At 40.7% G+C, this 140,026-nt stretch overlaps 3 protein-coding genes and 1 pseudogene across 3 annotated transcripts; 3 read left to right on the top strand and 1 right to left on the bottom strand.

The window, feature by feature from the left end:
• The first annotated feature begins 24,437 nt into the window (after positions 1–24,437).
• LOC110294593 (vomeronasal type-2 receptor 116-like) lies at positions 24,438–35,954 on the top strand. The gene is given in 7 exon segments (XM_085836997.1): positions 24,438–24,682; positions 29,091–29,373; positions 29,970–30,776; positions 32,477–32,686; positions 32,688–32,702; positions 33,779–33,902; positions 35,047–35,954. Coding segments are annotated over 7 exon segments (2,538 nt in total). The 5' UTR covers positions 24,438–24,491.
• A 1,936-nt stretch (positions 35,955–37,890) lies between these two features.
• On the top strand, positions 37,891–69,999 carry LOC110295332 (transmembrane emp24 domain-containing protein 11). The gene is made up of 5 exons (XM_021163846.2): positions 37,891–38,133; positions 47,157–47,257; positions 67,252–67,377; positions 68,155–68,301; positions 69,850–69,999. Exons 1-5 carry the CDS (start codon positions 38,010–38,012, stop codon positions 69,997–69,999), a joined length of 648 nt encoding a protein of 215 aa, XP_021019505.1. The 5' UTR covers positions 37,891–38,009.
• Positions 70,000–71,205: 1,206 nt separating this feature from the next.
• Positions 71,206–71,841, bottom strand: LOC110295176 (chromobox protein homolog 3 pseudogene; annotated as a pseudogene).
• Positions 71,842–74,066: 2,225 nt separating this feature from the next.
• Positions 74,067–131,202, top strand: Rnf212 (ring finger protein 212). The gene is made up of 12 exons (XM_021163699.3): positions 74,067–74,175; positions 78,693–78,754; positions 91,543–91,617; positions 94,544–94,600; positions 95,793–95,851; positions 102,309–102,361; positions 102,464–102,515; positions 103,866–103,908; positions 105,598–105,661; positions 128,570–128,642; positions 130,568–130,731; positions 131,067–131,202. The coding sequence occupies exons 1-12, from the start codon at positions 74,067–74,069 to the stop codon at positions 131,177–131,179; spliced, it is 924 nt and encodes a 307-aa protein (XP_021019358.1). The 3' UTR covers positions 131,180–131,202.
• The last annotated feature ends 8,824 nt before the right edge of the window (positions 131,203–140,026 follow it).

The following is a 140,026-nucleotide window of genomic DNA, read 5'->3' as shown; positions in this document are numbered from 1 at the left end:
CTAATATTGATTTTAAAGGTGATAAATTATTTTAAACTTGGGTTTTGCTTTCCCAAGGTTGTAGATATTATCCTAACGTTGCAAAAGAAACTTGAAAATTATGGTTAAAACTGCCAGTGTTCCATTGACTGCAGCTTGCAGTTTGATTACAATTTTAAGATTTTCTACTCACCCATATATTGTTAATTAAGATTATTACGAGTATCATCTCATGAGAGCGCTAATACAGCTCACTTCATACAAAACTGGGACAGAGTTATCTAGCTATGTTTGTCTTTGTGCATAGATTAGACCCTCAAACAATCAGTTTGGCTATAGTTGCAGCCTGGCAGGAAACTGCAGTACGGGCAATTTTTTTCACAACACTAAAGTTGTGAAGAACGTTTTAACTGTAAGTCATCTTTTAAAAGAGTATCAAAAATTAGAGGCGTAGACAGTTAAATTGTTCATCTAGAATCGGTCCTCATTACAAGAGGGCCAAAATGCTCAGATTAAAAAATATTTTACGTTTGAGTCAATACAGGGCTCTGTGCAGCCCCAGAGCAGCTTGTGGCCTTCTTGTGTTTTACAAACAGTGCCTGAGAAAGTATTTCCCTGTGTTCAAGAAAATTTCTTTTTAACAGTGTTGCAGATCTATTCAGATATTTAGAATAATGCTTAAATTCAAAGAGTTTTGCTTCTAGTGAACTGGTAATCACTGGAAATTTTTGCTTCTAGGTATGGCTAATATAGCTTTACATTATGTAAGAAAAAATTTTATTGTCTCTGCTTCTATACAAGAAGCCAAGAGTTTTAATCTTTCAATGTATATTTTTCCTAAGTGAAAAATGTTCTATTAACTAATGCTTCTCAAGGGAAGTTTACCTTAAATCCTTGCTCTCACCCAAAAGATTCAGAGATAATATCTTTTTATTACTTACGGTTTTAGTTTACTACAAAAGGTTTTACAAAAAATAAGAAAGCTTTTATAACTGTTATTAATTATATTCATTGGCAATTAAATATTAGCTGTGCCCAAGACAATTCTTTGACCAGAAAAAAAAAAAAAAACATTATTGTAAAGTTATTTTTCTCATCCTCCCAGCCAATCATTGGCCCACATGGGCCCAGCTAGCTGCCAGATGCTTTTGGGCAGAGCCTTGAGACACACAGTTTCCCCTGTTTCAGCACAAATAATCTAGTTGTGTGCTGTAAATGGTGTTCTAAAATACTAAACAATCAAACCTTAATTTGTATATTAATAGTCAATGCTATATCTCTGAGCTCACAATTGCTTAAGATTGTTTTTCCCTCAGATGCTATTAATTCTCAAATTTACAATTGCTTATGCATATACAACTCATAGAAAAAAAATGCTGTCCTTTTAAGAAGGCGGTTTTTAGACATTTATTAAATTGCCCTAATTGCCTGGACATTTTTAAAATAGTGCCAGGATAAATTTATATCTCAAACAGTCCATAGGCCGTCCATATAAAATAGGTTGGGACAAGTCCCTTCCGGTACACTGCAGCACCGGGGTTCCTTGCCCGCTGAGTCACCGAACACCTACAAGGACCCACACAGGATCCCCCATGGGATCCTAAGACCGCTGGTGAGTGGAACACAGCGTCTGCTCCAATCCAATTGTGCGGGACCTGAGACTGCATTAATTAAGGAAGGAGATAACCCAGCCTGATCAGAAGCACAAGTCCCTTCCAGTACACCCCAGCCCCAGGGTTCCTTGTGCGCTGAGTTTCTGGACACCCCCAAGGTCCTCACAGGAACCTCCACAGGAACATAAGACCTCTGGTGAGTGGAAAACAACTTCTAACAGGAGGCAGGTTTGAACACCAGATATCTGGGCACCTTTCCTGCAAGAGGAGAGCTTGCATGCAGAGAGTACTCCTACCAATGAAACTAAGGAGAGATCTAGTCTCCCTGGTCTGCTGATAGAGGCTAACAGAATCCTGAGAGGAACAAGCTCTAACCAGAGACAACTATAACAACTAGCTCCAGAGATTACCAAATGGCCAAAGGCAAAAGTAAGAATCCTACTAACAGAAATCAAGACCACTCACCATCATCAGAACACAGCACTCCCACCCCACCTAGTCCTGGGCACCCCAACACAACCAAAAAGCTAGACCCGGATTTAAAAGCATATCTCATGATGATGGTAGAGGACATCAAGAAGGACTTTAATAACTCACTTAAAGAAATACAGGAGAACACTGCTAAAGAGTTAAAAGTCCTTAAAGAAAAACAGGAAAACATATCCAAACAGGTGATGGAAATGAACAAAACCATAACAGACCTAAAAAGGAAGTAGACACAATAAAGAACACCCAAAGTGAAGCAACGCTGGAGAAAGAAACCCTAGGAAAGAAATCTGGAACCATAGATGCGAGCATAAGCAACAGAATACAAGAGATGGAAGAGAGAATCTCAGGTGCAGAAGATTCCACAGAAAACATCGGCACAAAAATCAAAGAAAATACAAAACACAAAAGGATCCTAACTCAAAACATCCAGGAAATACAGGACACAATGAAAAGACCAAACCTATGGATAATAGGAGTTGATGAGAATGAAGATTTTCAACTTAAAGGGCTAGCAAATATCTTCAACAAAATTATAGAAGAAAACTTCCCAAACTTAAAGAAAGACATGCCCATAATCATACAAGAAGCCTACAGAACTCCAAATAGACTGGACCAGAAAAGAAATTCCTCCCAACACATAATAATCAGAACAACAAATGCACTAAATAAAGATAGAATATTAAAAGCAGTAAGGGAGAAAGGTCAAGTAACATGTAAAGGCAGGCCTATCAGAAATACACCAGACTTTTCACCAGAGACTATGAAAGCCAGAGGAGCCTGGACAGATGTTATACAGACACTGAGAGAACACAAATGCCAGCCCAGGCTACTATACCCGGCCAAACTCTCAATTACCAGAGATGGAGAAACCAAAGTGTTCCACGACAAAACCAAATTCACACGTTATCTTTCCACGAATCCAGCCCTTCAAGGATAATAACAGAAAAACACCAATACAAGGGCCGAAATCACGCCCGAGAAAAAGCAAGAAAGTAATCCCTCAACAAACCAAAAAGAAGACAGCCACAAGAACAGAATGCCAACTCTAACAACAAGAATAAAAGGAAGCAACAATTACTTTTCCTTAATATCTCTTAATATCAATGGACTCAATTCCCCAATGAAAAGACATAGACTAACAGACTGGCTACACAAACAGGACCCAACATTCTGCTGCTAACAGGAAACCATTCTCACGGAAAAAGACAGACACTACCTCAGAATGAAAGGCTGGAAAACAACTTTCCAAGCAAATGGTCTAAAGAAACAAGCTGGAGTAGCCATTCTAATATCGAATAAAATCGACTTCCAACCCAAAGTTATCAAAAAAGACAAGGAGGGACACTTCATACTCATCAAAGGTAAAATCCTCCAAGAGGAAGTCTCAATTCTGAATATCTATGCTCCAAATGCAAGGGCAGCCACGTTCATTAAAGACACTTAAGTAAAGCTCAAAGCACACATTGCACCTCACACAATAATAGTGGGAGACTTCAACAAACCACTTTCATCAATGGACAGATCATGGAAACAGAAACTAAACAGGGACACAGTGAAACTAACAGAAGTTATGAAACAAATGGACTTAACAGATATCTACAGAACATTTTATCCTAAAACAAAAAGATATACCTTCTTCTCAGCACCTCACGGTACCTTCTCCTAAATTGACCATATAATTGATCACAAAACAGGCCTCAACAGATACAAAAATATCGAAATTGTCCCATGCATCCTATCAGACCACCATGGACTGAGACTGATCTTCAATAACAACATAAATAATGGAAAGCCAACATTCACGTGGAAACAGAACAACACTCTTCTCAATGATAACCTCGTCAAGGAAGGAATAAAGAAAGAAATTAAAGGCTTTTTACAGTTTAATGAAAATGAAGCCACAACATGCCCAAACCTATGGGACATGATGAAGCCTTTCTAAGAGGGAAACTCATAGGTCTGAGTGCCTCCAAAAAGAAACTGGAGAGAACACACACTAGCAGCTTGACAACACATCTAAAAGCTCTAGAAAAAAAAGGAAGAAAATTCACCCAAGAGGAGTAGAGGGCAGGAAATAATCAAACTCAGGGGTGAAAACAACCAAATGGAAACAAGAAGAACTATTCAAAGAATTAACCAAACAAGGAATTGGTTCTTTGAGAAAATCAACAAGATAGATAAACCCTTAGCTAGAATCACTAGAGGGCACAGGGACAACATCCTAATTAACAAAATCAGAAATGAAAAGGGAGAGATAACAACAGATCCTGAAGACATCCAAAACACCATCAGATCCTTCTACAAAAGGCTATACTCAACAAAACTGGAAAACCTGGATGAAATGGACAAATTTCTAGACAGATACCAGGTACCAAAGTTAAATCAGGATCAAGTTAACGAGCTAAACAGTCCCATATCACCTAAAGAAATAGAAGCAGTCATTAATAGTCTCCCAACCAAACAAACCCAGGACCAGATGGGTTTAGTGCAGAGTTCTATCAGACCTTCAAAGAAGATCTAATTCCAGTTCTTCACAAACTATTCCACAAAATAGAAGCAGAAGGTACTCTACCCAATTCATTCTATGAAGCCACAATTACTCTGATACCTAAACCACAGAAAGACCCAACAAAGATAGAGAACTTCAAACAAATTTCCCTTATGAATATCGATGCAAAAATACTCAGTAAAATTCCTGCGAACCGAATCCAAGAACACATCAAAAATATCATCCATCCTGACCAAGTAGGTTTTATTCCAGGGATGCAGGGATGGTTTAATATACGGAAATCCATCAACGTAATCCATTATATAAACAAACTCAAAGACAAAAACCACATGATCATTTGGTTAGATGCGGAGAAATCATTTGACAAAATCCAACACCCATTCATGATAAAAGTCATGGAAAGATCAGGAATTCAAGGCTCATACCTAAACATGATAAAAGCAATCTACAGCAAACCAGTAGCTAACATCAAAGTAAATGGTGAGAAGCTGGAAACAATTCCACTAAAATCAAGGACTAGACAAGGCTGCCCACTTTCTCCCTACCTATTCAACATTGTACTTGAAGTCCTAGCCAGAGCAATTTGACAATAATAAGATATCAAGGGATAAAAATTGAAAAGAAAGTAGTGAAATATCACTTTTCACAGATGTATGATAGTATATATAAGTGGCCCTTAAAATTCCACCAGAGAACTCCTAAACCTGATAAACAGCTTCAGTGAAGTAGCTGGATATAAAATTAACTCAAACAAGTCAATGGCCTTTTTCTACACAAAGGATAAACAGGCTGAGAGAGAAATTAGGAAAACAACAGCCTTCTCAATAGTCACAAATAATATAAAATACCTTGGTGTGACTCTAACTAAGGAAGTGAAAGATTTGTATGATAAGAGCTTCAAGTCTCTGCAGAAAGAAATTAAAGAAGATCTCAGAAGATGGAAAGATCTCCCATGCTCATGGATTGGCAGGATCAACATTGTAAAAATGGCTATCCTTCCAAAAGCAATCTACAGATTCAATGCAATCCCCATCAAAATTCCAACTCAATTCTTCAACGAATTAGAAAGGGCAATCTGCAAATTCATCTGGAAAAACAAAAAAACCTAGGATAGCAAAAACTCTTCTCAAGGATAAAATGACCTCTGGTGGAATCACCATGCCTGATCTAAAGCTGTACTACAGAGCAATTGTGATAAAAACTGCATCGTACTGGTATAGCAACAGACAAGTAGACCAATGGAATAGAATTGAAGACCCAGAAATGAACACACACAGATATGGTCACTTGATCTTTGACAAGGGAGCTAAAACCATCTGGTGGGGAAAAGACAGCATTTTTGACAAATGGTGCTGGCACAACTGGTGGTTATCATGTAGAAAAATTCGAATTGATCCATGCCTATCTCCATGTACTAAGGTCAAATCTAAGTGGATCAAGGAACTCCACATAAAACCAGAGACAGTCAAACTTATAGAGAGAAAGTGGGGGAAAGCCTCAAAGATATGGGCACAGGGGAAATTTTCCTGAATAGAACAGCAATGGCTTGTGCTGTAAGATCGAGAATCAACAAATGGGACCTCATAAAATGCAAAGCTTCTGTAAGGCAAATGACACTCTCAATAAGACAAAAAGACCACCAACAGATTGGGAAAGTATCTTTGCCAATCCTAAATCAGATAGGGGACCAATATCCAATATATATAAAGAACTCAATAAGATGGACTCCAAAAAATCAAATAATCCCATTTAAAAATGGGGCTCAGAACTAAACAAAGAATTCTCTCCTGAGGAATACCGAATGGCTGAGAAGCACCTGAAAAAATGTTCAGCATCCTTAATTTTCAGGGAAATGCAAATCAAAACAGCACGGAGATTCCACCTCACACCAGTCAGAATAGATAAGAACAAAAATTCAGGTGACAGCAGATGCTGGCGAGGATGTGGAAAAGGGGGAACACTCCTCCATTGCTGGTGGAATTGCAAGCTTGTACAACCACTCTGGAAATCATTCTGGCGGTTCCACAGAAAATTAGACATAGTACTACTGGAGGATCCCACAATACCTCTCCTGGGCATATATCCAGAAGATGTTCGAACCAGTAAGAGGGACACATGCTCCACTATGTTCATAGCAGCCTTATTTATAGTAGCCAGAAGCTGGAAAGAACCCAGATGCCCCTCAACAGAGGAATGAATACCGAAAAAAATGGTACATTCACACATTGGAGTACTAATCAGCTATTAAAAAGAATGAATTTATGAAGTTCCTAGGCAAATGGATGGACCTGAAGGGCATCATGCTGAGTGAGGTAACCCAATCACAAAAGAACTCACATGGCATGTACTCAGTGATAAGTGGATATTAGCCCAGAAACTTAGAATACCCAAGATATAAGATACAATTTGCTAAACATATGAAACTCAAGAACGAAGACCAAAGTGTGGACCCATTGCCCCTTCTTAGAATTGAGAACAAAACACCCATGGAAAGAGTTACAGAGACAAAGTTTGGAGCTGAGACAAAAGGATGGACCATCTAGAGACTGCCATACCCTGGGATCCATCCCATAATCAGCCTCCAAATGCTGACAGCATTGCATAAACCAGCAAGATTTTGCTGAAAGGACCCTGATATAGCTGTCTCTTGTGAAGCTATGCCAGTGCCTGGCAAACACAGAAGTGGATGCTCACAGTCAGCTATTGGATGGATCACAGGGCCCCCAATGGAGGAGCTAGAGAAAGTACCCAAGGAGCTAAAGGGGTCTGCAACCCTGTAGGTGGAACAACAATATAAACTAACCAGTACCCCCCCCCCGAGCTCGTGTCTCTAGCTGCATATGTAGCAGAAGATGGCCTAGTCGGCCATCAGTGGAAAGAGAGGCCCATTGGTCTTGCAAACTATATGCCTCAGTACAGGGGAACGCCAGGGCCAAGAAGTGGGAGTGGGTAGGCGAGTTGGGGTGCTGAGGGTATGGGGGACTTTTGGGATAGCATTGGAAATGTAAATGAAGAAAATACCTATCTAAAGTAAAATTTAAAAAAAAAAGTGGAGAATTGCAGGTGTGATGCTGTGGGCCCAGCACTCAGGAGGCAGAGGCAGGCAGAAATCTGTAAGGACGGCCTAATATACATGCCTAATATACATAGTGTATTCAAAGACAGCCAAAGATCCATAGTGAGACCACGGGATTAAAGGTGTATACTACCATGCCTTGTTAAGATTTCTTTTGTCAGAGATCGTGCCCCTACAAGGTCAGGTACTGAGGTGGTTCACCTCATCCAATTGAGGCCAAAGACTGATATCCTCTGGCCTGTAACTCTCTCTTACTGTTCTGGAGTTGAGAAGCTGATGGCTTCTGGAAATTTAACTCTCACTGTTCTGAGGGCTTCTGGTAATTTAATTCTCTCTTGGCTATTCTGGGGCAAAAAGGTGATGACTCTTGGCAATTTCACAGGGAAAGAAGGAGGGAAGGGAGGGAGATGATGTTGATCTGTAGGAAATTTGCCCAATAGCATGGGTTGATGACCAGGAATCATTATTCTATGTACTACTGGCAGGAAGGGCTTATCAGCAGTGAGAGCCAATCCTGATACAAAGTCTCTGGGACTGTGCCTCTCCAGAGTCCACCCATTGCAACCATGCAAAACACTGAGCCCTCTCCAGGAAACTCACTTGCTTGCATTGTTTTTCATAATGGCTTCTATTATTCTTTTACCTCTATTCTTGAGTTTCTTTTTTTAAACTTATATTTATTCATACATATTCACTTGATAAATTTGATGAGTACACTGTAGTTGCCTTCAGACACACCATAAAAGGGTATCAGATCCCATTACAGGTGGTTGTGAGCCACCATGTGGTTGCTGAGTATTGAACTCAAGACCTCTGGAAGAGCAGTCAGTGCTCTTAACCTCTGAGCCATCTCTCCAGGCCCTATTCTTGAGTTTCTTAATCTTAAATTTCCATTGATCTAAGAGTACCCCCAAGGATGTTTTGTTGTACAAAGGATTATGTTTACCATTCTTTCAGTGTTGAAGCATGTGGCACCACTTGCTGGTGTTTCTGCTCCTGATGTCATTTATCCTCACTGACTGTAAGTCATGAACTACTCTCCTAATATTTCTTAGTTTTTCTGGCCTTTAATTTTTGAAATTGCGATGTACACGGAGATGGACATTTTAGAGGTTCATTCTAAGTCTTATGGAGGCTTTTTCACAACTAAATTCTTTCAGGCACCTATATCTTATTGAAATGAAACAAACAACAAATAAACAAAACTAGCAAGCACAAATAGTTGAAATAAAATAATAAATGGCCTTTATTTTCCTTTTAACAGGAAAAATTTAAACAATACTAATGTTAGTTCTACTTTGAAGATCTGTTAGAACTATATACTGAATACTTCTGCCTCAGGGCTTGTTTGTTAGTTTGTTTGTTCCACGCTTTAGTCTAACCTTCTTGAGTTTCATGTGTTTTGCAAATTGTATCTTGAGTATTCTAAGTTTTGGGGCTAATATCCACCTATCAGTGAGTGCATATCATGTGAGTTCTTTTGTGATTGAGTTACCTCACTCAGGATGATAACCTCCAGATCCAACCAATTGCCCAAGTTTTTCATAAATTCATTGTTTTTAATAGCTGAGTAATACTCCATTGTGTAAATGTACCACATTTTCTGTATCCATTCCTCTGTTGAGGGACATCTGGTTTCTTTCCAGCTTCTGGCTATTATAAATAAGGCTGCTATGAACATAGTGGGGCAAATGTCCTATTACAAGTTGAAACTTCCTCTGGGTATATGCCAAGGAGAGGTATTACTGGATCTTTTGGTAGTACTATGTCCAATTTTCTAAGGAACATCCACACTGATTTCCAGAATGGTTGTACCAGCTTGCAATCCCACCAGCAAGGAGGAGTGTTCCTCTTTCTCCACATCCTTGCCAACATCTGCTGTCATCTGAATTTTTTATCTTACCCATTCTGACTGGTGTGAGGTCAAATCTCAGGGTTGTTTTGATTTGTATTTCCCTGATGACTAAGGATGTTGAACATTTTTTCAGGTGCTTCTCAGCCATTTGGTATTCCTCACTTGAGAATTCTTCGATTAGCTCTGTACCCCATTCTTAGAAGGGTTATTTGATTTCCGGGAGTCCAGCTTCTTGAATTCTTTATATATGTTAAATGTTAGTCACCTATCAGATTTAGGATTGGTAAAGATCCTTTCCCAATCTGTTGGTGACCTTTTTGTCTTATTGACAATATCTTTTGCCTTATAGAAGCTTTGCAATTTATGAGGTCCCAATTGTCTATTCTCAATCTTACAGCACAAGCCATTGCTGTTCTGTTCAGTAATTTAGCCTGTGCCCATATCTTAGAGGCTCCTCCCAAATTTCTTTTCTATAAATTTCAGTGTCTCTGGTTTTATGTGGAATTCCTTGACCTACTTAGACTTGAGCTTTATTTTTGTTTGTTTGTTTGTTTGTTTGGGAGTTTTTTGTTTTGTTTTTTTCAAGACAGGGTTTCTGTGTATAGCTCTGGCTGTCCTGGAACTCACTTTGTAGACCAGGCTGGCCTTGAACTCAGAAATATGCCTGCCTCTGCCTCCTGAGTGCTGGCACTAAAGGCATGCAACACCACACCCGGATTTAGACCTGAGCTTTTTACAAGGAGATAAGAATGGATCAATTCCCATTCTTATACATGATAACCACCAGTTGAGCCAGCATCATTTGTTGAAAATGCTGTCTTTTTTCCACTGGATGGTTTTAGCTGCTTTGTCAAAGATCAAATGACCATAGGTGTGTGGGTTCATTTCTGGGTCTTCAGTACTGTTCCATTGATCTACCTGTCTGTCATTGTACCAATATCATGCACTTTTTAATCATAATTGCTCTGTAGTACAGATTGAGGTCAGGAATGGGGATTCCACAAGAGGTTCTTTTATTGTTGAGAATAGTTTTTGCTATCCTAGGTTTTTGTTATTCCAGATGAATTTGCAAATTGTCCTTGCTAACTCTGTGAAGAATTGAGTTTGAATTCTAATGGGGATTGCACTGAATCTGTAGATTGCTTTTGGCAAGATAGTCATTTTTACTATATTGATCCTGCCCATCCATGAGCATGGGAGAGCTTGCCATCTACTGAGATCTTCTTCAATTTCTTTCTTCAGAGACTTGAAGTTCTTATCATACAGATCTTTTACTTCCTTAGTTAGAGTCACACCAAGGTATTTTATTTTATTTGTGACCACTCTGAAAGGTGTTGTTTCCCTAATTTCATTCTCGGCCTATGTCCTGTCTCTGGTCCAGCGGCAACAAGAACGACTCAGACACCAAGGCAGGTTCATGCAACAACTTCTTTTACTTTGGGCTTTTTATTTTCAGCTCTCTTCCCCAGCAGCTTCTTCTACTACCTCTTGCAGCAAGGGCTAAAGTACTACTATTACAACAGCTTCTCTTACTACTACTTCTACTCATGGCAAGGGCCAAAACTATATTTGTGCCAACTCACCTCCTTCTAGCTCCATCCCACCTAATTCAATCAGAATTCACACAGGCTCCAAGCACTAGCTCAGGTAGTTCACAGATAGGCTGAATGGTCCCAATCACAAGGAACAGTCCAGCCTGGCAGGCAGCCCACCCATGCAGCCTCACTGATCATGCTCTGGCAAAGCATTAAACAAGTGGGTTTCATGGGGCCTGAGGCCGCACCTGCTTCCCGAATCTCCTCCTTTTTGTTTTATTAGTAGCTCTGGGATCAGCAGCTCTCTTAGGTTGTCCCCATCTGTACCACATCCTTACCCGTCATAGGAGTGACGAACTCACTTTTGCCATCCTGTCTTATGTTGGTATGCACACGTGAGGGTCTTACCCATCATTGATTACTAATCCAGCATGTTGAGCCAACATTGGGGGGATGCTCCTGCTTCCAAGGCTGCCATAGCCTGCACTAAGGCTCGTTTATCAGCCCTGTGCCACCTTCGAATACGTGCCATCCACCAAAGCATTCCTCCACACACAACAGTCAGCAGGAGTGCCCCAAAAGCCATCCCTCCCCAATTTTTTAAGAATCCCACAGTTCCCTGGATGATCTCCAGCCATTGCTTTGCAGTTGCAATCTCCACATGGGTGTTGTTCACGGAGACAATCGATGATCACAATTCCTTCATCTTTGTGTCGAGATCATGACTCCAATTTCCTAGCAGCATTGCACCAATTGCACGTGACAGATTTGCAGCTCTGGAAAAATTCTGATACTGAACAGATGTTACACACATTCCTGACATATGAGTAATGCAGTGTGGGACACCTGACTCGACAGCAAGAAAGACACCACAATAGGATCCTTCTGCACACATTTATTGGGAGAGCATTGACTGTGTAGGCAAAAGACCCCAAGCCCTGGGCCTCTCACTCTTATATACTATCAAATCTCATCCACGCACAGCAGGCCACATCACCTCACCAGGTACACAGCTTCAGCTAATCAGGGCAGCAGAGGTATATCTCCACCAAAATGGCTTCGCCAGTAACCTGGTACACCTGCGCAGCTCTCACGATGTTTGTGGCTAGATGTATGAGGAAGTCAGGTGCAAGTCATAAGACTTAGCTGCAGTCCCTGGCACCTTTGGGACTGCCGCCACACCCGCTCCCCACATCTCCCCCTTTTTTCTTTTTTGGCAGAGAGAATGTCTGTCTTAGATTGCCCCCTGCAGCAATGTCCCTTACCCGTCCTTGGGAGACAAACAGCATTGGTTTGATCCCTGTCTTAGGTTGGTGACATGCCCAGGGAGTCTTATCCGTCACTGACTACTTCTCTGTCATGCCAAGCCACACTTGGGGAGATTGTGTTTTGCTTGCGGCAGGTGCATCAAAAGGCCAGGATGTTGATTAATCTATGGCCAGATCTTAATTGCTGCAAGCAAGCCTCATGGGTGAAGGTAGAGGTCTGATCCCCAGTGTGCAAGCATAGGGGCCTTACACAAAACCATCCCTTGGGCTCATCACCCAGAGAGGTCTTGGCCAGCTCCCGTGTCGTTTTTCCTGGGGGAAGGGAACTAGGACACTGAACCTTCATGCAATCAGACATGCCTTCCACAGGATGCCAACAGCAAGCTATCCTCTGTGCAGTGCTTAGCCTCGCAACCCATGGCATAATGCAGCATAATTTCTTTTAGAGTAGCAAACCGAATCTGAGGTGATTGTCCCGCCTCTACTGCAGCAAAAGCCTACGCCACCATGGTGAAAGTGCAGGCCTGCACACGCTGCACCTAACACATGTGCCAAACACACAACACACACACACTACTACAAGCATACATCCCAGGGCTCCCATCAGCCCTGAGGCAAGGGATAGACAGTTTGTAAACAAAGCAACTTGAACAGGCAAAGGTACAAAGCAAAGCATCCTAGTCACAACAGCCAAATGATATAACGAATATCACTACTACAATTAACATTCTTATAAACAATAAACACAAAAGGAGATCACATACAAACAGGCATAGCCAGAAAAGAAACATTCCTTCCTCCAGCAAATTGAAATACAGAAGTTTTTCAAACACATTAGAACCATTCCAATAAAATTACCCCAGGCCCCTCCCACCACCTGGCTTAAGGGGGAAAGATCAGTGCAACTACCATTCACCCCACATAACAACCATACATATAAGGGGCACTGCCCAAGGTGGAAGGGAATCAGGAACACTCCTACAAAAAGGAAAGGGGGGCCCATCTAGGTTGGGAGGGTATAGTGTCAATGCCCTTGGATATACTGGCAGGCCACACCCCTCGAATCCAGGTAGCATTAGTTTTAGTAGATACAGCTGAACACAATCACTCATCTGTGAAATATTTTGAATCATCTGAAAACATAACAATCCCTTTAGCTGAAGCAGCATAGAAAAAAGGCAATTGTAGTGAAGCATTAGATGTAAAGAATTGAGGAAACACTTGAATGCGTCAATGACATGGGTTTCAGGAACACAGCCCCAATGTAGCTCTTCAGTTCTCACTAGCGGGAGCATTCCCAGCCACAGGAACATCCACGTCCTCACAGCTCTGCTTGCCTTGAATTGCTCTGGTCAGCCACTCCGGGACCTGCAGCTGTTGTCGATGATCCTGAGGAAACACAAACAGACCCTCTCTCCCAAACCAATTGAGAGCGCTCCTCTCTCACCAGATTCAGCACCTCATTACCTCTCTGGAGTTCTGTGCCACATCTTTCTCTATCTTCTATGCAATTTCTCACTAACTTCCAGACTAGCAAAACCCCTTTTGGTAAAAACCCCTGTTCCTCTGCAAACCTCAATTCCCCATGGTGCTTGGTGCAACTTGTCCCAAAACCGTGAACCTTAACTTGTTCCAAAACCATGAACCTTAACTTGTCCCAAAATCAGGAACCTTATCATTACTTTGTGCCTGCTTCCTGGCAACTTTATATTTGCCTCTAAAACAACAAAACAAAAACAAACACGAATTGACAGACATATGGACAATTTGGTGCACCAGAAACAGATAATAGACAGGCAGGGAATAGAACTTGGTGTCTCAAAGGGACCAAGGTATCCTAACCAGAGCTAAGAATATCTCCATAGGAGCCAGAGAGGAAACAGGACGTCTCCCGTTTTCCTTCTGTCCCTAGGAGAGCTCTGAAATAGCTTATTTTCATTTTTCTCTTCTTATATTTCTTATTTTACTTATATTTCTGCGCATGCCTTCTTTTTCATTTCTCTCTGTTTCTGATATGCTTCCCTGGTGCTCCTGCAAAAGTTGCTACCCTTATCAAGGCAAGCAACAATTACCAGACCTACTGCGTAAGAAAGCATACCTCTCAGAGACACACATTAATTTCTTTTTACTTACCAGTACCACTGTTCCCCAGCTGAAGAGTTCTGAATCCACGCAGTTGAATCCTTCTCAACAGTCTGTGTTGCGGGAACACTTCATTAACCGCTCCTTCCCCGTGATGCAGTTCTGAATCCTCCCTGTAACAGGGGGTCTTCGCTCATGCCTGAAGATGTTACTTCCCGGGTTTCAGCACCATTTGTGGGACGCCTGACTCGCCAGCAAGAAAGACACCACAATAGGATCCTTCTGCACATGTTTATTGGGAGAGCATTGACTGTGTAGGCGAAAGACCCCGAGCCCTGGGCCTCTCACTCTTATATACTATCAAATCTCATCCACGCACAGCAGGCCACATCACCTCACCAGGTACACAGCTTCAGCTAATCAGGGCAGCAGAGGCATATCTCCACCAAAATGGCTTCGCCAGTAACCTGGTACACCTGCGCAGCTCTCACGATGTTTGTGGCTAGATGTATGAGGAAGTCAGGTGCAAGTCATAAGACTTAGCTGCAGTCCCTGGCGCCTTTGGGACTGCCACCACACCCACTCCCCACATCGCAGGAAGCAAATACTAACTGCTCCAAAATATTCATCTGTTCCTGCAACCAATCCTCTCTTTGATTAACCATCATAACTGACTCTTTTAATCTTTGTACAACATTCCACTCCAGGGGTTCATGATACTGTTGCCCCTGTTGGTCCTGAACTACTGGGAAGGCCCCCACAATGGCAGGCACATTTTTCCAGACTTTTGCATGAAGACTACGCTTTCCCCTTTTGTCTCCCTCATCTTTATAGGGGGGAGGAAAAGACAATGGAGTGGCTGATGGTTCGGGCGGCCTACCGCGCCTCAAATACAGCAGAACATCCAACTACAGACATCACTGTTGCTATCAGTCCTGTCATTGTCACTAGTAGATCCTTCAGAGCTAGATTCCTTCTTTTCTTTTTTATCTTTGGTTTGTTGTCTAAGCTGTTTAGGTTTTCAGCGGCTAGCCTGGGAAGCAATCTCCTTAGCCTCTTCAAGCACCACCCCTCCTTCCTCTATTTCAGCACTGTACTTTCCACTGTAGTCCCTCAAGCAAGTCCTGACCAAGATCCAGATGACTAACATTTTTACTTTCATTTTAGTCACAGTTGAACCCATGTTGCTGAAATTCTCTTCATCGCTATTCCTGAGATTCTTAGAGCTCCATCCCCTTTTTCCAGGGAACCTATTATGCCTATGCTTTCTTCACCTTTTGCTGAAATTCGTCTCTATTCCTGAGAACCTTAGTGCACCGTCCCCTTTTTTCCAGGGAACCTTACCTTCATCTCTATACCTGAGAACCTTAATGCTTTGTCCTTTTTTTCCCAGGAATCTATATGATTTTCTCCTTCATGAAGAGAGACAATCACTTCAAACCTCTCCAAAAAGAAACTAAGCTTACATAAACCAACCTTCCACCAAGATGTTGCTCTCTCTAGCAGAATAAGTTTACTTTTTCAACCACCTTCTGGTGATTTAATTATAATTCCTTGCTGGTTTTGGTGACTTGTCTACCTACATCCTTTAGCCATTTCCACTGGCCATATGTCTGCCAGGCACTGTAATGGTCTCAGTCTATAGTAGTCCTTTCTCAATTCTCTGAGGTTACCTGTCTGTACTATCTATGCAAGTCCCATTTTTAAAATGTAAAGCTGCCTGGTCTATAATTTAGATCACTTTGGAAATTTGCCTCTGCTCTGCTCTGCCTCTCCTGTCTGGCCTTGATCCCATCTATTTGACTTGTCTACAATAATCTGAATGTCCTCCATTTGGAAACTGCATTTTCCTTTGCCCTTTACAAGATGGCATCACTCTGATCTCTCATTTTCCATAGTATCAAAAGTTCCACAGACTCTTACAGTCTAACTAAAGAGGTTCTAAACTGGCCACTTACCTAAATTTCCTTACCGCTGCTTACTAAAATTTCCTTACTGCTGCTTACCAAACTTTCCTTACTGCTGTTTACTAAAATTTCCTTACTGCTGATTAATTCCCTACCACTGTTTACCAGGTTTTCCTACCTCAGTTTACCAAAGTTTCCCTACCACTGTTTACCAAAGTTTCCCTACCACTGTTTACCAAAATTTCCCTACCACTGTTTACCAAAATTTTCCTACCGCGGTTTACCAAAGTTTTCCTACCGCTATTTACCAAAATTTTCCTACCGCTGTTTACCAAAATTTTCCTACCCTACTGCTGTTTACCAAAGTTTTCCTACTGCTGTTTACCAAAATTTTCCTACCTCTGTTTACCAAAATTTTCCTAACGCTGTTTATCAAAATTTCCCTAGCGCTGTTTACTATAGTTTCCTTAGGCCTGTACTTTCTTTACTTACTGTTGCCGACCGACACAATGAGTTCCCTGTACAGGCCACCACTTGTCCCAGTCCAGAGGCAACAAGAATGACTCAGACACCAAGGCGGGTTCACAAATCAACATCTTTACTTGTGGCTTTTTCATTTACAGCTCTATTCCCCAGCAGCCTCTTCTTCCTCCATCCTTCTCACAGCAATGGCTAAACTCCTTCTACTTAGGACAAGGCTATATTCCTAACTCCCAGAGACAACAGCTTCTCTTACTACTACTTCTACTCACAGCAAGGGCTAAAACTATATTTGTGCCGACTCACCTCCTTCTAGCTCCACCCCACCTCATCCACTCAAAATTCACACACACTCCAGGCACGAGCTCAGGTTGTTCACAGATAGGCTGACAGGTCCTGATCACGAGGAACAGTCCAGCCTGGCAGGCAGCCCACCCATGCAGCCTCACTGCGCATGCTCGGGCAAGGTAGTAAATAAGTGGGTTTCATGGAGCCTGCGGCCGCACCCGCTTCCCGCAGGGTCACACCAAGGTATTTTATTTTATTTGTGACTACTGTGAAAGGTGTTTTTTCCCTAATTTCATTCTCAGACTGTTTATTCTTTGTGTAGAGAAAGGCCACTGATTTGTTTGAGTTAATTTTATATCGAGCTACTGCACTGAGTCTGTTTATCAGGTTTAGGAGGTGTCTGGTGGAATTTACAGGATTACTTATATATACTATCATAGCATCTGCAAATAATGATATTTTGACTTCTTCCTTTCCAATTTGTATCCCCTTGATCTCTTATTGTTATCTAATTGCTCTGGCTAGGACTTCAAGGACTATATTGAATAGATACACAGAAAGTGGGCAGCCTTGTCTAGTCCCTGATTTTACTGGGATTGCTTTGAGTTTCTCTCCATTTAGTTTGATGTTGGCTACTGCTTTGCTGTATATTGCTTTTATTCTGTTTAGGTATGGACCTTGAATTCATGATCTTTCCATGACTTTTATCATGAAGGCGTGTTGGATTTTTTCCAATGCTTTCTCAGCATCTAATGAGAGAATCATGTGGTTTTATTCTTTGAGTTTGTTTATATAGTGGATTGTGTTGATGGATTTCTTTATAATAAACCTTCCTGGCATCCCTGGAATAAAGCCTACTTGGTCATGAAGGATGATTGTTTTGATGTGTTCTTGGATTTGGCTTGCCCTCACATAAATATTTTTGCATCGATATTCATAAGAGAAATTGGTCTGAAGTTCTCTTTCTTTGTTGGATCTTTGTGTGGTTTAGGTATAAGAGTAATTGTGGCTTCATAGAATAAATTGGGTAGAGTACCTTCTGTTCCCATTTAATGGAAAAGTTTGATGAGAGTTGGAATTAGGTCTTCTTTGAAGGTCTGATAGAACTCTGCACTAAAAATATCTGGTCCTGGGCTTCTTTTGTTGGGAGAATATAATGACTGTTTCTAGTTCTTTAGGGGATATGAGACTGTTCAGATCGTAATTCTGACCCTGATTTAACTTTGGTACCTGGTATCTATTTAAAAAGTTGTCCATTTTATCCAGGTTTCCCAGTTTTGTTGAGTATAGTATTTTGTAGGAGAATCTGATGATGTTTTGGATTTCCTCAGTTTCTATTGTTATGTCTCCCACTTCATGTCTGATTTTGTTAATTAGAATAGTGTCCCTGTGCCTGCTAGTTAGTCTGGCTAAGGGATTATCTATTTTGTTGATTTACTCAAAGAACCAGCTCCTCCTTTGGTTGATTATTTGTATATTTCTTTTTGTTTCCATTCCAATGATTTCAGCAATGAGTTTGATTATTTCCTGCCTTCTACTCCTCTTGGGTGAATTTGCTTCCTTTTCTTCTAGAGCATTTAGGTGTGCTGTCAAGCTGCTAGTGTATGCTCTCTCTATTTTCTTTTTGGAGAAACTCAGAGCTATGAGTTTTCCTCTTAGGACTGCTTTCGGTGTGTCCCATAAGTTTGGGTATGTTGTGGCTTAATTTTCAATAAACCCTAAAAAGTCTTTAATTTCTTTCTGTATTTCTTCCTTGACCAAATTATCACTGAGTAGAGTATTGTTCAGCATCCATGTAAATATTGGCTTTCTCTTATTTATCTTGTTATTGAACATCAGCTTTAGTCCATGGTGATCTGATAGGATGCATGGAATTATTTCAATATTTTTGTAACCATTGAGACCTATTTAGTGACCAATTATATGGTCAATTTTGGAGAAAGTACCATTAGGGGCTGAGAAAAAGGTATATGCTTTTGTTTTAGGATAAAATGTTCTGTAGCTATCTGTTAAATTCATTTGTTTCATAACTTCTGTTAGGTTCACTGTGTCTCTGTTTAATTTCTGTTTCCAGGATCTGTCCATTGATGAGAATGGGGTGTTGAAGTCTCCCACTGTTATTGTGTGAGATGGAATGTGTACTTTAAGCTTTACTAAAGTTTCTTTAATGAATGTGACTGTCCTTGCATTTGGAGCATAGATATTCATAATTGAGAGTTCATCTTGGAAGATTTTACCTTTGATGAGGATGAAGGGCCCTTCTTTGTCCTTTTTGATATCTTTGGGTTGGAAGTTGATTTTATTCGATATTAGAATGACTACTCCAGCTTGTTTCTTAGGACTATTTGCTTGGAAACTTGTTTCCTAGCCTTTGACTCTGAGGTAGTGTCTGTCTTTGTCCCTCAGGTGGACTTCCTGTATACAGCAAAAAGTTGGGTCCTGTATCAGTAGCCACTCTATGTCTTTATATTGAGGAATTGAGTTCATTGATATTAACAGATATTAAAGAAAAGTAATTGTTGCTTACTCTTATTTTTGTTGTTAGAGTTGGGATTCTGTTCTTGTGGCCATCTTCTTTTAGGTTTGTTGAAGGATTACTTTCTTGCTTTTTCTAGGGCGTCATTTCCCTCCTTGTGTTGCATCTTTTCCTTTATTATCCTTTGAAGGGCTGGATTCTTGGAAAGAAATTGTATAAATTTGGTTTTGTCATGGAATAGTTTGGATTATCCATAAATGGTTATGGAGAGTTTTGCTCAGTAGAGTAACCTGGACTGGCATTTGTGTTCTCATAGGGTCTGTATAACCTCTGTCCAGGGTCTTCTGGCTTTCATAGTCTCTGGTGAAAGTCTGGTGTAATTCTAATAGGCCTGACTTTATGTGTTACTTGAAATTTTTCCCTTACTCCTTTTAATAGTCTTTATTTATTTAATGCATTTGTTATTCTGATTATAATGTGTCAGAGGGAATTTATTTTCTGGTCCAGTCTATTTGGAGTTCTGTAGGCTTCTTGTATGTTCGTGGGCATCTCTCTCTTTAAGGTAATGAAGGTTTTTTTTATAATTCTGTTGAAGATATTTGCTGGCCATTTCAGTTCAAAATCTTCATTCTCATCTACACCTATTATCCATTGGTTTGCTCTTCTCATTGTGTAATGGATTTCCTGAATGCTTTGAGTTAGGATCTTTTTGCATTTTGCATTTCCTTTGATTGTTGTGTCTACGTTTTCTATGGAATCTTCTGCACCTGAGATTCTCTCTTCTATCTCCTGTATTCTGTTACTGATGCTCACATCTGTGGTTCCTGATTTCTTTCCTAGGATTTCTACCTCCAGAGTTGTCTCCCTTTCAGTGTTCTTTATTGTTTCTACTTCCATTTTTAGATCCTGGATGATTTTGTTCAATTCCATTACCTGTTTGGTTCTGTTTTCCTATACTTCTTTAAGGGATTTTTGTGTTTCCTCTTTAGGACTTCTACCTGTTTAGCAGTATTCTCCTGTATTTCTTTAAGTGCCCTGCTTAAATTCCTTTATCAGTATCATGAGATATGATTTTAAATCTGAATCTTGATTTTGCGGTGTGTTGGGGTATCCAGGACTGGCTGAGGTGGGAGTGCTGGGTTCTGATGATGGTGAGTGGTCTTGGTTTCTGTTAGTAAGATTCTTTCATTTGCCTTTTGCCATCTGGTAACCTCTGGTGTTATATGTTCTAGCTGTCTCTGACTGGAGCTTATTCCTCCTGTGATTCTATTAGTCTCTGTCAGCACTACTGGAAGTCCAACTCTCTCTTGAGGCCCAGTGGTCAGAGCACACTCTGCAGGCAAGCACTCCTCTTGCAGGGAAGGTGCACAGAGGTCTGGGTCTCAGCTCGGCCTCCTGGCTGAAGATAAAGGCTGTAGTGACTCTGTCCAAGAAACTCTGTTGTTTCTGCTGCCCGTGCACGCTCTCCTGCCAAGACTGGTTTCTGAGAGACCCAGGATGCAAGATTGAGCTCTCACCTGTATCCTAGGGTCAGAGCCCTCCCTGGAGGCGGAATCTCCTCTGGCAGGGATGGTGCCCAGATGTCTGAGTCTAAGCTCTGCCGCCTGGCTAAGGATGTAGGCCTAAAGTGACCCTGTCCAAGAAGCTCTGTTGCTTCTGTGGCCCATACCCTCTCCTGCACGGACTGGTCTCTAAGAGACCTGGGAAACAAGATCCCAATGTTCTTTTTCTATAAACATGACAGAATTATATCTGCATATAAGCTTTAGAATCCATTTTCCAAAGAAAATGTTTTTCTGAACTAGCAAGCTGGTCCCTCCTCTCTTTCTGACTTACTTTACTGCTGGCTCTGACTCTTTCCTTATGGTAATTTTCTAACATATATATATATATTGGACTTGGGAATACAAACCATTATTAATAACTTTGTATAATTTTGTGGTAATACATTGCTATATCTCATGAGTAACTTAATATCTGATGCGAAGTCTCAAGTTGACAACTTAGGTGTGTTAACATTTAAATACTCAATTTTCATGGGAAAAGCCATTGAGAAAGAGTCTGTTTTGAAACTTTGGATAGCGTAGAACTTGATAGGTAGACAGGCTTGGCCTCAAACTCACAAATAACCCCTGTCTTGCCTTATGATTGCTGAAGTTAAAGGAATGTGTCAACATGCTAAGTTGCATTTATCATTAAAGAAAAGAGTAATTCAAAGTAACACAGGATATCATAGAGAGCCCTGGAAGAAATTGAACATACAATCCTCCTGTCCCAGCATCATCCTTTGTTCAGGATCACATGCATTTTCCACATGCTCCATTATGACTCATCTTGACTACATTGTTGGTGACTTTTTCAAGCTAAGTTCATATTCTCATGGTATGCCTTTCTGAATAGAATCACAGAAGTTAAGACATACTGAATATCAAATAAAGCAATATTTTGATTCATTTCCTATAAGAAACATGATGTATTAAATCCTACCTATACACAAGTCCTCTTTAGTTTTCTCCAATGAAATTCAGCCTATGTCATCCATTCTCATCTTTTAAATGTGACAGTCTTGGTGAACGCTCATTTTGTGGACATTTTTATTTTTCACATTCACGTGTATCAGAGAGAATTCTTGAGAACTGCCACACAGAACAGGTGGAACTGAAGTTATAGAACATGCAAATAAAATAGAGCAGACACAGCCAGTCCTAATGCCTATATTCTACTTGAAGGAGGGTAGACAATGATGATTAGCTGAGATCTCTGACTTTTATGGAAATACAAAACCCACAGTAAGTACAATAAGAGGGAAGCCATCTAAGGCACTTTCAGGTGCAGACCCTTAGCAATGTCATATACCTGCTACAGAAATCCGAACTCAGTATCTAGAATACAGGCAAAAAAGATAATATTCTGTATTTATCCTCAGCAGTCTTGTACACCAATGTTATTCCTTTCATCCCCTAATTATTGATAACTGTCTTCTTTATACTGTGAATGTATCAGAGGTATTTGGGAAGGGGTATTGACAGCACTGTCTCTGTGTGATGGGTCTTTATGTCATGCTTTGTTAAAACTTTAATGTCATCAGTGATCACCTCATTTCTGCAGTCAAAACTTACATTTCAATCTGTACATGTTGAAAATGTAGGATATGCCCTGGCCCTGTAGGTACTAAGTCAAGCAGTTCTCTGAGGGGCAACGAGAATGACTATAGAAAAGATAGAAAAGAAAACTCAGAAACACTGTGAGAAATCAGAGAGGGTTTTCCAGTCAATACTGTGGCTTCCTCGAGCTTAATTCTCTTAGGCTTTACAAACTTCACAGAATCTTGGTTAAGCAAAGACACAGCTAACAGAAACAATTTGCTAGAATGTACATAAGACATTTCTTCTCAACCCAAAAGTCTCTACTCTTTCCACAAAGATCAAGAGAATCTTCACCCCCCTAGCCTTGAGTCCCAGGTGTACATCCTCTTACTGTCCCATGACTCAGCAGTCCAGGAAATCTGATGGGTATCCTTAGGATGTCTGTTTCCAGACCTCCAGTTCTGTATATTTCAGGAGCCTTAAATCAGATAGAGGTGCATATAGCCACCAAGTATACAAAAAGTAGAGACTACCTCAAGAAGACACTCAACTTACCCAATCCATAGGTCTGCAAAACTACTGAAAATTACTTAAACTGACAACATCATAATTCAACCAAAGTATGAAACAAATTCTTATTCATAGTAACTAAGAGAGTACAATACACTCCATAGCAAGATTTTATTTAAAGCTAGTGACATAACAACCATTCAAACAATGGAGTTAAAGACTCCAGTTAATTCAGTGTGGATAGTATGGGAAAAAAATATAAGGTAGTTCAAAAAATACAAACCAAATCCAATACTCCATCTGTGTCACTCACTGTAATCTAACCAAGTTGCAAAAATTAGCATAACATACATACATCTGTGTTGTTACAATGTAATGCAAGACAGAACTATTTCAAAACAAATACCAAGTAGACATGAATAAAAAATATAAGATATATACTAACATTAGCAATAAAATTCTCTCTCCTAAATGACACCTAAATTCTTTCAATCCTTTGAGTAAAATGTATGAAATTGTTCTCAATCATATTAATGATGTAAGAACAAACATCAACTAAAGAAATGTTTCATCAAATGGCACTGAGTGCCAGGAACTGATTACAGGTAAGAGATCAGTATAGGAACTCATTGAATGTTGGCTCAGGTACTAATATTGGACAGATTGGGTTTTGAATCTCTATAATTCCAGGAATTTTTTGATTTAGACTAATGACATGTTCTACAGATGACAAGAATCACAGGAAGGTTAAGGAGATATTGTAAACATGACTAGCATAAAATAGTATATGAACAACAGAAAGAATGCTCAACTCCTGGGTCAATCCTGCATGTCAGACTGCCCTTCCCTACATTAGACAATGGAGACATGATGTCCCATGATCCAACTCAAAGACTGAATAATATGGAACATTTGTGACCTTCTCAACTCTTGCCTTACTATGGAAGTTCTGATGAAATCCATTGTGGTTATACATATGGCTGTTGACACATGGTCAGGTCCAAGCTCTCCAGGGTATTGCCCCTGGGAAGAATTATGTCATGGATATGAATGAAATCATGGCACCTGAGGATGGGAAACATGATCTTCAAAACATGTTTTCAGAAAAGTTTTGATCAAAAGTTTTCAGATCTCAGATGTAGAACCTGAGGCCAAATTTTTCCCGATGTATCCAGGGAGCATGACTTAAAATGAATGGAAAGGAACTGTTGAATATAATTAAGTGCATTTCCAGAGAGCAGTAGCCTTCAAAGAGACATACAGGTGTATGTGTGTGTGTGATGTTTGTCTGCAGAAGAAACGTATTTCACAATTGCTCCATCTTAGATCCTAGCAAACATGAAGAAGTTGGGTACTTTCACTATTTCCTTTTGGCTCCTGAAGTTTTCTCTCATCTTGTGCCATTTAACTGAGCCCATTTGTTTTTGGAGGATAAAGAATGATGGAGATTTGAGAAGTGACTGTAATTATTTCCTTTGGGCATTCGAGGAAACAACAGGAATCAGTTTTTATGATGATGTTGATTTGAGGTAAGTCATTAACTTTAGTTCCTATTTCAATGTTATATATTAGAAATATTTAGCTGTGTGCACCAACTGTGAGGGTCTGTCCTATTGTTATTCATGTGACTTTATGAACCACTGAAAATTAAATATAAAATCAATCACTATTTTAATACTTTCAAATGTATCACAGTTTAGTTTAGCTTTACTACATTGGATTCCAGTTCACAATGCCCTACAATGAGAGAGACTGGATTCTATCTGTTGAGTCTTTGTGGATATCCTATGTTGAAAGATGTTTCTTTATCTGCCTGGAATTCACAATTCACACATTTGGCAAAAGCTATACATAAAGAGACTGCATCACTGCCTGTATTCTACTGTCTGCCAATGATTCCAGAATGAACATGCATCTAAATGCTGTCATGAAAAGGGTATCTAATTTTGGCCCCCAAACCAGTTGGGCATAAATTCATACAATGCAATATTTGTGTATGTGTGGGTCTACTATACCTGATTATATGTGTAGTAATATATATATATATATATATGTGTGTGTGTGTGTGTGTGTGTGTGTGTGTGTGTGTGTGTGTGTATTAGGGATATACATAACATATACTTTGCTTTTATAAATCGTGTTTAAATTAGCCCCACCCCTCCTGCCATTTTGGAGTTGACACTGAATGTAGAAAAAGACTGCCAGGCTTCATATTCTCTTACCAGAATAACCTTTTTGTCCAATTGTACAAATGTCCTGTCACATGTTAGGCTTATTATCGGTTTCAGAGAGATGGCCAATATTTCTATTAATTGTTGAATAAGTATTGAAATAACATGGGAGAAAATCTAGGAGAACAAATGGACTTCCTGTGGATGAGAAGCTGTTCTCAAGGTGGCTACTTAGTTCTGAGATCCCAAGTGAGAGATGTTTTCATTGGTGGCTGCAGATCATGAGGGAAGGGGTGTTGAAACCACTCACCTTTGAATTAATCAATGTGCCTGGGACTTCCTTTTTTCATGAACCAAAGTTTCCTGTGCTTTTCTGTCTCTCAATCTCATCTCATCTCTTATTCAGTTTTCATGTCTTTGGGATTTAAAGAATACATTTTCCAATTATTAGGCACAGTAAATTGTATACACTTGGATAGTGATGGTGGCTTCACATTATTATACTTCTGTGCTAGATCAGTGGGAAATTCATTTCTGATGTATCCTGTATTATCCCACACCTCGTTGAAAAATAGTGAAAATTCTCATTGGTGACCCTTTTATAAGACATTATAAGGTTTAAAATTACAAATATGTGAACTGTTTCAATACATGTTTCAGATTTAGAAAGAAAAACTTAGCTCCAAATCTCAATTGAAAATGCAAATGAGCATGTTTAGTGGGTTGTTTTTTTGGTTTTTTGATTTTGGGGGGTGGGTTTTGGTGGTTGTTGTTGTTGTTTGTTGTTTGGTTTGGTTTGGTTTGGTTTGGTTTGGTTTGGTTTTTTGAGACAGGGTTTCTCTGTATAGCCCTGTCTGTCCTGGAACTCACTTTGTAGACCAGGCTGGCCTCGAACTCAGGAATCTTCCTACCTCTGCCTCCCGAGTACTGGGATAAAGGCGTGCGCCACCACACCCAGGCTATGTTTAGAGTTCTTACTCCTAGTGAGAGGTAGCTGCTAATAGTAACAGATAAAGTGCCAACTGTGATGGGGCAGATGAGCACATTTCATATGGAGAGAAGATCTTGTACTCAGACATCACTTAAAGGATCTCAAAGAATTAGGAAGACTGAAATGTTAAGAAAATTCAATACCTTTTTTACAAAATTGACATAGTAACAACACACTAAAAGGTAAATATTAAAATGATGTGTAAAAGAGTCTAAAGGATAATATTCTGGTTATATGGTATATTGTATAATTTTGTATATTTTGAAATGGATAAATAAATTTAAACAAAATACATCGTATGTATGAATACATAATGGTGCAGCTTTTAAGACTTCATTAAAGAGACCTTGTTTAAAATCCTATCTTATAAGCCTAGTTTCTAGGATAAGAATTACATAAACTATTATCCTAACTTAGAAGTACCTTTAGACACCTGTCTCCCTGGGTTGGCTCATACCACATGTTGTTTAGAATGATTCCAACCCTGAGTTACCCATTTTAAACTAACTTTATATTACCAGTGTTACAAACCTTTAATCATACCCAATAACTTATAAGCCAATACTCTGTAACCAAAATATGCACAACATATTTATATTTTTAAAACCAGTCAGGAAAAATTAAAGTGTCTACACACATCTTCTATATTTAGACTAGACAAAAATTTCTTATTTTTCTAGCTGTAATTTCAGCAGAGGATCGCCTTGTCACCTGCTAAACCCAATAAACACAATCACAGAGATTTTTCTAGGAAAAACAGCCAACAGCTCCCTTACCATAAAGGCTGAAGAGCTTCTAGCCCCTTTCAGAGCAGCCAGCGCAGGCAATCAGCCCATAGCAGGGCTTCTTTAGCTGTGCCTGACTCCTAGCTCCAGGTGTGGGGTAACTTATCAGTTTTTGTTGTGCAAATTGAAACTACTTTTTTTTAACAATTTAAAACTAAATCAAGGGTTAGACAGCCAGCATATAAAGTTTTAACCATTTTTCCTTTCAACATGAAACAGAGAAACAAGCAAGCAAAAAAATGAAAACACAGACATAAACTGACAGACATGGACATATTGGCATATCAAGGACAGAATAGAGAGGGAAGAGAACTAAATATATCACCAAAGCATATGCTACCTAAGAGAACCAGAACCAGAACTAAGGATTTCTCCAGTAGGAGTCAGAGAGGAAGCAGGATGTCTCCTGACTTCCTCCTGTCCCCAGCAGAGCTCTGAAATAGCTTATGTTCATTTTCCTTCTCTTTTGCTAAAGCGGCCAGGACAGGAGGGACAACTGCTTTTCTGAAACCCATTCTCTCTCTCTCCTGTTTAAGGTGTAAGTCTTCCTTTCCTTCTTCTAGGAATTCTGCTAGAGAAGGGAGAGGAGGCACAGTAGCGGCTACCTATGGTTGCACCCTAGCGCCCTGCTTTTTTAACTTCCCCAATTCCTCCTCAGCTTGTCTAATTAATTCTTTCATTAAGTTCCACCAACTGTTCCTCAGTAAAGGCGACTGCCTGTGAACTTTCCCTGTCCCTATTGTAATCAATGGCATCTTTTAAAGCGTACAGAGGCAAAGGGTAATGGGATTTGCCTGGGTGATCCTTAGGACTTCTCCAACTTTCTCCCAGGTATCCTTATCTAAACTCTCCTCTGGGAACTATGGACAGCATGAGTCCACCTGGATTAAACATTTTTCCAATGTCTGTTTTTTAAACCCTGCTCCTCTTGCTTGAAGCAGCTCTTTCAGGCTGCAAATGAACCCTTTCTTTGTACTGCCCTGTCCCATTTCATGGCTACAATCCTAGGTGAGTCGGTTTGGGATAAGTATCATCACAGCCCAATTGCTTCCTTGGAGTACAGATCTTAATAGCCCATCGATTAACACATATAATTACTTACCTGTACTCAGAATTGCCTTTTACTTTCAATTTGTTCCGTGGATGCTCCAAAAGAAGCAGTTTTTCTCAGCAAGTCCTCCATTTATAGGTCCCTGTTCGGGTGCCACCTGTACCCAGTGGCTTACAGTAGAGCAGGGCTCACCAGAAAAGGAGGGCTGGAAAAGAAAAGAGTTGGGGGAAAGAGAAGCATGGAGCAAAGACAGTGTTCTGATCAAGGCTCAAAGTTTATTTCTGCAGCTCCAACTTATAAGCACTTCAACAAACAAACCTCTTCTTCAGAAAGTTCCTCTACAGATGAAACATAGATAAGAGTTCCTCTTGGCTGAACACACTACCTGCCCTCAAGGCCTTGGCTACACACACTGCTCTCATGGTCTTGGCTATACACACTGCCCTCAAGGCCTTGGCTACACACACTGCTCTCATGGTCTTGGCTATACACACTAATCTCTGACCTTGGCAATACACACTGCTCACATGGCAGCACTCTGGCTCTCCACAGTATGAAATGCATTTACATAATAAAAATTTTAAGGAGAATGTATTATGTGCATCATATGTGGTTTAAGTAATGCTTTTTTATGTACCTGTGGAATTGCAAATCCAAGATTACTTTCTAGTAGTCTCATCAATAGGACTGAAATCTAGTTCAAAGTTAGCATTCAGAGATAAAACAATGTTTATCAATTTTCACAAATACCAAAATTATATCATAGTGCCTATGTATATGAATTCTTAAATTGTATTCAGCTCTAAAGATCTCTCAATCATGAGGCTTATTTCAATATATTTAGACAGAAATGTAACATCTCTTATATTACAAACATCACTGCAATTGAAATTTTATATTTCAAACATCTCCCTTAATCATCATTATGCCTTGTTTTAGAATACCTGCAAGAAGAAATGAGTTTTTTCTGGTATTGTTTTTTGCTGCTGATGAAATCAACAAGAATCCTTATCTTTTACCCAACATATCTCTGATATTCTGGCTTTTTGGTGATCAGTGTGAAGATGAATTGGGAATTCTGGATAAAAATTATTCACAAAAACTCAAAAGTGTGGAATTTACTAATTTTAACTGTTTTTTAAAAGACAACTGTTACATAGACCTTACAGGACCATCGTGGAAAACATCATTAAAACTGTCAATTCAGTCTAGGACACCAAAGGTAAGAATTTGTGACAATGGATGAGTTAAAAAAAAATTTTTTTAAGATTTATGTATTTAATGTGTGTGAGTACATTGTCCTTCAGAAAGACTAGGAGAGTGCATCAGATCCCATTACAGATGGTTGTGAGCCACAGTGTGGTTCCTGGGAATTGAACTTAGGACCTCTGGAAAAGCAATCAGTGCTCTTAACCCCTGAGCCATCTCTCCATCCCAAGTGAACAACTTTTAAATTCCATTTACATGTGCCTGCAAGAAAATTGGACAGCATGCATTTATGAGTGCACTGTTACACACACACACACACAGAGAGAGAGAGAGAGAGAGAGAGATACACATACATACACACACACATATGATTGTTTATTATATATATATATATATATATATATATATATATATAATATTCTTGGACATTCAGACTTGTCAGGAATACTCTAGACTCTAGTAGGAATAACACATGATATTTATAGTATAATCTTGATATCTTTAATAGGACTTCTGAAAAGTGAATAACATTACCTGTGTATAAGTCCAAATATCCTAACAATCATATGCCTCATGTGGATGTCTCGTCCTCTCTTCTACATTCTTTAGCTTTTCTTTGGACCATTTAATCCTAAACTGAGTGACCATGACCAGTTTCGCTATATCCATCAGATAGCCATCAAGGACACACACTTGTCCCATGCCATGGTCACCTTGATGATTCATTTTAGATGGACTTGGATAGGACTGGTCATCTCAGAGAATGACCAAGGTATTCAGTTTCTATCAGACTTGAGAGAAGAAATGCAAAGACATGGAATCTGTTTAGCTTTTGTTAATATGATCCCAGAAAACGTGCAGTTATACATGACAAGGGCTATGATATATGATAAACAAATTATGGAATCAACAGCAAAGGTTGTTATCATTTATGGTGAAATGAACTCTACCCTAGAAGTCAGCTTTAGAAGGTGGGAAGATTTAGGTGTAAGGAGAATCTGGATCACAACCTCACAATGGGATGTCATAACAAATAAAAATGAATTTAGCCTTGATTTCTTTCACGGGACTGTCACTTTTGAACACCACCACAGTGAGATTGCTAAATTTAAGAATTTTATGCAAACAATGAACACCGACAAATACCCAGTAAACCTTTCTCAGTCTATACTGGGGTGGAATTACTTTAATTGTTCAACCTCAATGAACAGCTATAGCAAAATGGATCACTTTACATTCAACAACATATCGGAATGGACAGCACTGCACAAATATGACATGGTCCTGAGTGAGGAAGACTACAATTTGTATAATGCTGTGTATGCTGTGGCCCACACCTACCATGAACTCATTCTTCAACAAGTAGAATCTCAGCAAACAGAAGTACCCAAAGGAATATTCACTGACTGTCAGCAGGTAAAGTTTCGTAAATTTCATTATGCTTAGATATATCAATGGGATCTTTTAATGGACCCAGAGAAACAACTGGACATTTGTTAGAGATTATTCTCTCAGCGGAAAGATTTCTATACTTCAAAACTCCCTAATGAATCTTTAACATGGATAAATATTATGCACAAGGATCACATTTGATAGGAGACAATACATTGTTATATAATATCAGAGTTTTGTGAAAATGTGTCTCAACATTTCATCAAATTTTAAAATGAGAGCAAAGACTTTTATCATAAAATTCTTAAGTGATAAGTGCACGAGAATATATTTCTAAGAATAATTTCTCAAGAATTGGTACATGGACTGGGCAGTGGTGGCACATGCCTTTAATCCTAGCACTTGGGAGGCAGAAGGCAAATTTCTGAGTTTGAGGCCAGTGTGGCCTAAAGAGTGAGTTGCAGAACAACAAGGGCAATACAGAGAAACCCTGCCACAGGGGAAAAATAAAGAATTGGTACATGGACTGTGGTTAATAGTTATTCATTTAAATTAACAAATATTTACAAAACCATAAATGATTAGGACTGCACATTTTATTCAGTTTATGCATATCTCATATATGTATACTGTATGTACATGAAAGACCCACAGTCATTCATTTTCACAACTTATGGGCATTCAGACTTCCATTCCTTTGCACATACATGGCTTCTTTTTTAAAAACCTACTTTTGATGAACATGCACACACACACACACATACACACACACACACACACACACACACACACATATTATGTTACTTGTTATCTAGTAATCATTTTTCTAGCACATTTTACCATTGAATGTTAATATGAAGTATATTAATTTTTAATTATTCTTGAGGCATATTGTATTTTACTACAATGAATTACATCACTACAGCTGTCTTTCTGAAATATATTAAGAAATTATGGGAAATTCTCAATTTGTCATTCCCTTTTTTGATGTGCATGTGTGAACATCTAATGATGCATCTTTTTTTAATTTTTAATATTTTTATTACGTATTTTCCTCAATTACATTTCCAATGCTATCCCAAAAGTCCCCCATACCCCCTCCCAATTCCCTACCCACCGATTCCCATTCTTTTGGCCCTGGCATTCCCCTGTACTGGGGCATACAAAGTTTGCAAGTCCCATTAATGGGCCTCTCTTTCCAGTGATGGCCGACTAGGCCATCTTTCGATACATATGCAGCTAGAGACAAGAGCTCCGGGGTACTGGTTAGTTCATCATGTTGTTCCAAATATAGGGTTGCAGATCCCTTTAGCTCCTTGGGTACTTTCTCCAGCCTCTCCATTGGAAGCCCTGTGATCCATCCACTAGCTGACTGTAAGCATCCACTTCTGTGTTTGCTAGGCCCCGGCATTGTCTCACAAGAGACAGCTATATCTGGGTCCTTTCAGCAAAATCTTGCTAGTGTATGCAATGGTGTCAGCGTTTGGAAGCTGATTATGGGATGGATCCCTGGATATGGCAGTCTCTAGATGGTCCATCCTTTCATCACAGCTCCAAACTTTGTCTCTGTAACTCCTTCCATGGGTGTTTTGTTCCCAATTCTAAGAAGGGGCATAGTATCCACACTTTGGTCTTCATTCTTCCTGAGTTTCATGCGTTTAGCAAAATGTATCTTATATCTTGGGTATCCTAAGTTTTGGGCTCTAATGATGCATCTTAATTAGGTGTCTTCCATGCTGAAAACCAGGATATTTACTAATCCTGTTGGAGAACTGGTGAACATGAAGCATAGGGAAAATCAGTGTGCAGATTATGACATTTTCATCATTTGGAATTTTCCACAAGGCCTTGGATTAAAAGTGAAAATAGGAAGCTATTTACATTGTTACCCACGGAGCCAGCAACTTCATATATCTGAAGATTTGGACTGGGCCCACAGGAGGAACATCAGTGGGTATACCACAATTTTGATTTTTTTTCAGAATATCTAATTTTAAATTATGAGGCACTGAAGTAATAGCTCTGTGGTTAAGACCAATTGCTACTCTTGCAAAAGACCATCCTCAGTTACAAGCACCAAAATATGATGACTCTCAACTTCATGTAAATTTTGTTATAGAGATGAAAGGACTCTGAATTCCATATTTAATTACACCCACATGCCTATTCACCCACAATACAGGAATATATTTATTAAATTTATACCTATATGTGTGTATGTTTGTGAAATTTTCTGATTCGTTGTGAATATATTTACAGCCTAATTAAGTATAGCATGAATTAATTAACAGAAATCTTTCTCCAGATTCAAAGTTACCTTTTTTAAAATTTATATATTTTTATTAGCTATTTTACTTACTTACATTTCAAATGTTATCCTTCTTCCCAGTTTACACTCCTCTGTGGAGGGTTGCCTTATCTGGCATCACTGGAAAGGAAGTCCCTGTTACTGTAGAAACTTGATGGCCCAGCATAATGGAATGCTAGGGTACTAGCGGGGAGTGGGCAGGTGATTGGGGTAGCTCCCTCATAGAAGCAGGGGAATATGGGGATGGGATAGGGGGTTCTAGGTTTTCTTTTAAGTTATGAAAGCTTCATTAATTTTATGAGAATCTTATATAACATATTTTGTTCATATTCATTAAACATCTCTTTCTTGATTTACCCTAACTTCTCTCTCCATCAACTGTTCTTTTTTTTTTATCAGATCATGAGAGAGAAAATGATGCCACATAAACATTATTTTTGGATTAATTAGTTTTAGAAGGCAAATTTTAAATTGCTACAACCTGAATGTTACATATAAAATACTACATAAAGTAGTAAATATTGCATGAAATTCAGTACATTGAATGGTAATACAAAAAATAATATGCCAGAAATTGTTAGATAATACTGGTCATTAGAGGAATATTTATAGCCATATCTGTTAAGGTCTCATTATCAACCTATGGATCATTATAAGTACAATGTATACATGAACTATACACACACACATATGATAAAATATTTATGTATTGCCTCAGGTTCCCTCCTCCATGTGTAGTGTGACATGTACTGCTGGATTCAGGAAAATTCATCAGAATGCAACAGCAGACTGCTGCTTTGATTGTGATCAGTGCCCAGAAAATGAAGTTTCCAATGAAACAGGTACATGCTTGCATGCAGAAGAAAAATTGATTTCAACTGCCTACTCTTTCCATACCAGAAATATGATATGGCCTAGATGGAAACTATACACCTAAAATTTCCATGTTTCAGAACTTAATCAGTTAAATAATGTCTACATCCTTTATACCCAGAAAATAACTTGCAATATCTTCTACAAACCACCTTTCTTTCACATTAGGATAGTTACTGATTTTATATTATGCAGAAAAAGTTTAGGAAAACATACATGTGTAATTATTTTTAAACAAAATTTTATGCATAATCTATGCATTTATTTATTCTTCTTTGATTCTTTGTACAAAGAAACTGGACTCCATGATCAGTCCACAGTCTTTCCCTCCATCACCCAGATTAGTCCCTGACAAAGAACCGATGCTCAACATAACAGTTGTTTAGTAAAATATATTTTAAGAGCTTAGATGGCTTAAAAGATTAACCACTTCCTATCAAAGAATTAGAACAAGAGTGAAGATTTCAAGACTGCAACAAGGGATGGCAGAGTGTTTATCATCTATCACAGCCTAGCTAAGGAAAGGGGGATAAATGTGAATATCCATAACCTTCATGCCATGCAGTTTGGAATGTGCACTTGGGAAGAAAGAGATCTTCCCACAAAAGGAGAGACATGCATAGGCCTATGAGGCATACAGCTTCAAGAATGAAAATATTCCTTTATGCAAATATGTGCATAAGAAATTGTATGTTTTGGTGCGTATGTGTAGATACAGACAAGAACACAACTCTCAAAGAAAACAAAGTACATAATGTATTTCATCAACTGGCATCAAAATTATGACTCCACACTACCCTTGTTGGTGAGTAGTAAATTTATATTTTGAGGAATTAAATAATCTGAGATTATACCTATTAATATTCATCATTTTTCATTATTTTTGTTTAATAAATAATTTTTGCTGTTCCATTCCCTATGATGGTGTTTTCTTCCATCACAAAGCATAGGTTAATAGAGAGCAATCTTAAGTTAGTTGTCCCTACAGCAAAAAGGAATGGAATAGATGTCCAACGCCAAAATATTTGGGGATACAACCACTGAATAACACAAATACACAATTATTAACTACATAATTATGATATCTTATAAGGATTTATTGTTCTTTGCCAGCAGATATGGAACAGTGTGTGAGGTGTCCAGATGATAAGTATGCCAACTTAGAGAAAACCCACTGCCTCCAAAGAGCTGTGTCATTCCTGGCTTATGAAGATCCATTGGGGATGGCTCTAGGATGCATGGCCCTGTTCCTCTCTGCCCTCACAGTTCTAGTACTAGTCACTTTTGTGAAGTACAAGGATACTCCCATTGTGAAGGCCAATAACCACATTCTCAGCTACATCCTGCTCATCTCTCTAGTCTTCTGTTTTCTCTGCTCATTGCTTTTCATTGGACATCCCAACCAGGCCACCTGCATCCTGCAGCAGACCACATTTGCAGTATTTTTCACAGTGGCTATTTCTACAGTGTTGGCTAAAACAATAACTGTGCTCATGGCTTTCAAGCTCACTACTCCAGGGCGAAGAATGAGAGGGATACTGGCATCAGGGGCACCTAACTTGGTCATTCCCATTTGTACCCTTATCCAACTTGTTCTCTGTGGAATCTGGTTGGTAACATCTCCTCCTTTTATTGACAGAGATACACAATCTGAATATGGAAAGACCATCATTATTTGCAACAAAGGCTCAGTCATTGCCTTCCACTTTGTTCTGGGATACTTGGGTGCCTTGGCTCTGGGGAGCTTCACGGTGGCTTTCTTAGCTAGGAACCTTCCTGACAGATTCAATGAAGCCAAATTCCTAACATTCAGCATGCTGGTGTTCTACAGTGTCTGGATCACCTTCCTCCCTGTCTACCACAGCACCAGGGGAACAGTCATGGTTGTTGTGGAAGTTTTCTCCATCTTGGCTTCTAGTGCAGGCTTGCTAGGGTGCATCTTTCTTCCAAAATGTTGTGTTATCTTAGTTAGACTAGATTCAAATTTTCTGCAGAAGTATAAAGATAAATTGCCTTCTTGAATCTTCAGTAATTTTAAAGTGTTAGATGATACTTTTGCTTTGTCTTAACAAAAGTACTACTAAATCATACAAAAATTTTAAGTAAAATACCATGTTAGTACTTATAATGTAGGGTAGCACAGCACTGCCTTATGTAATGCCAATGACTAAGTTTTAGTGGAAAATGGTCTCATTCATTTGTACATAAACCTAAACATTGAGAATAGGGGATCCTAGTTGATGAATGGCTACCATCACTTTGACCATGTGTAAGCCCTGTTCCTAATTAATGTTTAATATCAGGTGACCCTACTGCTAGTGACAGTGCCACCTCTAGGCAAATTGTTCTGGGAGTTATAAGAAAGAGGACTGTAGAGAGCACGGACATGAAGCCAGTAATCAGCATTATTACACGTGCTCTCATTGAGTGTCTGCATCCAAGTTCTTGTCTTGATTTCATTCTATTAACTGTGACCAAGGTACATAGGGAAATAAGACTTTTCTCACATGGTTCTTTTGACCACCGTGTTTTGATAGGGCAACAGAATCTAAGACATCAGCAAAATGTTAAACTGCCTTGGTTGGGATTTGGAATATCACAGATTACTGCTGCAATAGAAGGCACTGATTTGAAAGAGAAACGAGAATGTATGTTAGTAGAGTGGAGCATAGTGACAGTGTTGCATATTGTTGATGGCCATCGCAGAAGCCCTAGATTTCATAATACCGTTATAATGTACTATGAAAATATTCAGAATAGCAGATAACATACTAAGAAGTATATGAAAAAGAGTATATGAAAAAGATTATGGGGTTCAAACTGTGCCTGCTGTATAAGGCTCTTGAACTTTATATGAAAACACAGGATTTCATTATGAAATGAATGTGTTTCATTCAGCAATAAAAATTGGTACTGGAAAAAAGTCACACAGGAGACCTTTATCACAATAAGGACAAGGGATTCTCTGAATATATAAATCACTCTAGATGAACGACCTCATAAATGTTATGAATATAGGAGTAACTAAGGATTATTTGGTTTACTATTACACACAGAGAGACACACATACAAACACATACACATTATAATTTCTGAACATCAGTTGTTGAAAGTCAGTGTCATTTTCTCTCAAAGTATTGTTTGTTACTTTTATTTTTAACTGTTATTTTGTAGTTTATTTTGGTGGTGTAATTTAATTGTTTTTTCTTTATATTTCCTGTGTCCAGAACACCACTTGTAGCCCCTCCATACACTCCTAAAATGTGCATGGCATCTTATTTCATTAATGCTTACTGAGTGCATATATGTATTTGTATATACATATACATTTTGAAATATAAACTATAGATACCATGTAAAATTGCATGTATTTATGTTCTGATGGCTCATTATTTGGTATGAACTGGCCAATATTTGTTCCCTTCCCTGGTTATGACAACATCTTCCATTCCTTATAGGAGATTTACAGTCTCCTGTAAATGATTGTGTAGGCTAGAAGCTTTGCAAGCTTTCTTCCGTCCACGCTGCCATGCACAGTACAGTAATCCTTCTTCAGATCATATTTTGTGGGTCATATTTGGTAAAACTTCATGGTCTACCTATGCTCTTTCTAGAATATTTATATTCACAACCAGTTTCCTCATTCTTTGACTCACAAGATCTTTCCCACCATCTTCTTTACTATTCCCTGAGCCTTGGATGAGGGAATATTTTCTAAGAGGATACATTGAATTGTTTCCTCCACCTGAATGCCCATGCAATAACTATCACTCTATCACAACATCTTTAAAAACAACATCAAAAGGAACTCTTCATTATCACAGGAAATACCCAAAATCGAAGTGGTTTCTTTTTGTTTTGTTGTTTTGTTTTGTTTTGTTTTGTTTTGTTTTGTTTTGTTTTAATCTGGTTCATAGGAGTTTGCTGCACTTATCTGCCTGGGTGTAGGCACCAAATGTCAATTCTCACAAAAATCAATTTTAGAAAACTACAGTGAAGTGCAAACGCCTAGTAAACAGTCACCTTTAACTGCTCCATTTCAAAGAAGAGACCTCGGGGTAGCTAATGCTGTGGAGATGCAAATTCGGACAATTCTTTTATGTTTTAGCTTTTCATTTTCAGCTGCTTTTTATTTCCATGCTGGAGAGCGAGAGGAGAAATGTATAATTGAAGACATTCCAAGTGACACATTGATAACAGGTGGGTAAGACAGATTTTTCTACTGACATTTTTGAGGAACAATATTGTTTTATGTTGTAATGCTAATCTCCAGAGGTCTGCATTATTCAGCAGTGCTTATAATGCTGAATAACTTTTTCTCTGATATGTTTTATGTTAATTAAAACTCACATGAAATTTTCCTTGAGGTTGGAATTTATAATTTATAGAACAGGGAGCCTACGTTTGACACCTCAGAATATAACCTTGATTTGTTTAGGGCTGTCATATTTCCTCAAGTAGAAAATCTCTGAGGTCACTTAGCAAATTAATTATGCAGAGCCTGTGTGAAGATTTCTGACAACTCTTGTAAATCAGGACACACAGCCTGAGTCTAAATACATCAAATTTCCTAAACTCAATGAAACTGTGGGGAGGGAGGACCATGAGGGGGTCCTACCTACAGAACTTGTCTATACTCACCACACTGTCACCACATCAATTTCCTTATGCTCCAGGATAGAAACACATTGCTAAATATGTGAGCTTCACCCATCTTCTGAGAAAGATGTAAGCACTCAGTAATTTCACCATCATATTCAAAGTCCTACAATTTTTCTAACATGTACATCAGAATCAATATCAAATTTTCTAATTTTTAATGGAAGGAGAAAGTAGAATCTAAATGTAACATGATTCATCACTAATACCGATGATGTCTTTCATTGATTAATATTAAATCATTTCAGTTCATCTTGACTATTATTCAGTGTTCTAATTTCAAGAATAATAATCTGGTTTGAAATTTTTAAAGAAATTAAACAACCATATAAGGAAGAGTTTACAGCAAGCAAAATGGAAAGGTACATTATAGAATCTATATGTAGAATAGTAAGAAACTGAGTAGTGCTGCAGCCCTCCATGCTGTCAGTCACTGAGGGAGGAAGTTGTTTTGGAGTCTGGAGTGTTGAAAAACATCCTGAATTAAGACCTGAGCCCTGATACCTCACACAAGCCTTCTAGCTCTACCTCTATTGCTGTACTTGTGAAAACAATGGAGGTGATATAACAGAACACACTCCTTTGGATTATGAGATATGGGCCTGGCACACAGGAGACACCAGTGTCTGCTCAGTGTGTCCTCAGTGAGTACCTGGATACCTGGGTAAATCCTAGTACAGATGAGGATTTTCCTGGTAACTCTTGAATTTTCAAACTGACAAGTCAAGGAGCAATAGAGAAATAGGAGAGACATGTGATCTGTATATTGGTGGCATGGAGCTGAAAAACTAGGTCCCTGGAGTTGTTTAAGAAGGAGGACCAGTTTGACTGCACAGTGCTTTTACAGATGCATGAGGAGAGGTCCCAAGGCTCTTCTCAAGCTCAAACTGAACTCACCTCCATTACCTTCAAACCTCCCATTTCCCAACTATGGTGCCTGCAGGCATGACTCCACTAAGCTAACTTCAGTTTCTATATCTTAATAGTGTTTTCTTTAAGATGTATTTATTTTATATATGTGAGTACACTGTCACTGTCTTCAGACACACCTGAATAGAACATCAGATCCCATTACAGAAGGTTGTGAGCCATCTTGTGGTTTGTGGGAATTGAACTTGGGACCTCTGGAAGAGCAGTCAGTACTCTTAACCACTGAGCCATCTCCACAGGTTCTTAAGATCAGTTTCAAAAACTCAACTTCAATATAGGAAATTTTTAAATATGTCAGGTGGCATGTTTTGAAAAATATCAAATTACTAAAACCCCAAAGACAAACAGGCAATAGAAAGACATCCACAGACAATTCAGAAAGGGACTTAAATAATTTTAATTTTTGAAAGAAAATAGAGAAACAAATGAAAATAATGGTGGTTTTAACTCTTGGGATCTTTTAAAAGCACACATATACAAATGTACACATAACAATCAGAAACTAAAAGATCTGAAACTAAGAACTCATGGAATGTATTGAATAGAATTGAAGAAGTGAAGGAGACTGGGTTACCAAAGTAGAGGAGACCTCAACAGAAAAAGTAATGAAAGACCAGAAAAGACTGTGAGAGACAAGGAGGGACCAAGCAGGTGAGCATTCGTATACCTGAAGTCCACATGCAAAGACAAAAGTAATAGATGCACTGTGAAAAAAGGTGTGGGAACTGATGAAACTGAAAGATCTTCCTGTGTTCAGAGGAGAGTGATGTGGGAAGTCACACCCAGGGCACCACAATCCAAGTGTTTAAGGCCCAACATCAGAGCCTTCTCTTTAATCACAACTTGATTTTTGGATATTTCAGATAATGTACTAATATAATTCTTAAGATTTATTCTTTAAAATCCCCTTAATGATAAGATTTTATTGTATGCTAATTTTTCATTATGAAATGCTGAGCTCCTTTAAATTCTGTTCAAAACCAAGTCTGGCTTTAGTTCCATTTGCTTTAGTTCCTCAGCTTTCCATAGTGTCTACATGATTATAAAGGCAGTATTAAACACACCATGGAAAGAAGTGATAATCAAATATATACTTCAATCTTAATGTTGAAGTTAATCATAAAATGCAAATGGACATCTAAAATGACCTGGAATCTGTAAAACCTTCCACTATGCCCCAATATCCCATAGATACAGCAAGAGCACATATGAGCTGTGTGCTGTGCCTCCTTCCATATCTTAATTCTGTTAGTCTCATGGAAATGCACCCATTCAGAAAGTTCAGGAGAAGACCTCAGAGCCAGGCATCAAAGGATGTTTTTCTCATTAACGCTAAACACAGACCACAAATATACTGCAAAATCTACGACTTTAAAGACAGAGAAAATACTTTAAAGTCACTTTGACTGTCTAATAGCTGGTGACTCTGAGCCATTTCAGTTATCAGGGGACAAAGTGTCCCTGGGTAGGAAAGCACCTGTATGTCCCTGACTTGCCGCAGGTGTTTTTTCAAGGTTGGCTCCCACTTTGTGAACTTTGTCTCTAATGTTACAAACATGGCTTCTGAGTTCCTGCTCTAAGTGTGATGGACAAGTAGGCATGCCTTCAGCTCTAATCCCCTAAGGAATGGAAAGATGTTTGAGGAGCACAAGCCTATGCTGGAAGTGAAGAGAGGGACAATACAGGACTTGACAACTAAAGGAACTACAGCAAGCCCAGCATAAGAAAGCCTTGCCTGGAGACTCCTATGGTACATTCTGTGTATTCCAAGTTGTTTCCCTTAACAGTGCTCCTTAACAATTAATTACAGATAGTTCTGTATGGGAAGAAACTGAAGACATCTTTAATGGTACATAGGAGGCCAGGGTATTCCTCTGGTCTAGTGAGTTCCTTGGAGATCTTTTCTCATTTATTTTTCCTCTTTAAAATAAATATGGTATTTTGTCTCTTTGTTTGTCTGTCTATTTGGTTGGTTGGTTGGTTTGGTTTTGATTCTCTGTATATGTTGGAGGGAGCAGTATATACACATAGCTATGGCTCCCTGCTGTGGCCAGAAGAAGGTGTCAGATCATGAGGAGCAGCAATTACACTCAGTTGTAAGCCACCTGATGTAGGTGCTGGGCAGTAAACTCCATTACTCTGGAAAGGCAAGCAAGAGCTCAACCACGGAGCCTTCTCGCTCACCTCTTTTCTTTTCATCCTTCCTTTCATTTTCTAAAAATGAGGCAGGTAGTGACTTGTAACAAGGAAATACTGGGAGACAAGAAGATTTGTTGGGAAGACTAGTGATCATTCAGAAAAACAGACAACTAAAGAAAAAATACTGCAGGGCATGGAGAACACATGAGTATTCCCTTCCTTTGAAAGGGGTTCTGATAGCATCTGATCCCTCTGCATAAGTACAGCATGGCTTTTAAGTACAACTCTTATTACAGACCATGAAACAAGAGAAAAGTGGCATATTAAGTAAATATTGCTCAAACTCCAGTAAGACAGACCTCATTCCAGACTCTACTGGAGATCTCTCTGCACCCAGCAGTGTCCTGGATTTGGAGCTCTCTGAAGCTGAGCCTGATTCAAGGATTCAAAAATCAGTGATTTGCTGAGGAAAGGCTCCCAGACAGAAGGGCAGACACTGAGAAGCAAACTCAGATACACTGACACCCATCCTGAAATCTTGGGGGGAGCATAGGAACTAGGGATAACCTCTGACCTCTGACCCAGGAATTCCACTCCTAATTTATAACCCAGAGAACTGAAAGAGGTCCCTACACAGAACCTTAGGTGCCATTGTTCACAGCAACAGTCAATAGTCATAGAAGAAGATAGGTAAATGCATGGACAAAATTAAGAATTTTGACTCTTGGAATCTTTAAAAAACAAATATGCATACAAAACTGGAAAGCACAATATCTGAAGGTCGTAACACATGGAGTGGATTCCATAGAAAACAGCAAGAAGAGATTAGTAAAGGAGGCTGTATTACCAAAGTAGAACAGACCTCAAACACAAATGGAATTTGAGATCAGAAAAACAGTGTAAGAGCTATGGAAAAGTGTTTCCTTTACTCCATGTGTACGGGAGCTCTTGCCATGCTGTGAGCATAGTGGCAAAGCACCTTGTCCCACAGGTGAAAGTGTGTGGAAGCCTCTGTCCCAGGAGTTGTTTGCTCAGTCTGTACTGACCCTCTCCCAAATTTACTCCTCCCTTAACCAATGCTTCCCTTCTGACATCTGCTGGCCAAACAGAGCATGACAGCTCCCTTCTTTTTTCCTGCTTGGCTGAGGCATGGAGTGGAGTGGCATGTAGTTAGGGATAGAGGAATCTGGACAAAGGCAAGCAGAAACTGCCCTCCACTTCTGGTAATGCAACATTACTGTAATGCTGGGATTTTAAAATGAGGATCACACTGGCATTCGTCAACTCAAAATCCCGAATTTAGCATACACTTTAGTAAACCTCAACCATGTAGCTCAGCAGTATTTTAAGCTTATTGTCTCTAGGCAAAAAGAGGAATAAAATTTCTCTTGCTCTATGGCGCCTCAAAGGATGTAGATCAATGCAAATTTTGTTACCAAAAGGCAAGCACAAAAGCAAACATACTGATAAGAGCAGTTCCATGGGAGCTGTTGTTGGAATGAAAATTTAAAAGTTCTACAAAAATCAGTTGTGGCCACTGACAGAGCAGTGGCATTCTAACCATCCCAGGAAGCCTAAAGGGGGCAGGATTTGGTGGTAGAAAAAATGTTAACCCTGATTCCTTACACAGCTAGACCCTAGGAGAACCTCAGCAGGAAAGATGCATCAGGAGCCAGTTGTTTCAGAGAATGGCAAAACACAAGAAATTTCCTGTGGTAATGTATTTAGCAAGTTATTGTCCTCATTCAATAAATGAGTTTGTTTTTTCCAAGTGCCTTCAAATACCTCAGCAGAAGTGCTTTGTCACCTTTTGTGCCCTACTGCCCAAAATGTCCAATGTTCCAATGTACTTGAAAAATAATGTGTTCTGCTGTTGTATCACACAGTGGTCCACACAAATCAAGAGACTGTTGGTGCTGCAGTGTTTCTATATCCTTGTTGATTTTATGTCCAGTTATAAAGATACCTAGAGAGCTGTGGAAGCATCAATGACAAAGATTTGCTTAGTTCATATTTAGGTTCTATTTTCTTTATCCCATGTGTTTGGATGCACTATCATTTGGTGAACTTATGAAGGTTATGTCCCTTGATGTCTTACTTGATGTATCTAGTGATTTATTTGGTCTAACATCCACTTTATCTGAGCTATTCAAGCCTCTATTAAATCATGTCAGAATGGCCTTTTACTTCTTAAATTACCAATAACACTATGCTCAAAATTATTTTCTCCTAAACTGCATTATAATTGGATTTTTAAAGTTCATTCCTACAATCTTTGTCTACCCTTGTTTAGATGATATTGCCTACCATGTAATTATTAATAGCAAAAGTTATGCCTTATACTTCATTACTCTCACATTCTCTTTTGTATTTTGGTTTCCATTTCCCATCTACCTGTGAATTGTTTGGATGTTTATATTTTATTCCACTTAATCTATAGTGTTTTCCACTATATAGTTTTATTATTTATTATTATCTCCTAGAATGACTTTCTTGACCATTTTAAGAGGAACATAAAACCTTAGCTCTACCTTTTGTAATTGTCTTCAATATTATTTCCACATACACTGAGTGGCACAACAGTGTTAAAATTTTTGCTTTCAAATGTTAGTCCCTTTAACCTATCACTGTAAAAATTGCAGGTGTGATGGTGTGGGCCTAGCACTCAGGAGGCAGAGGCAGGCAGAATTCTGTGAGGATGGCCTAACCTACATAGTGTATTCAAAGACAGCCAAAGATACATAGTGAGACCACAGGATTAAAGGTGTAGACTACCATGACTGGTGAAGATTTCTTTTGCCGGGGATCTTGCCCCAACAAGGTCAGGTACTGAGGTGGTTCACAGCAACCAATCAAGGCCAAAGACTAAAGACTGATGGCCTCTGACCTTTAACACCCTCTTACTGTTCTAGACATGAGAAGCTGAAGCCAAAAGGTGATGAATCTTGGCAATTTCACAGAGAAAGAGAGAGAGAGAGAGAGAGAGAAGTAGAAGAAGAGAGAGGGAGGAAGGAAGGAAGGAAGGAAGGAAGGAAGGAAGGAAGGAAGGGAGGGAGGGAGGGAGGGAGGGAGGGAGGGAGGGAGGGAGGGAGGGAGGGAGGGAGGAAGGAAGGAAGACACACTGACCTGGCCCAACCACTTTTTTCATCAATTTCACAAGTGCACATGCATGCTTATCACACACATATAGCTACATACATATGTATACACATACATATGACAGACTACACATACACACACACACATACAAATTTGGTGGAGCAGAGCCCTAACAACCACACTTGATTTTTTTCTCTTAGAATTTTTATACATTCTCAGACAAAAGTTCTTTATAAAATTACCTCATAGGTAAAATGTTAAAAGAGGAGTTATAAAAAGATGTTGATAGTACGTTTGAAGCAGTGTTTCACTATATAAGTTCACTATAAGTTCAAAGCAATGGTTTCATGTTCCTTGTTTTATCACAATGCACACCTGTGACCTCATCCTTGGACACGACCTAAAATAAATCTTTTTCCTTGATCACAAATTTGTCCCAAGCCTATTTCTCCTCATAGTGAAATTTATAAAAGCTCATTGTATTCCTTATTTTGCAGCCTAGGGGGCACATTCTATTCTAACTGTATTACATCTTTCTGGCAAAACAACTAAAACCATCTTCTTAAACTTTCTTCCAAAGATTATTTGAATAAAATCAGGAATTCTATAAAGTTCATCTTCATGTTGATCTGTAGGAAATTTGTCCAATAGCATGGGCTGATGCCCAGGAATCATTAGGCTTTGTAATAATGGCAGGAAGGGCTTATCAGCAGTGAGAAGCTATCCTGGGACAAAGTCTCTGGGGCTGTGCCTCTCCAGAATGCACCCATTGCAGTCATGCAAACACTGAGCCATCTCCAGGAAACTCATTTACTTGCCATAGTTTTTTCCTAGATGGCTTCTATTATTCTTTTACCTCTATTCTTGAGGTTCTTTTTTTAACTTATGTTTATTTATTTGATAAATTTGATGAGTACACCGTAGCTGCCTTCAGATATACCAGAAGAGGGTATCAGATCCCATTGCAGATGGTTGTGAGCCACCATGTGGTTTTGCTGGGAATTGAACTCAGGACTCAGTTCTCTTAACCTCTGAGCCATCTCTCCAGCCCCTATTCTTGAGTTTCTTAATCGTAAATTTCCATTGATCTAAGAGTACCCCCAAGGATGTTTTGTTGTACAAAGGATTATGATTAGAATTATTTCAGTGTTGAAGCATGTGTCACCACTTGCTGGTGTTTCTGCTCCTGATGTCATTTATCATTACTGACTGTAAGTCATGAACTACTTCTCTCCTAATATTTCTTAGTTTTTTTTTTCCTGATCTTTAACTTTTGAAATTGATCGTGATGTTCATAGAGATGGACTCTTTTAGAGGTTTATCCTGCTGGGGTGTGATAAGCATGAATGTGTTACATTTATGTCTTTTACAAGATTTGAGGAGTTTTTAGTCATTATTTCCTCCATTTTTCCTAGCCTAACATTCTTTTCCTTTTGCCCTGGAACTCCACAAATTTTAGACTTTTTTGTAGTCCATGAAGCTCTGTTAAAACACCATTGTCCTCAATTGTTCAGGCTTAATTGTTTCCACTGCTTAGTTTTGCTTCACATTCTTTCCAATCATCTTTGCTCTTCTGCAATGTGGGTCTTTTTTTTTTCCTAGATTTAAATACTGTATTTTCCTGCTCTAATGTGTTCATTTTGTTCTCATAACTTCTAGTTTTAATTGATTTCATGACTGTTCATACTACTGTTTGAAAATTTTTATGACAGATGCTTTTAAAAATTCTTTTGTCAGCTTATTGAAACAAATGTCATCCTAGTACTAGTGTTAGGGAATTGTCTTCTCTTAATCAAGTTGAAATTTTCCTTGTTCTTCACTAAGGTGAGCAACTCTGAGTTATACTTTGGGCATTTAAGTATTATACTATAACTCTTATTCCTACTTAACAACTTGATTAGAAATATGAATCTAATTGCTTGTACAATTCTAATGCATGGCCATGGCCTAAAATCCAGATTAGAGCTTTTCCTCCAACTCTCTCCTCTTCAGAATCTTCCTAGTTCTTTATATAGAGGAAGTTGCTATAGGTTGTTTATTCAGTGTGGGCTCCACCCCAACCTCTTCACAGCTGAAGCAGCCAGCATACAGAATGCAATTTCTTTCAGACAACTCTTCTGAGCCAGGCCATGTAGCATCAAAAGGCTTTCATTCTCCAGAGATACACCTCCCCCTCTTTACAAATTACAATTTTTTTATGTACAGACTAGAATATGTAGGAATGGGAAAATAACACAACATCTGTTGAGTTGTGCTGAGTCCTGAGGTCCTGAGCCAGTTCACTGCCTTTCTTTACTTTTTAGTCTTTGGTTGTTTCATAGCTTTTCTAGGGTTAACTTAGTGGTAATTATTATATTTTCTGTGCCTCCTAGTAAGTGTTTTGTATTTTGTTACAGGGACATTCAAGGTACAGCAGTGGGACATGGTCAGACATGACTTCCTTGAATCTGCTCCTGGCTTAGGAATGTTTGTGACTGTTACAACTTACAATGATGAGGTAAAATACCCTTCTACATTGACCCTATTTCTAGTTGTAAAAGCTCAACAAGATCATCAATCAGAAGCTACTGTCTTTTACATAGAACTGAACAAAATGCAGAAAGCGGGTCTGTGAGATAGCTCAGTGGATAAAGGGTACTTGCTGCCAAGCCAATTGTCCTCTGAACTTCACTCATATGCCACAAAAATAGATAGATATTAATAGATAGAATGATACACAGATGATAGATAGATAGATAGATAGATAGATAGATGATTGGTAGATGGTAGATAGATATCATTTTTGACTGTTTAGTTGATAAACATTCCCTTTTAATGGTATATTAAGAGAAATACAGCACATGGCAAGATTCTTTAATTTTTCAATCAAAATTTGAAGACATTTAAAAGCAGAATTTTATACATACATGTATGGTGATGTTTGTGTAGTATGTATAGTGAGCTGAGCAACCCTACATAAACTAGTGATCAAGAAAATCCCTCATGGGTCAAGGACACTGCAAGAAAATTCACAGAATCAACTAACCAAGGATTATAGGGTTCACAGCCACTCAATTGACAATCAGGGAGACCATATGGGTCTAACCTAGGCCCTCTGCATATATGTTATGGTTGAGCAGTTTGCTTTTCTTGTGGGACTCCTAATAATGGAACGGTGGCTGTCTCTGACTTTTGTGCCTGCTTTCAGAACCTGTTTTCTCCTACTGGGTTGCCTAATCCAGCCTTAATACCAGGGTGTGTGCCTAAGCTTATTGTCACTTGATCTGCCATGTTTGGTTGCTGTCCCAGGGAGGTCTGCTCTTCTCCGAAGGGAACAGGAAGAAGAGTGGATCTAGGAGAGATTGAGGGTAAGAGACTGGGAGGAGAGGAGAAAGGGAAAATTTTGTCAGGATGTAATATATGAGAGAAGAATAAATGAAAATGAAATTTACATTTGAAAAAAGAAAACCCCTCATAAACATATCCACAGACCAACCCAAAAAAGGCAATTGCTCAGTTGAGACCCATTTTTAAGGTGATTCTAGGCTGTGTCAAATTGACAATGTGAATGAGAACACAAGGTCAACTCCGTTTTAGCTTGACTCTTATGAGTTTTAAAGCTTCATGTTTTACTTTTAGATCTAGGATCCATTGAGTTAATTATTATAAAATCTATAAAACCCGTATCTTGAAAACTTCTTTCAGTTCCTCTTCTCTGTTTCTCTCAGACCTCATTTGCCCTACCCCTGTCTCTTCGTTCACCAGGAGAGGTGTTTCAGCCTTCTACTACAACCTCTCCAGCTCACAACCCCTTCCCTACTCTAGGAAGTTGTTCTTGGATCCACAAGGCGAGGTGGCCCCTCAGGCTGCCACCATGTATCTAGCCAGCATATGTCAGGCCAGCATAAACCCCCTAAGTTTGGGCCTCCCTCGATTTCTTTTAGTCTCCCACCTGACTAGGAAACTGCTTTGGGAAGTGCTTGTCTATAGGACTGTGCTAGTTAGAGAACCAGCTTTTGTACTCAGCAGAGACTTCTTTAAAGTTTTTGTCTCCTCACAGTTCCTGGGGTGAAGTCTCCCCTGAGTTCAGCTGCATGCTAGTTTACCGATGTTTCCTAATCTCTTCTTTATTCTAGCCTCCTCTCCTTCAGTCCCTCCTGCTTCTTCCACAATATCTTCCTCATCATCTCCTTTGAATCTCTCTTGAGCCCCTATTTCCCAGAAATTTCTCTCTCCCTGCTGGATTTCCTACCTCCTATTTCCTGCCTCATCTCATTGACCATAGCTCTTTACTGACAGGTGATAAAAGATATCCTCTCTCTCCCTATCTCTCTACCTCTCTCACCCTCTCTCTCCCTATCTCTTTTCCTCCCTCTCCCTATCTCTCTCCCTCTCTCTCTCTCCCTATATCTCCCTCTCTTTCCCTCTCTCTTCCTTTCTCTCCCTCTCCCTCTCCCTTTCTCCCCCTCTCCCTCCCTTCCCCTTTTTCCCTTTTCCTCCTCCTCCCTTTTCCCCTCCCCCCTTCTTTCTTTTATAACCCAATGAATGAAATTTGTGCTGCCCACATACTAATGGATTTAGGATTATTTGCATCAATAAAGAAAACTGACTCTCCCCCAAAAGCCATTAAGAGCCCCACTCCATGCTAGAATGTCAATTGGTTTGATATTGTGCTGATCTTATGTATGCAATCACAGCTGCTGTGAGTTCATGAATAAACAGTTTTGCCATATCAAGACAATATTGTTTTCTCATTTTCATCCCTGACTTCTGTCTCCTTGTCCATGATCATCCCTCTCGGGGAGGGGGAGGACAGCTGGCAGAATGGTGATGACGGTGGGTGGTGGTGCTGGTGTTTGCTTTTGTTTGGAGAATTTTGAGGGTGATAATTTTTTCGTTTTTCTTTTTACTTATTCTTCTCTCATACAATACATCCCAACTGCAGCCTCCCCTCCCTCTACTCCTCTCACCAGCTCCCCTCTCCCCCAGATTCAATGCAACTCTATTCCCCTTCAGAAAAGAGCATGCTTCTCAGGGATATCAACCAACTATTGCAAAACAAGAAGCAATAAGACTAGGCCCTAACCCTATAATCAAAATGAAAAGACAACTCAGTAAAAGGAAATGGTCCTGAGAACAGGCAAATGAGTCAGAGACACCCCTACTCCCATAGTTAGGAGCCCCACAAAAAGCCAAAGCTAAACAACCACAGTATGTATGCAGAGAACCTAATGTAGATCCATGCAGGTTCTGTGACTGCCATTTCAGTTTTCTACAAGACCCTACGAGCTATGCTTAGTTGATTATGTGGGCTTTGTTCTCCTGATGTTCTCAACCCCTCTGGCTCCTATAATCCTTCCTCCCTCTCTTCTGTGGGGTTCCACAAGCTCTGCCAAATGTTTGGGTGTGAATCTCTGAATCTGTTCCCATTGAGATCTGAACTACCATTGCCCCAGCACATCTTGCAGGCAGGACATGTGTGGGTCAAAGGTTTTGTGGCTGTGTTGGTGTCCCAGACCCATCACTGGGAGCTTTACATGGTTACAAAAGATGGCCAATTCAGGCTCCATTACTAGGAGTCCTTGCAAGGGTCACCCTCATAGGTCCCAGGAAGTTCTCACTGCTCTAGATTCCCACAATGCCCCCTAAATGCCCACCTATTACAGCCATCCTTTCCTCTCCCACCTGATTTCCCCCTATTCCCATGCCCACCTGCCCCAAGTCCATCTGCAAAATCTATTCTATTTCCCCTTCCCAAGAGGATTCATGTGTCTCCCCCTTGGACCCTCCTTGTTACTTAGCCTCTCTGGGTCTGTGAATGTAGTATGATTATCCTTTACTTAACAGCTAATATCCACTTGTGAGTACATACCATGTTCGTCTTTATAGGTCTGAGTTGCCTTCCACAGGATGATTCTAGTGTCACCATTTGGCTGTAAATACCATAATGTCATTTGTCCTAACAGCTTGACTAGTACTCCACTGTGTAAATGTACCACATTTTCTTTATCCATTCTTCGGTTGAGGCTCACTGAGTCTTGAGGGGAAGGGATGTCCCATTTGTGACTGAGCATTCCACTCACATTTATTCTCTGCTCTTTGACCAGTTGTCAGCCCCTCTCTTTTTTAATTTTAGCTTATTAACGTACATGGGTATTTTATCTGCTTGTATGCCTCATGCCTTTGGAGGAAAGAAGAGGTTATCAAATCCCTTGAGACAGGAGTTATAGATGTTTGTGAGCTACTATGTGGGTATGGAAAGGGAATCTGGATCCTCTGAAACAGCCATTAGTGCTCTTAACAGCTAAGCCCTCTCTTTAGTCCTTCCTCTCCTTTTTGAAGCCTATCAATAACAGAACTTTTTTCATTTTTCCCAAGTTGTCCTAGAATCGGCAATAAGATAAACATAAGTCTACTTCAAATATTAATTTGTTTATAGATCATGTGGAAATGCTTATGAGCAAAGAATTCCTAATTATCCTGGTTTTATATAACCTCACTTATACATAAAGTATCATTAGGTAAATTGTTGCTAAAATTTGGACAAACTGTTATGTTAAATAAATTAAGAGCAATAAATTTTTAATTTTGCCTCCACTGATCCATTCTCTAATACTCACTTTTCTTTATGCAGATTTTAGCTTCTGGTCTATGTCATCACCATTCTTTTTTTTTTAATTTTTAATGTTTTTTATTACATATTTTCCTCAATTACATTTCCAATGCTATCCCAAAAGTCCCCCATAGGGCCCCCCACTTCCCTACCCACCCATTCCCAATCTATTGGCCCTGGCATTCCCCTATATTGGGGCATATAAAGTTTGCAAGTCCAATGGGCCTCTCTTTCCATCGATGGCCGACTAGGCCATCTTTCGATACATATGCAGCTAGAGACAAGAGCTCCGGGGTACTGGTTAGTTCATCATGTTGTTCCAACTATAGGGTTGCAGATCCCTTTAGCTCCTTGGGTACTTTCTCTAGCTTCTCCATTGGCAGCCCTGTGATACATCCAATAGCTGACTGTGAGCATCCACTCCTGTGTTTGCTAGGCCCCTGCATAGTCTCACAAGAGACAGCTATATTTGGGTCCTTTCAGCAAAATCTTGCTAGTGTATGCAATGGTGTCCGCGTTTAGAAGCTAATTATGGGATGGATACCTAGATATGGCAGTCTCTAGATGGTCCATCCTTTCATCACAGCTCCAAACTTTGTCTCTGTAACTCCTTCCATGGGTGTTTTGTTCCCAATTCTAAGAAGGGGCACAGTGTCCACATTTTGGTCTTCATTCTTCTTGAGTTTCATGCGTTTAGCAAATTGTATCTTATATCTTGGGTATCCTAAGTTTTGGGCTAATATCCACTTATCAGTGAATACATATTGTGTGAGTTCCTTTGTGATTGTGTTACCTCACTCAAGATGATGCACTCCAGGTCCATCCATTTGGCTAGGAATTTCATAAATTCATTCTTTTTAATAGCTGAGTAGTACTCCATTGTGTAAATGTACCATAATTTCTGTATCCATTCCTCTGTTGAGGGACATCTGGGTTCTTTCCAGCTTCTGGCTATTATAAATAGGGCTGCTATGAACATAGTGGAGCATGTGTCCTTCTTACCGGTTGGGACATCTTCTGGATATATGCTCAGGAGAGGTATTGCTGGATCCTCCGGTAATACTATGTCCAATTTTCTGAGGAACCGCCAGACTGATTTCCAGAGTGGTTGTATAAGCTTGCAATCCCACCAACAATGGAGGAGTGTTCCTCTTTCTCCACATCCTCGCCAGCATCTGCTGTCACCTGAATTTTTTGTCTTAGCCATTCTGACTGGTGTGAGGTGGAATCTCAGGGTATTTTGATTTGCATTTCCCTGATGATTAAGGATGTTGAACATTTTTTCAGGTGCTTCTCTGCCATTCGGTATTCTTCAGGTGAGAATTCTTTGTTCAGTTCTGAGCCCCATTTTTTAATGGGGTTATTTGACTTTCTGGAGTCCACCTTCTTGAGTTCTTTATATATATTGGATATTAGTCCCTTATCTGATTTAGGATAGGTAAAGATCCTTTCCCAATCTGTTGGTGGTTTTTTTGTCTTATAGATGGTGTCTTTTGCCTTGCAGAAGCTTTGCAGATTCATGAGGTCCCACTTGTCAATTCTCGATCTTACAGCACAAGCCATTACTGTTCTATTCAGGAATTTTTCCCCTGTGCCCATATCTTCAAGGCTTTTCCCCACTTTCTCCTCTATAAGTTTCAGTGTCTCTGGTTTTATGTGAAGTTCCTTGATCCACTTAGACTTGACCTTAGTACAAGGAGATAGGAATGGATCGATTCGCATTCTTCTACATGTTAACAACCAGTTGTGCCAGCACCATTTGTTGAAAATGCTGTCTTTCTTCCACTGGATGTTTTTAGCTCCCTTGTCGAAGATCAAGTGACCGTAGGTGTGTGGGTTCATTTCTGGGTCTTCAATTCTATTCCATTGGTCTATTTGTCTGTCACTATACCAGTACCACGCAGTTTTTATCACAATTGCTCTGTAGTAAAGCTTTAGGTCCGGCAAGGTGATTCCACCAGAGGTTCTTTTATCCTTGAGAAGAGTTTTTGCTATCCTAGGTTTTTTGTTATTCCAGATGAATTTGCAGATTGCACTTTCTAATTCGTTGAAGAATTGAGTTGGAATTTCGATGGGGATTGCATTGAATCTGTAGATTGCTTTTGGCAAGATAGCCATTTTTACAATGTTGATCCTGCCAATGCATGAGCATGGGAGATCTTTCCATCTTCTGAGATCTTCTATAATTTCTTTCTTCAGAGACTTGAAGTTTTTATTATACAGATCTTTCACTTCCTTAGAGTCACGCTAAGATATTTTATATTATTTGTGACTATCGAGAAGGGTGTTGTTTCCCTACTTTATTTCTCAGCCTGTTTATTCTTTGTGTAGAGAAAGGCCATTGATTTGTTTGAGTTAATTTTATATCCAGCTACTTCACCGAAGCTGTTTATCAGGTTTAGGAGTTCTCTGGTGGAATTTTTAGGGTCACTTATATATACTATCATATCATCTGCAAAAGGTGATATTTTGACTTCATCTTTTCCAATTTGTATCCCTTTGATCTCCTTTTGTTGTCGAATTGCTCTGGCTAGGACTTCAAGTACTATGTTGAATAGGTATGGAGAAAGTGGACAGCCTTGTCTAGTCCCTGATTTTAGAGGGATTGCTTCAAGCTTCTCACCATTTACTTTGATGTTGGCTACTGGTTTGCTGTAGATTGCTTTTATCATGTTTAGGTATGGGCCTTGAATTCCTGATCTTTCCAAGACTTTTATCATGAATGGGTGTTGGATCTTGTCAAATGCTTTTTCCGCATCTAACGAGATGACCATGTGGTTTTTGTCTTTGAGTTTGTTTATATACTGGATTACGTTGATGGATTTCCGTATATTGAACCATCCCTGCATCCCTGGGATGAAACCTACTTGGTCAGGATGGATGATTGTTTTGATGTGTTCTTGGATTCGGTTAGCAAGAATTTTATTGAGTATTTTTGCATCAATATTCATAAGGGATATTGGTGTGAAGTTTTCTATCTTTGTTGGGTCTTTTTGTGGTTTGGGTATCAGAGTAATTGTGGCTTCATAGAATGAGTTGGGTAGAGTACCTTCTGTTTCTCTTTTGTGGAATAGTTTGTGAAGAACTGGGATTAGATCTTCTTTGAAGGTCTGATAGAACTCTGCACTAAACCCATCTGGTCCTGGGCTTTTTTTGGTTGGCAGACTATTAATGACTGCTTCTATTTCTTTGGGGGATATAGGGCTGTTTAGATCATTAACCTGATCTTGATTCAATTTGGTACCAGGTATCTGTCTAGGAACTTCTCCATTTCATCCAGGTTCTCCAGTTTTGTTGAGTATAGCCTTTGGTAGAAGAATCTGATGGTGTTTTGGATGTCTTCAGGATCTGTTGTTATGTCTCCTTTTTCATTTCTGATTTTGTTAATTAGGATGCTTTCCCTGTGCCCTCTAGTGAGTCTGGCTAAGGGTTTATCTATCTTGTTGATTTTCTCAAAGAACCAGCTCCTTGATTGGTTGATTCTTTGAATAGTTCTTCTTGTTTCCACTTGGTTGATTTCGCCCCTGAGTTTATTTCCTGGCGTCTACTCCCTTGGATGAATTTTCTTCCTTTTTTCTAGAGCTTTTAGGTGTGTTGTCAAGCTGCTAGTGTGTGCTCTCTCTAGTTTCTTTTTGGAGGCACTCAGAGCTATGAGTTTTCCTCTTAGAAATGCTTTCATTGCGTCCATAAGTTTGGGTATGTTGTGGCTTCATTTTCATTGAACTCTAAAAAGTCCTTAATTTCTTTCTTTATTCCTTCCTTGACCAAGGTATCATTGAGAAGAGTGTTGTTCAGTTTCCACATGAATGTTGGCTTTCTATTATTTATTTTGTTATTGAAGATCAGCCCTAGTCCATGGTGATCTGATAGGATGCATGGGACAATTTCAATATTATTGTATCTGTTGAGGCCTGTTTTGTGACCAATTATGTGGTCAATTTTGGAGAAGGTACCATGAGGTGCTGAGAAGAAGGTATATCCTTTTCTTTTAGGATAGAATGTTCTGTAGATATCTGCCAGATCCATTTGATTCATAACTTCTGTTAGTTTCACTGTGTCCCTGTTTAGTTTCTGTTTCCATGATCTGTCCATTGGTGAAAGTGGTGTGTTGAAGTCTCCCACTATTATTGTATGAGGTGCAATGTGTGCTTTGAGATTTACTAAAGTTTCTTTAATGAATGTGGCTGCCTTTGTATTTGGAGCATAGATATTCAGGAATGATAGTTCCTCTTGGAGGATTTTACCTTTGATGAGTATGAAGTGCCCCTCCCTGTCTTTTTTGATGACTTTGGGTTGGAAGTCAATCTTATCAGATATTAGAATGGCTATTCCAGCTTGTTTCTTCATGCCATTTGCTTGGAAAATTGTTTTCCAGCCTTTCATTCTGAGGTAGTGTCTATCTTTTTCTCTGAGATGAGTTTCCTGTAAGCAGCAAAATGTTGGGTCTTGTTTGTGTAGCCAGTTTGTTAGTCTATGTCTTTTTATCGGGGAGTTGAGTCCATTGATATTAAGAGATATTAAGGAAAAGTAATTGTTGTTTCCTGTTATTTTTGTTGTTAAAGTTGGCATTCTGTTCTTGTGGCTGTCTTCTTTTAGGTTTGTTGAGGGATTACCTTCTTGTTGTTTCTAGGGCGTGGTTCCTGTCCTTGTATTGGTTTTTTCCTGTTATTATCCTTTGAAGGGCTGGATTTGTGGAGAGATAATGTGTGAATTTGGTTTTGTCGTGGAATACTTTGATTTCTCCATCTATGTTAATTGAGAGTTTGGCTGGGTATAGTAGCCTGGGCTGGAATTTGTGTTCTTTTAGTGTCTGTATAACATCTGTCCAGGCTCTTTTGGCTTTCATAGTCTCTTGTGAAAAATCTGGTGTAATTCTGATAGGCTTGCCTTTATATGTTACTTGGCCTTTTTCTCTTACTGCTTTTAGTATTCTATCTTTATTTAGTGCATTTGTTGCTCTGATTATTATGTGTCGGGAGGTATTTCTTTTCTGGTCCAGTCTATTTGGAGTTCTGTAGGCTTCTTGTATGTTCATGGGCATCTCTTTCTTTAGGTTTGGGAAGTTTTCTTCTATAATTTTGTTGAAGATGTTTGCTGGTCCTTTGAGTTGAAAATCTTCATTCTCATCCACTCCTATTATCGGTAGGTTTGGTCTTCTCATTGTGTCCTGTATTTCTTGGATGTTTTGAGTTAGGATCTTTTTGCGTTTTACATTTTCCTTGATTGTTGTGCCAATGTTCTCTATGGAATCTTCTGCACCTGAGATTCTCTCTTCCATCTCTTGTATTCTGTTGCTGATGCTCGTTTCTGTGGTTCCAGATTTCTTTCCTACGGTTTCTATCTCAAGTGTTGCCTCATTTTGGGTTTTCTTTATTGTGTCTACTTCCCTTTTTAGGTCTAGTATGGTTTTGTTCATTTCCATCATCTGTTTGGATGTGTTTTCCTGTTTTTCTTTAAGGACTTCTACCTGTTTGATTGTGTCATCCTGTTTTTCTTTAAGGACTTCTACCTGTTTGATTGTGTTATCCTGTTTTTCTTTAAGGACTTGTAACTCTTTAGCTTGTTCTCCTGTAATTCTTTAAGTGAGTTATTAAAGTCCTTCTTGATGTCCTCTACCATCATCATGAGATATGCTTTTAGATCCGTGTCTAGCTTTTCCGGTGTGTTGGGGTGCCCTGGACTGGGCGAAGTGGGGGTCCTGGGTTCTGATGATGGTGAGTGGTCTTGGTTTCTGTTAGTAAGATTATTACGTTTACCTTTTGCCATCTGGTAATCTCTGGGGTTAGTTGTTATCGTTGTCACTATTTAAAGATTGGAACAGACTCTGTGTTCCACTCACCCAAAGTCTCAAAATCCTGTGGCGGGTGTCGTGGGTAGCTGGCGGGTGTCAGCCGACCCTGTGCTCTAGCTTCCCAGGTGCTGGTCCGGCCGGAAGAGGCCTGTGGCCCTACTCAGGCCGGTTTTCTGCTTTCCTAACTAATGCAGTCTCAGGTCCCGCGCGCAATTGGATTGGAGCAGAAGCTGTGTTCCACTCACCAGAAGTCTTAAGATCCTGTGGCGGGTGTTGTGGGTAGCTGGCGAGTGTCAGCCGACCCTGCGCCCTAGCTACCCCGGTGCTGTTCTGACCGGAAGAGGCTTGTGGCCCTACTCAGGCCAGATTTCTGCCTCCCCAACCAAAGCAGTCTCAGGTCCCGCGTAATTGGACTGGAGCAGAAGCTGTGTTCCACTCACCAGAAGTCTCAAAATCCTGTGGCGGGTATCGTGGGTAGCTGGTGGGTGTCAGCCGACCCTGCACTCTCGCTACCCTGTGCTGGTCTGGCCGGAAGAGCATCATCACCATTCTTATTGGAGAACTTCCTTTAACATTTCAGAGAAGGTAGTTCTGCTGACACATTCTCCCAATTCTCATTTTTCCAATACAGTATCTGTGGTCAACTCTTAAGGACGATTTTGCAAAGACCTAAGTTAGTAGGTTCTTCTCTCCTGACACACTAGGTATTACCTTCACTTTCCTCTTGTATAGTTAACAAAAAGTCAGGCATCTTTACTCTTCTATAGGTAAATGTCCCCTTCAATGTAATATGATATATGTAGGTGGAGTTTTGTTGGGACTCTTTGTTTTGCTTTGGCATTAACCCTGCATGGTGTTTCCTGAATTCTTTACAACCACATCTGGTATCTATCTGACATTAACTTAAAATTTTTATTTTTACTTCAAATACTCTCCAAAGTTTGCTTCAGGTTTGTCCATGCTACTTTAAATGTTTCTCATTTTCCTTTCTCTCTCTCTCTCTCTCTCTCTCTCTCTCTCTCTCTCTCTCTCTCTCTCTCTCTCTCTCTCTCTCTCTCTCTCTCTTGCTGATACCACCAGTATGGATATTAAGTTTTTGTAGTTTCCTCCACAATTCTTGGATATTTTGTCCCACTTAGTTTTCTTTTTGGTTTTTGGTTTTGGAAGTCAGTCTGTTCTCATATTTTAAAAAAACCTATTTTCAGTAACAGTCAACCACTAATAAATACCCCAAAAAACAGCCTTTATTTCTTTTTACAGTATATTCTGTCTCATCATTTATTTTCTTAGAGTTTCTCTATTCATATGACCCACATATTCTTTCATGTTGTCTACTTTTCCCATTATATTCTTTGGCACAGATTTTACAAAAATCCTGGCCTGGTAATCCTTTAGCAGAAAAATTCTTGATCTGGCAATTCTAATACCCTTAATTCTAATATCCTTGCATTTATGCTGTACTCTCTTCATGCATGATTTTCACCTTTCATTATGACATACATAGACATATAGAGAGATGTAGATATATAGATATAAATATGATATGATGTACCTGATACAAGGAATCTAGTACCACTCCTGACACTCGCCAACTGCCCACAACACCCGACACAGGATCTTAAGACTTCTGGTGAGGGGAGCACAGCTTCTGCTCCAATCCAATTGCGCGGGACCTGAGACTGCATTAGTTAGGGAAGCAGAAACCGGCCTGAGTAGGGCCACAGGCCTCACCCGGCCGGATCAGCGCCAGGGTAGCGGGAGCGCAGGGTTGCCTGACACCCACCAGCTACCCACGACCCCCGCCGCAGGATTTTGGGACTGCTGGTGAGTGGAACACAGCTTCTGCTCCAGTCCAATCACGCGGGACCTGAGACTGCTCTGGTTGGGGAGAGAGAAATCCGGCCCACACAGGGCCACAAGCCTCTTCCTGTCAGAAAAGCACCTGAGCAGCTGGGGCGCAGGGTCTGCTGACACTCGCCAACTGCCCACAACACCCGCCACAGGATCTTAAGACTTCTGGTGAGGGGAGCACAGCTTCTGCTCCAATCCAATTGCGCGGGACCTGAGACTGCATTAGTTAGGGAAGCAGAAACCAGCCTGAGTAGGGCCACAGGCCTCACCCGGCCGGATCAGCGCCAGGGTAGCGGGAGCGCAGGGTTGCCTGACACCCGCCAGCTACCCACGACCCCCGCCGCAGGATTTTGGGACTGCTGGTGAGTGGAACACAGCTTCTGCTCCAGTCCAATCACGCGGGACCTGAGACTGCTCTGGTTGGGGAGAGAGAAATCCGGCCCACACAGGGCCACAAGCCTCTTCCGGTCGGAAAAGCACCTGAGCAGCTGGGGCGCAGGGTCTGCTGACACTTGCCAACTGCCCACAACACCCGACACAGGATCTTAAGACTTCTGGTGAGGGGAGCACAGCTTCTGCTCCAACCCAATTGCGCGGGACCTGAGACTGCATTAGTTAGGGAAGCAGAAACCGGCCTGAGTAGGACCACAGGCCTCATCCGGCTGGATCAGCGCCGGGGTAGCGGGAGCGCAGGGTTGCCTGACACCCGCCAGCTACCCACGACCCCCGCCGCAGGATTTTGGGACTGCTGGTGAGTGGAACACAGCTTCTGCTCCAATCCAATTGCGCGGGACCTGAGACTGCATTAGTTAGGGAAGCAGAAACCGGCCTGAGTAGGGCCACAGGCCTCACCCGGCCGGATCAGCACCAGGGTAGCGGGAGCGCAGGGTTGCCTGACACCCGCCAGCTACCCACGACCCCCGCCGCAGGATTTTGGGACTGCTGGTGAGTGGAACACAGCTTCTGCTCCAGTCCAATCAAGTGGGACCTGAGACTGCTCTGGTTGGGGAGAGAGAAATCCGGCCCACACAGGGCCACAAGCCTCTTCCGGTCAGAAAAGCACCTGAGCAGCTGGGGCGCAGGGTCTCCTGACACTCGCCAACTGCCCACAACACCCGCCACAGGATCTTAAGACTTCTGGTGAGGGGAGCACAGCTTCTGCTCCAATCCAATTGCGCGGGACCTGAGACTGCATTAGTTAGGGAAGCAGAAACCAGCCTGAGTAGGGCCACAGGCCTCACCCGGCCGGATCAGCGCCAGGGTAGCGGGAGCGCAGGGTTGCCTGACACCCGCCAGCTACCCACGACCCCCGCCGCAGGATTTTGGGACTGCTGGTGAGTGGAACACAGCTTCTGCTCCAATCTTTAAATAGTGACAACTATAACAACTAACCCCAGAGATTACCAGATGGCGAAAGGTAAACGTAATAATCTTACTAACAGAAACCAAGACCACTCACCATCATCAGAACCCAGCACCCCCACTTCACCCAGTCCAGGGCACCCAACACACCGGAAAAGCTAGACACGGATTTAAAAGCATATCTCCTGATGATGATAGAGGACTTCAAGAAGGACGTTAATAACACACTTAAAGAAATGCAGGAGAACACTGCTAAAAAGGAAGAAGACAATAAAGAGGAAGCACAAAAATCCCTTAAAGAATTGCAGGAGAACACTGCTAAAGAGTTACAAATCCTTAAAGAAAAACATGATAACATAATCAAACAGGTAGAAGTCCTTACAGAAAAACAGGAAAACACATCCAAACAGATGATGGTAATGAACAAAACCATACTAGACCTAAAAAGGGAAGTAGACACAATAAAGAAAACCCAAAATGAGGCAACACTGGAGATAGAAACCCTAGGAAAGAAATCTGGAACCATAGATGCAAGCATCAGCAACAGAATACAAGAGATGGAAGAGAGAATCTCAGGTGCAGAAGATTCCATAGAGAACATCGGCACAACAATCAAGGAAAATGTAAAATGCAAAAAGATCCTAACTCAAAACATCCAAGAAATACAGGACATAATGAGAAGACCAAACCTACGGATAATAGGAGTGGATGAGAATGAAGATTTTCAACTCAAAGGACCAGCAAACATCTTCAACAAAATTATAGAAGAAAACTTCCCAAATCTAAAGAAAGAGATGCCCATGAACATACAAGAAGCCTACAGAACTCCAAATAGACTGGATCAGAAAAGAAATACCTCCCGACACATAATAATCAGAGCAACAAATGCTCTAAATAAAGATAGAATACTAAAAGCAGTAAGAGAAAAAGGCCAAGTAACATATAAAGGCAAGCCTATCAGAATTACACCAGATTTTTCACCAGAGACTATGAAAGCCAGAAGATCCTGGACAGATGTTATACAGACACTAAAAGAACACAAATTCCAGCCCAGGCTACTATACCCAGCCAAACTCTCAATTAACATAGATGGAGAAACCAAAGTATTCCACGACAAAACCAAATTCACACATTATCTCTCCACGAATCCAGCCCTTCAAAGGATAATAACAGAAAAAAACCAATACAAGGACAGGAACCACGCCCTAGAAACAACAAGAAGGTAATCCCTCAACAAACCTAAAAGAAGACAGCCACAAGAACAAAATGCCAACTTTAACATCAAAAATAACAGGAAACACCAATTTCTTTTCCTTAATATCTCTTAATATCAATGGACTCAACTCCCCGATAAAAAGACATAGACTAACAAACTGGCTACACAAACAAGACCCAACATTTTGCTGCTTACAGGAAACTCATCTCAGAGAAAAGGATAGACACTACCTCAGAATGAAAGGCTGGAAAACAATTCTCCAAGCAAATGGCATGAAGAAACAAGCTGGAGTAGCCATTCTAATATCTGATAAGATTGACTTCCAACCCAAAGTCATTAAAAAAGACAGGGAGGGACACTTCATACTCATCAAAGGTAAAATCCTCCAAGAGGAACTATCAATCCTGAATATCTATGCTCCAAATACAAAGGCAGCCACATTCATTAAAGAAACTTTAGTAAATCTCAAAGCACACATTGCACCTCATACAATAATAGTGGGAGACTTCAACACACCACTTTCACCAATGGACAGATCATGGAAACAGAAACTAAACAGGGACACAGTGAAACTAAGAGAAATTATGAATCAAATGGATCTGGCAGATATCTACAGAACATTCTATCCTAAAACAAAAGGATATACCTTCTTCTCAGCACCTCATGGTACCTTCTCCAAAATTGACCACATAATTGGTCACAAAACAGGCCTCAACAGATATAAAAATATTGAAATTGTCCCATGCATCCTATCAGATCACCATGGACTAAGGCTGATCTTCAATAACAAAATAAATAATAGAAAGCCCACCTTCACGTGGAAACTGAACAACACTCTTCTCAATGATACCTTGGTCAAGGAAGGAATAAAGAAAGAAATTAAGGACTTTTTAGAGTTCAATGAAAATGAAGCCACAACATACCCAAACTTATGGGACGCAATGAAAGCATTTCTAAGAGGAAAACTCATAGCTCTGAGTGCCTCCAAAAGGAAACTAGAGAGAGCACACATTAGCAGCTTGACAACACACCTAAAAGCACTAGAACAAAAGGAAGCAAATTCACCCAAGAGGAGTAGACGGCAGGAAATAATCAAACTCAGGGGTGAAATCAACCAAGTGGAAACAAGAAAAACTATTCAAAGAATCAACCAATCAAGGAGCTGGTTCTTTGAGAAAATCAACAAGATAGATAAACCCTTAGCCAGACTCACTAGAGGGCACAGGGAAAGCATCCTAATTAACAAAATCAGAAATGAAAAAGGAGACATAACAACAGATCCTGAAGACATCCAAAACACCATCAGATCCTTCTACCAAAGGCTATACTCAACAAAACTGGAGAACCTGGATGAAATGGACAAGTTCCTAGACAGATACCAGGTACCAAAGTTGAATCAAGATCAGGTTAATGATCTAAACAGCCCTATATCCCCCAAAGAAATAGAAGCAGTCATTAATAGTCTCCCAACTAAAAAAAGCCCAGGACCAGATGGGTTTAGTGCAGAGTTCTATCAGACCTTCAAAGAAGATCTAATCCCAGTTCTTCACAAACTATTCCACAAAAGAGAAACAGAAGGTACTCTACCCAACTCATTCTATGAAGCCACAATTACTCTGATACCTAAACCACAAAAAGACCCAACAAAGATAGAAAACTTCAGACCAATATCCCTTATGAATATTGATGCAAAAATCCTCAATAAAGTTCTTGCTAACCGAATCCAAGAACACATCAAAACAATCATCCATCCTGACCAAGTAGGTTTCATCCCAGGGATGCAGGGATGGTTCAATATACGGAAATCCATCAACGTAATCCAGTATTTAAACAAACTCAAAGATAAAAACCACATGGTCATCTCCTTAGATGCGGAAAAAGCATTTGACAAGATCCAACACCCATTCATGATAAAAGTCTTGGAAAGATCAGGAATTCAAGGCCCATACCTAAACATGATAAAAGCAATCTACAGCAAACCAGTAGCCAACATCAAAGTAAATGGTGAGAAGCTTGAAGCAATCCCTCTAAAATCAGGGACTAGACAAGGCTGTCCACTTTCTCCATACCTATTCAACATTGTACTTGAAGTCCTAGCCAGAGCAATTCGACAACAAAAGGAGATCAAAGGGATACAAATTGGAAAAGAGGAAGTCAAAATATCACTTTTTGCAGATGATATGATAGTATATATAAGTGACCCTAAAAATTCCACCAGAGAACTCCTAAGCCTGATAAACAGCTTCGGTGAAGTAGCTGGATATAAAATTAACTCAAACAAATCAATGGCCTTTCTCTACACAAAGAATAAACAGGCTGAGAAAGAAATTAGGGAAACAACACCCTTCTCAATAGTCACAAATAATATAAAATATCTTGGCGTGACTCTAACTAAGGAAGTGAAAGATCTGTATAATAAAAACTTCAAGTCTCTGAAGAAAGAAATTATAGAAGATCTCAGAAGATGGAAAGATCTCCCATGCTCATGGATTGGCAGGATCAACATTGTAAAAATGGCTATCTTGCCAAAAGCAATCTACAGATTCAATGCAATCCCCATCAAAATTCCAAATCAATTCTTCAACGAATTAGAAAGTGCAATCTGCAAATTCATCTGGAATAACAAAAAACCTAGGATAGCAAAAACTCTTCTCAAGGATAAAAGAACCTCTGGTGGAATCACCATGCCGGACCTAAAGCTCTACTACAGAGCAATTGTGATAAAAACTGCATGGTACTGGTATAGTGACAGACAAATAGACCAATGGAATAGAATTGAAGACCCAGAAATGAACCCACACACCTATGGTCACTTGATCTTCGACAAGGGAGCTAAAAACATCCAGTGGAAGAAAGACAGCATTTTCAACAAATGGTGCTGGCACAACTGGTTGTTAACATGTAGAAGAATGCGAATCGATCCATTCCTATCTCCTTGTACTAAGGTCAAGTCTAAGTGGATCAAGGAACTTCACATAAAACCAGAGACACTGAAACTTATAGAGGAGAAAGTGGGGAAAAGCCTTGAAGATATGGGCACAGGGGAAAAATTCCTGAATAGAACAGTAATGGCTTGTGCTGTAAGATCGAGAATTGACAAGTGGGACCTCATGAAACTACAAAGCTTCTGCAAGGCTAAAGACACCATCAATAAGACAAAAAAACCACCAACAGATTGGGAAAGGATCTTCACCTATCCTAAATCAGATAAGGGACTAATATCCAATATATATAAAGAACTCAAGAAGGTGGACTCCAGAAAGTCAAATAACCCCATTAAAAAATGGGGCTCAGAACTGAACAAAGAATTCTCACCTGAGGAATACCGAATGGCAGAGAAGCACCTGAAAAAATGTTCAACATCCTTAATCATCAGGGAAATGCAAATCAAAACAACCCTGAGATTCCACCTCACACCAGTCAGAATGGCTAAGATCAAAAATTCAGGTGACAGCAGATGCTGGCGAGGATGTGGAGAAAGAGGAACACTCCTCCATTGTTGGTGGGATTGCAAGCTTGTACAACCACTCTGGAAATCAGTCTGGCGGTTCCTCAGAAAATTGGACATAGTACTACCGGAGGATCCAGCAATACCTCTCCTGGGCATATATCCAGAAGATGTCCCAACCGGTAAAAAGGACACATGCTCCACTATGTTCATAGCAGCCCTATTTATAATAGCCAGAAGCTGGAAAGAACCCAGATGTCCCTCAACAGAGGAATGGATACAGAAATTATGGTACATTTACACAATGGAGTACTACTCAGCTATTAAAAAGAATGAATTTATGAAATTCCTAGGCAAATGGATGGACCTGGAGGGCATCATCTTGAGTGAAGTAACACAATCACAAAAGAACTCACACAATATGTATTCATTGATAAGTGGATATTAGCCCAAAACTTAGGATACCCAAGATATAAGATACAATTTGCTAAACGCATGAAACTCAAGAAGAATGAAGACCAAAGTGTGGACACTGTGCACCTTCTTAGAATTGGGAACAAAACACCCAGGGAAGGAGCTACAGAGACAAAGTTCGTAGCTGTGATGAAAGGATGGACCATTTAGAGACTGCTGTATCCAGGGATCCGTCCCATAATCAGCTTCTAAACGCTGACACCATTGCATACACTAGCAAGATCTTGCTGAAAGGACCCAAATATAGCTGTCTCTTGTGAGACGATGCCGGGGCCTAGCAAACACAGGAGTGGATGTTCACAGTCAGCTATTGGATGTATCACAGGGCTCCCAATGGAGAAGCTAGAGAAAGTACCCAAGGAGCTAAAGGGATCTGCAACCCTATTGTTGGAACAACATGATGTACTAACCGGAACCCTGGAGCTCTTGTCTCTAGCTGCATATGTATCGAAAGATGGCCTAGTCGGCCATCAATGGAAAGAGAGGCCCATTGGACTTGCAAACTTTATATGCCCCAATATAGGGGAATGCCAGGGCCAAAAGAATGGGAATGGGTGGGTAGGGAAGTGGGGGGCGCTATGGGGGACTTTTGGGATAGTATTGGAAATGTAATTGAGGAAATTATGTAATAAAAATATAAAAAAAAAAAAAAAAGGAATCTAGTACCAGCTTCCATAGTTTTTTTTTTTTTTTTTTACTTGTGCATTTTGCTCTAGTGAGTTGTAATTCTTTGTATCCATCTGTCTATCTCTCCGGTTCTGTGGAAATGTTTATCATGTGAATTCAATTATCTAATTCATCTAAGAACTAGGGTTCTCAGTTTGCTAAGATTTTGCTTGTTATAATAGGTATCACAAACACACATGGAGAGAGAGAGAGAGATACTTTTACAAACAATGCTTTTTATAAAAATATTATCTAAGATTTCTTCTGTAAATGAGCATAAAGAGTCAGATGTGGTGGTGCATCTGTAATCTCAATGCTCCAGAAATAGAGATATCTAGATTAAGAGTTTGAAGACACCTAAAATAGTAAGAGACATACATACGTGAGGCAGTGGTGGTGTACTTTAATCCCAGCACTTGGGAGGCAGAGGCAGGTGGGTTTCTGAGTTCTAGGCCAGCCTGGTTTACAGAGTGAGTTCCAGGACAGCCAGGGCTACACAGAGAAACCCTGACTCGAAAACCAGAGAGACAGAGACAGAGACAGAGACAGAGACAGACACACATATACACTGCATTAGTGCATGAACATCTTTAGTATAGATACCTGGTTCTTTTATTTTCCTTTACTGTTACATACTATTCCTTAGTTGATGTTTCCTTATTTCAAAGTGACAATCTTGCTATCACAAGTAGCACAGTAAATATTATCTTCTGTGTAACTTTGTAACTTCTACATGTTAATAAAATATTCTTCTCTAGGTAGGGTTGCTGATTTAATGATTATATATTTTGTAAGTTTTAACACACATTGCTTAACTGTTGTCCAAAACAGTTTAGTTGCTCAGTCCTTCCAAACACTCTTTGGAGACTATTTATTCTTCCATACCACCCAAGAATTTTAAAATCCTTCCGAACCTCAGGATAAACAAGGGACATTTTGCTATAATTTGAATTTTTGTTACTTGTAAGGCTGAGTAGTTTTCATGTTTATTAACCATTTTGTTTTTCATCAAGACTGTATAATTTTAATACACCTATTAAAATAAAGGTTAAAAATAGAGAATAATAAACTGTTGATACTCTCAACCCTAGGTATTATTATCCAAGTTATATGGTGCACAAGGAACATTCTATTTTACTTCTCATTCATCTGGTGAACACATCATTTGCTTAGAATCTAATTCTACACAGTTTGTGTCATTTGGAGGAAGTAAGCTGGTGAGTATCTGCCTATATATTCTGTTGTTGAACACAAAATCACTATTCAAGTATGGCATTGGTTTGCAGAGTCACTCAAACTGACTGGGAACTTAATAAAGATATATGTACAGGTCTTGGTACAACAACCAAAGAGGGAGCTGGAGAGATTGGAAGGTGTTCAAAGGGAACCATAAAGTTGATTAAAGGGTTTGAAAAGTAATTGTTGTGAGGGAAGGTTAAAAGAGCTGTGATTACTCAGGCTTGAAAACAAGTGAAGGCTGAAGAGTGAATTAATAATGGAATTCTAATAACGAAAACTCTTACATGGTACAGGGGTGATTTACTATTTTCTAAATGTCAGTATACAAAATTCAGCTCTATGTAAAGAGAAACTTCCATGAACAATAATAAATTTTTCTCAACAACGAGGTATTACCTAACAATAAATTTAATGTTCATGAAGGTATAAATATATGTTAAGGTCAATGGGTTACCACAAAAATAAATGTTATTATGAGAAAGACTATTGAGTAGAGTAGAGTAGAGTAGAGTAGAGTAGAGTAGAGTAGAGTAGAGTAGAGTAGAGTAGAGTAGAGTAAGACATAGAGTGATAGTGTGGGCAAAAATAATAAAGTAACTCAAGATGGTGTGGAACCTCAGTCATGAAAGGGAGTAAGTGAGAGAAACCAAGAAAACAATAACACAAAGAGAAAGGAAAGGAAAAGACTACAGCTAATTTAATTCAAACATGCAAGGGTTTGTTCCCCCCCCCCTTTTTTTTTACTGTTTGTACAGCGCATCCACTTAGATATTCGAGTTGGAGAACATAACCCTGATGCAGCTATTGTTCAAGCAAAGGATAAAGTTATTGAAGTAACCTTCAAGCTTCAACATCTAATTGAACAAGTGGAGCAAATACTCAAAGAACAAGACTATCAAAGGGTCAGTCTGTCTATTCAACTTAGTTTATCTCTTCTTGTCAAAAATTCATTTCTCAACACAAAATCTTTGAACCAAGGATAGAACAAACTGCCTGCCCTCAGTCTTTCTAAGCTAGAACTGTGTGGATGTGAAGGGAGTAGAGAGACAGAGTCACCTTTCTTCACTCTGCTGGCCCATAAGTTCCTTTAGTAAAGGGAATTGAGGCTCATTTGCCTCCAAAGCTACTAGCCAAGCATTCACCCAGTAACAAAGGATTTGAGCTTATAAAACAAAGGAATGCTTCCAGTCATGTTCCATTCACTTGTAGAGACCCAATTATGTGCACATTCAGGATCACAGTTCCTTTTTTTAATATTTTTATTAGATATTTTCTTCATTTACATTTCAAATGATATCCCAAAAGTCCCCTATACCCTCCCCCCCACACACTCCCCTAACCACCCACTCCCACTTCTTGGCCCTGGTGTTCCCCTGTACTGGGGCATATAAAGTTTGCTAGACCAAGGGGTCTCTCTTCCCAATGATGGCCGGCTAGGCCATCTTCTGCTACCTATGCAGCTAGAGACATGAGCTCTGGGGGTACTGGTTAGTTCATATTGTTGTTCCACCTATAGGGTTGCAGACCCCTTCAGCTCCTTGGGTACTTTTCTAGCTCCTCCAGGAGGCCCTGTGTTCCATCCTATAGATGACTGTGAGCATCCACTTCTGTATTTGCCAGGCACTGACAAAGCCTCACAGGAGACAGCTATATCAGAGTCCTTTCAGCAAAATCTTGCAGGCATATGCAATAGTGTCTGCATTTGGTGGATGATTATGGGATGGATCCCCAGATGGGGGCGGTCTCTGGATGGTCCATTCTTTCGTCTTAGCTCCAAACTTTGTCTCTGAAACTCCTTCCATGGATATTTTATTCCCTATTCTAGGGAGGAATGAAGTATCCATGCGTTGGTCTTCCTTCTTGATTTTGTGTGTTTTGGAAATTGTATCTTGGGTACTCTAGGTTTCTGGGCTAACATCCACTTATCAGGCTCACAGTTTCAATCTTATGACATCAACTGTTTTCTGAGTCTCTGTGCTCACTAGATGCTAGCCAGATATGGATACAAATCCACTCGCTTACTTTGCCATAACCAAGTCTTAGTTTCTTTATCTGAAAAAATGATGAGGTGTGGTAATTCAATAAGGCAAGTGTGTGTGGCATAGAGCTCACTTTCCTTGATGTTAAAAACTGTAAAAAGTAATAGATCAAATTCCTGCAATGGACACCAAAGTAAAAGAATATATTTTGTTAAATTGTTGTCTTACAATTGGCTAAATAATAAATTGCATCTCAAATTCCTGCAATGGACACCAAAGTAAAAATATATTTTGTTAAATTGTTGTCTTACGATTGGCTAAATAATAAATTGCATCTTAGAAAATGATATTATACTTTTTATTGCAAATGGATAAAATTAAATACCAAGAACACATTCAGGAATCTTCACCTCAAAAAACACACACAAAGTACTTTAAGAAACTTAAACTTTTTATCCCTTTTCTGAATAGGACCGTGAAGAAAATTTCCGTATAACCAGTGAAGATACCAATAGAAATGTTTTATGGTGGGCTTTTGCACAAATATTGATCTTTATCTCAGTTGGGATTTTTCAAATGAAGCACCTTAAAGATTTCTTCATAGCTAAGAAGCTTGTTTAAAATATTGTAAGTGAAAGCAAATAATTTGTACAATGTTTGAGTTAATAAACCAAAATACATGCATAAATGTGTTATTTTCTTATTTAAAAGATATTAGATATTGAAGTTAACATTATAGAATGGAATTCCGGTTTTTTTAAAGGAATATAAAACTATTTATTGACCACTGTTCACCATTATTTACAATAAAGTAAATATACAGTTGGATGACATTCTGATACTACAAAGTTACTTTTCTGACTCATTGAACCAGAACCCAAATACTGAAAAGATTGATCCTACCAATACGGAATGAGTCAGGGTAAAGAAAAATCATGCAGGTCATTAGTTGATAAGAGCAAATTTTGTTCACTCACTTAGTCAGCAGCTCCAACCACGATTCTATTTCCACATCAAACAGATTCCATGAATCATAACCTTTTAGTACAGACTCTAACTTTCTACAAAGGGATGGTTCACCAGAGGAACCTTTACACAGACTGGCTGACCTGGACCTGCCTCTGCAGACCTGCTGGCCTCTTAGGTCAGAGCTCTATCTGCCTCTAGCTCAAGTCTTGTTATTAAATCACACTATTACTTAGTCTAATTCCATTTCCCAAAGGGGATGTGTACAACATTCTGTAAATAAACCACTGTATTTATGTGATAATACATCAATTCTGATGTTGTTGCCTTTAAACTATCCAATAAATGCAGAATCTGCTTAATCTGAAAGGCTATGGTTTCAGGAAAATGTCCACAAGGAGGGAATCTCATCAATTTGTATTTTCATCTTCAGTTAAAGACAAAACAAAACAAAACAAAACAAACAAGTTATGTGTTTTATGCACACACCGCATAGAAACAAACAAAAAAAAAAAACCCAGAATGGTCCTTCTGTGTCCCAGTTAAAAATAAGTTCTGACTTGAGTAATGACTGTAAAATCTCCCCAGCGTTTAAGAAAAGCTGTTCTTCAAAGCTGAGGAAATACAACATGGTATCAAATATTCTATTGTTAAGGGAAGCAACTACAGAAAGCTCTTACTTGCTCAAAGGAATCAGTGCCTTTTGATGCAGAACAAAAAACAAAAATATCCAACTACTGTCAATACTTTCAAAACCAGCATATCAAACTTGATTTTCACTAGAATGCTATTTTTTTCCACACTAGTAATTCAAAATCCAAGATCCAGATTTTTATTTTTATATATAAATGGAAACAATTACTATGCTTCATCTTCGGGACAAGAATGCCAAGTCAGCCTCTCTTCGTAGAAGGCAATGACAATCTGAGGACACTTCATATTCTCCTCCTTTGCCAGCACCAAGTCAGCCTCATCCGAGTCCTTCCACTTCATGAGAAACATTAATTCTCCACTGCTGTCTGTGGCACCAATTATTCGTTCAGGATCAAGACCTCTGGCAAAGCCCCTTGGTTTGTCAGCAGCATCTCTCTTCTTCAATTTGCTATCATCAGATTCACTGTCAGATAAAGATTTCCTTTTTGTATCATCTTTTTCTTTACCAGCTTTCTGAGAATTAAGAAATGCTTCAATTAATTCTGGACAATCTAAATTTTCTTCTGGTTCCCAAGTATTATCAGCATCTGTGAACCCCTTCCACTTCAGGAAATACTCCACCTTCCCATTCACTACACGACGACAGTCCAGTACTTTTTCTACCACAAATTCTTCAGGCTCTGACTCTTCAACTTTTTTACTCTTTCCATTTTGTTTCTTTCCCATTTTTTGCAATGTAGTTTTATTGGAGGCCATTTTTTTAATTTAATCGGAGACTTGAAGAGTTCACCGCTCCGATGCTCAGGGCGGCGGATCCTGCAGTCTCCCGCCTGCGCGCTTCGGTTCAGCCCCGGTTTGTTTTTTTTGTTTTGTTTTTTTGTTTTTTGTTTTTTTAATGTTACTTTAATAATGTAGTTTTTGAATGTGGTAAAAATAAGCATATCACTTTAAGTTAAACTTGATATAAATCAGCAACAACCAATAAGCTACAGATGCAATTTGAAGTTATTTGGTCACATCACACATTTAAAAAGGATTTTACATATTCATATTCTCTCTCTCTCTCTCTCTCTCTCTCTCTCTCTCTCTCTCTCTCTCTCTCTCTCTCTCTCTCTCTCTCTCTCTCTCTGCAAGTGGGTCCTTCTCTTTTTCTCTTCCCCTTGCCCCCTTATCCCCATGACAACTTCCCTGGCCTTGGGGCCAGTGAACAGCTTTCCAATAAACCTATCTTTAATATTGGAAAAAAAAAAAGGATCTTACAAAAGGGTACAATTTCAACCCTTGTGGAGCCAGGTGGTGCTGCTGCTGCTGGCAACGCCTTTAATCCCATCACTTGGGAGGCAGAGACAGGTGGATCTCTGAGTTCGAGGCCAGCTGAGTCAACAGAGTAAGTTTCAAAACTTCCAGGACTACACAAAAAAGACCTTTCTCCAAAAAGGGGGTGGGGACAAGGAACCTTATGGCATATATAATGTGAAATATCAAAATACTATCAGGCAGAGCATGTGACATGGGCCTCTACTGCTACTCCTAAGGAAGCTGAAGCAGGAGGATCCCTAGAGCCCCCAAGTAGAGACCAGCCTGACAGCAGACTGTTTTAGTCACTGTTCTATTGATGTGAAGAGACCATGAACAAGGCAACTCTTATAAAAGAACACATTTAATTGGGAGTTTGTGTCCATAGGTTTAATGTATTACTATCATGTTGGTGTGCATGGCGGTATGCAGGCAGGAGCAGTAGCTGAGAGTTATATCTTGATCCATAGGTGTGGCAGAGGTAGGGGTGGGGGAACTGGATCTGACATGGGCTTTTGAAAGTGGTAGAGGTGTCCACACACCTCCTAATTCTTATAATCCTTTCAAATAGTGTCACTCCCTCTTGACTAAGCATTTAAATATATGAGCCTATGGGGACTGTTCTTACTCAAACCACTTCAGAGACCCTTTCTCATAAACACGACAGTACAACACAAAGAAACAAAACTAATTTTAATGTACACTCAATAAAAAGAAGATATTTTGTATCTTATTAGTCATACTATGTTTGTAAACCTGGGTCCTATGCTATGCCCACAGCATAATTTGGACCTGTAATTTTTTAAGGGCCTGATGAAACGCACAACTGCAGTACTGCACAGATCAAATACATCCTTTCCTCAAATTATTCCATTAAGAATCATTCACCTGAATCTCTACTTTCTCCTAATTCCTTGAAAGACAGTAAAGTATTCTCCATACAAGTAAATAGCCCAGGAATTTTCTCACACAATCTCTACATATCCATGCACACTTACGAAGAAGGGAGAAAAGATAATCCAGAATTATGTAAGAAACACAACTATTAATTTCAATTTTGAAAGAATTTTAATATCACCAAAAACTAGCCCCTTCCACTATCTGTTGTTTTAAATGGGGGGGGGGGGGGATGATCCTCCCTAAAGTAAACCCTGTCTTGTGGACATAGTAACAACCAGGGATCTCTGTGCTGCTCTGACACACTTCTGTCCCAAGTCCAAATGCAATCCCTCCCAAGCTTTCATTGTTCCCTGGGTACTTCTAGTTCCCCTAGCCCACCTCCATCCTCCTGGTGGTCCTTTCCTCCTACCCTGCTAGGAACCTATGGTTCTTCTTGATTGTTGTGGGTCCCCGGTTTTCTCTTCTCTCCATTATGGTGTGTACAAATGTCCCTGGGCCTGTCTCTACCGTGAGGCCTGATCCAACCAGACTCCCTCAATATCCACTACCCTAACCCAGCTTCACCCAGCTTCCTTAGCAACAAACTTCCTCGTGGTGGGCAACAAGCCACTGTCCTTGCCCCATATCGCCAAGCTTTCCTCCGCCACCAAGAAGACTGCCTTTCTTTGCCTCAGTACTTTTGGCCCTGGCTTCGCCCCCCCCCGCCCCCCCCCCCCAGGATTGGTTCTGTATCGGTTTGGGCGGGAAGGCGCGGTCTTGTACGCATGCGCTGGAATGAGCGCAAGCGCAGAGCAGCCTTTCTGAGCTGAGACGTGCGTCCGTACGTCAGTGGCCTCGCTGGCCTCGCGCGAGTCTCACGTGGGTTCCCGGTCATGGCCAGCTGGGTGTTCTGTAATCGCTGTTTCCAGTCGCCGCACAGGAAGTCGTCCTTCAGCCTGACCAGCTGCGGGCACGTGTACTGCCACTCCTGCCTCCTCAAAGGTCCGCGCAGGCCGGGCGGGCGAAATGGGCCAAAAAGGCTCGCTGGCCAGGGCTCACAGCGTGGCTTCACTCCCGTGGGTGGGACAGAAGCGAGGAACCTCAGTGGGTCTGTGCAACTCCATGACCACCAAACCCCTGCAGGGAGACGAAGCAGGAACTCCAGAAAGCCAGCTGCATATTTCGCATCTGGTGGGAAGCTAGTTTGCAGCAGTCAGTTAACCAGATGTGAATATTGTTGCTGTTGAAGTAAAGCCTGGAGGGGGTGGAGCGGGGCGGGGGGGGGGGGGGGGCGGCGGGGAGCCCGCATGCGTAGAGAGCAGTGGGACGTGACCGACCTATTTAATTTGGCGAGTAAAGGGACAGGTACACCACCAGCCCTCGGAAAATTCTTGTAGACTTTGGTTTCATTTTGTTGCCCAGCCTTATCTTAATTCTCTAGGATTTTACGCACATTATTTAGTATGACCTTTATACACGTAGGTGCCACATTTATATGGAACTCTACTGTGTGATCACATTCCAACTTATTCATTCATTAGTTGAGCTAACATAAGTGGTTTCCAGATTTGTAAGTGGCAAATGCTGCTACTATGAAAACTCTGGCTATGTATTTGTTGAGTGTAGGTACACATGTGCAACCAGGGGTAGAATGTTTGGGTTTCTGGTGTATACTCTAAAAGGAAGTGGTTTGGGAAAGAAGAGGTAGGTGAGGTGGGCTTAATTCAAGGAAGCAAGGAGCTGAACTCTTTTGCTGGTGGATGCTGGACAGAGATCAGCCAGGATAAACTGGTAAGCTCATTTTAGACCAGTAGTTTTCAATCTTCTTAATGCTGCAGCCCTTTAATACAGTTCCTCATGTTGTAATCCCCAACTATAAAATTATTTTTGTTGCTACTTCAGGGTTAGAGTCCTGCAATGAACCATAATGGAAATATCTGTGTTTTCATGTGATCTTAGGTAACCCCAGAGGGGTCACTACCCACAGGTTGAGAATTGACACCTTAGACCCTGTTTTGTGTGAGCTCTCTAGGGAAGAAACAGGAAGTAGTCCTGAATGGGGAATCTGGAATTCAAAGGAGTCAGGAATGTTAATGGTGAATCAGTAGCATGTAAGTAAATGCCAAATGATTAGGCAATTGGAAAATACTACCTCCTTGGGAAATGTATTTTATAGATGGCAAGTAGACAGAAGAAAGGTGTTGGCTTAAGAAGGAAGTAAAGGTCTTGATGACCTAGATTTTCCCCTAAGGTCAAAGAATCGGTGTTTGAAAATATCTTATCACAGGGCTCCCAATGGAGAAGCTAGAGAAAGTACCCAAGGAGCTAAAGGGATCTGCAACCCTATTGTTGGAACAACATGATGTACTAACCAGAACCCTGGAGCTCTTGTCTCTAGCTGCATATGTATGGAAAGATGGCCTAGTCGGCCATCAATGGAAAGAGAGGCCCATTGGACTTGCAAACTTTATATGCCCCAATATAGGGGAATGCCAGGGCCAAAAGAATGGGAATGGGTGGGTAGGGAAGTGGGGGGCGCTATGGGGGACTTTTGGGATAGTATTGGAAATGTAATTGAGGAAAATATGTAATAAAAATATAAAAAAAAAAAAGAAAAGAAAATATCTACTGGGTCAGTGGTAGAAGTCACCAATGACTTAAAATAACCTAAAGTTAGAGTAGTAAAGATATATACCTTCATGGTTGTAAATTACAAAGTCCCAACACTGTTCTGTGTGACTAGTTTGAGGCCTTGGGTGGTACACAGCCAGGTGTTTCTGGTCCTTGAATCATGAGGTCAACATAGGTTCCAGTACCCCGAAGTTATTTTTCCAAAACCACAGGTACTGCATGTGGAAAGTATGTTAATACCAGAGACACACAAAAGAAGTCGGAGGAAAAGGATAGAGAGTTGTAGACAGAATCTTAACTTAGCTCAGTCTTATGATCCATGTTCATACAGTCTTGCTAAACTCTGGTGTATCTTCCAGACTTTTTCAGGTAACACAAATTTCTTAAATATTTACTTATTTTTAATAAGTGTTTTGCTTCCATGTATGTTTGTACACCATGTTTGTGCCAGGTATCCGCAAGGTCATTGACTCTCCTAGTTCTGGAGATACAGAAGGTTGTGAGCTACCATATGGATCCTGGGAATTGAACTCAGGTCCTCTAAAAGAAAAACTAGTTCTTAACTGCTGAGTCATCTCTCTGGCCCTTGATGGCAATTTCTCACGCACGTACACACATACACACACACACTGTGGGGGATGTCAAAGGACTGTCTGTAGGAGTTGTTTCTCTCCCTCCACCATATGAGTTACATAGATTGAACTCATGTCATCATACTTAGTAGCAAGTGTCTTTACCAAAGATGAGCCAGTTTGCTGGCCTGTGGTAGTACAGATTTTAAAAACAAAAAATGATATTGTATGTATACTATTTAGTAAACTTTTTATTGCTTACTAGGGCACAGACTACCTTCGCTGTTAATCCCAGCTCTTGGGACCCATACACAGGAGATCCCTGGGTTCTAGGCCAGACTGGTTTACAGATTGAGTTGTAGGACATCAAGAAACCATGTCTCAAGAAACAAAACAACAACAACAAACAAATACACACAAATAATCTTTTATTTCTAAGGTTGTAAATATCCTTCAGTTACTATGCCATAAGTTATTTCATTCCCTACTGAAAGACACTTATTTTGGCTCTTTTCTTTTTGCTGATTTTTCATTCAGGTCCTCTCTTTCAGTGTAGTATTTATTTTTAGTTGATGTGTAAGCAGGTATATATTAAATATGAGCCATTTGGCAGTGAACTACAAGGGATTTCCTCTCTGCCCCCTCTCAGTATTCCCCAGCACAATGCTTGCAGTTTGGTTTTTGTTTTGTATTGTTGTTTGGGGTTTTGTTTTGTTTTGTTTTGTTTGAGACGAGGTTTCTATGTAGTAGCCCCGGCTGTCCTGGAACTTGTTTTGTAGAAAAGGCTGGCCTCAAACTCATTAGATATCTGCCTGCCTCTGCCTTGGGAGTGCTGGGATTAAAGGGATATGCCACCCCACACCCCCCAACATCTGGCTAATACTTGTCTTTTAATGAATATGTTCTGTAATCTTTTACTGTGCAGCTCCTATTTAAGATAGTACAATAAAGCAACATGGAGTAAGAAAGTTAGCATAGGAACATGCAGGGCAAGAGGGTATTTGAATGGTATTTGAATGCCTTTATAAGAAGAAAGGAGAGGCTGGCAATGATGTGTCAGCAGTTAACAGTCTTTGCTGCTGAACCTGATGATCTGAGTTCAATCCCCAGAACCTACTATAAGAGCTGACTCTTGGAAGTGACTTCTGACCTTGACATACTTACATTTGGTCACCCTCAGCACCCCCTGCTGTGTGTGTGTGTGTGTGTGTGTGTGTGTGTGTGTGTGTGTGTGTGTTATGAGATAGGAAGTTTAATTATAAGAAATTCTTATGACAATTCTGCATTTTTACATAGGGTACTAAGGATGTCCAGGGCTTAGTAGCAACAGAAATGCTGTTAAGGGACCCAAGATGTGGTCCACATGAATGATGGGATAACAAGACTGGTTGGTGCTGAGAGCTAGCCAATGAGTTCACAGATTCAAGCAAAGATGGTGGTCAGTTTTATGGGGGGAAAGATAGTGAAATATGGGCAAGTCTTCTAGATCATCAGCAAAAAACTAGAGTGTAAGCAGGTAAATTAGTTATATGCTAGCTGGTAGACAGGTCTCAGCTGAGACTGGCTCTAAGTAACAGAAACTCAGTGGTGATGTAAAGGTAACCTTGAGTGGCATTATAGAGGCTTAAAATAGTTATTTTCATCTTAAATTGTTCAAAGTTTTAAATTAATATGTCACAAAACCAGATGGTGGTGTGTGCTTTGTACTAGTTGAGAGGCAGAAACAAGAGGATTGTGTTCAAAACCCTCCAGGGCAACTAAAAAAGCCCCTCTCAGAAAGGTTTTTTTGTTGTTTGGTTGGTTTTTTGTTTGTTTTTGAAGACAAAGTATATAGTCTTGGCTGTTCTGGAGCTCACTGCATAGACCAGGATCTCAAAGAGCTCCTTCTGCCTCTGCCTCTGCCTCTCTGCTGGGATTAAAGGTGTATACCACCATGCCCAACCTCAAAAAGAAAGTTTTTTAGGGACTGTTGCTAACATTTAATAGTAGAACACAGTGTATGTGAGTCCCTGCATGAAGAAAACACATATACATACTCATACCTGAATGCCCTGGATGTGGGGTGAGAAAGAAAGGATTCCATTGTAAAATCTAAGTATTGCTGACACTTGTGTATCACTCTTTGGGAACACATTTACAAAGCAGGAAAATAGATTATTGTATAAATTTTTTCATGAATCCACAGCTTCATTATTTAAGAACATGAAAACATTTATACAATGTGTAATCCTGCATTGTAACACAAAGTCTGTGTTCATACATATTTCACAACACTGGTCAGTATAATGTAACTAAACATTTGCTTCTCTCTGATAGGTAAAAAGAATGAATGCATAATCTGTCAAGTTCCTTGTCAAACAGTTCTACTCTCAAAACATGTAAGTTGGAATCTCTAGAATTTGAATATTCATTATAATATTATTTCCTTTTAATTTGGGATTTAACTCAGTAACTAGTATCTAAATTTTTCATTGATTTTTGCTAGATTAGCACTTGTAAGTAATAAAGCGTAATAGGATTTGGTTTTGTTGTTCTGTATTTGGTTTTATTGTTGATTGGTTTTGGTTGATTACTGTTTGTATTTTTTGTTTCTTTTTAATTTTGCTAAGCAAAATGCATTTATTGTGTTATCCAAGATGTCCCTAAATACAATATCCTTCTGCCTTAGCCTACTGAGTGCTGGCATTACAGGCATGAGCCTCCATACCATCAAGATTTGCTTTTAAACCCTCAGTATACTTTCCTTCTTAGCCATAGTTGGCCTTATGCACAGTTAATTGGATTGCACTATGGTCTTAGAAATGAAAATAGGTTAGATTTACTTAGTACAACACTGACTTCCTAGTCAGGCAAATTTGGTTTTTCATAAAAGTCATGGTAAATAATTAAGAGGGTTGTTCATAATAGAGGTTAAAGTCAGTTATTTGCTCCATGGGCTTAAACCAGTGCCTTTAGTTCTATCTATAAAATATGTCACATTAATTTATTTCTTGGTATAAACTTCTTATCAAGTGATTTGTCTCTTCTATGTATGTTTTCCAGATGTATATTTGAACTGCTGTTTTTAAACATCACAATTTTTTAAAAAAAAATACAACAGAGTTATTCAGCAACTCAGACAATATAGAAAGTCATAACGGACAATGTGGCAATTCCCAGATCCTGTTCCAAAGATGAAAACATGTAGGAGTTGGCACCTAGTTTATGTTTCTTATGTCTTTCATTTTCTTTGTATGGATTTTTTCCCAAATAATATCTTGTTTGTGGTACATATTTTTACAGGACTGCATAATATCTTACTGGTTTTTGTTTTGTTTTTTATACATTTTACACACTGCTCACTGCCCCTCTTCCCAGTCATCTCCTCCCAAAATCCTTCTCCCCATCTCCTTCTCCTCTGAGAAGGTAGAGACCCTTCACCTGGGTATCCTCCCACCCTGGCACATCAAGTCTCTGCAGGGTAGGAACATCCTTTCCCATTGAGGCCAGACAAGGCAGCCCAGCTAGAAAAGCATATCCCACAGACAGGCAACAACTTTTGGGATAGCCTCTCGCACCAGTTGTTTGGGACCCACATGAAGACAAAGCCGAACATCTGCTACATATGTGTGTGTTGGGGGAGGAAGCCTAGGTCCAACTTGTGTATGCTCTTTGGTTGGTAGTTCAGTCTCGGAGAGCCCCAAGGGTCCAGGTTATTTGACTGTCTGTCTTCTTGTGGACTTCTTATCCCCTTCAGGGCCCACAATCCTTCCCCCAACTGAAACACATCCCATGGACAAGCACCAATCCCTGACACTATTAATGATAGATACTCTGTTATCCTTTCCAAGAGCCTGTGGAGGGTATTTTTTTCTGGTTGTTTATTTGTTTGTATGTTTGTTCATTTGTTTGTTTGTTTGTTTGCCTTACACTCATTATTTTTACCAATTTCTGTCCCCAATTGCAAGAGTTTTTATAAGCATAAAGTCCTAAAGGTAGAAAAGTAAGGAGAAATATTTAGCTATTTAAAATTTTAATAGGGAGTACCTTATTTTTCTCCAAATATATCAGTTTCATATTCTACTGCTTACATACTGGTTACTAAATGTCATATCGTACTGTTTACAAACCTCTACAGCACTCCTTCCCTGGCATAAGGCCAGGGTCAGGCTGGAAAGGGAACCTCTGACCTTTCTCCAGCTTTCTGGGTTGAGTGTTTAGACCAGTTGTATCTTCTTTCTGAGTTGTGCTGGCTAATTTTATATCAGCTTGACACAAGTAAGTCTTCAGAGAGGAGGGAACCTAAACTGACAAAATGCCTTCATAAGATCAGGCTGTGGGACGACCTGTTGTGAGTTTTCTTAACTAGCAATTGTTGGGGAGGGCACAGCTCCTGGGATAGTGACCCTGGGTTCTAAATGAAAGCAGACTGAGCAAGCCATAATAAGCATTTCAGTAACCATCCCTCCATGACCTCTGCATCAGTTCCTGCCTCCAGATTCCTGCCTATTTGAGTTCCTGTCCTAACTTCCCTCAGTGATGGACTGTTACCTGGAAATGTAAGCAAAATAACCCCTTTCCTCCCTAAATTGCTTTTTGGTCATGGTGTTTCATCACAGCAGTAAATATATTTAAGCTGTTTGTTCCTTCTATGCACTATACTCTTTAATGTCTTGAGGACTGCTTTCCTGGAACCATTGGAAAGTTTATACCAAAGAATAAGTTAACTTGAGATATTTTATAAGTAGAATTAAAGTGGATCTGCTTGGATGTCACTCATATCAAATAGTCATGTTTCTTGAATGTGATGTGCCCTTGTTACATTTGTGTGTTTGAGACAGAATCTCTCTGGGTAAAACAGGCTGGCCTTGAGCTCACAGATAATCTGCCTGCTTCTGCCTCCAGAGCATTTAATCTTTAATTAAAAAAAAAAAGACTTTAAAAAGCAATTAATCCTACCTTTCCTGGCCTTTCTTTATTTCTATTTTAACTCAAAAATTGCTTCAAAGAATAGTTTTAGAGTTGGGCATGCTATCAACACTTGGGCTGAGGCAGGAAGATTGCTGTGGGTTCAAAATCAGCTTGGGCTACAGTGAAATAAAGGAAGTAATAGGGAGAAGAGTTGGAGGAAGCAAGATAGGAATATTTTTAATTTCTAAGTGATTAGACTTTAGCTCCACCATCACCTTTATGCTTAAATTTTATGTTATAGCACTGTGACCAGCGTCTTTGGTGTTGGGGTATTTTTTTTAAGTTAATCAGGATTTTCATTGTGGTTTATTTTTTATTGATTTTCTGATTTTCTTATTTTATGTGTATGGTTGTTGTACTTAAGTCTGTGTACCACATATGTGCCTGGTGCCCACAGAGGCCAGAAGATGGTGTCAGATCTCTCAGAACTGAAATTATAAAGGGTTGTAAGCCATAATGGAGGTACCAGGAATTGAACTTGAGTCCTCTGGAAGATCACCCAGTGCTCTTTACCACCAAGCCATCTCTTCTGCCCCTTTCATTATGTTATAATACATGGTAATTATGACTATTCTGTAGCTATTTGTAGAAAGTATATCTTCTTTGTTCTATGTAGGAGAAAACAAGCAAATGAACCAGTGAAGCTGCTCAAACTGTTGAGGGATTCCTTCTGCTCTTTCTTCCACACATCACATCCCAAGCCATAAATGTGGGCTCCTCCTTCAGCAGTCTTTTGTGAACCCATGATTTTGCCCATGGCTATATGCCACCACAGGCACTAATCCTTCCTGCTTTCCATTCTGTAGCCAGTGATGTACTTGTGTCTAGGAGATATCTCACCTTTATAAGTCTCACTGTTTAGGAAAAAGTTAAAGGACTCTTGTGGCTATACCTCTGGGACCTCCTGGTCTCCAGGTCAGCAGCTCTGACCTGGAGCTACTTATGTAGCAGGGTAACTCCATCTCATGTCTGGTCTTTCTGTTACTTTTGCCTGGAATGTTATTTCAGATGGCTAAAGTCTCTCACCCACAGCATTCAGGTTAGCTCTCTGTAACTCGCACCTCTATTGTTCTCACTTCAGACTGCTCTTCACTCAACCATCAAAATTCCTTTTTGAGCATATACCAGAGACCAAGCAATTGTACCCCTGATTGAACATGTGTAACTATGCTCAACAAATGCAAGAGCTGCAGTCAGAAGGCCTCTGTAAAGCACTCAGTGTGTGTCATTTGTAGCTAGACTTAAGTCTAGGAAGTGAGCTTCAGAGAAGTACCCTCCGATGGTCTCTAGTGTAGTTGGTTTCTTCAAGTCTGTTATATAAGCAGATTTTCTCAGACCAGCAATATGCCAGACTATTCAAGAGGTGGCCCTGGATACTCTTTAAGCAGATATATATTCATGTATTAATTTGTTTGTCATTAAAATGGGCCATTACTAGTTCACACATGAAATACAATACCAGTGCAGTATTAGATGCTTGCGAGATGCAGGGGGTGGCGGACAACTGGGCCTCTAGGAGGACACCCTCTGGTGACCTCAGATCAAAGCAGAAGGATGTGTTTGAAATTTGCCTCCCTGCAGGACCACAAGGAATAATGAATTTCAAGTGAAGTGTAACTGGCTTTCAAGCAGAGGTGGAAAGGAGCAACTAACTCTAAGGAGGTAGATGCTTAAAGATATTGGAAAATCTCTGCCTTTTAGACTCCAGGTAATATAGTCATGTCTGTAATGATAAAGACCAAAGTAAGGCAAACTCCTTGTGCTCCTTCACCTTGCAGAACTTCAGAAGAGACAGAAACATGGCTGAAAATAAAGAGGCAAAAGTACATAAAACATCAATGAGGGTCTAGCAAAGATCTTCTGAAGAAGATGAGCCCCTGAAGCTGTGTTCTTCTGTATCTGTGCCACTGAACATTTCTTCAATGTCTTACCTAGGTCCCGTTGTATATTGTACCATGATGAGGGCCCAAAAATGTTCCTTATGTTCCTAGTTCATAGGTTCCAGATCATATCAAGACTTGAAAAAAAAAAAGGACCAGATGTTGCCTGGGAACCTACGCAGTGATATAGTAGTAACAGTGGCAGTCAGAGTGTTCCACTGGAAGAATGCTTTGCTGTGAAAGCTGTGGTCAAAAGTAGCCTCCAACAATGGCTATCTCACAATGGAAAGGCTTAGAATCTGGTAGTTATTCAGTCTACAAGGCTGGATTTCTCAGTAGTCCAAATCTGGTTCTGTAGTCCTGGTGGATTCCTGAGGAGACACTGGCCATCAGTCTATGTAGAAATCCTGAAAAACCTGCTTCTAGTACTGGTAAAGAAATGTCTTAGCAACATGATAGATGAACTTTCCAGGAAGCAAAAAGCAGTTTCCTTCTTCTGTGTTCTTTTATCTGGGCTGCCATTAGAAGATATGGCCAAAATTTAGGGTAGGTTTTCCTACTTCAAATAATCTCATTATGAAAATGTGTTTCCCTTCCCCTCCCTCATTAGCAGTTTTATTTGTACTTAGTACCAAAAAAAATAAAAATAAATAAAAATTAAGGGACAATTGACATCTACCCAGCATTGACTATTTTAGCCCATGAATGTAGTGTGTGTTTTGTTCAAGTGCTCTCACACCTCTCAGTAAATTGCAAGTGTTTCTCCTTGGAGGTCTGCAAACTGTGATAGCCCTGTCTTTAGGTGACGGCTTGTTTAGAGAGCCACTACATCAGCTTTGAATATCATCTAAACATTCATTATTAGTATGTAAAAATGTGTTACATCATTGACTTTGCTAAAGGTCCTATTCTTCTAGAATATTTGCTTATGCAGTAGTATCTTAGTTTGGGTTTTATTACTGTGAAGAGACACCATGGCCAAGGCATGTCTTATAAAGACAAACATTTGATTGGGCTGGCTTACAGTTTTTAGAGGTTTGGTCTATTATCATTAAGACAGGAAGCATGGCAACATACAGGCAGACGTGGTATTGGAGAAGGAACTGACAATTCTACATCTTGATCTGAAGGTAGCCAGGAGTGTTGGCAATCAGGACCTCCCAAACCTATGACATCACATAGGCGACAGCGCAACCTACAAACCTGTTACCAAGACAACAGCTGCCATATTCCCAGAATCCACTTGACTCACCTCCCACCTTTACCTCCCACATTTTCCATGTAAATAAGGAGAACACCCCTCCCCCTCTCTCTTTTCACCTTCTCTTTCTGCCACCACCCTCCCCCACTTCCTCAATCAACCTCTCACACGTGGAACTGCTCGGGCCCAGTGTGCTGTGTTCAGCCATGAGCCTTCATTTTGGTGCTGAAACCTGGGGTCAAACCAGGGACCTGTTCAGATTTGAGCCATGATTTTAACACATCAAGGAGGAGACTGGATTAACACTGGGCAGAGTTTGAATATAGGAGACCTCAAAGCCTACCCCATAATGATATACTTCCTCCAACAAGGCCTATTCCAATAAGGCCACACCTCCTAATAGTGCCCCTCCCTATGGGCTAAGCATTCAAACACATGAATCTGTGGAGCCCAAACCTATTCAAACCACCACAAGTAATGTCTGCAGTCACTGGCAGGAACTCTGTGTAGTGATGTTTAGAAATGCCGACTACAGCAAGCACCCGTATTTCTCTCTTAACTTCATGGTCAGAATTTTAGACTTCTTTTTTTTTTTTCACAAGCTATGAATGATGGTTTATTTGCCTTTCTGGGCTTTGATCTTCCTCAGATAGATCTCCAGCTCCTTGCCTTCTAGCACATAGCCATCTGCTCTGCCACACTGGCCTTGTCTTGAGGCAATACGGAAGAGAAATTTGCCCTGCTAGAACTGCTCCTCTAAGAGACTGCTGATTTTTCCTTTCATCGTGTTTCTTTTGAATCTTCTTTGCTCATTTTTTGTTTAAAATCTCTTCCTCCTCAAGAGTCAGCTTGGCCCCCTTCTTGTGGCCCAGGACTTGTATCACTGCCAGTACAGTGTGCTGTCAATAAGCACAATGCAGTACTTCACCAGGGTCTTGGTGTGGACAAGCTCATTATTGAATGTGTTGTAGACAACACCAATGACCTTTGCTTTGCAAGTATAACACTCAGAGCCCCAGAATAAGTTCCCAACATCCAATCTCAGGGCACAGTACTTCTTATTGCCTCCTCCAACTCGGACTGTATATGCAAGAAGGGCCAATCTTAGTGGTAGCAGCAGGCCATCCCAGCTCATACTTAAGCTTCTGTGGTAAACTGCAAACTGGTAGCCCTGTCTCATAAGGCAGCACCACAGTCTTATGGTGCATGTGCCTCTTCTCCCAAGAGATGCTCATGGATGAGCACTGGCTAGAAAGAGAGGGTTTTAGGCTTTCAGTAAGTATGCATATACTAATTTGCTAAATGTATTTTTAAAATCATGAATAGTATATAATCAATATAACTATATTAATTATTTTTTTAATTTTTTTAATTAGGTATTTTCCTTATTTACATTTCCAATGCTAGCCCAAAAGTCCCCCATACCCTCCCCCCCCCCTCCCCTACCCAGTCACTCCCACTTTTTGGCCCTGACGTTCCCCTGTACTGGGGCATATAAAATTTGTAAGTCCAATGGGCCTCTTTTTCCAAAGATGGCCAGCTAGGCCATCTTTTGATACATATGCAGCTAGAGCCAAGAGCTCCGGGGTATTGGTTAGTTCATAATGTTGTTCCACCTATAGGGTTGCAGATCCCTTTAGCTCCTTGGGTATTTTCTCTAGCTCCTCCATTGGGGACCCTGTGATCCATCCAATAGCTGACTGTGAGCATCCACTTCTATGTTTGCTAGGCCCCAGTGTAGTCTCACTAGAGACAGCGATATCAGGGTCCTATCAGCAAAATCTTCTTAGTGTATGCAATGGTGTCAGCGTTTGGAGGCTGATTATGGGATGAATCCCTGGATATGGCAGTCTCTAGAAGGTCCATCCTTTTGTCTCAGCTCCAAACTTTGTCTCTGTAACTCCTTCCATGGGTGTTTTGTTCCCAATTCTAAAAAGGAGCAAAGTGTCCACACTTTGGTCTTCGTTCTTCTTGAGTTTCATGTGTTTTGTAAATTGTAACTTATATCTTGGGTATTCTAAGTTTCTGGGCTAATATCCACTTATCAGTGAGTACATATCATTTGAGTTCCTTTGTGATTGGGTTACCTCACTCAGGATAATGCCCTCCAGGTCCAACCATTTGCCTAGGAATTTCATAAATTCATTCTTTTTAATAGCTGAGTAGTACTCGATGTGTAAATGTACCACATTTTTTATATCCATTCCTCTGTTGAGGGGCATCTGGGTTCTTTCCAGCTTCTGGCTATTATAAATAAGGCTGCTATGAACATAGGGGAGTATGTTTCTTTCTTACTAGTTGGAACATCTGGATATATGCTCAGGGGAGGTACTGCGGGATCCTCCGGTAGTACCATGTCCAATTTTCTGAGAAACCGCCAGACTGATTTCCAGAATGGTTGTACAAGCTTGCAATCCCACCAACAGTGGAGGAGTGTTCCTCTTTCTCCACATCCTCGCCAGCATCTGCTGTCACCTGAATTTTTGATCTTAGCCATTTTGACTGGTGTGAAATAGAATCTCAGGGTTGTTTTGATTTGCATTTTCCTGATGATTAAGGATGCTGAACATTTTTTCAGGTGTTTCTAAGCCATTCGGTATTCCTCAGGTGAGAATTCTTTGTTTAGCTCTGTACCCCATTTTTTAATATAGGGTTGTTCGATTCTCTGGAGTCTAACTTCTTGAGTTCTTTGTATACATTGGATATTAGTCCTCTATCTGATTTAGGATAGGTAAAGATCCTTTCCCAATCTGTTGGTGGCCTTTTTGTTTTGTTGACGGTGTCTTTTGCCTTACAGAAGCATTGCAGTTTCATGAGGTCCCATTTTTCAATTCTTGATCTTACAGCACAAGCCATTGCTGTTCTATTCAGGAATTTTTCCCCTGTGCCAATATCTTCGAGGCTTTTCCCCACTTTCTCCTCTATAAGTTTCAGTGTCTCTGGTTTTATGTGGAGCTCCTTGATCCACTTAGATTTGACCTTAGTACAAGGAGATAGGAATGGATCAATTCGCATTCTTCTACATGATAACCACCAGTTGTGCCAGCACCATTTGTTGAAAATGCTGTCTTTTTTCCACTGGATGGTTTTAGCTCCCTTGTCGAAGATCAAGTGACCATAGGTGTGTGGGTTCATTTCTGGGTCTTCGATTCTATTCCATTGGTCTACTTGTCTGTCACTATACCAGTACCATGCAGTTTTTATCACAATTGCTCTGTAATAAAGCTTTAGGTCAGGCATGGTGATTCCACCAGAGGTTCTTTTATCCTTGAGAAGAGTTTTTGCTATCCTAGGTTTTTTGTTATTCCAGAAGAATTTGCAGATTGTTCTTTCTAATTCGTTGAAGAATTGATTTGGAATTTTGATGGGGATTGCATTGAATCTGTAGATTGCTTTTGGCAAGATAGCCATTTTTACAATGTTGATCCTGCCAATCCATGAGCATGGGAGATCTTTCCATCTTCTGAGATCTTCTTTAATTTCTTTCTACAGAGACTTGAAGTTCTTATCATACATATCTTTCATTTCCTTAGTTAGAGTCACGCCAAGGTATTTTATATTATTTGTGACTATTGAGAAGGGTGTTGTTTCCCTAATTTCTTTCTCAGCCTGTTTATTCTTTGTGTAGAGAAAGGCCATTGACTTGTTTGAGTTAATTTTATATCCAGCTACTACATCAAAGCTGTTTATCAGGTTTAGGAGTTCTCTGGTGGAATTTTTAGGATCACTTATATATACTATCATATCATCTGCAAAAAGTGATATTTTGACTTCTTCTTTTCCAATTTGTATCCCCTTGATCTCCTTTTGTTGTCAAACTGCTCTGGCTAGGACTTCAAGTACAATGTTGAATAGGTAGGGAGAAAGTGGGCAGCCTTGTCTAGTCCCTGATTTTAGTGGGATTGCTTCCAGCTTCTCACCATTTACTTTGATGTTGACTACTGGTTTGCTGTAGATTGTTTTTATCATGGTTAGGTATGGGCCTTGAATTCCAGATCTTTCCAAGACTTTTATCATGAATGGGTGGTGGATTTTGTCAAATGCTTTCTCCGCATCTAACAAAATGATCATGTGGGTTTTGTCTTTGAGTTTGTTTATATAATGGATTACGTTGATGGATTTCTGTATATTAAACCATCTCTGCATCCCTGGAATAAAACCTACTTGGTCAGGATGGATGATTGCTTTAATGTGTTCTTAGATTCGGTTAGCGAGAATTTTATTGAGTATTTTTGCATCAATATTCATAAGGGATATTGGTCTGAAGTTCTCTATCTTTGTTGGATCTTTCTGTGGTTTAGGTATCAGAGTAATTGTGGCTTCATAGAATGAGTTGGGTAGAGTACCTCCTGTTTCTATTTTGTGTAATAGTTTGGTGCAGAACTGGAATTAGATCTTCTTTGAAGGTCTGATAGAACTCTGCACTAAACCCATCGGTCCTGGGCTTTTTTTGGTTGGGAGACCATTAATGACTGCTTCTATTTCTTTAGGGGATATGGGACTGTTTATATCGTTAACTTGATACTGGTTTAACTTTGGTACCTGGTATCTGTCTAGAAATTTGTCCATTTCCTCCAGGTTTTCCAGTTTTGTTGAGTATAGCCTTTTGTAGAAGGATCTGATGGTGTTTTGGATTTCTTCAGGATCTGTTGTTATGTCTCCCTTTTCATTTCTGAATTTGTTAATTAGGATGCTGTCCCTGTGCCCTCTAGTGAGTCTGGCTAAGGGTTTATCTATCTTGTTGATTTTCTCAAAGAACCAGCTCCTTGTTTGGTTGATTCTTTGAATAGTTCTTCTTGTTTCCACTTGGTTGATTTCACCCCTGAGTTTGATTATTTCCTGCCGTCTACTCCCTTGGATGAATTTTCTTCCTTTTTTCTAGAGCTTTTAGGTGTGTTGTCAAGCTGCTAGTGTGTGCTCTCTCTAGTTTCTTTTTGGAGGCACTCAGAGCTATGAGTTTCCCTCTTAGAAATGCTTTCATAATGTCCCATAAGTTTGGGTATGTTGTGGCTTCATTTTCATTAAACTCTAAAAAGTCTTTAATTTCTTTCTTTATTCCTTCCTTGACCAAAGTATCATTGAGAAGAGTGTTGTTCAGTTTCCACGTGAATGTTGGCTTTCCATTATTTATGTTGTTATTGAAGATCAGCCTTAGTCCATGGTGATCTAATAGGATACATGGGACAATTTCAATATTTTTGTGTCTGTTGAGGCCTGTTTTGTGACCAATTATATGGTCAATTTTGGAGAAGGTACCATGAGGTGCTGAGAAGAAGGTATATCCTTTTGTTTTAGGATAAAATGTTCTGTAGATATCTGTTAAGTCCATTTGTTTCATCACTTCTGTTAGTTTCACTGTGTCCCTGTTTAGTTTCTGTTTCCACGATCTGTCCATTGATGAAAGTGGTGTGTTGAAGTCTCCCACTATTATTGTGTGAGGTGCAATGTGTGCTTTGTGATTAATTCTTGATAATACTCTCTTACCATATTTTGATTTTGTAGTGGAGAATACATTCGCCTTTTTAAAAAAATTATGTGTCTATACAGCGGTCAGATATAATTGGATTCCCTGGAGTAGGAGTTACAGGTAGTTGTGAACTGCCCAACATGGGTGCCCAACTCTCTGACCCTTCATTTACTTTTAAATCTAAAAACCCACAAAAAATTCCAGGAATAATGGCAAGTTGTGATGTCATACTACAGCTTTTTCAGATAGATTCAATTTGCTATTGTTTCTCTTGGGATTTTTTGCACCCATTTTCAGATACAAGCTGAAGTTGAAAGTTTCTTTCATAGTTAATATATAATAATAAATCTTAGTTAATAGCTTCATAAAAGGTCTTAGAGTAGAGAGTAGTAGCCAATACCTTTAATCTCAGCACTCTGGAGTCAGAGACTGGAATTCTAGGCCAGTCTTGTCTATATAGCAAGATCTAGAACAATGTGTGTGTGTGTGTGTAAGTTTGTTGTAATGAATTCACAAATGTAAGCACCTTACATAGATTAACATAGTCATTGAAACACTTGCCCAGTCCCAAACTCTATGGGACTCTTGAGGCAGTACCCCACTCCCAGTTCAAATCACCCTCAGCATCACTGTCTTCCATGTCTACTAGTATGGCTAAATGAATTTTCTATAGTTAAAATTTGAAAACCATGGAGCTTTTCTTAGAGTTTTACATTTTCAGTATCAATTACATTTTTATGTACTTACCACAAAACCAGTTCATAATATCTATAATGGTATTTGATTTTATTTTGTTTTGTTTTGCTTTATTTATTTATTTATTTTGGATTTTTTTGGGGACAGTGTTTCTATGCAGTTCTGACTGTTCTGTAACTCAGTATTTGGGCCCAGCTTCAAAGTCACAGAGATCTGCCTGCCTCTGCCTACTGAGTGCTGGAATTAAAGTCATGTGTCACTACACCCACTGGGGTTTTTTTTCTCCCTAATTTTAAAAGTGGCTATTGTGAGTTCTTTTTTATTGAACAGCCTTGCCAAATGTGTATTGAGAAATATGAACAAGCATTTTCAGAAAGCTAATGTTTGGCTCTGTTGATCTTCTCACATGAACATACCTACACACACACATTATACACATAATAAAAATAAAAATAAAATCTCTTTTTTAAAAGATCCATCTAAGTTAGATTTTTCTGTCAATGGAAAGACTTCAGGTAGTTTCAGTCCGTTGACCTTTTCAGCATCCTTTCCCTTCCCAGATAGAATAGTGGCTCTTACTTTGTGCTAAGTTGACAACACAACACTACTACATATGGCCAATGCTTGCCTGGATCTCCCCACACTTCCTCTTCTCTTGCTCTTTACTGCCTCACAAACTCTGTTGTCTGTCAATGATCATTCCCAACCCAAGGGATTACTTTGGATTTTATTTGTCTGGGAAAAAACTCACCCTTTTGCCTTTGTTTTGAAGCATATTTTCACTGGATACAGAGGTGCATGTGGTCCAGAGTTGCTCAGTAGCTGCCAATGTGTGCCATTGCCCTGCGTGCTCCCTAGAGGTGTGGTCATCTTCACAGGGGTGAATTGCTGTTTGCTTGTGTTATGTAGAGATTTATAGTTAATTGTAGATCATAAAAGAAGTTTCTACATAATCATTTGCTTCCTCTTCAGACTAACTCCAATATCCAGACATTCTTTCTGGGCATAGATGGTCTGTGTAAGAAGTATTCCCAGGAGACCTCTCAGGTGAGTTACAAGTTTGAGGCTTGAGTCGGTGACGCCCAGCGCACATTAGTTCAGAGACCCTGTGATGTAAGTATTCTGGGGGCCAGTCTCTTGCAGAGGTGAGTATGAAAATATCTTCTGCCTCTCTGAGTTGTTTTTTTTTTACTATCTTACTTGTAAAATATTTGAGCATAAGAAGGTTTCAGTGCTGACATTCTCTGTCTTATCTGTGTTGTTTGTGCTCCTGTGACACTTGCCTTTCTCTTTCTTCCTACTCTTCTCCCTATTGACACACTTGCTCTATGCTACTGCCTGCAGTCAGTGACACTCTCACTTGACTTCATGTGTCAGTGTCCCCTATGCTGAGCCCAAAGTTCCATGTCATTTGACTTGATTCCCTGGATTACCTACAATATACTCAACATCAAGGGAAGTTGTCCTTCCCTGCCCCTCATCCCATTTTCCTGTTCTCTCTTTCTTAGCTGGGCTGCTCTTGGCTCTGAACAGGCCTGGTCTAGCATAGGGCTTTCTCGTCCTCGGTGTTGGCCTTTTCTGCAGTCTCAATGCAAGATAAAGATTTATAATTCCTTTGTGTTCTCTCTTTCTATGTCTCTCTGTCCCTCTGTGTGTGTATGTTTGTGTATGTGTGTGTGTGTGTGTGTGTATGTATGTATGTATGTGTCATTTGTTGTAAGTTAACGTAGAAATTGCTATACAACCCAAGCTTATTTTAAACTCATAACTCTGCTACCTCATCCTTCTAGGTGCTGGAGTATAGTTGCGTGCCACTTTTCATTCCCAGTTTTCACAGTCCTTTTTTACTTTGTTTTACTAATAAAGTCTCCTTTGTGAGGACTTTGTGAGAGCATAAACCAGAAAAACTCCTAGACAGGGAAAGTCCAGGCAGACAGAAGACCCAGTGACACAGATGCTTGGAGTCCAGCTTGTTCCTATTCTCACAAGAGGCTGTCTAGACAGGACTGGTCTCATCTAGAGACAGTGCCAGTCTGTCTCTCTAAGAAGCCTTAGCCCATTACTATGACAAAAATCTGGGTTACAGTGCTATTTTCCATTTGCCTCTATCCTTGGGACAACTGTGTCTGCCAAATCAGCAACTGTGGAGACTGGACAGTCATTCATGGGCCTGCAGGGTGCTCATACCAAAGCCCTTATATAAAAATCACTATGTCTTGGTAAGGGTAGCATTTCCCATCAACAGGCCTTGCCAGGCTCCAGTATCCACTCCATTGGAAGCCCACACCCTGATTGGTGTGCACACATGCTACAGAAATCTGGGCCACTGAGGGAGTGGCTTAGTACATGGAACCAGTGCAGGGTATACTGAGGAAGAAGGCAGGAGGCAGGAGGCAGGCAGCTAGGTTTCTAGTTGCTAACAGCAACTGCTACCTCATCCTTCCAGGTGCTGGAGTACAGTAGACTGGGAACATCAGTCTACTGCCAGAATTCCCAGCTCCACCCAGCCCCTAGATGGAGCTATAACATGGATAATACAGTGTACCTTACACATATGAAAGAGATTAAAAGAAAGCAAATTCCCCAGATATAGCCTTGTCCTGTTCAAACATGACACCTGCAGGTTTCTGAAGTCAGGGAAGGAGGGTTTATCACTAAGTCTCTCCCATGAATGTTAGGAGCTGGAAGATCAGGACTATTATGGCAGGCAAGGAGAGGGTTCATGACAAGGCCTTTGGAGATGGACTTTGAGGGGCAAAAGCTTCTTGCACAGTTGAAGGAGGATATTAGCTGTTTCTTCAGTGAAGATTCTCGCAAGGATGACCTCAAAAGAGTCTATGCTTGTCTATGTGCGCAGCAGTTATTCTGTGGTCCCTGTGTTGTCTCAGAAGCCTGAAGTTCCTTTTGGAGACTCAAAGACTTGGGCCACATGAAAAATGTAGAGCCAGAACTCAGGTCTAGGGAAGATATTGTCACTGCTGACCTGAAGATTCATGCTATACATGGTCCTATGTCTAGAAGTAGCCTCTCATAGTAGATAAAATGCACACTCTGTGGTAAGTTATTGCTTTCCATAACAGAGTGTAGGGAAGATATAGAGGCTGATGCAGCTGCGGTCCAAGGAGAGTTGTTTGGTGAATGAAGACTGCCCTTTTGTCTGTGCTGTCACCTAGAGGGGTATATAGAACCTTAAAATATCGTTTATCTACAGTCACCCTGTACCTGTGGAGCTAGCACTTAGTGGTGGAAGACTTAGATGACGGAGTAACAGTCTGGTGTCTCAGCAAAGTTGACACCATTTTTTTCAAACCATCTACCAGCTCTCTTTGAGTTAGCCTCAGAACACTGCTCACTTGTTCACATTGCCATTCTCAAAAACCCAGTTCAAATTACATAAGGTACATGAGGCTCCCTGTGAGTGTGAAGACGGGGATGATAGTGGCTTCAGAAATAGCTGGCTCTAGCAATCTGTACAAGACTATCCTGGTATCTGCCAGCTCTAACCACCATGCTGGGTTTCCTTGTTTCAACTCTTTCTACCTCTTTAACCCTGCCCTAGTCTAAGTATTAAGGTTACTCACCGGGCAGGAGGCCTTCCTCAAGTAATCACTACCATCAGAATGAGACCATGTGTTCTCAAGAGTAAGCATGGAGGCTGCCAGGAAGGCAAAGAGCCTTATTGTTTAGAGTTCATATTGGATAAGCCCACCTGCCCTTGCTTTTGACAGCCTTCTGGCATTCTCTTCTTCCCAGAACATCTAGGCTATTTCTCAGTCTTGTCAGACATTAACCACCAGCAAACCCAGGGAATCTGGGACTGTCCCTGTGGGAGGAGATGCAGGTCTACTGGGGGAGTACATGTAAAGTAGAACATGCTGCAACCCACACTTAAAGTTCCTTACAGCCTTTCACTTCCACAAGAAATGTGCCATGCCCCTGTGTCCTCTACAGCTGAAATATGTTGTCTTCTCAGATTTCAGAATTTCAAGAAAAACACAGGAGGAGGTTAGTAGCTTTCTATCAAGAAAAGGTAAATGAAATCAAACTCTGAATCTTTTAATTGTTTGATCTTATAATTTCAGTATCATATTATAGTTCAATTCCCCGCCCTCCCCCTCTCAACAAGGTCTCACTGTGTAGACCAGGCTGCCCCCAAACTCAGGGATTTACCTGCTTCTGCCTCCTGAGTACAGAGATTAAAAGCATGAACCACTATGACCAACTTTTAGTCCAGGCTGAATAGGGTTTACTAGCACCTGGGAGGTTTGTTTTCCTTTATATTTCCAGTTGAGGGGGTGGTTTTTTTCTTATGACCATCAGTCTGTTGGCCTGACCGACCAAAGAGTTCCTCTGCTTTGGGCAACCTTCATGGAGTAACTTACTCTGGCAACTTGGGCTCCCTCAGCTACACTGGCCCATACTAGGGCCACAGGGGCATGAGAGCAGTGCAGAGGCTTCTCTTCTCATCCCTCTTGGTTTTCACATAAAAGTCCTTTTTAAAACTCCAAAGGTTATCTGACAAATGAGGTGAGGAGCCTATTTATAAAGCCATAGCATTCTGTAAACCTGTTAATCAAGTTTAGTCCACTGCCGTGGTACATAGATGGGACAGGCAGGTAGGGTTCCCAGGTTCTGTGCACTCACTGACCTCACTCTGTTATCCAGCACTCTATCCATAGTATTCCTACATTACCCTAACAGCTACCCAGAATCCAGCCTTGAGGATTCTTACCTCGGGTCAAGTCTTGGTTAGACATTTGGTGTGTATTACCTTCTTAAACCTCTCAGCAAATGAGAGGTTTTGCATACACCACTCAAAAATTGGAGACTTTAAACCTACCCCTGGAGGTTTCCTAGTTCCTTGTGACAAGACCAGATCTAAACCCTGACATGTTGTAGACTGCATTCTGAACCCTGTGTAGATATGTTATGTCCTTTAGGAGGACATGTCGCAAACTTTACATCAGAATCTCTAAAGAGCACCAAGCAGAGCTTACATGCTCTAGGCTCCTACTGGCTAGCTTAGATCCACTGCCTTGTACAGACAGAGCTTGGTTTCTCTAGAGATCTAACATGACTCAGCTCTATACAAAGGTCCTGATGAGCCAGACTTACTGCAATGTCACATTTTATAAATGTAAACAAATCAAGCATGTTGTCTGAACTGCCTCTTGGAATAGTTGTCTAATAATGCAGTTTATTTATATTTTATTTATATTCAGATTTCTCAGTTGGAGGAGTCCCTCAGAAAGTCAGTACTACAAATCAAGCAACTACAAAGGTAAGAGTGCCTCATGGGAACAGTCCTCAGAGGTGAAGAGTTCCTATGGAGGCTTCCAAATGATTCCTGAGGCATTGGTAAGGGGCCAGTAAAAACAGTGGCCATAATGCAGATGGTGGCTGCCTGCATTCTCTTTTGTGCATGGCAGGGCAGCCACCTATGGAGGATGAGCTTGACATGGCGTGTGTTCTTCAAGACATTTCCATGGAATGAGTCCATTGTAGTAGGCTTTATTTTCCTTTTTGTGACAATAGCAACTTGAGAAAGGAAGGGTTTATTTTTGTCTCCCAATTTGAGGGTACAGCAGTACATCATGGTCGGAGAGGCATGACAACAATAGCTTGAGGCAGCTGATCATATCATATCTGCATTCAGAATGCAGAGAAAGATGAGTGCTAATACTCAGCTCCCTTTCTCCCTTTTATTAAATCTAAAACCCCAGCGCATGGAATAGTGCTACCCAAATTTAAGGTCTTTCCACCTCATTTAATTCAACCTACAAATTCTCTCGGAGATATGTCAGAGGATTGTTTCCTATTAAATTATAGATTCTGTAAAGTTGATAATATTAGACATCACTAGTCTACCTTTTGTCAACTTCATAACTAAACATATCATTTTAAAGCTATAACTTTCTACCATGACCATCTGATAATGCAAAATACTATCTAATTTTAAAAGTCCGCATAATTTTTAATGGTTCCAACACTATTCAAAAGTATCAGTGTAGAGGCTCTTATGAGACACAGTTCATGTCTTAACTGTGAGACTCTACAAAATAAACCAAGTTTACTTATACATACAGTGCACAAATTAAACATTTGTTTTCCAGAACAAAATAATGAGGGCAAAGCAAAGGAAGATAAGACCAATACCCAGAAAGGAAAACACCAAATTGTATTGGTCCATGTCCACTATGCAGAGTTAGAATCATCCTGTTAGACTTGTCTGAGCTCCAAAGGACTTCAGTAACCCACCATGCCAGGGCACAAAGGTCTTCTTTTAGGATGGCTCCACTCCATGCCTACAGCTTTCCTTGCTGATGTACCATGACCCTGGCATCTCCAACATTCTGAGGTCTCCACTGTGCTTCAGCTTCACATCTTCATACAGTAGCCCCTCATGGCCTCCTTGCATAGAATCCAACTGTACCACACATTGCTTAGTCTCAATGACTTTTTGTAATCTTAACGTAATCATCAGTGGTTTCCTTATTGATACATCTTTCATTTCTTACAACTAATATCACATGTACAAGGCTGACAGACTGTGCTGCCAGCTTGAGCCTGACCCCTTGGACCATAGTTGCATCAGCCTCTAGGTACCTTACAGGGTGATCCCAAGGAAACTCTTCCCTAGGATGTAGTTGACTTTCACAAAATGGAACCTTTGATGGTGGAAGTCTTGCCTCAGAGTTCTTGTCCCATTTTTTTTCAGTGCAAAGTTTAAGTTTTCTCTTTAATTATGTTAATCTCTTTAAAAATTACAGCTACTTTCTCATCACTCACACCTTGTCTATCTATAACTTATTTAAACTACTTCTTTTTCCTGCTAAAGGCCAATTTATTTCTATATTTGTTTCACTCTTGCTCTTTTCTTCCTGTAGACCTGGGTAAAAGATAAGAGCAGTGAGCAGTAACCATGGCACAGCCCAGGTACTATTCTGTCTTGGAATTTTCTCCACAAACAAATTAGTCTATTTCTTTTTAATTCAGCCTCACTGAAGTTCTTAGAACATAACTAGAATACAGCCATTTTTTGCCAGAACATAACACAAATGACCTCTAGCCCTTCTCCTCTGAACCCTCATGAACTGAGCTCCACCATCTACATTTCTGTCAGTGTTCTTTTTCTTCCAATTCCCCACCATTGGGGCCCAGAAGACTGGCCCATTAATCTCTGCTTGTGATAATCTAAGAAGTTTCTAATCCTAAATTCTAGACTCTTCCACATTCTCCCTGAAAACTGGTTTCAAAGGCCTAAGAGCCACATGATCAACTTTATCACAGTAACAGTTCTACTTCTCAATACCAATTTTCAATATTAATTCTTTTTCTCATGACTGTGAGCATATACTACTTAAGGAAATAAGTTTATTTTTACCCACATGATGAAGTGGCAGTCCTTCACAGTAGGAAAGCATGGGGGTAGTAGTACCTGGTCATATTGCTTCTGCAGTCAGAAAACAGGTAAATCCTGGTGACCAGCTTGCTTTCTCCTTTCAGTCCAAGACCCTCTTAGCTCATTGGATGGTACCACACCCACATTCAGAATGAGTTGTCCCAACTCAGGTAACCAGTCTAGAAACTTGCCCACTGAGATGCCAAAGGTTTAGGTGATTCTAAATCCTATTAAGTTAGCAATTAAGATGAACCACACAGCCATGCATCATAATGGAGCACAACCCAAAGTGCTACAACTGACCAAAAGTATATAACATTCTGGAAGTATATAACCATCTAGAAAATAACAAACATTAAAATTTACATTTCTTGTCTGTTTTACTAAATGCCTCAGTAATACTCCAGTTATGAAACTCTCTGTTTGCACTTAATGTCCATGAGATATGGAATCCATAACACCCCATAGTTTAGTCAACACAATGATACAAGATTTGGTGCATGTTTTATTCAGTGGTAGCTATGTTTTTCTAAGATAATGGTGCAATTTCCTATGAAGCTTTTAAATGTAGAATAGTTACTTTGATGTTTCCTCACTGGTTACTTGTGTGTGTGAACACCAAATGGCCTAACCAACCAAGCACCTGAAGGTGGCCTGAAGGCATGGCTATGTTGGGACTGAGAATGGGACTGGAAGGCAGGTGTTAGTACTTATCATAGCTCCTGACCAAGTTCTCTGTCTCCATCTTGAAGAAAATACCTCTTTTCTCTCTCCTTATTTTCAAAAAATGGGGACTGGGGGAGATAGCTCAGAAGTTAAGAACATGTGCTGGCTGTTTCAGTGGACCATAGTTTGGTTCCCAAATCCACATCAGGTAGCTTACAATTGTCTGTAACTCCAGTTCTGGGAAATCCAGTACTCTCTTCAGACCACCATGGGCATCTGAAAGGCACTATGTAGAAGAATGCAATTGATCCATTCTTATATCCTTGTACAAAGTTCAACTCAAAGTTGATCAAGGACCTTCACATAAAAGCAGACACATTGAACCTAATAGAAGAGAAAGTGAGGAAAAACCTCCAACACATGGGCACAGGAGAAAATTTCCTGAACAAAACATCAATGGCTTATGCTCTAAGATCAAGAATTGACAAATGGGATCTCATAAATTTGCAAAGCTTCTGTAAGGCAAAGTCAATAGGACAAAATGGCAACCAACAGATTGGGAAAAGATCTTTGCCAAACCTACATCAGATAGAGGGCTAATATATCCAATGTATACAAAGAACTCAAGAAGTTAGACTCCAGAGAATCGAACAACCCTATATTAAAAAATGGGGTACAGAGCTAAACAAAGAATTCTCAACTGAGGAATACCGAATGGCTGAGAAGCACCTGAAAAAGTGTTCAACATGCTTAATCATCAGGGAAATGCAAATCAAAACAACCCTGAGATTCCACCTCACACCAGTCAGAATGGCTAAGATCAAAAATTCAGGTGATAGCAGATGCTGGCAAGGATGTGGAGAAAGAGGGACACTCCTCCATTGTTGGTGGGATTGCAAGCTTGTACAACCACTCTGGAAATCAGTCTGGCGGTTCCTCAGAAAATTGGACATAGTACTACTGGAAGATCCAACAATTCCTCTCCTGGGAATATACCCAGAAGATGTTCCAACTTGTAATAAGGACACATGTTCCACTATGTTCGTAGCAGCCTTATTTATAATAGCCAGAAGCTGGAAAGAACCCAGATGTCGTTCAACAGAACAATGGATACAGAAAATGCAGTACATTTACACAATTAGTACTACTCAGCAATTAAAAACAATGAATTCATGAAATTCTTAAGCAAATGGATGGACCTGGAGGGCATCCTCCTGAGTGAGGTAACCCAATCACAAAAGAACTCACTTGATATGCACCCACTGCTAAGTGGATATTAGCCCAGAAACTTAGAATATCCAAGATACAATTTGCAAAACACAAGAAAGTGAAAAAGAAGGAAGACCAAAGTGTGGATACTTCATTTCTCCTTAGAATAGGGAACAAAACACCCATGGAAGGAGTTACAGAGACAAAGTTTGGAATTGAGACAAAAGGATGGACCATCCAGAGACTGCCCCACCCAGGAATCCATCCCATAATCAGCCACCAAACACAGACACTATTGCATATGCCAGCAAGATTTTGCTGAAAGGACCCTGATATAGCTGTCTCCTGTGAGGCTATGCCAGTGCCTGGCAAATACAGAAGTGGATGCTCATAATCATCTATTGGATGGAACACAGGGCCCCCAATGGAGAAGCTAGAAAGAGCACCCAAGGAGCTGAAGGGGTCTGCAACCATATAGGTAGAACAATAGTATGAACTAACCAGTATCCCCAGAGCTCGTGTCTCTAGCTGCATATATAACAGAAGATGACCTAGTCGGCCATCATTGGGAAGAGAGGCCCCTTGGTCTTTTGAACTTTATATGCCCCAATACAGGGGTCGCCAGGGCCATGAAGTGGGAGTGGGTGGGTAGGGAAGTTGGGGGGACGGTATAGGGGACTTTTGGGATAGCATTTGAAATGTAAATGAAGAAAATATCTAATAAAAAGTTGGGAAAAAAAAAAGAAAGAAAATATCATCCTGAGTGAGATAACCTAATCACAAAAGAACACACACAGTGTTCACTCACTGATAAGTGAATATTAGCCTGGAAGTTTGGAATACCCAAGATACAATTCATGGACCACATGAAGCTCAAAAAGCAGGCCAAAGTGTAAGTGCTTTCATCCTCCTTCAAAAGGGGAACAAAATACTCAGGGGAGCAAATACGGAGACAAAGTGTAGAGCAGAGTCTGAAGGAAAGGCCATCCAGTGACTGCCCCACCTGGGGATCCATCACAAAATCCATATACAGTCACAAAATCCATACCCTAGTGTGGATGCCAAGAAGTGCTTGCTGACAGGAGCCTGATATAGCTCTTTCCTGAGAGGCTCTGGCAGAGCCTGACAAATACAAAGGCAGATATTCAAGGAGTTAGAGAAAGGACTGAAGGAGCTAAAGAGGTTTGCAACCCCAAAGGAAGAACAACAATATCAACCAACCAGAGTTCCCAGGGACTAAACCACCAACCAAAGAGTACACATGGAGGGACCCAGGGCTCCAGCTGCATAATGTAGCAGAGGATGGCCTCATCAGGTATCAATGGGATGTATCTTGGTCGTGTGAAGGTTCGATGCCCCAGTGTAGGGTTGAGGGAGGGGGTAGGCGGGTGGAGGAACACCTCATAGAAGCAGAGGGATGGGGGATGCGATGGGGGTTTCTGAGGGCTGGGGGGACCTGGAAAGAGGATAATATTTGGAATGTAAGTAAAGAAAATATTCAAGAAAGAAAAAGAAAGAGAGAGAGAGAGAGAGCAGGCACCATTCTTGACATCAGAAGTTCATGTGAGCCAAACATGTTAACTGCTTGTGCCCAGAAGCTTCTGATTGAGGGCAGGCAGTAAATGGAGTTATATATTAGACAGGGACATGTGCTATTAAGATAAATGGTACTAGGTGAGAGAAATGAATACTATTGCAGGTTCCAGGATATGACTTTAGAACAGAAGTCCAAGTCACAGTTGTTGATTAATGTTCATTCTTAGCTTATTTGGTCTGACTGGACTGGTTGCAAGCACAGACTATCTTAATCTTCAGACCAATGTGTAGTATCTCATCTGCAGTATCTCAGATGCATTGTTCATACATGCAGTATCTCATCTGCATTGTTCATACATGTCTTAAAAGACTATGGAAACAGACATGCTTTGTTCTAAATTCACATAAACGTTCCATATTGACCAGACTAGGTCAAACAGGTAGGGGCAGCCAGGAGGCATCCTACTATGAACAGACATCTTAACATGCAGCAGACACTGAGCAGGGCTATTAGACATAAGACCTCAGACAAGGTTGTCGCTGTTGCTTCTGTCACAGAAATTCAGGACTTGCTTTGCTGGGGAAAAAAATATAACCCTCATTTACTTATCTCCATTTTTCCTTTAGCTGTTAAAACTGAATGGGTTAATATCCCTCACTGTCACGTTTGAATTTTATAAAATTAAAAAATAACTTGCCAATGGCCTATTATTATTATAGTTGTGACCAGAAGTGTCAGTTATGTACATGGTGGCCAGTATTTGTATTACTTTGCTTTCCAGTTGGGAATGAACAAAGCAGTAGGCCAAGAGAAGATGCAGAAAATCATGCAATTAACTATTTCCAAGCTTTTATATACTTTGGGATGAGTGAGGGAGAAATCAATTTCATTAATTAATCTACTACCTTTATTCCATCTATTTAGTATGAGATCATCACAACAACCAGCTTTCAACAAAATCAAAAATTCAGTTTCAAGTAAGTGAAGTAATATAACAAAGAATACAAAGATACCTGATGGTAAGCCACAAAAAGTAGGCACTAATGTGAAGACTATTTTTTCATCACTTTTTCCTTTAGCAAAGCCAAATGGATATCTCTTTCTACCATCCAACTCTTCACTCCCTGACAGGTATGTGGCCCTGGTGGGATGGTGTAAGAATTTGTGAAAATTGAGTAACCCATACTTCTACCTATGGACACATGTACATTTCTTCTCCTATGTGGTTCTCCTTCCAAATCACCAAATCACACCTACTAAGTGCCTGGGTAGTTCATTGCATGTCCAGCTACCCTGGGTACTTAGCTTACATTAGTGTGAAGCTTGGGTCCCAGAGTCAGGACTTAGATCTTCACTGGACAATCATGGTACTCCATGTTATAGTCTGCAGCCATAACAATTAGTTGAGTATGAATGATCATGTGTCTGTGAGCCACCCAGAAAGCCCTGCCCTACCTAAAATTGAAGGCTGGTGTCTGTGAGTATAATGGTATGGTTCTTCCGCCTCATATACCATTCTACTCTGAGAGTGCTAACTTGTGTCACTGAGTACCTTTGGGACAACTCAGCCTTGGGAAGCTCTGGCTATTCCTTAGAAAGTGCACATTCATCATATCATTAGAGTCCTAAGACCTGATTTTGGAAGGCAGTCTCTATCCTTAGTTCTCATGAGTCAGAAATAAGATCATCATGGGCCTGTGCCTTTAGTGGGGCTCAGGATGTTCTCTGAACAGGTTTTTTTCTATGAGTTTAGTTTATGGGTCTGCGGCAAGCTAGTGTGGGTTCCATCTTAAGATTGGAAAATGTTCACTATAGCATATTCATGCTTTCTTGTTGGGTATAGAATCATCAAGCCAGTCACGCAGACTGTCTCTAGCTGCCACATAGGGAGCTACCACCAAGAGAATATTATATAGAGTAGATATCTGTATTGAAGACACTGAAGACCAAGAGGAAGGAAAGAATCTGGAAACTGTTGAAGTAACATCTCTGTCCAGGAAAACCAATTTTAAATTGGAGCTACTCAGAAAGGGTGTTTTTTTCCCTCTGAGTTCGCTACCATCAGGTAGCCAGACTAGGGGAGAGCCATACTGAAAATAAATCCAGCTGATGTTTCCCTGTCTGCTTTTTGACTAATGAATGCTGTAGTGTGTGGGCTAGTGATATATGTTAACAGCAGTAGGGAATGTTCCTGTTCCTAGGTATCTAGTCAGTGGGACTAGGCAGGAGTTGAAGAACTAAGAAACAAACTGAGGGTAGGACTGTAGCTCTGCTCTGGAGAAGTTATGCCTAATTTACAGTTAGGGAGCAGCCAGTAGAGTACACAGGAAGTAGCAGACCTATAACCAACCACACCCTAATAACCCCATGAAAGGGCTAGGAAACTCACTCTTTGAGTTATTACATGCAGGGATGTTTAAACTGATGTTTATAAATTATAGTAAATTTTTCAGTCTCATGAGTATATTGCACTATTTACAGAATAGAGTCAATGGATATTGACCTGACTCCTCCAGCAAGAAAGGTACGTATATGCTTGGGCTATCACATTGCTCAAGGCACATGGTGGTCTCTAGCAAAGCTCTTTACTGTGTTGACCCTAGAGTGAATGGGTGGGTTGTGGCTAGAAATAAGAACATTCCTTTCCATCCTCATAGCCAGGCCTATGGGAAGGGCAACAGGGTCCCATGCATTGTTAAGCAAAGTGGCAGGGCTCATAACCCTATGCTTCACCTTCCCTTGACCACAATCTAAAAGGAAATAATTGCTTACTATAAACTGAACCCTATCAGCCCATAAAAATAAGTGAGCCAGAAATAGTAGACCCAAAGAACAAAACCACAATTATAAATTGGAGAGAAACAAGAACAGAAGAAATGAAACCCAAACCTGGAAATGCACCATAAGGGTCACCTTCCCAATTGAGGCAGAAATTGATTCTGTGCATTCCATATTGTTCAAACATGAGACCCTCAGAACTCTTTCACAAGGCTAGGTCATTACCAAGTGGGCTGTAAACAGTAGGATAGCGCAAAGGAGGGAGACCACATGCACTGTGATGGGACTTTTTCTGTGGTGTGAGTTCATTATTGTGTGTTACTTCTAGCACTTTTAATAGATATACCTCCAAACTAACTCTGCTCTAAGAGCTTTATAAATTAGGACCATTCTTCTAATAGCCATCCAAGGTAGCTACAAACATGTGCACTTGTTTATCAGGAGTTATGTCCACTTCTAAGAGAGTCGCCTGAAACTGCTTATGATGGAATATAAATTCCAGAGTAAATAGGAGTTTAACAGGGAGTGAAGTATTCATGCCTTGAGGAGGAGATGCTTCAGGTCCTTGGACATTGGCACAAAGATAAGCTGCACCTCTGTTCAGCTTACCTCTTGTATATGCTCACTTTCTCCAGTGTCTACCTACTCTACACTGGGCACCACCCTAGTCCCCTACTCCTTACCTCAGGCCTCCCAGAAGTTCACAGATCTGCCACATATAACAGTTCCTTGGAGACTGGACACTTGCTTCTACCTCTCTATCTGAGGTCTTGTTTTATGGTTTTACATGTACTTGTGGTCCTCCAGATTCCTGTATTAATGGTGAAGAAGGACTCTTTGTCAGGTCATTCAGTTTCAGTCTTCCTTAGCAACTGAGCTGTTGGAGTGAGCTAGAGATATTGAAGATAACAGTCACAGTTGATACCTTACATCTGGAAAATCATAATTCAATGAGTGAAACTTAAAACCTAAGTGTCATGCTACATAATGGCAGACATCTGAAAAGGGGGCAGATAAACATTTTAAACTTTGCAAGGCAAAAGGTCTTCTCTGGGGCAAGCAAAGATGGTGATATTATCTGTGCTCCTGATCTCTCTGGGAAAAGGGGACCTGAGCAGGATTCAGCCAGGCAGATCCAACCAAGATCATTCAGGAGATTACTTGTCCTTTCCTCTGCTGATAATTCTAACAGAATGTAGTGGAGTCCCAAATCATTTACTATTTCATGGCATGGGAGAGAAGAGGCGATCCTTTGACCTGCCCTGCCCTGTTCTATCTCAGCCTATAGGGCTATCATCCAGTAAGCAGGTGGTTTTATTAGAGGTGACAGGACTTCAGAGCTAGAACTCCAGGACATGAGTCCTTATAAATAGAACTGGACTCTCACAAGTGGCAGTTTGGAAATTTTACTGGTTGTTTTCCTTTGCATATATAGCCTGAGATGGCAGCAGGCCCTTCAAGAATCTCTCTGATTAGTCCACCTCAGGATGGACGCATGGGTAAGTAAAAGTCCCTGTGCCTACTTTACATTTATGCACAAACTCGAATATATTCCCTGAAAGTCATATTTCACCAAAGCTGTCGTTGCTTACCTACTTAAGGCCTGTGCAAAGAAAACACAATGCAATTAGTATGAATACAGAATATGAATACAAGCTGTGCGCCTAGATTGGGCAGATCTACCGCTACACTACTCTATTCCCCAGCTAGGAGATCCCTTATAACCTGTAGTTTCTCCAGGCCACGTGCTTCTGCTCCATTTTCCTTCCACCTCCTCTTCCTCTATTATCCTCTTCTCTCCACCTTCTCCCTAAAACTTTTCAGCTACACCTTCCCTTCCATTGCCCAATCACCGGCTCTAACCTTTATTTTACAAGTTAAAATAGGGAAAAGGTTCACAAGAAGTCACCTGAGTAAGTGACTCACTCCTCACTCCTGTCCTAGGCAGCCCCTCTTGGGAATGCAGAATTAGCATCAAAATACAAACAGCATCAGGGCAATGCACAACATCTAGTTGGCTGAGAGTTTGGTTCACCTCAGCAGAGATACTATGAACCGTTTTAGGAGAGACTCTTAAGATAATGCACCACGGGAAAAACTGCTCTTGTTTTCCTGTCTCCTTGTGGTTTAGTCAAAAGTTGTTTTGTCTCTTTATTTACTGGTAATTGACTTAGATTGCTAGTCCATTGCCCTGATGGGTCATGTCTAGTGATCTTTCCAGACCCTAGTTCTTCTCATATGGGTCCTCTAATATACTCAGCCCTCCTCCTGTCTGGGTGTGGGAGCTCTCATTACCTAATGGGTCAAAGTTCAAAACATACTGTCTTTCCTCACAGTTCTCCCCTGTTCTATCTTTGTATAGGTGGAACAATAGAAAAATTACTTATGTGAGTAGAGAGAAATCTCAGTGAATAAAGTGCTTGCTGTAGAAGCATGAGGACCTAAGTTCCATTCCCCAGGTACCCACATAAAAACCAGGCACAACAGTGCAAAGCCTGGTACTGAGGGAGCAGAGAGATGGATCCCTGGAGCTCACTAGCCGGCCAGTCCAGCTTAGTTGAAAAGTTTCAGATTTAGCCACTTGGGAAGATTCATATCTCAAAGACTGAAATAGAGAATGATATAGGAAGATACCTAGCATTAGGTATCTGGGCTCTAGGTACATACACACAATGAAAAGCAATTTAAATGGTTCATAAAATGTTACCAGCCAGTTCTGCGTCTTTTGCTCTACCTGGTCAGGGAATGGTGGGTAAGTAGAAACTCTACTGGTGCTGATCTTTGAGAGCTTTTATAACCCTTGACTTCTTCACCAAAGCTGTAGGCAGGAGCAGGTGGCATTCTGTAGTATTATGATTTAAGTGCAGGACTCAGGCTTTGTTATCGGTATTAGGTGACAGATGTTACAGTGATTATGTAGGCCTATAAATTTGGTATTCCCCAGCCCTTGACAGTGGCTGCTATTACAGCTTCAATGTCTAAGATGCCAGATTTCTAGGCCAGATTTCAGGCCTAGGATGTTTGAGAGCCTTGGGGTTTGGCCAGTATCCACAACACTTCAATTGCCTCTCATTGCTGTTGCCACTGTCACTGATACCACTAGACACTAGGGGGCGCAAGGCTGAGTTCTCAGAGCAGAGTTACAGCCACATAGCAAAAGTAGAACACATGTCAGACATGAACCACAAGCTGTAGTCAGTATTAATGTTTCCCATATAAGGGATCTGTGTTTGCAGATCAAACAACCACGCATCAGTATACACCAGGTGGAAGGACCATCCCTTGATGCCCATGGCCACCAGCCCCTTTATTTTGGGGCAAGGCAGAGCAGGGCTTCCTGGAAGGCCTGTAGACAGTAGTTGATGACATTTCTGCTGCCTCTGCTGTTGCTCCTGTTTACATTATAGGTATCGCTCTGGTTCTTGCCACTATCAGCACTGTTGCTGTCACTGTTGCCATGACTCTGGCCATTACTATCAGTTGCTCCTATGGCTCCCACTGAAATTGCTTCCACAGTTACCATTCTCTTCTGTCCTGCTTATACTGTTGATGTGGTTTTTTAGCTATTTTATTGGGTTATTATTCTTTACTGTTCCACTGCTGTCTCTTCCTTCTTAGTGTTAACCAGATCACCCTGTTATATTAATTATGGAGATCTAAAGTAGGCAAGAATAATACTTGAGGGAAGACTAATTGGGCCTAATGTTTCAACACCCAGATACAGCATAAAAACATATCTCCAGGCTGACTCCAAAGTTAGTTGAACAACCTGCTTATATAGTCACAAAAGGGTTTGCAACAATAACAGCCACTGTCATGTAAATAGCCTGCTGCATTCACCAGTTATGGCATTGTCCATTTTATATAGTCACAGTCCCTCCATTAAGTCACCAGGGAATATGCTTCCCTCTGGCTTGGGTGAAAACTTCACTGAAATTTGTGATAGCAGACTCTAGTACAGCTGTTTGAAATCATTGTGTCAATGATTTGCATTCAAGAGCTGGATCTGTGCTTCAGCAGCAAGCAGCTATAGTTTCCATATAGTTTCCACAAGGCATCCATGAAATGCTTAGAACAGTCAGTGCTGACATAAGGATCATCCAGCTGGCTGCTTGACTGGCAGTTCTTCATTCAAGGCAGCTGTGAGACCAGGGAGAACTCTTTTTTTTTTTTAATTTTTCTCTCATACATTACATCCTGACCACAGTTTCCACTCTGCTCAGCCCTCCATCCCCAACCCCTCCCCCTTACCCAGTTCTACTCCTCTTCCATTTTCCTTCACTCAGGAATATCAGCCAACCGCAGCATAATAAGTTACAGTAAGACACAAACCCTCATATCAAGGCTAGACAAGGCAAGGCTCCCAAGTAGAAAGAAAAGGCTCCCAAGAGCAGGCAAAGGAGTCAGACATCTTCCACTGTTGGTGTGGTTTCTAGCTATTTTATTGGGTTATTATATCTTTATCTCCCTTCCAACCTTTATTTCATCCTAATCCCTTCCAAATCCCTACACTAGGTAAAGGAGAAAGAAGGTTAGAGGGGAAAGGATATGTAGATCTCTTTTGACTACTTCCTGCTGATTAGGGACATTGTGTTTCTTGGGGCCAGTCCAGTCTTCATCATCAAGATATCTCCAACTTCTTCTCGTCAAACTACAGCAACAGCAACCAGGAGCAGCAGGGACTACCAGCAACTTCCTTATTCTTCAGAGTGCCTATCACACCTCTGGAGGCCCTGGCATTCATGTACTCTCCAGAGTCCCCAAAACTATCTGCAGCTGGCAAAAATCATGCCCCTTCTAGAGCTTGAGACAATCATAGTTAATGGCTTTGGACAAACTGAAGCAGCCCCATATCCCACACCTGGGATTAAAACAAAAACAAATTAATATAGGAAAACTGAATTTTTCAAGAAACCACAACTCTCACTATATCTTATTCTACTGTTAGGAGTCCATAAATACCTAACTCAGACCTACACAGAGTCCATGATTGTTGCTTCAACCTCAGTGATCCTCTATGAGCCCTGCTTCATTGATTCTGTGGGCAGTGTTCTCATGGTGTCCTTGTTCCCTCTGGCTCCTGCATTCTTTCCCCAACCTCTTCTGTGGAGTTCCTCTGGCTCCACTAGTGTTTGTCTACAGGTCTTTGCATCTGCTCCCATCAGTTGATGGATGATGCCTCTCTGATGATAATTGGGCTAGGCACTGATCTATGAATATAGCAAAATATCATTAGGAATTATGTCATTCATTCATTCATTCATTTTGGCCAATTGTATTTGGTTCTATCCTATAGGCCTGTGTCAGTGCATTCAAGGCTATTCCCCACTTTCTCTTCTATTGGGTTTAGTGTACTTGTTTTATGTTGAAGTCTTTGATCCACTTGGACTTGCATTTTGTGCAGGGTGATAAATGTGGATCGATTCACATTTTTCTATGTGCTAACATCCCGATAGACCAGCACCATTTGTGGAAGATGCTTTCCTTTTTCCATTATGTATTTCTAGCTTCTTTATCAAAAATCAGGTACTCATAGGAGTGTGGATTTAAGTCTGGATCTTCTACTTGATTTCATTTATCAACCTGTCTTTTTTATGCCAATAACTTGCAGTTTTTATTACTATAATTCTATAGTACAGCTTGAAATTATGGATGGTGGTACCTCCAGGAGTTCTCTTATTGTACAGGATTCTTTTAGCTATGCTGGATTTTGTTTTGTTTTTCCATGTGAAGTTGAGTATTATCCTTTTAAGATCTATAAAGTATTGGGTTGGAATTTTGGTGGGAATTACATTTAATCTATAGATTTATGTTTTCCATCTATGTAGTATAGACCAAATTAGACCAGATTAAAAGTAGGTAAAGGTGTGTTTATTAGATGCAGCTTCTGAGCCAATTCACCAGTCCCAAGGAATAGGGCTGGGGAAATTGAGCACCTGGGCTAATGCAAGGGGATTTTATAGGTCTTAGGCAAGGAGTAATAATGTGTCAGCTGGGATTGTGCCCATATACAGTCAATAGCTAAACTCCTGGGTGGGCATTCTTGGGTGGGTTGCTGGAAATGCAGAGGCATGGTGTGAAGATGTGTTAGCCCAGAGTTTTCTCCCTGCAGGCAGGGTTGAGGGAAGGACAGCAGATGGAGCTCCTCAGCTTGTGAGGATGGGGAGGGTTAGCAGGAGTTCCAACCAAACAGATTGCTCTTGGTAAAATAGCCATTTTTACTATGTTAATCCTATTGATCCATGAGCATAGGAGATCATTCCATCTTCTGATATCTTCAATTTCTTTCTTCAGAGAAGTTTTTGTCATACAAGTCTTTCACTTGCTTAGTTAGTTATCACAAGATACATATATTATTTATGGCTGTTGTTGAATGGATGCTTGTCAGCTCATGGGTAGCAAGCATGGCTCTAGCAGGCCTTGCCCTTCTCTCCCATTCACTCTGCCTTGCTAAAAACCATTAGATTACATTCCTAAATCTAGTCACCAAGGTCTATTCCCTTATGTAGCTACTTCCTCTGCCTGATGCTGACTACCAAGATCCAGCTATAAAAGTCTAGCAATAAAAATCCCCCTTTGGCTCACCTAATAAACATGACCAATTAAAATTAAACACCTCATACTAACATTGGGTTTCGCTCTGTACCTTTATAAACTTCCATTTTCCTATGTGCCTTGTCTATCTCCTCTGTATCCAGAGGCAGACCCCCTCCAAGACAAATACCCCTCCTCCTTCTCCCTGGTTCCCTCCTCTTCTCCCTCATTCCCTATCTCCTGTCTTTGTCTCTCTGTCCCTCTGGGGCAAATAAATCTCCTTTGTGCTAAGGACTTGGTCTTGTGGGTCCTGAGCCAATACTTTTTCTTTCACTTGTGAAGGATATTGTTTCCCCCATTTCTTTCTCAACCCATTTGCCATTTGTGTATAGGAGGTCTACTTAATTTTTTTTGAGTTGATCTTGTATGTGATGGTTTGGATATGCTTGGTCCAAGGAGTAGCACTATCGGAAGTTTGGCCTTTGTTGGAGTAGTAAAACCATCCTCTGCTACATTTGCAGCTGGAGCCAAGAGTCCTACCATGTGTACTCTTCGGTTGGTGGTTTAGTCCCTGGGAGCTCTAAGGGTACTGGTTAGTTCATATTGTTGTTCCTCCTATGGGGCTGTAAACCCCTTCAGCTCCTTGGGTCCTTTCTCTAGCTCCTTCATTGGGGACCCTGTGCTCAGTCCAATGGATGGCTATGAGCATCCACTTCTGTATTTGTCAGGCACCGGCAGAGCCTCTCAGGAAAGAGCTATATCAGGCTCCTGTCAGTAAGCACTTGTTGGCATCCACAGTAGTGTATGGGTTTAGTAACTGTATTTGGAATGGATCCCCAAGTAGGACAGTCACTGGATGGCCTTTCCTTCAGTTTCTCTCTCAAAATTTGTCTCTGTATTTCCTCCAATGGGCATTCTGTTCCCCCATCTAAGAAGGACTGAAGTATCCACACTGTGGTCTTCCTTCTTCTTGAGCTTCATGTGGTCTGTGAATTGTATCTTAGATATTCCAAATTTCTGGGCTAATATCCACTTACCAGTGAGTGCATACTGTGTGTGTTCTTTTGTGATTGGGTTACCTCACTCAGGATGATATCCTCCAGATACATCCATTTGCCTAAGAACTTCATGAATTCATTCTTTTTAATAGCTGACTAGTACTCCATTGTGTAGATGTACCACATTTTCTGTATCCATTCCTCTGTTGAGGGGCATCTGGGTTCTTTCCAGCTTCTGGCTATTATAAATGAAGCTGCTATGAACATAATGAAGCATGTGTCCTTCTTACCAGTTGGGACATCTTCTGAATATATGCCCAGGGCTGGTTTAGCTGGGTCATCAGGTAATACTATGTCCAGTTTTCTGAGGAACTGCCAGACTGATTTCCAGAGTGATTGTACCAACTTCTAATCCCACCAACAATGGAGGAGTGTTCCTCTTTCTCCACATCCTTGCCAGCATCTGCTGTCACCTGAGTTTTTGATCTTAGCCACTCCCACTGGTGTGAGGTGGAATCTCAGGGTTGTTTTGATTTGCACTTCCCTGATGACTAATGTTCCCTGATGAACATATCTTTAGGTGCTCCTCATCCATTCAAGATTCCTAGGTTGAGATTTCTTTGTTTAGTTCCCTACCCCATTTTTAATAGGGTTATTTTATTCTCTGGGGTCTAACTTCTTGAGTTCTTTGTGTACATTGGACATTAGCCCTCTATCTTTGAGGGTGAATCTTGTCAGGGCTGTTTTTCTGGTTGTTTTTCCTCTGTGAACATAAAGATTTCAGGGGTAATACATGTTTCTGTATTAATATATGTATGGAATGTGCACAAGTCAGTTAAAAATGATTCTTTGAGACAAAGTTTGGAGCTGAGACAAAAGAATGGACCATCTAGAGACTGCCATACCGAGGGATACATCCATAATCAGCCTCCAAACGCTGACACCATTGCATACACTAGCAAGATTTTGCTGAAAAGACCCAGATATAGCTGTCTCTTGTGAGGCTATGCCGGGGCCTAGCAAACACATAAGTGGATGCTCACAGTCAGCTATTGGATGGATCACAGAGCCCCCAATGGAGGAACTAGAGAAAGTACCCAAGAAGCTAAAGGGGTCTGCAACCCTGTAGGTGGAACAACAATATGAACTGACCAGTACCCCCCAGAGCTCATGTCTCTAGCTGCATATGTATCAGAAGATGGCCTAGTCGGCCATCATTGGAAAGAGAGGCCCATTGGTCTTGCAAACTTTATATGCCTCAGTACAGGGGAACACCAGTGCCAAGAAGTGGGAGTGGGTGGGTAGGGAAGTGGGGGGAAGGGTATGGGGGACTTTTTGGATAGCATTGGAAATATAAATGAAGAAAATACCTAATTAAAAAATCGCAATAGGTTGGATCATTAGATATTTGTTTCATGATGTGTCTGTATTATTTTGTATATTAAACTTTGATCTTTAATTTGTAAGAAAATTGAAGAAATTAAAGTAATCAAACTCTAAAAAAAAAAAAAAGATTCTTTGCTCTCTGATTGAGTAGGTGAGAGAACTCTGTCCTCCTTAAATTAATTTGGACTGTATAACCAAGCTGCAATATAAATCTCTATCTAAGCCATATGAAAGGATGGTATATAATAAGTTATAAGGACTCTGTAGCCAGCAAGACTGTTGGACAGAATACTCTTGACAATGAGGGGAAGGGGCAGTGTGTGGTAGGCATTGGAGTCTGGTGGCTGGCATGGCCTCTGGTGGAGCAGGGAGCTGATACTGGAGTTCTGAGTGGTATATGTTGATGAGAAAAGAGGTGGTTGGGGTAGGCTGTGCAGACAATGAGGGAGTGGGAGTAGTCCATGGGTGGCAGGGATGGGGCTTACCTGAGGTTCTGGCAGCTTATGTGGCCTCTGGTGGAGCAGAGGGCTTCCACCTCCAAAGTTGTGGGCCAGGATATCCAGGAAGGAGTCTTAATCAAATAGTAAAATTTTCCCATCTCTCAGTATCTTAGCTTATTTCTAAGAAAAATAAGCATCAGTGGCTAGAGAAATACTTTAGTGGGTAAGAATGCTTGCTGTAAAAGCATGAGAATCTCAGTTTGGATCCCCACCACCCATTAAAAAGCCAGGTATTGACACCAGCACATCTGTAAGCAACTATATTCCCAGTACGTTTTGCTGTGTGTGTGATTTGCCTTTTCCATAATCTATTCAGTTAGAATTATCCAGAATGTAGTCTTTTCAGACAGGCTTCTTTGACTTCCTATTATACACTATGGTTCTCCTGTGTCTTTTCAGGACCTGACAACTAATTTTTTGTAGTATTTAATAATATTTCATTATACATATATATCATAGTCTCATTTACTTACTTAATGACATCCTGAATGTTTTCATTCAGCCAACTATTAAAAGGCTGATATTGTCTACTATAGATATTGTGTAACCATTGATTTTATAACTCTATGAAGTAAATACAAAGGATTCTAATTACTGTGGTCATACAGAAAGAACATGTTTAGCTTTGTAAGGAATTGTCAAGCTGTCCTTCCAATAGACTTGTCTTCTCTAACAACAGCTAACAAGGAAAGATATCAAAAGGAATAAGAACAAAACAACATGACACACTAACTACAGCAAAAATTATCTTGAGTGGGATAGACTAAATGCTCCAGGGAAAAATCAGAAATTGTTAGACTAGCATAAAAATCCTGCTTATATTCTGTCTATAAGAAATATATTCAGAAAAAGTAATCTGCAAGGTGACAGTGTGCACACAGAAGCTGACAGCTTCTGGGACAGGCGGGAGCCACAGAGCTTCTGAGGCAGCGCCCTTTTCAGGCTCCAGACATCCGACCACCTCCCTGGCCAGAGGACAGGTGTCCACCCGGCCCAGGAGGCTTTTGCCTCAGGAACGGTGGAAGCCATCTTGGTTCCAGGACTCCACCAAAAAGTAGTCTGCACAGGTGAGAGTGTGCTGTTAGCTTCTGTGACAGGCCAAAACAACACAGCTTCTGGGAAAGGTTCTGTTTTGGGCCTTCATCTTCGGCCAGAAGGGAGGTCCGAACGCCAGATATCTGTGCACCTTCCCTGTAAGAGGAGAGCTTGCCTGCAGAGAGTGCACTGACCACTGAAACTCAGAGAAGAGAGCTAGTCTCCAGGTCTGCTGATAGAGGATAACAGAATCACCAGAGGAACAATATCTAAACAGAGACAACTATAACAACTAACTCCAGAGATTACCAGATGGCGAAAGGTAAACGTAAGAATCTTACTAACAGAAACCAAGACCACTCACCATGATCAGAACCCAGCACTCCCACTTCGCCCAGTCCAGGGCACCCCAACACACCTGAGAAGCTAGACCCGGATCTAAAAGCATATCTCATGATGATGGTAGAGGACATCAAGAAGAACCTTAATAACTCACTTAAAGAAATGCAGGAGAACACTGTTAAACAGGTAGAAGACATTAAAGAGGAAGCAGAAAAATCCCTTAAAGAATTGCAGGAAAACACAACCAAACAGGTGATGGAATTGAATAAAACCATGCAAGACCTAAAAAGGGAATTAGACACAATAAAGAAAGCCCAAAGTGAGGCAATGCTGGAGATAGAAACCCTAGGAAAGAAATCTGAAACCATAGATGTGAGCATCAGCAACAGAATACAAGAGATGGAAGAGAGAATCTCAGATGCAGAAGATTCCATAGAGAACATCGGCACAACAATCAAAGAAAATGGAAAATCCAAAAAGATCCTAACTCAAAACATCCAGGAAATCCAGGACACAATGAGAAGACCAAACCTACGGATAATAGGAGTAGATGAGAGTGAAGATTTTCAACTCAAAGGACCGGCAAATATCTTCAACAAAATTATAGAAGAAAACTTCCCAAACCTAAAGAAAGAGATGCCCATGAACATACAAGAAGCCTACAGAACTCCAAATAGACTGGACCAGAAAAGAAATTCCTCCTGACACATAATAATCAGAACAACAAATGCACTAAATAAAGATAGAATACTAAAAGCAGTAAGGGGAAAAGGTCAAGTAACATATAAAGGCAAGCCTGTTAGAATTACACCAGATTTTTCACCAGAGACTATGAAAGCCAGAAGATCCTGGACAGATGTTATACAGACACTAAGAGAACACAAATTCCAGCCCAGGCTACTATACCCAGCCAAATTCTCAATTACCATAGATGGAGAAACCAAAGTATTCCACGACAAAACCAAATTCACACTTTATCTTTCCACGAATCTAGCCCTTCAATGGATAATAACAGAAAAAAAAAAATACAAGGACGGAAATCACGCCCTAGAAAAAGCAAGAAAGTAATCCCTCAATGAACCTAAAAGAAGACAGCCACAAGAACAGAATGCCAACTCTAACAACAAAAATAAAAGGAAGCAACAATTACTTTTCCTTAATATCTCTTAATATCAATGGACTCAATTCCCCATAAAAAGACATAGACTAACAGACTGGCTACACAAACAGGACCCAACATTCTGCTGCTTACAGGAAACCCATCTCAGGGAAAAAGACAGACACTACCTCAGAGTGAAAGGCTGGAAAACAATTTTCCAACCAAATGGTCTGAAGAAACAAGCTGGAGTAGCCATTCTGATATCGAATAAAATCGACTTCCAAACCAAAGTTATCAAAAAAGACAAGGAAGGACACTTCATACTCATCAAAGGTAAAATCCTCCAAAGGAACTCTCAATTCTGAATATCTATGCCCCAAAAGCAAGGGCAGCCACATTCATTAAAGACATGTTAGTAAAGCTCAAAGCACACATTGCACCTCACACAATAATAGTGGGAGACTTCAACACACCACTTTCATCAATGGACAGATCATGGAAACAGAAACTAAACAGGGACACAGTGAAACTAACAGAAGTTATGAAACAAATGGACTTAACAGTTATCTACAGAACATTTTATCCTAAAACAAAAGGATATACCTTCTTCTCAGCACCTCACGGGACCTTCTCCAAAATTGACCACGTAATTGGGCACAAAACAGGCCTCAACATATACAAAAATATTGAAATTGTCCCATGCATCCTATCAGACCACCATGGACTAAGGGTGATCTTCAATAACAACATAAATAATAGAAAGCCAACATTCACGTGGAAACTGAATAACACTCTTCTCAATGATACCTTGGTCAAGGATGGAATAAAGAAAGAAATTAAAGGCTTTTTACAGTTTAATGAAAATGAAGCCACAACTTACCCAAACCTATGGGACACAATGAAAGCATTTCTAAGAGGGAAACTCATAGCTCTGAGTGCCTCCAAAAAGGAACTAGAGAGAGCACACACTAGCAGCTTGACAACACATCTAAAAGCTCTAGGAAAAAAAAGAAGAAAATTCACCCAAGAGGAGTAGACAGCAGGAAATAATCAAACTCAGGGGTGAAATCAACCAAGTGGAAACAAGAAGAACTATTCAAAGAATTAACCAAACGAGGAGCTGGTTCTTTGAGAAAATCAACAAGATAGATAAACCCTTAGCTAGACTCACTAGAGGGCACAGGGACAACATCCTAATTAACAAAATCAGAAATAAAAAGGGAGACATAACAACAGATCCTGAAGAAATCCAAAACACCATCAGATCCTTCTACAAAAGGCTATACTCAACAAAACTTGAAAACCTGGACGAAATGGACAAATTTCTGGACAGATACCAGGTACCAAAATTAAATCAGGATCAAGTTAAGGAGCTAAATAGTCCCATATCCCCTAAAGAAATAGAAGCAGTCATTAATAGTCTCCCACCCAAAAAAAGCCCAGGACCAGATGGGTTTAGTGCAGAGTTCTACCAGACCTTCAAAGAAGATCTAATTCCAGTTCTGCACAAACTATTCCACAAAATAGAATTAGAAGGAACTCTACTCAACTCATTCTATGAAGCCACAATTACTCTGATATCTAAACCACAGAAAGATCCAACAAAGATAGAGAACTTCAGACCAATTTCCCTTATGAATATTGATACAAAAATACTCAATAAAATTCTCACTAACCGAATCCAAGAACACATTAAAGCAATCATCCATCCTGACCAAGTAGGTTTTATTCCAGGGATGCAGGGATGGTTTAATATACGGAAATCCATCAACATAATCCATTATATAAACAAACTCAAAGACAAAAACCACATGATCAAGAAACCGGCCTGAGTAGGGCCACAGGCCTCATCCGGCCGGAACAGCACCGGTGTAGCTAGAGCGCAGGGTCGGCTGACACCCACCAGCTACCCACGACCCCCACCACAGAATTTTGAGACTGCTGGTGAGTGGAACACAGCCTCTGCTCCAGTCCAATCACGCGGGACCTGAGACTGCTCTGGTTGGGGAGGCAGAAATCCGGCCTACGTAGGGCCACAAGCCTCTTCCGGTCAGAAAAGCACCAGGGTAGCTAGGGCGCAGGGTCGGCTGACACTCGCCAGCTACCCACAACACCTGCCACAGGATCTTAAGACTTCTGGTGAGTGGAACACAGCTCCTGCTCCAATCCAATTGCGCGCGGGACCTGAGACTGCATTAGTTAGGGAAGCAGAAACCGGCCTGAGTAGGGCCACAGGCCTCATCCGGCCGGAACAGCACCGGTGTAGCTAGAGCGCAGGGTCGGCTGACACCCGCCAGCTACCCACAACCCCCCCAACAGGATTTTGATACTGCTGGTGAGTGGAACACAGCTTCTGCTCCAATCTTTAAACAGTGACAACGACAACAACTAACCCCAGAGATTACCAGATGGCGAAAGGTAAACGTAATAATCTTACTAACAGAAACCAAGACCACTCACCATCATCAGAACCCAGCACCCCCACTTCGCCCAGTCCAGGGCACCCCAACACACCGGAAAAGCTAGACACGGATCTAAAAGCATATCTCCTGATGATGGTAGAGGACTTCAAGAAGGACTTTAATAACACACTTAAAGAAATACAGGAGAACACTGCTAAACAGGTAGAAGACATTAAAGAGGAAGCACAAAAATCCCTTAAAGAATTGCAGGAGAACACTGCTAAAGAGTTACAAATCCTTAAAGAAAAACAGGATAACCTAATCAAACAGGTAGAAGTCCTTAATGAAAAACAGGAAAACACATCCAAACAGATGAGGGAAATGAACAAAACCATACTAGACCTAAAAAGGGAAGTAGACACAATAAAGAAAACCCAAAATGAGGCAACACTGGAGATAGAAACCCTAGGAAAGAAATCTGGAACCATAGATACCAGCATCAGCAACAGAATACAAGAGATGGAAGAGAGAATCTCAGGTGCAGAAGATTCCATAGAGAACATCGGCACAACAATCAAGGAAAATGTAAAATGCAAAAAGATCCTAACTCAAAACATCCAAGAAATACAAGACACAATGAGAAGACCAAACCTACGGATAATAGGAGTGGATGAGAATGAAGATTTTCAACTCAAAGGACCAGCAAACATCTTCAACAAAATTATAGAAGAAAACTTCCCAAATCTAAAGAAAGAGATGCCCATGAACATACAAGAAGCCTACAGAACTCCAAATAGACTGGACCAGAAAAGAAATACCTCCCGACACATAATAATCAGAACAACAAATGCTCTAAATAAAGATAGAATACTAAAAGCAGTAAGAGAAAAAGGCCAAGTAACATATAAAGGCAAGCCTATCAGAATTACACCAGATTTTTCACCAGAGACTATGAAAGCCAGAAGATCCTAGACGGATGTTATACAGACACTAAAAGAACACAAATTCCAGCCCAGGCTACTATACCCAGCCAAACTCTCAATTAACATAGATGGAGAAACCAAAGTATTCCACGACAAAACCAAATTCACACATTATCTCTCCACGAATCCAGCCCTTCAAAGGATAATAACAGAAAAAAACCAATACAAGGACAGGAACCACGCCCTAGAAACTACAAGAAGGTAATCCCTCAACAAACCTAAAAGAAGACAGCCACAAGAACAGAATGCCAACTTTAACAACAAAAATAACAGGAAACAACAATTACTTTTCCTTAATATCTCTTAATATCAATGGACTCAAGTCCCCGATAAAAAGACATAGACTAACAAACTGGCTACACAAACAAGACCCAACATTTTGCTGCTTACAGGAAACTCATCTCAGAGAAAAAGATAGACACTACCTCAGAATGAAAGGCTGGAAAACAATTTTCCAAGCAAATGGTATGAAGAAACAAGCTGGAGTAGCTATTCTAATATCTGATAAGATTGACTTCCAACCCAAAGTCATTAAAAAAGACAGGGAGGGACACTTCATACTCATCAAAGGTAAAATCCTCCAAGAGGAACTATCAATCCTGAATATCTATGCTCCAAATACAAAGGCAGCCACATTCATTAAAGAAACTTTAGTAAATCTCAAAGCACACATTGCACCTCATACAATAATAGTGGGAGACTTCAACACACCACTTTCACCAATGGACAGATCGTGGAAACAGAAACTAAACAGGGACACAGTGAAACTAACAGAAGTTATGAATCAAATGGATCTGGCAGATATCTACAGAACATTCTATCCTAAAACAAAAGGATATACCTTCTTCTCAGCACCTCATGGTACTTTCTCCAAAATTGACCACATAATTGGTCACAAAACAGGCCTCGACAGATACAAAAATATTGAAATTGTCCCATGCATCCTATCAGATCACCATGGACTAAGGCTGATCTTCAATAACAAAATAAATAATAGAAAGCCAACCTTCACGTGGAAACTGAACAACACTCTTCTCACTGATACCTTGGTCAAGGAAGGAATAAAGAAAGAAATTAAGGACTTTTTAGAGTTCAATGAAAATGAAGCCACAACATACCCAAACTTATGGGACGCAATGAAAGCATTTCTAAGAGAAAAACTCATAGCTCTGAGTGCCTCCAAAAGGAAACTAGAGAGAGCACACATTAGCAGCTTGACAACATACCTAAAAGCACTAGAACAAAAGGAAGCAAATTCACCCAAGAGGAGTAGACGGCAGGAAATAATCAAACTCAGGGGCGAAATCAACCAAGTGGAAACAAGAAGAACTATTCAAAGAATCAACCAATCAAGGAGCTGGTTCTTTGAGAAAATCAACAAGATAGATAAACCCTTAGCCAGACTCACTAGAGGGCACAGGGAAAGCATCCTAATTAACAAAATCAGAAATGAAAAGGGAGACATAACAACAGACCCTGAAGAAATCCAAAACACCATCAGATCCTTCTACCAAAGGCTATACTCAAAAAAACTGGAGAATCTGGATGAAATGGAGAAGTTCCTAGACAGATACCAGGTACCAAAGTTGAATCAAGATCAGGTTAATGATCTAAACAGCCCTATATCCCACAAAGAAATAGAAGCAGTCATTAATAGTCTCCCAACTAAAAAAAGCCCAGGACCAGATGGGTTTAGTGCAGAGTTCTGTCAGACCTTCAAAGAAGATCTAATCCCAGTTCTTCACAAACTATTCCACAAAAGAGAAACAGAAGGTACTCTACCCAACTCATTCTATGAAGCCACAATTACTCTGATACCTAAACCACAAAAAGACCCAACAAAGATAAAAAACTTCAGACCAATATCCCTTATGAATATTGATGCAAAAATCCTCAATAAAGTTCTTGCTAACCGAATCCAAGAACACATCAAAACAATCATCCATCCTGACCAAGTAGGTTTCATCCCAGGGATGCAGGGATGGTTCAATATACGGAAATCCATCAACGTAATCCAGTATATAAACAAACTCAAAGACAAAAACCACATGGTCATCTCGTTAGATGCGGAAAAAGCATTTGACAAGATCCAACACCCATTCATGATAAAAGTCTTGGAAAGATCAGGAATTCAAGGCCCATACCTAAACATGATAAAAGCAATCTACAGCAAACCAGTAGCCAACATCAAAGTAAATGGTGAGAAGCTTGAAGCAATCCCTCTAAAATCAGGGACTAGACAGGGCTGTTCACTTTCTCCATACCTATTCAACATTGTACTTGAAGTCCTAGCCAGAGCAATTCGACAACAAAAGGAGATCAAAGGGATACAAATTGGAAAAGATGAAGTCAAAATATCACTTTTGCAGATGATATGATAGTATATATAAGTGACCCTAAAAATTCCACCAGAGAACTCCTAAGCCTGATAAACAGCTTCGGTGAAGTAGCTGGATATAAAATTAACTCAAACAAATCAATGGCCTTTCTCTACACAAAGAATAAACAGGCTGAGAAAGAAATTAGGGAAACAACACCCTTCTCAATAGTCACAAATAATATAAAATACCTTGGCGTGACTATAACTAAGGAAGTGAAAGATCTGTATAATAAAAACTTCAAGTCTCTGAAGAAAGAAATTATAGAAGATCTCAGAAGATGGAAAGATCTCCCATGCTCATGGATTGGCAGGATCAACATTGTAAAAATGGCTATCTTGCCAAAAGCAATCTACAGATTCAATGCAATCCCCATCAAAATTCCAACTCAATTCTTCAACGAATTAGAAAGTGCAATCTGCAAATTCATCTGGAATAACAAAAAACCTAGGATAGCAAAAACTCTTCTCAAGGATAAAACAACCTCTGGTGGAATCACCATGCCGGACCTAAAGCTTTACTACAGAGCAATTGTGATAAAAACTGCATGGTACTGGTATAGTGACATACAAATAGACCAATGGAATAGATTTGAAGACCCAGAAATGAACCCACACACCTACGGTCACTTGATCTTCGACAAGGGAGCTAAAAACATCCAGTGGAAGAAAGACAGCATTTTCAACAAATGGTGCTGGCACAACTGGTTGTTAACATGTAGAAGAATGCGAATCGATCCATTCCTATCTCCTTGTACTAAGGTCAAGTCTAAGTGGATCAAGGAACTTCACATAAAACCAGAGACACTGAAACTTATAGAGGAGAAAGTGGGGAAAAGCCTTGAAGATATAGGCACAGGGGAAAAATTCCTGAATAGAACAGTAATGGCTTGTGCTGTAAGATCGAGAATTGACAAGTGGGACCTCATGAAACTGCAAAGCTTCTGCAAGGCTAAAGACACCATCAATAAGACAAAAAAACCACCAACAGATTGGGAAAGGATCTTCACCTATCCTAAATCAGATAAGGGACTAATATCCAATATATATAAAGAACTCAAGAAGGTGGACTCCAGAAAGTCAAATAACCCCATTAAAAATGGGGCTCAGAACTGAACAAAGAATTCTCACCTGAGGAATACCGAATGGCAGAGAAGCACCTGAAAAAATGTTCAACATCCTTAATCATCAGGGAAATGCAAATCAAAACAACCCTGAGATTCCACCTCACACCAGTCAGAATGGCTAAGATAAAAAATTCAGGTGACAGCAGATGCTGGCGAGGATGTGGAGAAAGAGGAACACTCCTCCATTGTTGGTGGGATTGCAAGCTTGTACAACCACTCTGGAAATCAGTTTGGCGGTTCCTCAGAAAATTGGACATAGTACTACCGGAGGATCCAGCAATACCTCTCCTGGGCATATATCCAGAAGATGTCCCAACCGGTAAGAAGGACACATGCTCCACTATGTTCATAGCAGCCCTATTTATAATAGCCAGAAGCTGGAAAGAACCCAGATGTCCCTCAACAGAGGAATGGATACAGAAATTATGGTACATTTACACAATGGAGTACTACTCAGCTATTAAAAAGAATGAATTTATGAAATTCCTAGCCAAATGGATGGACCTGGAGGGCATCATCTTGAGTGAAGTAACACAATCACAAAAGAACTCACACAATATGTATTCACTGATAAGTGGATATTAGCCCAAAACTTAGGATACCCAAGATATGAGATACAATTTGCTAAACGCATGAAACTCAAGAAGAATGAAGACCAAAGTGTGGACACTGTGCCCCTTCTTAGAATTGGGAACAAAACACCCAGGGAAGGAGTTACAGAGACAAAGTTCGTAGCTGTGATGAAAGGATGGACCATTTAGAGACTGCCGTATCCAGGGATCCATCCCATAATCAGGTTCCAAACACTGACACCATTGCATACACTAGCAAGATTTTGCTGAAAGGACCCAAATATAGCTGTCTCTTGTGAGACAATGCCGGGGCCTAGCAAACACAGGAGTGGATGTTCACAGTCAGCTATTGGATGGATCACAGGGCTCCCAATGGAGTAGCTAGAGAAAGTACCCAAGGAGCTAAAGGGATCTGCAACCCTATTGTTGGAACATGATGTACTAACCAGAACCCCGGAGCTCTTGTCTCTAGCTGCATATGTATCGAAAGATGGTCTAGTCGGCCATCAATGGAAAGAGAGGCCCATTGGACTTGCAAACTTTATATGCCCCAATATAGGGGAATGCCAGGGCCAAAAGAATGGGAATGGGTGGGTAGGGAAGTGGGGGGCGCTATGGGGGACTTTTGGGATAACATTGGAAATGTAATTGAGGAAAATATGTAATAAAAATATTAAAAATTAAAAAAAAACCACATGATCATCTCGTTAGATGCAGAAAAAGCATTCGACAAGATCCAACACCCATTCATGATAAAAGTCTTGGAAAGGTCAGGAATTCAAGGCCCATACCTAAACATGATAAAAGCAATCTACAACAAACCAGTAGCCAACATCAACATAAATGGTGAGAAGCTTGAAGCAATCCCACTAAAATCAGGGACTAGACAAGGCTGTCCACTCTCCCCATACCTATTCAACATTGTATTTGAAGTCCTAGCCAGAGCAATTTGACAACAAAAGGAGATCAAGGGGATACAAATTGGAAAAGATGAAGTCAAAATATCACTTTTTGCAGATGATATGATAGTATATATAAGTGACCCTAAAAATTCCACCAGAGAACTCCTAAACCTGATAAACAGCTTCGGTGAAGTAGCTGGATATAAAATTAACTCAAGTCAATGGCCTTTCTCTACACAAAGAATAAACAGGCTGAGAAAGAAATTAGGGAAACAACACCCTTCTCAATAGTCACAAATAATATAAAATACCTTGGCGTGACTCTAACTAAGGAAGTGAAAGATCTCTATGATAAGAACTTCAAGTCTCTGAAGAAAGAAATTAAAGAAGATCTCAGAAGATGGAAAGATCTCCCATGCTCATGGATTGGCAGGATCAACATTGTAAAAATGGCTATCTTGCCAAAAGCAATCTACAGATTCAATGCAATCCCCATCAAAATTCCAACTCAATTCTTCAAGGAATTAGAAAGAGCAATCTGCAAATTCATCTGGAATAACAAAAAACCTAGGATAGCAAAAACTCTTCTCAAGGATAAAAGAACCTCTGGTGGAATCACCATGCCTGACCTAAAGCTGTACTACAGAGCAATTGTGATAAAAACTGCATGGTACTGGTATGTCGACAGACAAGTAGACCAATGGAACAGAATTGAAGACTCTGAGATGAACCCACACACCTATGGTCATTTGATCTTCGACAAGGGAGCTAAAACCATCCAGTGGAAAAAAGACAGCATTTTCAACAAATGGTGCTGGCACAACTGGCTGTTATCATGTAGAAGAATGCGAATTGATCCATTCCTATCTCCTTGTACTAAGGTCAAATCTAAGTGGATTAAGGAACTCCACATAAAACCAGAGACACTGAAACTTATAGAGGAGAAAGTAGGGAAAAGCCTCGAAGATATGGGTACACGGGGAAAGTTCCTGAATAGAACAGCAATGGCTTAGAGTTTTATTGAGTGTGTTTTGACACTGGGCAGCAGGGTCTGCTCCTGCTGGGACCATCTGCACTTCTCAGCACAAGGGCAAGGAAGTGAGGCAGTTTAACCCTCCAGTCTTGTTCATTATCACATGTGGCAGAGAGAGTCAGAGGCTTTTCCATGTTTGGGAACTGTGGTGTCCTTGTGTGTCCTGTAGGGTGAGCTGAGAACTTTTATTGGAATTAGCAAGTCCTTAGAGCTCTGAATCTATTCCCAGAGTTCCCCAATATGCTGGGATGACTGCACAGTCACTTTCCTGACTGGTTTAGGCATGATAAGATATTTAGCTGATTCAAAAAGTTTACATCGCTGATAACTATTAATAGATGCCTGGATATGGATATTTTGTGTACACTAATTCAAAACACCATTGAACTTTAATATTGTTTTTATATTTGATAAAGGATATTGACACTGTGTATAAGCACAAAAAATGGGAGAGGGCATATCCATCTCTATATGGTATAGAACACCATGCTCACTGTGCATCCCAAATTCTGTAGGAAGAAATGGCAAATATTTTGATTAGAAAAATGCTCATGTATTCAATGTGACATGTGTAGTATAGAATATTTTCTTGAAATAGATTTGAGGTCAATATAGCTGCTGGATAGGAGCTACACATTTTCTTGGACGTCTAGGAAACCTTCTCTTTCTTACTGTATTCCCTTTGTATTAAAATTAGCAACAGGAAAAAAAAAGAACAGCAATGGCTTGTGCAGTAAGATCGAGAATCGACAAATGGGACCTCATAAAGTTGCAAAGCTTCTGCAAGGCAAAAGACACCGTCAACAAGACAAAAAGACCACCAACAGATTGAGAAAGGATCTTTATCTATCCTAAATCAGATAGGGGACTAATATCTAATATATATAAAGAACTCAAGAAGGTGGGCTTCAGAAAATCAAATAACCCCATTAAAAAATGGGGCTCAGAGCTGAACAAAGGATTCTCACCTGAGGAATACCGAATGGCAGAGAAGCACCTGAAAAAATGTTCAATATCCTTAATCATCAGGGAAATGCAAATCAAAACAACCCTGAGATTCCACCTCACACCAGTCAGAATGGCTAAGATCAAAAATTCAGGTGACAGCAGATGCTGGCGTGGATGTGGAGAAAGAGGAACACTCCTACATTGTTGATGGGATTGCAAGCTTGTACAACCACTCTGGAAATCAGTCTGGCAGTTCCTCAGAAAATTGGACATAGTACTACCGGAGGATCCAGCAATACCTCTCCTGAGCATATATCCAGAAGATGTCCCAACTGGTAAGAAGGACACATGCTTCACTATGTTTATAGCAGCCTTATTTATAATAGCCAGAAGCTGGAAAGAACCCAGATGCCCCTCAACAGAGGAATGGATACAGAAAATGTGGTACATCTACACAATGGAGTACTAGTCAGCTATTAAAAAGAATGAATTTATGAAATTCCTAGGCAAATGGATGAACCTGGAGGGCATCATCCTGAGTGAGGTAACCCAATCACAAAGGAACTCACACAATATGTACTCACTGATAAGTGGATATTAGCCCAGAAACTTAGGATACCCAAGATATAAGATACAATTTGCTAAACGCATGAAACTCAAGAAGAACGAAAACCAAAGTGTGGACACTTTGCCCCTTCTTAGAATTGGGAACAAAACACCCATGGAAGGAGTTACAGAGACAATTTTTGGAGCTGTGACGAAAGGATGGACCATCTAGAGACTGCCGTATCCAGGGATCCATCCCATAATCAGGTTCCAAACACTGACACCATTGCACACACTAGCAAGATTTTGCTGAAAGGACCCAGATATAGCTCTCTCTTGTGAGACTATGCCGGGGCCTAGCAAACACAGAAGTGGATGCTCACAGTCAGCTATTGGATGGATCACAGGGCCCCCAATGTTGGAGCTAGAGAAAGTACCCAAGGAGCTAAAGGGATCTGCAACCGTATAGTTGGAACAACAATGTGAACTAACCAGTACCCCGGAGCTCTTGACTCTAGCTGCATATGTATCAAAAGATGGCCTAGCTGGCCATCCCTGGAAAGAGAGGCCCATTGGACTTGCAAACTTTATATGCCCCAGTACAGGGGAACGCCAGGGCCAAAAAATGGGAATGGGTGGGTAGGGGAATGGGGGGGAGGGTATGGGGAACTTTTGGGATAGCATTGGAAATGTAAATGAGGAAAATACCTAATTAAAAAAAAAGAAAAGAAATATATTCAATTCAAAGGAAAAATAAGTGAAGGAAAACTGACAGAGCAGACATCATACAACCAGCATCCAGAAAGAAACTAGAGTAGTTTTTATTAATAGACAAACTAAATTTTAAAATAACAATATTACTAGTAGCAAAGGGACATTTTATAATGTCAAATGCTTACTATAATAGGGAGATAAAACAATTACTGTGTAGAAACAACAAACCCAAATATATAATGAATTAAAGAGAAATCTAACAACTATAGTTTGGGTATTTCAATATTCTATTCGCTATAATTGGTAAAACACTGAATATGCAATTGCTAAGAAGTTAGAAGACTCGAATAATTTAGCCAAATTAACTTATAAAAAGTCTTATGCCAGAATCACCTGACAGTAGAAGAGTGTATATTCTTCTGAAGTGCAAATGGGGCATTCTTCTGGAGGTGCTTTCCAGGCCTTCATATGTGGCTCTCCAGTATTTACTGATCACCTATGTACCACAGGTATTCATGCTGGCCCTCCCTGACCAACCACTGGCCAGCAGAACAGACACCATGACTCAGGGGCAACTTCGTGAGACTAAAACTCAGCTGGCCTGATTGGTTCTGGTCCCAACAACTGACAACAACCTTCCAATTTATTTGAATTGTTGAAAAGGGCATAAGTACAAAGACAGAACAAAAGTTGCATGTCCCTTCTGTGGCACTCAGATGGGCTTGGGGTACTTAATGGACCATAGTCACACTCAGAAAACTGCCTAGAGTCACAGATTTGTGGTTGCATGTGCCACTTGATACTGGTCTCACAATGGAAACATGGCCATGCCTTTAGAGAAGCACCAGGAGGTATGATCTGGTACTGTGACACACTAATACTATACAGTGTGCTTTATCCCCTCCACAGGCAGCGTCACCTGCAGGGGACCCCAACATCTCAGCTTGACACCCAGCCATGCAAGCATGACAAAGGCTATCAGGTAAGTCACCATTGGGGCAAAACATAAGCCAAATAAAACTTCTAGCCAGTATTGAAACTGACAAGTTGTCTCTTAATCCTGTATGTCCATATTTGGAGAAGGTTGTATTATATGTTGCACTTTATAGTTTGTGTTTTTAATCCAAGGTATGACTTAGAGACCTCAAAAAGAAGTAGTGAATAGATAGATGCACAGTAGCTCTTTAAATGAGTAGGCTAGGGTCACAGATGTTTCCTGTAAAAGCCAAGATGTAAATAATCTTAATTTTCATGCAGCTTCTCAGCTTTGCCTTTGAATGAGAAGGGTGGCTGAAGGAGTAGAAGCTAGCAGATTGACTGCATCCCCATAAAACACTTCACAGAAGCAGAGACAGACTGGTTTGGCCCATAGCTGTGGTGTACCAATTCTAATGACATATCTTTCTCTCAGCCACACCTTTTTCCATGGACAGGTAGGAAATTCCCTGTGTCTCTCACACACATTTTGAGCATCAAAGGCCAGTCGCCCTAAGGCAAGCCCTCCTCTTTCAGCTGCTTCATAGGCCTTTGAGCATCCTACAATGCCATGATCAAGTATACATTTTGTTGCCCACCTCCAGCTACCCGTTTCAGTACTAGGCACATTGCTTAGACCATGTAGCCATATGTGCACCTTGGGTCCTGGGGTCATTTGCATTTGTCTGTTGCTTGATGTACCCAATAAGAAGTCTTTGCCTACCCTGAGAACTTTCTCCCTCATTTGATGCTGGCTCAACTTGAATCACCAAGCTTACCTCATGCTCAGTATACTGGCTTTTGTATCCCCTGGTTGGTAGTATATTGTGTTGTTACTATAATTCTAGTACCCAGTTTCTGGCTCCTCTGGACTGTGTGGTTATACACACAGAGCAAGTATGTTGCTGAGTATCCAGGCTCTGTTTGAATCTCCTGTGGTAAGATAGCAACAGAAGTGGTCATCTAGAGATTGTTACAGAAAGGACAGAGAAAAGTAAACGTGGACTTGTGTTTTCTGTGGAAGGCAAGAAATATTGATGGTTGATTCTGAATAACCCTGTCGACTCTGGGCTTACTGCAGTCCATGCTCATCTAGAATGCATAGGCAAGAGAAAAGTTGGTATGTGTGAATTTGAAAAGGGACAACAGGGATGAAGGCAAGTAGGTTTGCCTCTGAGAAGTATGCCCACAGGCAAACTGTTCATAAGTTACAGAAATTTGCTGCTCCAGAATGAGCAGGGTCCCCAGGAACTACAAGGTTATAGTATGTCCAGAAACCATAAAATCTAAAAAAAAAAAAAAAAAAAAAAAAAGTAGGGATAAGCAAAGAAGGGGAATCCAGTCAGCTGAAAATAACACCACGTTGAGTACAGCCTGTAAGCTAGGTCTGAGCAGCACACATGAGTCAAGACTCATCTTTCTGGAAACCATAGTCAAGAACATTATCCGGACAAGCTTGCCAAGGAAGTTTCCAGAACCTTCGGAATGCTAAGAATGGAACCTGTAGCCCTTGGAAACTAAAGGAGAAGCAGAGGAGGAGCTACAGGGTAGCCTAAAGAAGCAGGATGGTACCACACAGTGAGAAGGTGCTAGAGCTGCCTAGAATTGTTGGAAGTGATTGAGGAAGGTGGAATGAGGTGGCTTCCAGAAACAGGTAGATACATGCTGAAGCATGCTGCAATGACAGAGCAAGACTTTGGTCAACATCTGTATAGCAAGGCCCTGAGTTCACTGACAGAACAAATGCAGCCTCCTTACTGGTCCTGTTCACCACCTTCTCAGCCTAGAGCAGGCCTCATTCATTCTGAGTACTCAGAACATGTTTTTCATCAACACATGACCTTTAAGGCCACACAGTAGTAAGTGCTTGGATAACCATGTTACCAGAGATATAAACAACATTTATGACTTTGTTTTTGTTTAATTTGTTAGAGTCCCACCATTGCAGATGCCCTACAAAGAGCTGTCATCACCTCCAGCATCACAGCTATCCAGCAGAGCAACACAAGGGCCTTCCCCCAGTGTCAGCAGTTCATGGACAGGACCACCTCGGCAGCCCATCAGTATCTCAGGCCTGCTGCAGAGACAGTGTGCAGGCAAGTGCTCAGTCGGCTTTTTGATCCCAAGACTTCTCTCAGAAAAGTGCACATATGAGATGTTTGTGTAGATACATGTGGTGAGGGCAAACATGAAACCTCACACTCCTGCCAGTGCTGGCTCCTGTCTTTATGACAGATTTTTACATTAGTCAGTGGTACTCTGAAAAAAACTAAACTGACATGAAATTTCTAAAAACACATATTTAAGTCAGTGAACTCTTTTTTTTTTCAACTTATTTTTCTTACTTGATATTTGCACTCTTGTTTTCTTCAGCAGTGTAGAAGTCATGCCAAAGCTCACATCTCTTTACATCTCTTAATGCTTCCCACAGGGTCAGCATCCCCTAGGGGGATGGATGCTGAGAAGATGAGCCCATTCTTGCCTTCCACATCTACAAATCTACGCTCTGTAGCCAGCCCCTGGCATGCGTGTGTTCATCGGTAAATATCATGGTAGAGTTCACTCTAGAGAGATGATGTAACTAAATAAAGTAGCTTTCTGATAAAGCAGCTGTCTGGATAGCCTTGTGGAGTTTTTTGGCTGTTGTGTATCCTTCCTGATACTTTAGAACTCTCCTAAATGTGGGTGTGGAACCAAAGTGAGCAGCCACCTGGGACTCACTATCAGGGATCCAAAGATGCAGCTCTCTGGTATTCACATCTGCCGGGCTTGTGCCCACAGCATAATGTATGTACACATAACATCCCCCATAGAGAGCCAATACTTCAGGGTATCTCCATTTCTTCCTTGTGCTGTGAGTCTCCAGTGTCATAGTTTGGTCACTTAGGGTTTGTGCCAGCTACTATGTGGTGTTGTGTATCATGGACAGATCTCTGCAGAGCTGTGTTCTGCCCTGAAGTCAAGTTGCAGGTGAGACCTGTTGCTCTGTTGGAGAGTTGACCCTTCCTATGGGAGGCATTTGGCACTCATAGGTAAGTGGCATGTGCCGCAATCCTAGTCCTTGCATCTCTCAGAATTCAACACCACAGGAACTAAGAAGGGGGGTTGTGGTGCTCACTCTACCTCTTTACTTTCTATTTGCCTGTAGTTTGTCAGAGAAGCTGTCTGGTTCTGTGGAAGACATTAGCAGCAGAAAGAAGTAACTTTTCACTCTGCAGCTAGGCTGAGGTGCAGGCAGGCTGCCCACTGGACTACTCCAGTGGTATGTGACCTCTGTGGATGCTGTTGCTAGTATTGAATCTTCCCAGTCCTCAGGAAATGATGCTTGGGCTGCTGAGCAGGAATAAGCCTCATTTCTGCTGTCCCAGGAAGTGTATCTGACCCAGGCATGGTTGTCCCCCAGGAGTATACTTGATCCCAGAAATATGTGATGAGTGTTCGGAAATCTTGTAGTAACATACCTGTTCTAAGTTGTTTTCATTCACAATTTGATTGTAAAAATACTGTAATAAAATCTTTGTGAACTTCATGCAATATATTTTGATCATACCACATACTCTTCTCCTTTAAAAATATTTACATTCGTTTACTTCATTTATATGTGTATCTGTATGAGTATCTCTACGTGTGAAGAATAGGACTCTGACAAGTCTAGAAGAGGGCATCGGGTCCCTTAGAGGTGGAGTTATACACATTTATGAACCGCCTAACATGGATGCTGGCATCTGAGCTCTGCCCCTCATGATTGAGCTAAAAGCATTCTTTTTCTTGTTATTTGGTATAGTTGAGGGGCGGAGTTTTGGGGTTTTTTTTGTTTTGTTTTATTCGTTGGGTGGTTGGTTTTCTGTTTTTGTTTTTGTTTTTGTTTTGAGACAGAGTCTCTCCCATAGCCCTGGCTATCCTGAAACTCACTATATGTATACCAGGCTGGCCTGGAACTCACAGAGATATGCCTGCCTCTTCTTTCCTAGTGCTAGGATTAAAGGCATGGGCCACTATGCCCAGCTAGTTAGCACTCTTATCACTGAGCCATTTCTGTACCTCCCAGAAATTTATAAAATGTTATAAAACCAATATTTATGACACAAATGTTCTCTGTCATATAATAAATACCTGATGACTAAATGCTAAGATGTTGGATAAAAGTGAAATGTAAATAACCTTCTGTGTTTATGATACCTCAGTGTGAACCTTGAGCCAACCATAACCCACAGGGCAGGTGGACATGTGCAAAGGGCACAGCAGATGGAGCTGCGCACGCATGGCCGTAGTGCTGCTCAGTGTTGAAAGCCATGCCGAGGAATTCAGCAGATGCAGCCAGACCACCATCTCACTCCACTCTTCCCTCAGAGGAGCTCTTGGTCACAAGGTCCGATTATTCAGATGCAGTTTTAAATTTTTAAAATTCTTCCATTGCTTTGGATTACACACATAAATTTTGATACCATGGTTTTTAGCATTTGACACTATTTTTATTTCGTCACAATTGAGCTTTTGGGAGCCATTTAATTCCAGGGCACATTTGGTGGAGTTGAGATGTTTACCCTTGTCAGTGCTTTCATCAGCACTTATCATGAACACCGGTTGTTCTTTCCCTGTAATCTTCACTTAAGTAAGCATGTAGGTAGTTGCCAAATTCTACTACTTACACAGGTTGTGGCACTCCAGGATGGGGCTCCTGGGTGTCACTAGTCAATACTAAAAGCCCACATTCATCTCCCAATGGCAGCGTAGAGATGTGGGTTATTCAGATGCAAGGTGTGTGGAAGTCAGAGGCCAGTGGTGGTGGGTGAAGTGAGCACTAGAGGGCGCTGGGCCACACAAGCTGGAGCTGCCCTGAGTCCCTGTTGGATTCATTTCACAGAAAAACAAGTGGTCTATTCAGTGTAGAACTGGGAAAGGTTCAGGCAACTGAAAAAACTCACACAGGGGAAAATGATGAGGTCAGATGCAGAGGCTCCCCAGTTAATCGCCAGTGTTAGTAACCCACAAACTCAAGTGAACCAAGTTTATTAATGACACTAGGGGCACACACTGGGAACAAGTGTGTTCCTAAAAGCTAGGGGGTATCTGAGGAGTGTTCTATGTGCAACAGCAGGACAGTGAGCCTTAAAGACTATAATTCAACATTCACAGATGGAGCAGAGTCCCAACAGCCTTAGATACTCTACACTGGATTCTTATTTAATAGGTAATCAGCCTTATAATAGCATTGTATCTCATATCTCCTTAACAATAGCACATTCAGTAGGTTCAGTGAATAGTTTACCCTTACCCGCTATAACTGTCTGTCTTCTTTTCTTCATTGTCCTCCTTCTGCTTGAGTTCACACTCCACATCACCCCCCCCCTTGTTGTTTGTTATTTGAAACAGGATCTTGCTGTGTAGCCCAGGATGTGTGTACCACCATGGCTGCTTATATAGCTTTAATTAAAAGATATCACCTTAATAGCCTGTCTTCCATAACCACATGGAGTAGCATTGCACATATGAGAACAGGTTACCAAGCATGCAGGGGGCACAGCTGAACCCCCACAGGTCACAAGCAATAGTCCTATTAAGAATCTGCCCCAGGTGCTGGAGAGATGGAGCCTCAGTTAAAAGCACTTCCTGCTCTTGCAGAACACCCAGGTTTGGTCCCCAGCACCCATATGGTGGATCACAACAGTCTGTAACTCCAGTACCAAGAGATCCTACCTCTTCTTCTGGCCTCTGCTGGAACTACATGTGTGTGGTACAGACATACATAAAGGTAAAATACCTATACACATAAAATAAAAATAAGTGAACCTTTTTTATAATCTGTTCCAATCAAGCTTAATAGCACATGCCTTAATCCCAATACTCAGGTGTCTGAGGCAGGGCAATTTGGAGGTCTAGGCTACATAGTAAGATCCTATCACACAGAGAGAGAGGGAGAGGGAGAAGCAGAGCACACAAGCAGGCACAGAGATAGGAAGTATTTCATAGGTATATAGGGAACAAGAGAGTGATCAGGGCTTACACAATGTCCTTTTAACATAGGAAAGGATAGGATGACCCAGCCACAGACTCAGTAGAGATATGGGTCTCTGTCACCTCTGCATAATGGGAACAAAGCCAACAATAAGTGGCCAAAGAAGTTCTGAATATGGAGGAGGAGCAGCAATCCATGTAAGTGCCACTGGCTAGGCTGGCTGGCTATGATGGATAACATCCCTAAATGTGGCCAGGAACCCAAGGGGAACCTGAGCACACAGCTGAGAATGGCTCAGGAGGGCAAGAGTGGCTGCAGAGCTGTGGACTGAGCACATGATTCTAAGGAAGGTTCAGAGGGAAGGCTGACAGGCAGTGACATGACCCCAGTCTGCTGGCCTCTCTATATCAGGGGAGACCATCTTGTTGAGAGCTGTGGCCAGACTTAGTGAAGAAAAACCCGACTACAAAAGAGTCCTCCACACCCACACTAAGGAATCAGCTGAGGGGCCAAGCCCAGCGGGTAGGTGACTGGTCACATCTCTGTCCCCTTCCCACACCAGCAGCTTTCTCTAGGTACTCTTGTAGGAGACCTTGTGTAGACATGCCTCCACATGAACATGCAGGCAGCACTCAGGACTGTTTTGCCATCTAAGTCTGCTTAGAATACACATGCTTGGTTTTGAAGTCAGATCTACCTACTAAAAACTTCTAAGACCTCTAACCTCTACTTTAGTTTTCATTGGTTCCCTCTCCCTCTCTGGGCCTAACTGGTTCTCTGTGGTTTGTTTTTCCATCTTTGCCAGTTGTCTGTTCGCATCCCATCTGTCTCCATAGAAGGCTCTTGAAAGGATGCAGCACTTGCACACATTGACTACAACCAGCATCCAAGTATGTCCCTTGCAAACAGCACATACTGTGCCTCTTTCACAATTCCCTGAGTAGTACATAATTCTGAACTTCCGTGATGCTTTATCTCCACTGCCCTATCCCACTTTCTTCCCCAAACATATCTCAAAGGCATCCTAGACACTACTTGGAGAGACATTCTCTCTGGACATAAACCTCCCAGCTCCCATATCAGAATTCCTGTTCTCCAATGGTACCAGCACTGTCCCTTCTCATGTGCCCTTGCAGAGTTGACCAGATCCTGAGTCCAATCTCAACCTCCCCCTTTCTTGGCTTTCCATCTCTAAGAGTCAAAATTGCCTGCCATCTGACAGAGATTGTATTTTTAGCTGTAAATGTTCTGTGGATAAACTGTAAAGTTGGGTATTGCCTTACAATGTGCTTTCAAAAATGAGTGGTACATCTGAGCACTGTTTCCCAGTAGCACACAGAATCTACTACTAATGGCATGCTTCTGGAGAGACCAGAGTGCTTATCCTTAGCTAAACGTGTGTCTTTTCCTGACCATAGCACTCAGGCAGTTCCTGTTGTAGGTCTATCATTGAGAAAATCATAAGTCCAGACTATGAAGAATAACAGTGTAGGACACATATATCTTCCCACCCACAAGCTGAGAACTTTATTAGAAGAATAATCCAGAAGCCCCAAAAGAGACAGGAAGACCCAGGACTCAAGCTCAGAAAGTAGACGAACATAAGGCTCTAGCCAAATAACCCAAAGCCCTCTGCTCCAGCCACCTCTGCTGACCTGTCACCACAAGGCACTCCCCCTTGAGTCTGAGTCATTCTTAGTTGGCTCTTCAAGCAGTAGTATTTCTCCTGGTCAGGCCCAGAGGAACCCTGGGCCTCTAGCCAGCCTCCTAGGACAGCACCATGATAACTGACCTGAACACCAAATGGGGTTGAGTGCAGCTAGCTAGACAGCCTGAAGTGTCAAACCTGTTCCTCACGAACACTTAAAAAGCTATGGCCTCTCTGAACAGGACAGAAGTTCTTTCAAACCCAAGCAATTGTAAATACAAAGGGATGTTTTGAACAAGTTTTCTTTTCAGACTAAGAGGAAATTCCTAAAATTCTTATGTGGCAAATTCAAACCTTCACACTGACTTCACTGGTACTGAACATTTTGTTGGGCAGAGATGGCACCAGAGGAAAGAGAGCCTGGGAATAAGTGTGGTCAACAACCTGATATTCTACCTTGCCCTGGCATCCTTATTACCCCTACCAAGCCCACTTCAAGTCTTCCTTTATCAGTGTAAATTAGTCTAAAAAGCCAAAAAAGATCCTACATCTTCTCAGGGATGTCCACTTGGGTTCAGCCACAGACTAGTTTCTGGCTTGCTCAGTCTGAGATGACTGAATCAGGTCTAGTCTGGAACTTGTGCTGCATAAAGGGCCTCTTTGGTGAGTTTGAACCTGGAACATTTTCACAATTTGCCTTTGTGTTATGACTTTGCCTATTTTAGACAAAGACCTGGTTTTTTGGTTTGGTGGTTTTTTTTTTTCCAGGAATGTCTTCCTTTGGTGAGCACAGAGCTCCAGCGACTTCTACTGCTGATGTTGGGGGGGGGGGGGGGCTGAACCCAAGGTTGAGAGCTATATTGTAAAATTTCCACCACTGTGAAATTAATCTCGCTAAGCAGAACATTTGGAAATACATGGATGAGGGTTAGGGACTCTTAAGGGACTAGTGGAATATGATTCTGTTTCTTTAATCTAGTTATCTAGTTACAGGGCTTCAACTTTAATGTGGTGAATTCTCACAGATGTTAACCAGTTAACTTAGAACACTCCTCAGGATACACAGCAGCCACAGGAAACATACCCAGGACTCTGATGTCCATTAGTTTCAAAGGCAATATCCACCTACAAGCTGAGGGTGTACCAGTTTTGATTCTAACAACCTGTCACAAAGTGATACTTAGGTAAAATATAGTTGAAAACTTCACTAAACAAAGAAATCTTTTAAGATACAAAGTACAGGTCCATTTCTTTCTACTAATTGCTTATCTCATAGTTTCTTTACTAGATTCAATTAGTGTAAAACTGTGGACAGGTTTGAGCCATAGAAGTTTCTAAAGTACATGCCCATGCTGTGCATGTTTTCCATGAGCATCTGCCTGGCCCAGCCACCTGCTGTCAGGATTTGCTCTCCTTGTTCTCCTGGTTGGCAAACAAGTACTTCCTTATTAGTTGGCACTCACATAGTCCCTTTTGGTGAACACGTGTAGTAACCTGTCAGTGGACACTTACATGGTTCCTTTATTTGGCACATTGTAATTCCCTTCAGTGGAATTACATATGTTTCTCCCTCAGGTTCAACTGGTTCCCATCACTAGGCATAAATACGACTTCCCATCAGTGGACACGTACACAGGAGTCATCTGAGAAGGCCTTGCTGCATCCAAAACTAAGGCCAGCCTTATTTTCAGAAAAAAAATGCCTACTTTGCTATCAGGTGATCCCAGAAAACCCACGGTATACAGGGCTTCAGTTTTGCTGCCCCACCAGTCACTAAGCTACAAGGCCAGTGAAGGGGCAATGGTACCACAGCTATAGTGCAGATAGGGTGCAGCTGTGGATAGTCGTGGTTATGTGGGCTTCTGGGGTGGTGTTGAGCCTACCCAAAAGACAGTGAAATACATGATGTTTTAAAGCCTCTCTGTGCCTTAATTCAACTCAAGGCACGGATGCCAGGACTCATGACCTAAATCTTAACAATATACTGTCACTGATCAGGGTGTGTCCCTATGCAGTCACTTAGGGGAAGCACGGGGTGAACTCTCTTGGTGTGTCAAGGGATATTGACTTCTTTGAGTCATTTTCCCATAATTCCTGTTTCTCTTTTCAAAAATTAAACTATTTAGGGAGAGCTAGGGAGATGACTCAGTAAGTAAAGTGCCTGCCACATAAGCATGAAAACCTGAGTTCATGATCCCAGCACCCATATAAGACAGAAATGGTGTTGTGCACCTGTAACTCTGGCTATAGAGGGGTAGGATAACTCCTTGGCCAGCCAGCAAAGCTGAACCAATGAGTTTCCGGTTCAGTGAAAAGCCCTGTCTTTTTTGTTGGTGATGGTTTTTGAAACATGATTTCTCTGTGTAGACCTGACTGTCCTAGGCTTCCCTCTAGAGACCAGGCTAGCCTTGAACTTAGAAATCTGCCTGTCTCTTCCTTCTAAGTGCTGAGACTAAAGTTGTATGATATCAAAGCCCAGTCTGAAAAACTGACTTAAAAAATAAAGATGGATGAAGTCATGTTGATGTCTGTGGTCTATGTTGCTGCTGAGGGCCATGTTGGGCATTATCACTAAAGGCTGTGTGGATGCGTGTGGTCTGTGCTGCTGTCTGAGGCCAGGGACTGCTGCCAAGGGCTACTGTGGTGTCTGTGGCCTGTGCTGCAACAGGGAGCCATGTTGGTCTGTGGTATGTGCTATGGGACCGTGCTGCCATGGAACCATGCTGGGGTCCCTTGCACATGCTGGTGTTGGAGGCAATGATGTCAGTGGTCTATGCTTTCAGCAGAAGCCGTGTGCAGATGCAGGATCTGTGCTGTCACTGACTCTAAAGGGCAAGGAAGCTAATCACAGCACTCAGGAGGTAGAGGCAGGTAAATCTCTGGGTTTGAGACTAGCCTGGTCTGAAAATTCCAGGATAGCCAGAAATAAACAGATAAACCCTGTCTGGAAAAAAAAAAAAGGGCAAGAAAGCTACTTTTGCAATGGTGTCAATGACTACAGACTCACAGATGAGAAGTAGAGACATGAAAGGCTTCTGTGACAACCTCTACCCTCCCACCCCCCAGAAAAGTAACAGCCTAAACAGAAAGCCATTGAAGAGACTCTTGAAAATTGTGATAATGATGCTGAAGTATCCCTCTCTACAGTTGATGACTTCTGGTGGGGTGTGGGCAGTGAAAGACTCAGTTGCTTTTAAGGGACTGCTAGCCAAGACTATGAGTGGTGAGTCTCTCTCTCTCTCTCTCTCAATCTCCTCTCTCTCTCTCTCTCTCTCTCTCTCTCTCTCTCTCTCTCTCTCTCTCTCTCCCCTCTCTCTCTCTCTCCCTCCCTCCCTCTCTCTGTATGTGTGTGTGTTTCTTTTCCTTAAAAATAACAAAAGGTGGAAAAAGTGATAGTGATAAGTCACCTAATATTGACCTCTGACCTCCACATGTGCACATTCATGTGTACCCACATGCACATGTGCACATACCCACATACCCATGTGCACATACACCATACACACATACACACAAAACCAAAACTAAGCTATTAGGGCTGGAATGTGGCTCAGTGATAAAGCATGCAAACACTTGAGTTCAGTGCTTAGCACCACATTCAGTTTTCTTTTTAATTTTGTATTACATGTTTTTATTCATTATATATGTTTGTAAGTACATGTGCCTGTGTGTGTGTGTGTATGTGTGTGTGTGTATGTGTGTACATGTGCTACTGTCAGGCAGGAGTATTATTGCCACAGAGATGAGCATCTACCAGTTCTCACCTTTTCTTCTTCCCAGGGTCAAC

The sequence above is a fragment of the Mus caroli genome, unplaced genomic scaffold (genome assembly GCF_978045245.1).
Source record: "Mus caroli unplaced genomic scaffold, Mus_caroli_1 scaffold_4, whole genome shotgun sequence".
Taxonomy (NCBI): Eukaryota; Metazoa; Chordata; class Mammalia; order Rodentia; family Muridae; genus Mus; species Mus caroli.
This window is presented reverse-complemented; position numbering and strand designations above follow the sequence as displayed.

What these genes read in the sequence shown, in the direction of transcription:
- LOC110295332 (XM_021163846.2), top strand. Translation starts at nt 38,010, where the DNA reads ATGCAAATTCGGACAATTCTTTTATGTTTTAGCTTTTCATTTTCAGCT. An exon ending in TTACAACTTACAATGATGAG is followed by an intron (nt 47,258 to 67,251) that starts GTAAAATACCCT and finishes TCTCAACCCTAG; the next exon opens with GTATTATTATCCAAGTTATA. An exon ending in CATTTGGAGGAAGTAAGCTG is followed by an intron (nt 67,378 to 68,154) that starts GTGAGTATCTGC and finishes CTGTTTGTACAG; the next exon opens with CGCATCCACTTAGATATTCG.
- Rnf212 (XM_021163699.3), top strand. Translation starts at nt 74,067, where the DNA reads ATGGCCAGCTGGGTGTTCTGTAATCGCTGTTTCCAGTCGCCGCACAGG. An exon ending in AGCATGACAAAGGCTATCAG is followed by an intron (nt 128,643 to 130,567) that starts GTAAGTCACCAT and finishes TTAATTTGTTAG; the next exon opens with AGTCCCACCATTGCAGATGC. An exon ending in GCTGCAGAGACAGTGTGCAG is followed by an intron (nt 130,732 to 131,066) that starts GCAAGTGCTCAG and finishes TGCTTCCCACAG; the next exon opens with GGTCAGCATCCCCTAGGGGG.